This window comes from Bactrocera oleae, chromosome 2 (genome assembly GCF_042242935.1).
Source record: "Bactrocera oleae isolate idBacOlea1 chromosome 2, idBacOlea1, whole genome shotgun sequence".
Classification (NCBI taxonomy): domain Eukaryota; kingdom Metazoa; phylum Arthropoda; class Insecta; order Diptera; family Tephritidae; genus Bactrocera; species Bactrocera oleae.
In genome coordinates this window covers 7,701,475-7,845,653 of record NC_091536.1, presented here as the reverse complement: position 1 = coordinate 7,845,653, position 144,179 = coordinate 7,701,475, and the positions used below count along the sequence as shown (strand labels likewise).

Sequence of the window (144,179 nt, the reverse complement as noted above, 5' to 3'; positions counted from 1 at the left end):
TGAAATGGCAAGCGCTCGACTCAAAACGCTATATATGTATGTGTATGTATGTGTAAGTATGTGTGAGTTTGTAATGGCATAAAACATTTGGCACATGTGAGCGCACTTGATTCACTGCCACATATGTTGATTTGTATGTACATATATAGGAATATATATATATTTATGTACTCATATATGGATGAATTTTATACTTATATATATATATATATGGTATATATTAGGGTGCGTCAGAATATCGGGATATTTTTTTTATAATAATTTTTTTCATTGATATATAAAATTCATAAGAAAAAAAATATTTGCCTTAAAATAATCAATCTTTAACCGTAATAACTATTAAACGGTTAGGTTTACGGAAAAATCGTATGAAACCAATTTGTAGGGCATTCAATTTATTACGGATTATTTTTTCTAGTAGTTAGAAGCTAGATATGAATCTTTCAATACATTCAAGTGTTAGGAAAAATTCATATAAAACAAATAAGGAAATGCTAAGTTTGGGTAGAACCGAACATTTTATACTCCTGCAACTTGCAAGGATCAAAGCAAAGAAAATCCTCTCAGGTTTTAGGAAACCTTTATATTAAAAAATTTTGCGAAACAATCGAAACAATCGAAATCACGACGACATCGTCAATGGATTACAATAAAATTTGGAATTTTAAAAAGTTATATTATAGGTCACAGGCTTACCTAGTTTTATTACTATATTTCTCTTCCCGTCAGCTAAAATTTTATTAAAATCATCTTCAAATGAGATATATGGAACAAAAACTCAACTGAAGGAGCTAAATTTAATATATTGAAAGAACAAAACTATTTCACTCTGTGGCAACATGTTGCAAGAGTATAAAAATTTAAAACTGTAAGGCGGAGGACCTTCCCGTTACAATTAAGAGCCCATACTTGAAAAGAATTTCGTAGAGGTGTTCGGGAACATATTTTATAGAGTATCAAGCGAAAAAAAATCGACATTTTTGACTCGCCCTAATATGTATATATATATATATGTGTGCATGCTTGTTGAACTTTTCGAAAGAATTTATAGTAAAATGCAATTTGCACTTATTGTAATTGTAAATGGTTATTATTTTTGTTGTAAGCTGTTTTTGTTACAACAACATATCAATTCGCAGGCGGAAAGTGCCGCGCTGGTCAGTTGGTCGCTTGCTATGCGCGGCAGCTGCAAAATTCAAGCAGGCATGCGAAACTAAATGAATGAATGCACCTACTTACATGTAACAACATGTTTACATGTTTGTATTTGTGTTTGTGTGTGCACTTCAATGTCTACAATGTAATTAATAAATATTAAATCAATCAGTGAATTTTCCGCCAACCCACAATAGCTGCCATTTGATTAAATGGGGTTTTTACACCACTTGCAATGTATACACTTAATGCTTACATACATACAAATACTTGTAAATATAGATAAGTATAACTGTCACATAAATTGATTCATTTTCGTTTCAATTCACACACATTTATCTTCGAATTCCCATTTAAATTACGAAGTCAGCGATCTGTCTTACTCATGGAGACATATAAGGTGATACAATGAACGGTCGGAACCGAAGATTTCTTGAACTTATTCAAAAAAAGTATAGTAAACATTTTCTAACTTTAATGAATTTTTAAATTATATTTATAATATTCTAGCTAATAAACGCAGACTCGTATTTTAACAACTTATTGATATTTATATACGTCGAGACACGTCTTTTCAACAAAAAGTGCCAAGAGTTCGGTCCGAAAATTTTATCGAAAGTAAAGGCAGCAAGCAAATGGTTTCAAGCCTGGTGCCGGCTTCTATAAAGACAGGAATGGAAACCTGAAAACAGACACCCAGAGTACACTCCAAATTTGGAGGGGACACGTCTCGAAACTAGATGGGAGACTTGACCAAAACGAGGTGAAAACAGCGCTAAGGCGGCTTATCAGTATGGTTTTAGACCTGGCAAATCCACCATAAATCAAGATGATAAAGTATTTGGAGCATTCGAGAGAACTGTTCTCTGCAAGATCTTTGGAGCCGTTCGCGAGAGCGATTATTATCAAAGAAGTTTAAACCACGAATTGTATACGCTTTACGGCGGCATGTATATATGTAGGTAAGCGCATAAAAATTCCACGAATGCCGTTCGCATAAAAGATGATGCTTCAGCGAAAAGCTCCTTCGAGCGAGACCCATGAGTGGACAACGAGTGTAATCACTCCTTTTTAAGAAGTGGATTTCTGACCGGAAATAATGTCACACTCTACAATGCTCAGTACAAATGCATTACAGCAGGTTATAAAATTATGTTTAATTTCAAAATACATATTGAAATGCAGGCGTGTATTTCGAGAAAAAGGTCTTCAAAGCTGCTCACAATTTGGTATATCTGAAGGAGAACCTTTCCAACAGAAGATGGATTAAAAAACCAATTGAAACCAAATAAAAGCCCGAAATAACTGCATCCCCCTAAAAATTCTGACACTTTTTTTTCAACTCAAAACTAATACATTTTGCTTATAGAACTTGCACACATGGAATAACATATTCCACTTCCAAATAGCTTTCAAAAAGAAATCATGATCCAAAGATACAGAGTAATTTTCGTCTTTAAAAATAAAGTCTATAAGTTTTCAAGAGAACAGTCATGCGAGAGGACAGTCACCCTGGTCTTTTAGTAGTGTAGTTTACAATGAGGATTCGCCATCGAACGATACCGAAACTAACAAATTTCTTAAATCGTATTAGATAAGGCAATTGGCTCCATCTTACGGCTAATGTACAACATAACTGCCGAGCTGTTTGTATTCAGTTGAGGATAGTCTCTAGTATGGAATTCCGTTTTTTCTAATGTTGGAAAAGTATTTTGAGCTGATATAAAATGGCTTAGGCTTAGTCTCAAAAATTTTGAAGTTTTCAATATTAAGTCTTGCTAAATATTACGAAAATAAACAGATAAGAATAAAAAGATTTCATATTCAGAAGTTCTTCCTTTCATAAAATATATAATAGAATATATTTGTAGCTTTATTTATAAATTGTAATTTAATTGTTTTTTAAATATTGGACTTGACAATTTAAGCCTCGGTTCGATTTCGACCGCAAAACTTTAATTCCGCATCGCTCAACCGCAACCAGTTAATTGCCCGCCCAAAAGCGAGTGCACTTCAATTAAAGATTTTTTTGTCGCTGAATATGTTACATTTGCAACGCCATTATGTTGCGCGCTACAAATTATTGACATTTTGCAAAAGCAAATTAAAAATAAACAAAAGACTTGCAACGTTGAAATAGAACAGACTGAAAAAAGCAACATTAATTCGAATTGCAAATATAAAATGGAATTGATATTGTAATTGAAATTGATTGAATAAACCCGACGCGTATCTCTTATCTTGACCGCCTCCACTGCCACCAATTTATAAATCAACAACACTAACAACCACTGGCCACCAATAGTCGTGCCGAAAAAGTGACGGCAAAAATACAAAGTTGCGGCATTATAAAAGAGACAAACACATACATACATAAAAAGACTAGTAATTATATAATTTCCAAAACTTTTTATGTGAATTAATTTATTTAATTTTACGCTGGCTTTGTAGTTAAAATTGTGACATACATATTTTATGACTAATATCTGAAACAATTTTTGTCATTATAAATGCCGTATTAAGCAAATATCATGCTAGTTTGAACGTCAATACATGTGTACAGTTCAAAAGCTGTGTTCCTTTGACTAAATATATAATAGTCAGTTTATTTAGACTAGAAGAGTTCTTGTACGCCACCCATCATGCTCTCAACTGGACTTGATTGGCTCAAAGTAATCTCTTTATCAATGAATTTGACCACTCTGTGCATTTTCTAGGGGTATTTTCATTCTTCAGATTTTCTAAAATATGAATTGTAAAGGTTACAACCCCACGCACCATTCTTCAAAATGTTTCTCAACAAAAAAAGGAGCAATTAAATAATTGAATAAACCTTTTTCCAAACAAAATATTATTTGTAGAATAATATGTTCTTCACATTGCCTCGTAACTGCTTATGGATCAGTCTTAAATTATGTATGTATATGTATGTAGGGTTCTACAGCACATATAATATTATGTGAAATAATAACATCCATCATAGTTCAGCTGATCACACCGGTGAGGGTATCTCCAATCCTAGTTCGCGTATATACAGACAAACGAACAAACGGACGGACAGAGAGACGGACATAGCTAAATCGACTCAGCTCGTCATGCTGATGAAACTTAATATGCTCAGGGTATACATATAGAGTTGTGTACGCTGGGTATAAAGGTCATATATTTCATATAAGATTTCTTCTAACCAATAATAGGCAAAAGTACTAACATGATCAATTTTGAGTGAATGGGTCATATAGATATTTCATGGGAGCAATTTGGAGTCCAGAATGGGATCTCTCCAATCTATAGCTGATTTTAATTCTCACACCACTATTTAGAAATAAAAAGAAAATCTGCAATCAATGAAATCTTACGAATATCATTTCCTTAAATAATTTGTGGAAGAAAATCCATTCCACATGCATAGATATGGCAGATCTCGATTTTATGTCAATGTTGTCTATTTAATAATCAAGATGGTTCTATCATTAAATGTAAACGCACTCCCTGCTAGGAAATTTAGCAGTCGCCGAAAGTTTACTGAATCGCTAATGAATTTCAATTGAAGATACCAATTGAACTCATGATCTTCTCAAATTGTTCATGCTAATATTGAATGACAACCAACTACAACCAAAATATTGGTGCAACCTGAAGATTTTCTTATATATCATGGTCCCCGTATTTCTATGCGCTAAATTATATTTTAGACATTATTAAGTCTCGATCAGTTCTGCTTCTGTCTATATATAGATATATATATAGATTTATACATCTTTCTTAGAATATTTTAAGGTTCAATTTTTAACCCTGTATGTTATAACTCAACTTCTTAGTTGCCTACCATTTCAAAGTAGCAACGTATTTCAATATTGTTATTTTAAACAAGAAGTTTCAAGACTGTTGTTTCGTCACTACCCGATTTCAAATTAGACAAAATTGTCTAAAACTTGGAAGTTTTAAACGCATACCCCACATTTCGTAAGACAAAGATGGAAAATTCTTTCCAAAAAGGTCTTGCGCTCTTCTACTTGAGATCAAATAAATTTCAATCAAAAAAATGGGGATACACTCATGTTAAATTGAACCTGATTATCGTTAAAACTGTTACTGTTACTGTAACTGTTAACTTGTGACGTTTTCAGCTAACAGTATATAGAGTTAAGTCATCGTCCTTTAACTGATTGGCCCTTGGTCTTCTTCTTAATCAAGCTCCATAATTTTTCGCCTATTATTAAGCGGAATTTTTTAGTGAACTTTTTCGGCAGAGTGAATACTAAAATAATATTAACAAGTATTGTATATATATAAATATGAATATGTATGTGAGGTAAATAAATATGTGCGCATTTCGCCATTGTGACAAGCGATACATCAAAGAGTTGCGGCACTCCAATATAATGTTTATAAGCATATTTTAACATCATTCACACTCAGTTTAAATTCTCATGTTTTTGCTGGCATTACTATTCAGTTTTTTTTACTTTTGCTGCTCCATGTCTCAATTGTTTTGCCGTCTTGGCAAGTATACCCACGAAAATTTCTGAATATACAAAAGCACATAAGAATTTGCTGGCGACGAATATTCGTGAAAAGTTAGAAACATATAAATTTACTCTAGCAATTATGATTGACATAAAAATCACTTCATGTATATGAAAAAAAAATGTCCATAGAGTCTGCAGCAAAATACATTTATATTATATAATATTTAATAACGGCATACACAAATTTGACGAAATTTCTAGTCATCCTTATCTAAATATAGAGCGTTCTTCAAACGAAAATCTCTTGCTGTGACCATACCCTTTCGCCAAAAAAGATATTTGATTTTTGAAACTTTTCAAAAAATAGTTTTTCAGAAGTTATTATTTTGATCAAAGAAAATATCATAAGATATCTCATTGAGCATGCGCATGTAAATTTTTAATATTTTTTGCAGACTAAATCGTGGTTTTCACTATGTCAAATTTACTGACGCTAAATTGACGTTGTAGTTCCACTTCATAGAGTGGAATTATTCACATGCTAACAAGCCATACATTTCCAACATAACCTTTTACACCGATTGTAGAGGAATATATACCTCTTAAATTATTTTGTCGTTTTAGCTCGGGAAGAGCTGACAAAAATTGCAATGATAACTCTTTTCATTTGTATGACTACGTTTGTCATTGAATTTGACCTAATGAAAATTGGGCATAATAACGAAACTGCACTAAAACACGAGTATTTAGAATCGATTAAATTAGGTAATACGACTGATTATCGATACTAAAGAGATCATCTGCAACAGTCTAGAAGGTCATGCTGAACCCGATTCTGCTTCACTATTATTCTGAAGAGTTTGACAACTTGTTTCTCGTAAGGCTAAAATCTGCATTACCTTGAAGGTAAGTCATGACATTATGCTAAATACTATATATACTAAAGCTTACACAGATTATTTCAAATACAAAGCAATTTATGTTACCAGATGACCGCGCATAAAATTTTAATGCGGTAATGACAGAACTATGACACAATTATGACAAAACTGTGCCAAATCCTTCCGTATAACCTCTAGTCCGCCGTAGAGCTCATCATTATGTACATTTATATATACTATATAATATATATATACCATATAATGTACACAAATGTGCTTTTATATACATACGAATATATTTGCAAAATTTTAATCGCAACCACATAAGTATGACTGCCGTCTTGAGATAATTTTAATGCCATCGCGATGCCACTATTCACCATAAGCTTTTGTATGTATTATAATTAAATTATTTTATGTATGTAGACATAATGACTCATTTGTTTTTGATTTCTCTTACGTTCGCTGGCAAGTCTGCACTGCAATTGCATTATTTTGGCAGCAGCTGAGACTCCTCTGCAATCATTGCCAAGGCGGAACCTCGAACTTGTACGCGCTGCCTGGTTATGTGTGCATATAAATAAATATGTGGGTATATACTTGTACAAGTGAACAGACAATTACCGCAACAGTTGCAAGTTTTTTAACAACAACAATAATACACAGTGGCAGTGACAACAGTTGCATGCAACGAACGCGATTACAAGTTTTGACAACAACTGTTGGGGTCTGTCGACTTTTGTGTTGTCTGCTGCAATTGGCTGGTTAGCGCCTAATATGTCCGACAGCTTGATCAGGGCTGGCACATTGCACGCTACATCTATAACTGCAATGGTAATTTCGTGTCAATAAGAACATTGAACTCTTTTCTCTTCTTTTTTTAGAACGTATGTTTTTGATGTTGGGGCAAGTAAATTAGATATTATCATGTGATGAAAGGTTCAGAAAAAACTTTATATTTACAACTCAGAGTTTTGTTTTTCATTAACGAAAGGGAATTGGTGTAAGATGAAATCTCCACTGACCCACCTTTAGCCTTTGGGATATTGATTATATCTACTTATGAGAAAGATACCTTATCCTACCTTATAAAAACCACTTTCAAACCAAAGTCGTTCGACCATCGAAGAGTAGACAGAACCTGTGTATACTCAGAAGATCAAAGATTTTAACTGAGCGTTTTTCAAAAAAAAGCATTTATGGAACTTTAAAAATTGTAATAAATATTCTAACGAAGATGCCCTTTTTAAGTACTTTCGATGAAGGGTAGTCAGCGCAAAAACTAGTAGAACCAAGCTTGGTGGAAAGGAGAACTAATAAAACCAGTCGAGTTTCATTGATGAATATAAAGGAAAACGCTAATATTATATTTCTCTTTGGGTTTATTGAATATAGCAATTTTTAATTTCTAAATAATAGAGATGTAAGTATAGTCAGATAAGACAGATCAGACATAGGTAGCAGCGAGATAAATTTACCTATCTTATAGGCTTAGGTGCTTCTAATACTAATATAATCTTAAGTTTTGACAGATTATTCAAAAGAGTTCCTTGCGTCTTGATGTGCCTCCTATCAAGCAAAAAATTCTATCTGATCCGATTTGAGTAAAAAATTTCTCGCCAGCTCATGGAGATGACAATATTCTAATTTTTACTCTCCAATACCAAAACGAAATTTCCAATCGTAGTTCAAGCGGTATACCGCCATGACGTGCACTAACATCGGCACGTGGAAAGTACAAGCCCTTTATAGATAACATCTACTGAATTAACGATGAGGTCAGTTAACTATATTTTAAGAGTAGCGTTATCAGTTTTTATTATAACGCAAAACAATTAAAGAAATTAGCAATCATTTTTCTTTTTAATAAACTAAAAAGCTAAATATTTAATTTCAGTGTTTGTATGTAAACAAACAAATTTTCTGTTGATAATTGCAATTCTTCAAGGTATATTTTGTTACATCTAAACTCATAAGTAGTGTTAAGTACTTATTTAGTATATAACTATTTATATAAATTTAAGTATTTCCTCGTAAAGCCCTAAGTTAAACATAGCACTACTGATCGCAAGTTTCTTAGTGACCTTCAGTTTTGTTAATCATTCTATCTTACAGTTTATTACTATTTTTTTCATTCTTACAGTTTATTACTTAACATATACTTTTCAGTAATAAACTCATATTGTTATGAAGTTGCTGACAGCAACGCTCAAGAATGCAACACTAACGGTTGTCAGCTGTTGAAAGGCGAAAGCTGGCAAATAGTGAGTGGAAAGAATCGACACCAACACGCATTCAATTAGTCGAAATAAATCAAGCCAATCAGTTGAATGGAATAGAATTGAATTGAACTGAATTAAATTGAACTGAACTTCAATAAAGAAACATGGCTGGTGCATGAAGGGGCTTTTGGGGGGTTAAACGAAATAGTCGGCGATTATAGAAATCTAAAATTATGATTAAATGCTTCACTATGTCATATAATCATATGGTTATATTATAGGTGAGCAAAGTGGTTTCTAAGATAATTCTTATGCTAGACTTCATAGTGACCCAATAGACTAATATCTACACCCTAGGTACTCAATAAATTCTAGCTGCTTTCACTCCTAATATAGGCTTATCAGTATTTAGGACTACCGGTCCTGGTGAAACTTTTTGAAAATTTATAAAAAAATCAAAAAAACCATATGTTCCATATTAGACACATAAATATTATATATCCGATCCTGACAGAATATAATTATTAACTATTTATGTATTAAATAAATATAAATATTTATAACGGGCTAAGTTACAGCTCAGTTAAACTAAGTTAAGGTGGGAGCAATTTCAGACCTACTTGGGAACACAACGTGCCTAATGATTACTTAATTGCGTCCGCTGGTGGTAAGGCATTTATGTGACCCCTCTTTTCAAACAATCAGTATATTATAGCTTATTGCAAACGCCAAGTATAAGATCTCATTTCATAAACTTTCGCCGTTGTAAGAGATGTTCCTTCAGTTCCATTCTGTTCTATCTTGATGTCTTTTTGTGTTTTGATCATAGCAGCTTTGGTGCGAAAAATTTTTGCACGGTCCAAAAGCATGTCGAACGAGTGTTTTAGCTTGTTGCCCGGTATGGCCGCCAGTATGCCGGTGCAAGCCTTTTGAATGGGCTCCACGTCTGCATAACGCTTTCCTTTCATCGGCAAATGACTTTCCAATCGCATTATCGTGCAATAAACGCCAACTTCCATCTGCGCGATATTCGGGCCGAACACGTCGAATACGGCGCACCAAACGCTTCAAAATTCCAAGGTAGAATACCGCATTAACGTTTTGGCCGGGTGGAACAAATTCATTGTGGACAATACCCTTGGAATCATAAAAACAAATCAGCATTGTCTTCACTTTTGACTTCTCCAGGCGCGATTTTTTGGGGTTCGGCTCATTTCTCATTTATGTCCTCACGACCAATCATCGCCATAAACTTGTTTCATCAATTGAAACGTTTCGGTAAAAGTTTTACCAATTTTAAAACAAAATTTAATGTTGGCTCTTTGTTCGAAGCTCATTTTCGCACCGATGACAAAAACATACTGATTGCTTAAGTTGGTACTATAAAAATTTATATACTTTTCAATCAGTTTTTGAACATTATTTTATGTTTTCATAAAAAATATTTACTTTACTGTTTGTTTCAAATTTGTTTGTTTCAAATTTACCGCTAAAAATCTTCATTCAAATAATAAGAAGTCAATAAAAATGATTAGAAATATCGAAAGCAAATAAACTTATAATAACAAAGTTGTTCGAGTATACTTCCTGCAATACATAAGGGCAGAGTGTATAGTACTCATTGAGGCTCCCCAGCGGTGCACTCGCCTTGAAAGTTCAGTCATTGCAAGAGTTGAAGGGCAAGAAAGATGTCACTACACACCATTGCATGGCGAAAGTGTAAGGGCACGTGTGTACGCCTATGTAAACAATGCGAGTAAAGCAAAAAAAAATTAATGAAAAACTAACATCCGCACAGCAATTTTTAGACCTTTCCTTACCGCAACGTCCTTCGTATGTCCGCACATCTTCATCCCATTTCAATTATGTTCGCCGACTGCTGATGGATGGATAGACATATGAATGGATATGTGGATGAATGTATTCGTTTAGCGCGAACTGCCAGTCAGTGCATACTATACACAAAAAGTACAACTGATGTAAATTCATTTAAGGGAACTAGTTATTTTAGAAACAGTGCTGTCTTTTGTCTTTGTCTTTGCCAAAAAGAATTATCCGCAGAATGATGATAAGCAAACGGAGCGACAATGGCGTTACGACTACGTTTACAAAGAAACTTGAATCAGAAAGAGACAAAAGGTCTTGTTGGTCTTATTTGTACCAAAACCTGGTGAGTCTGTTAACCTAGTGCGCAAGGCATGCGATCCATGCCGTAACAATGATAATATCACTGTCATGGATGACTGTTGGCGACTCAGTACACGAAAGCCAACTCATGTTCGAGTTCAACAGCACAAAATTTACTGCAGCAAACTGAAGTATTTCGCACAAAGCTTCAAAATGTATACTTGTAAAGTTCGATTAACTCAGCTGTTGAAGATACCGGTACAACCGTCTCAATATCCTTTCTTTATATGGATCTCAGAACAAGTCGAAATAGGCAACGAAGTAAGCATTTGCTCTGATTACGCTCAGGGTGGCTAGGGTCTGTTTGGGAAGAAAAGCCAATGTTGGGCCCTATAGAAACTTCATACATGATTTTTTAAAAACAATTTAAGACTTCTTCCAAAGCCTCAATTTATCGTCCTGAAGTCAGTAAAGTATTAGTATTATCAAGGGGGATTTGTGATATCGGTCAATGATATGATATGATGGAGCTAACAAAAATGAGATAATGGGTAGCATTGGAAATATAAATACATAATTTATCATAGAGTATAAAACTGATATCATATAATCTGAGCAAAAAACTCAAAAATCAAACTTGTATCTTTATCAAAGCCAGACCGAGTTTCCTGGACTTTCTAGAGCTTGAAAAAGCTCAAGGTATTCAATTACTTCAATAAAAAGAGCACTTGTTGGTAGCATTAGTTTTTCTACGAGACATTTGTATTTCGTATTTGTATTAGTCCGCAAATCTACAGTTACATATGTACACGCGCACAGACAACATGTGGCTGCTGAAGGTGCCACATTTGACCAGTTGACCGACCGCCACAATAGTCAGGGCCAAGTTCGCCACGCAGAAGCGGCCGCCACATCAACCCATCAGCTCCATAATGCACAACCTTCAACCATCCAGCCAAGAACATGCAGTACTTTCACCAGCCGAACGATTCGTTTCCATACGCAGTCAAGCATGTAGCAATCGAAAATTTCTATCTCCAGAGAATAATAGAAGTAAATAAACATTGTAAAATCTCAGCGGATTGAGATTTCGTGTATGCGGTTGTGCCAGAGTGACGAGTTGCTTATGGTCTGGGGATTTCTGAAGAGTGTGTAAAAATTTCAATTTTCTTTAAAATTTAGATCAAAATGTATATTAAACACCCTTGATATTAAAAAATCGGATCACTCGAAAAATATAGATAATCTGAACCTTTGCCTTTGGCGCCTTTAAAAAAGATAATTTATACGATATCTCTTCTACTACATTCATACATATATCTAATATGAATTGCGATTTTGGCGCTGCTACGATATTTAATGACCACCCTAATCCATAAGTAACTAATAAAAAAAAAAAATTCCGCCATTTACACTTAGTCAATCATTGCTCGTCCCGGGCGCTGCCAACATTTAATATGCCGAGCTAAATTAGTTTCTGCGCTAAAGTTATGAAATAAATATTTAATCTTCGACACAGGCAAAATGATTTGAAAATATACAAAATATTTGGCACGTTCTGCAATTGGCAGATAAGTTAATATGTTTGTATTTTTAGACATTCAATTACTTAGTGGGGGCATTAGCGATGGCCAAATGAGCGCCGCAGTAATGTGATACCCTGGAATTCGAGCAGCGAACATAGGTGTACACTAGGGTGATGCTGAAAGTTCTCGGAAATATGTACATAGATTTCTGAAATTTCCTACTTCGGAACAACGTTTGCAAACCGTGCATATTTATTGCCAAAATAATGGTTCGGTTCACGCGACGCATCACGAGCTGTGTTCAATGTTCGGTCGACATAATAGCCCAGCAGAGTAGGTAATTCGAGCAACCACGGATCGGTTTCGAACCATATTTACTCTAGTGGAAAATGCGCACCCTCCGAGATGCCCTACAAACGCTATTGCTGCTGTAGAGCAGAGTATCGTGGATATTTGGGTCTATGCGTCCATCCGTCATCGCGCCCAGCAATTGGAGCTTTGCCCATCCACTTTATGGAATATTTTGCGGTAGCATCTTAGTTTGCAGGCTTATAAAATCCAACTCGTGCAAGAATGACTTTTCCATGTGTGAATTGGCGGTATTTGAAGTGGACGATTGATTCCAACAAAACGGGACTACGTTGCATTAACTTGCTGGATTATTTTTTGTGGGGTTACGTGAAGTCGCTCATCTACACAGATAAACCGGAGACGAATGACGTCAAGAGAATATTCGGCGCGTTGTTGCTGACATACGACCCCAATTGTTGCAAAAAGTCGAAAATGAGCTTCTCGGCTCTCGTTTTAAAAACATAATGGAAAACCCTTATCTGAATTCTTGGCCATAACAATAAATTATATTTGTTTTATTTCTTCTTAAAACCTACATGCCCATAAAAACACTCATTTATAAACCAAAGAATTTCTGATTTCCAAGAAAAGTGTCGAAATTCGCTCTTTTTAGTACATATTCGCAATTCTTAAATCCGCTACCGTTTTTGGAATAGAAGGCTGTACAAGTAGAGGTATACAAGATATAATATTTTTGAGGTATTCTTATAAGTTTAAAATAATTACTTCGACTAATTAGAAGCAGCTTCTAAATCAAAACTGTAGAGATTAGGAGGAATATTATTAAAAGTAATATTTCGTGTTTCTATTTTAACAAGATATGAATTAGTGCGCTGTTTGCTCGAACTTTTTTAGGGCTATCCTTGTCGGAGATCCTACATATATATATAGACATAACATTGACTTTCATTATACCCTGAACAGGGGTGAACTATATTAAGTTTGCCACAAAGTTTGTAACACGCAGAAGGAAACGTCGGACACCCTATAAAATATATACATAAATGATGAGCATGATGAACTGAGTTGATTAAGCCATGTCCGTCTGTCTGTATATTAGGTTGGAGCGATAAACATTTCTTTTTTTGCTTAGCCTGGGTAAAATGTGTAGATTATGTTATAAAAAAGGAAAATTTTGTTTTTTTCGCTCCACCCTACTGTATATATACAAACTGAGGCACTAGCAGTTTTTAGGCTATTAATCTGAAAATTTGCACCTGCCCTTTTCTCACTAAGAATAATCGGAATTAAGTACTTGTATGGAAAACTTTTTTTTTATTTGAAGTAATATCTTCACGTAATTTGTCATGGATTATTATTTAAAGCAACAATGTATTATCCGCAGAAATTGTTCAGAACAGATCAATATATCGTATAGCTGCCATACAAATTAAACGATCGGAATCAAGTTCTTGTAAGTAACCTTTATTATAGCTTCGGTGCAACCGAAGTTAACGTTTTTTCTTGTTTTTGAGTATATTTTGTATTTGAGACATACTTACGTAACGAGATACTTATGGTCACTATAGCCGTAAAGGTGGAGTGGAAAAGACATCGACAAATTTTTTAGACACTTGCTTACATATGTTTTTATGCAATTGGAACGCATTATACATTTATAAATACATATATAAATAAATAAATCCAATTTTATACAAAACAAAAATGTGTAATATAATTTTGAACAAGGTAAGCATACTTATGTCTGATATGTATGATTGTAACTCATATATATCATATGGTATATTGAGTGGTGTCATATTTATGCCAGAGCAATGCCCGCTTATTGTAGTACCTCAAACATAAATACTTGCATATACATATGTGTATATTCCAAATGTATTATAAAATTTGCTTTAGTGGCAGATTTTTCCTGAAAAGTGGTATTTTGAGTTTTGAAATTGTTCGTAAAAACGACTTCAATAATTTTGTAAAATTAAGTTAAGTAAATAAAGTTATTAACTATGTTCAGAACAAATATAAATACGAGCGCTATTTGTGTTCTTTTCAGTAACTTAAAATATTAATCTCAGTCAAAAAAATGGAAATAAATCGCGAATCTTTTCGCGCGATCGAAAAACGGGACATGTCGCAACCATACCACTAGAACTACGTAGAACGGTAAACTCTGAGTTGTACACAACTATTTGTTTGCCAGTTGTCTTTCAAGAAATCAGGAAAACTAATCGTCGAATTCGGATCGCTTTATGCAGACATTTTGTTGTTCTCTAATTTGGAAATATATTTATAAGGCAACCCCTTGTGTCACGAATATGAATTGAATGCCGATAGATTCAAAAAGTCTGGTATGGACTTCAAATTTTATGCTCTTCTCCTAAAAACTTAAAATTATTTGAAAAGATACGGCTCACTTGTGATTTATTTTAATACTTTGGGTGGAAGGAAAACAACGTGATCTCTTGGTATTATCTATTGTTTCTTCGAAGCCATCTTTTCTGAGTGTTTTGAATGTGTTTTTGCCACTGAATACGTTCATCGGAGAAATTGTCATAATGTCAATTATACATTGATTCTCCTTGACATAATATAGACTGCTTATTGTTAAAGATAATGTGAATATATATAGATTCTTAAAAGTAGGTAAAGTATGGACTTACTACAACTAAAAATAAAGCTTCATTCTTTTTATAGAACTGATAGAGTTGAGATAACCTCAAACATGAAAACAACCCAAAATTATATTAACAAGTAACCCACTTTTTCAATATTATTTATATTCAGTTTCTAAAAAAGGAATGTCATAAGTAAAGTAGAATTGAAGATAAGATTATTTCGGCATATGATCCCTCTGCTATTTATATACATTTAATTCCAGACAAGTGTTTCACATAATCTTAAGTGATATATTAATATTTTGCTGTAAAAATTACAGTAATTGCTGTGATATTTTTAGACTTAACTTAAATTGAATCAATCGATATTTATGAGAAGCCTAACACCTGTGCACTTTTACTTTGATCTACCCTGTAGGAAAATTTACCTTTTTTTGATATGAATACAATTTAAAATTTTTATGTTATATTTTTATCAATCGACTTAAGCTTGCCCTCTGGAGCACATAATACAGTTTATCGAATAGGAAACCGTCCAAAGTAAAAATTGGATGAAAATTAAATTTTACAATATTTTTGATTTATTGGTTCTTCGCCTTATGATCATCTTATCTTGTCAGATAATTGTGCACAAAGTCAATCTAGTTGCACCTGAAAGAGAGTCGAAAGAATATATGTAGGATTACTCATACCCCAAATATGACAATTGGTGTGCATGTAAGTCTCTAAAGGTAGTTTGCGAAAAGTACATATAACAAATTTAAATGTCACATGTGACACATGTATTCATGTTGACAGCTGATTTGACAGTCATTCCTCTAGGTCATATCTAAATTATCAAATTTACTGTAGCTATACTTTATCATATCTATATAGTTACCGACCAACGCTGCAGTGATAATTTTCGTCTAATTCGAAAAATCATACAAAAACTGCCTAGATATTTTCATACCTAACTAATTGCTGAATTGTTTATAATAAATATTTTCAACACCACGTAATGCTCAGACAATGTGTATGACTACATCATATGTATACATATATGAACGTAGTTTTTTCATAGATAATTTGTATTCATTCGTAATGAAGTCATCCGTGTGGAAACCCAAAAACTGTGCGTTCTAAAACGCAGTTAATACGTATATTATATAACTTAATCACCGGAACTATTGATAAAATGAGCATTTTAAAACGCTTTTGAATACTTATTTTGGGCATACTTAGGTATACTTCTGATATTTTAAAATATAGCGATGTGTAGTTAATTATTATAAATTAGCTCATTTACTAACTAACCCAATAATTAGCCATGCTCGGTTTTTTAAAGTCTGATGCAACTTTAGTTTTTTTCCAGCTTATCTTTAATTCTACTAATGACTCTTGGAGCTCGAGGCTTGCAAACCAACACATTCGACAGCTTCATCGATTTTTAAGTCGTTTTAGACTTGCTGGCATCCGTCCCAGTTGTTTTATGCCCCAGTCATAATACAAGTATATATAATTTTTATATATGTATATAAAAATGTTGGGAGTTTTTTTTATATATATAAAAATGTTGAGATTATGTATAACTTCAAAAATGTCAAACTTTACGATAAAGTTGAGAGTTGTCAAGTTGCAACACTAGGGTTGCCAAATTCCGAATTATAAATGGCTACCTACGTAGTTAAACAAAGAGCTCAACACAAGGTTGTTTGCAAAACATGATATGGAGTTCTTGCTTAAGGCTTACTGCTCAAAACATGTTCCCGAGCATGAGCGGCACGGTCACTTCGTCCTTCCTAGTCGCCTACAAAAACCAATTTGTGCGACAAAAAAGAGTCCTCGTGTGAACATAGTTTTTGCAGATTTATAAAAGACAATATCTAAATTTCATCTCACAAGCACTTTGAATCTGTGCTGTCTTTTTAATTTTTATGAAACATTTTCGAATTTTCTCAGCAGTTCATATTTTGCTCGGTGTTTCTTTCGCTTGCACGGTGGCATGCACTTGACCATGAGGTGAATTAAAACGAATGTCGCTGCTGCTGCTGCCAATGATTCTAATCAAACCACACTATTGTGGATATATACATATATATGTATGTAAGTACTGTTATGTATGTATGCATCTACGTGCCAACTAAATGCGCGTAAGAAAACAATAAAAGAAAGAATATTAAGCAAAACTGAGATAAATTCAAATTCAATTTTGGCTAATTGCCACAGATTTGACAAGGAAATGCTTTATTTTAATTTTAAAAATAATTTTTTATATACTTGTACATACAGACACGTACCATGTATGTACATAAATAAATTTGCAAAGGTAACCGCGTGGATCAGAATTTATTGCACACCTTAGAGGCAGCAGCGTGCCGCCAAAAATATTTATATGTGTGTCAAGAGAAAATGAAGAGAACTGCAAGTGATAGCTGGGCACATAAATATATACAGACATATATATGGAGTCTATAAATATTTATATATGGATAAATTTATATTTGTAGCTTGCAGATGGCGTATAAATTTTAGGCAAATGATGTCTGTCAATAAATATTTGTGGCTAAATGGACGCCTATTTCTTCTCCTTCTGCGTTAACTTCGGCATACACACATACTTACATGCAAATATTTCGGAAAATAAATCGATCAGTTTAAATTAATTTGTATATTTTCTTAATCCGAACAGTGGTATTTTCTTAATTTCCATGCATTGCCATAATTACTGGACTAACCTAGTTTCTTTCAACACTAAGGTACTGCGAAAAGTATTCGTACTCGTACTATACAAACAAACAATATGTGAAACAGCGTAAATGTAGCGTGAATGAGGAATTTGCAAGTCATTTGGGATTTAAAAAAAATCGAACTGCCTAACTTATGTATATACAGTATTCGACAAAACTAAGTTAACCCTATGATTGTAAAGAGCTAAATTATTATATCTATTGAGAAGTGAAATTAATTGCTTTGTTTGTTTTTCTATTTTCCTGCATTAAAAAATTTAAAATTAAATATTTTACATTTGAACTGTTTCTTGTAAAATACGCGACTATCTGAAAAAGAGATATATTCAGCAACAACAAAAATATGTATTCCCCCATATATTATAAAGTTACCTTCTTAGTAGAGCATCAGTGTTTAGCGTTACCATTTTTAGCGTTAATTACAGCCAAGTTCTGAAGAAGCGTATGTATTCCCAGGCGTCCTTCAATCTATTAAAAATCTCTTGTTTATGGGACAGGCAGATCGGTCGAGCTTATCATTCAAATACTGCCGTAAATGCTCAATACGATTTAAAACAGGGCTTTGGGCAGACCACGGTAGGAGCTCTAACGATTCTTGATCGAAATATCCTTTCGTAACACGAATTGTAATATTATATAAAGTCATCTTGTAAGCCCAGTTCTCGCGCTGCGGGCTCCAAATTTGTACTCAGCATCTGTACGTAGGGCTTGCCCGTTACTTTGTCTTCGACCATTAGCTGATTTGTAAGACCATTGCAGCTAAAGCAACCCCAAACTAAAACATTTCCACCTCCGAACTTTATGGTGCTTTGGATACTCTTACTTTGAAGCCTCTCATGACTCTTTTGTTAAACTTTTTCTCAGCCTTTTGTACTTTTAAATTAAAATTTCCTCTCATAACTTCAAATTACTTTTTTCTAAATGTTGGCGACATTTGATAATACTTTTTGGCAAATTCCAATCATGCCTTCAAGTTATTTTTGCTGGTGAAGACTTTTTGATCTTGTACTGGCTGGAATAACTATTTTCTCAGATTCCACGCTGATTTGTTCGTTCAGAAACAATGCTCTGAAGGCTTTGCTGATTAGTCGCTACGAGAGCAGTGGCTGCCCTTGGGCGGCCTGCTCTTGGCATGCTAATTCATAATTTTTCTTGTAATTTTTTATCACTTTTTGTATTGTTTTATGGCTTCTAGGATATTTTTCAGCGAGTTTGCCGTACGTCAGTCAATTTAAATGATCCTGAACAATCAAGTTTCACAAGTCAACGCCTACTTCTGCAGATGTTGGCATTTATCTAAAGACTAACATACTTTTCTGAGCTTAAAATGTTAAAATTTTACGTTTCTCTAATTTATTTTCTGTTATTTATAAAAATTATTTACACACGAAACATTACGCAACAATTATGCCACGGTATGCATACTGTTTTTATTGTTTGCTAGCTTCCAGTATGTACTAAGAGAATGTGCCATTGTTTTATTGTTGAACTCTTGGAAGAAATATTAAAAAAATAGTAAAAAATGTGATGGGGTATCCATAGTTTTGTCGTATACTGTATGTGTATAAAATAAGTATCTATAACTCAGCCTATAATATAAACAATATAATTACAGTGTGACAAAAACACCTTTTTCGTTCAAAAACCACACCGGCCTATTTTATGGGTTAGGCGGAAACAAATGTTACTTGCTTATTATTATTATTGCTAAACATCATATATCTGTCAAAAGAATATTTCGTCACAAACGTGAAGGATAATGATCCCTAAGTAATTGTAACAAAGCATAATTGTAAAAATTTACGATCGGTTGAACTTCATTATTGAGAGTTCAAAAGCATTAGCCAAGACCTTATATATTCGTAAATAGCTCAAAATAAACACAAATTTTAGATTCCCTGACTATGCTATGCCTTCGACAGTCCCTATTTTTTGGTACTATCACTTACAGCTAAAAAATTATAACATTATTAAGTTAATATTGAAATGCATGCAGAAAAGTTTTAGGGTATAATTTTGATAGAGACAGTTCCTGAATGGATAAAAAACCGTGTCTATTCCAGTAGCGTATATCTTAACGAATAAATGTTTCCATATTACAAATCATTCAAGCTTCTTTTCTTATTTAAACAACAATACCGGTAATCAAACTTGAATTTTTAATCTACTAATAAAAATTGTAAGCCAAGTTTTTTCTGTTTTTACTAAGCCCTTTTCGAAAATGTTCAGCAAAAGAAACCTAGATTTTCGGAGAAGACAAATTGAGGGTATATTCTAAGGATGATCGCACCATCAACTATTTTTCTTTTTAAAAAATTTTCTATTTAATAGGTAATAATACAGGAGGGATTTAGTGTACCTCCTAGGAACAACAACTACTTCATAACCTATAGTAAATCAGCCAATCCTCAGTAAATTTTTGAATTATATATTTTGAATGAAAGTAAAAACTCGGCGAAATATCCCTTAAATGTGTAAGCATCAATTTTATAAAGTCCAACTAGTGCAACAGGTTTTCAACAGTAGATGAATCTTAAATTGGAAAGTTTTGTTTAACCGCCCTCTACACTTACTATTCCATCTTGAATAATAAGTATGACTTTCATTTAGTGTAGTTTTTCTATCCGACATTCAATCCACATCCTGTTATGTGAATAATAAAGAACTGGCAGACATTCGAACTCAACTTTGCACTCGCATTTCAAGCAACATATGAATGCCGAGTCTTCTGCGTCTTCCATTTGCAATTTGCATCCGCTTTCATTTGAAGGATTGGCCGACCCAAACACAATAAAAGGAGTGACTGCGTATAACTGTAACACGTACTTGCTGATGTACCACATATTTTCAACCGCCGCCTTTGTAAATATTACGAGGCATTTAATTGATAGTGTGCTAATTGACTTGTCATGGGTTGTGTACTGTATCTTGAGTGCAAATATTCCATATCAGACTTGTTACATTCATATGCATGTATGTAGGGAAGTAAAGGAAATGCATGCCATCGCTTAGGAACTGTCATTGCCAAGGTAACAGATTTAATGTCATTAAAAGTTATCCTCTTTTTCGAGAAGTTAACTGAGATAGTTTCTAATCCGTTTTTAATTAGTGTGACAGACGTGAAGTAGACGCAACATACATACATATATGCTTACGAAAGGAGTTTTTTGACGCGGTATGACTTTTTAACTAAAATTTAACAAATTACTTTAATTTACGTAATCCCCTTAGACTCCGCATTGATAAAGAAGAATCAGTTATCAACTCTAAGTATGGCAGGCGAAACCTCTGAAGTTCCATGCATTAGTTCTTCGAAGATTAATTACACTTAGAGATTCGAAGCAACACGATAACTAATCAGGATTTCAATTTAAACTTGTCTTTTCTTCCTTATCACGGAAATCAGCAAACTATTCCTTAACAGCGCCATTGGATTTGCAAAGATCCCGCAGATTTTATCATGTCTCCGAAAAGCTAAAGAAAGCTTGAGCTTCGCAACAAAGTCCAGCTATAGTACGCCAACGCGAGGCACACTATATAGAGAAGCTCGTACACGAACATCAGGGGTGAGTCGCTCTTAGAATATATTCCAAACAGCAATTTAAGTATATGTCATAGGGGCGATAATCCACCATTTATCAACCCACGTTCGGTAAGCTTTTCGGGTTGATCTCGGAGGAGTCCTCTATTCAGCATTCTTAAGAAATTCACTACTCCCCTGCAATATCGAAACCCTAGAAGAACTACAAGTACATAGGATAAATTTACCAGGATAGCAACAAAAAGCAAATATAACAATAAAATCAATAATTTTCAAAGTGAAAAATATAGAAAAGAGCCACCTCTACCAATCAATCTACACCGTTAACTGTTCTCAAAAAGAGGAAGTCTCCTCTTTGGTGAAACAGTGACCTGAAAACTCAATTGGCGAAAGCCTTCAATAAGAGTTATAGCAGCAAAATTTGGCAACCTTTTAAAGTCATTATAAAGCAATTCAAGTTCATTCAAATATTTTTAAGAATCAAAGATTTTATCAATGGAGGAAATATGTTATAATAACAGAATAAGCTCAATATAGATGCAGCTGCTGACGGCCTCAGCAATTACTGAGGTGCGAATCTGTTAGAATTGCCTACTTTAAAGGTGTTTGGAAAATCTTAAGCCACATTTAATTTCCCAAAATGAAATATGTATGTAAAGTATATAGAATTATATGAAATCTTTGTGACCCAACGAACAGCGTTGCATACTTTTAGGCGCACAACCAACTACTAATTGAAAATTTAGCGTAAATTTCTAAATGAGTGAGATAACTAATTTACTGCTTTTACAGTGCAATAAAATTACAAACAAACAACAACAACAAACACAAACATAGCACTACGAACGCTACGTACAATCCATTGTTCTTTGTGTCGTTTACATTTAAATTAGCTAAATGCATATGTAAATATATACTCAGTGCAAATATGTATCATACATTGTATGTGCGACTATTTATGGCAACTTCCTCATGACAAAATATAATGAATGTTTGTGGATTAATTAATTTATCTTCACTGCGATAGTAAATATTTTTTTTTTTTTTTTTTGCAAAATTTCCAAGTTCACGCTCATGGCATTAATAAAGTCCTCGTTTACCTGAGTAAAGCATGTATTTATTTCAATAATTTATAATTATTATAAAAAAGCAAACAATTTGTTCAAAAATCCGCGTCGTCTAGCTTGACTATTTCACACAAAATGGTTTATGTGCAAAACATAGTAGTGCTAAAACTACAGATTCAAGTGTGTTACTAATATTAACTAATATACTTGTATGTATGCAGTTTGTATGTATGTACGACTCATATCTAATTCAAACTTGCAGGAATTATATGTATATAGTAACGAAACGCTTAAAATAACAACTTTTAGTTTCAATTATAAAGAATAGCACATGCATTATTATTTTTTTAATAATATTTTATGTATTTTTATTTATTTTTTTCTGTTTTTTTTTTGTTTCTCATCTCATCTTGTCTAAATTTGTTTCAACTTTCAACTTGTATTTTTTCTTCTTTTTTTTTACTTAAACATATATATAATGATAATAAATTTGTTTAGTGTAACAGCAAATAGTATTTTCTTAATGTTGTTGTTGTTCTTTTGTCGCTTAGGTTTTGTGTGCGTCCGCCGCCGTAGTCAGCTGAGTGTGCCGCCAAATCGCCTCTCCAGTTCAACCTCTCCAAGAGCAGTAAAAAAAATAAACATTTGCGCAGATTTGTTGTTATTGTTATTGTATCTTGCATTGTTGCGTTTGGATTTTAGTTTTTCTGCAGTTTGTGTTCATTTTTACTTATCGTTTAGAAAATGTATAACAAACAGGTGGGGAGGAAGAGGCAGCATAGTGTAAATTTGTTGTTGTTACTTTTATTTTTGGTATTACACTCTTATTTGTTGTTGTTGTTGTTCCTCCGGCTTTGATTTGACAGTATGATATTTGTTGTTGTTATTATTTCTTTTAATTATTACTCTTATGTTTTGTAGCTGCGTCACTTGCTGCTTAATAAATAAATTGCAAACAATAATCCATCTCGACACTATTTTACGTAAGCCTGTATTTCCTCTCTACTTCTAGTGCTACTTTGCAAATCCTTCCTCGCCATAGCTTAGCGCTTCAACTACTACATGCTTTTACTTGTTGTTTTTGTTGTTGTTTTCTGTTTAGTAAGCATGGTTGGCAACGAAGAGTGTGGCATCAGCACCAGCACCGACCACACTGCCGGCAACGTATTTGCCTACAGCGGAATCACCGTTAGCCTGAAAGAAGGCAAATAGAAGAAAATTAATTAACGGAAATTCTCAGGAAAATGTTATTCACAAGAAATTTTTATATCGTTATGAACTAATTGGGACTTTATTGGATTACGAGTAAGTTATAGTATTGTGCAATGAAAGTATATAATATTAATATGTATCATATACATATCTATATATATTCTATTTATAATTAAGCTGACAAAAAAGTGTTGCCGTTGATATACTTGTATATGGATAAGATTAATACAGGCAAAAATGCGTTGGCGCAAATTTAGCGACTACAAAAACTAAAAGCGCGGTGACGCGTTTTCATTTGTGATGTTATTTCTCCTTTGTGCGTCACACTTAACACAGTCGTATACAGAAGTACATTTCGTCGATGTTCTGTATAAGTTGCAAATATGTTACACATTTTCTATTTTTTCATTTTTAATTTTTTCACATTAAATTTCAAGTATTGTTTGAAGGAAAAAAACACATTGAAGTTTAAATAACCTATCTGACCTGATATCATTCGTTTTACTTTCGTGAGATTGTAATTTTTAGATTAATTTCAAGTGCATTGTGTGATAACATAGTTAATTTTTGAAAAATTTTTTTCCAAGTTCAATTTTATGTACTAAATAACAATAAATTGTATATTCTGTCGGTCGAATTCCGACCACTGGCGACCATAGTATGTATTTAAATACCAAATATATATTATAAAAAAAATAACAAATAATTGTATCGTTTAGTAATGATATATATTTAGTCTTCTTTACAATTTCGTTTCACTATATTTTATTCGTCTTAGGCCCTACTTAGCAATAGCTTTGCTCATGAATTTAAAAAAAAAATACCATTACAGGGGTTTAATTTAACTAATTTTCCTTAAAAAATAGGCTTACTATCAGCGGAATATGATTAAAGACTTTCATTAAATGGAGCCGGAACTTCGCTTGATGTATCCCTTTCAAATAGAAACAGAAGAACTAAATCAATGCCTCTCAATATCAAAATTTTCACCGTATTACCTTTGTGATTTGATAACTGTATAACCGTTGTTTAATCAAGTTTCATCTTTTTATACTTAGTCTTATTTTTTAAATTACTCTTCTACTAATTATTAAGCTTCTCCCAAACCAAACTCCCAAACTTTAATTATATATCGTCTTATATTATCTTATATTTCATCATAGTATTCTTTGCCAAAACAAAAGCTTAGACTATGGACCAACCTAGTAGCATAGAGATATAGATATGTGCTTTATTTTGGCAAAAGCTGACAACTGTACGAAAGCTTAGCCTCTAAGTACACATAAACTTTAAAAAACCTTACTCAATGCAATTTATCAAACCTCCGCTGTCAGATATGGTATTTAAATAACAAGAAGAGTCGTGTTTAGTTCGGACTTTTGAAATCACGTTAGAAAGATACAATGAATCTTGAGCTGTTGTACAAATATGAACGGTGATCGAATGTTTACTTGAAACGTTGTCAAAATTGTCAAAAGATTGCATTAAAAAGAACTGTCACAATTTGACAAAACACTGTGCTATAGCAAATATTCGGCTCTTCAAGCAAGTTACTTATACTTGTCACTTGGCAAACTTTTCTTACAATATAATATATTGAAAATTGTTTCTGAGCAATCTTACATTTCGTCGGTATCTCTACCAAATAACCTTTTCCATAGCACTAAAGAAAACTTTGATAATGGTAGCAATAACTCGAGTTGCTCGTAGGTGGTGAGCTTTGTTGAGCTTTGTTTGTAATGCCATGATAAGCCATATGTAAGCCCTGATTAGACTACTGCAATAATACGATTAAATAATAAAACTTATTCAGCTAGAGAGAATGTTAGCTGAATAAAGTGCTGAATGTGATATTACTATCCATTTATAAATGACGCGACCGAAATTGCAGTGAGATTAGGTGCTATCTCTATGAGATGAGGTTCTATCTCCTAGCGTAACAAACTAGAATAATATTTTTGAATAAACTGTTTCTTGAGACATTATGCCAAGACTATTTTGAATATGCTGCAAGAACAGCGAACAAATTATTAAATAATTACTTCACTACACCTGTTTTCACCGTCAAATTGAAGAGTATATTAAAAGTACAAATTATCAACTTTATGAAAAGCTCACACTTTCTTCTGCACAAAACTGTAAACAGAAATCTTTGTAACAGAAATATTGCTGATCGTTTTTAGCTTATTGATAAATTGGCTGTTATTGGAAAAAACAGCGAATCCAAGAAAGGTTACTTAACAATTGGTTAATACTGGAAAAAATGAAGCCTCCGATTTTGTGTTGAATTTTGTGCCATTTTGCAGAGTTGATGTTTCTCCGACAATACGAGCAGCTTTGTTGTTCCCACAACAGACCTTATTATGTAAACAGAATGGGTTTTATCTGATCCAGAACTGCTCCGTCTACTGTATATGCAAAAAATATTGTAGAGAATGATTTACATATGTTGCTAAAACTACAACTCCAACTGCTGAATATGCTAAAATGAGCAGATCTAATGCGAATTAATACTTCTTATATTCCTTATTTTATAAGGATATTTAAGCAAAGAGTGGAAAGATTCTTAAGTTTTTGGAGTACGTTTTCATCGTGAACGAAAAAATGTTTTCAGTCCACAGAAAAAGCATTACAGTATTTATGAACGCACAAAATATACAAAAAATAATAAAATAGTGATGATAAAAAGTAATAAAAAAAATACATTTTTTATTGCTGAAAATATTCAAATATTAGCAAAAAGTATTCTAAAATAGCTGGAAAAAGTGGAAAATAAAATTAAGTGCTAACAGACAAAAACATAGACAATATTTTATAAAAATATATTTCATATAAAATAATAATTGCAAAAATGTGCATAAACTAAATTAGTAAAATTATTTAGCACAAAAATATAATAACATATATACTAAGCGAGTACATATGTATACTCGTACATACACATGTATATGTATTTTCATATAGCGTAAATATAGATTAAAAACAACAACTATGCATAATCTAGAGCGGATTACACGAACAACTGCTTCAATCGCACGGCGCTCAATTCCTTACACGCAAACTGGCATACATATATATTGCGTAAGTATGTGTGCGTGCTTCTTTTTGTGTGTGTGTGAATATCATTTAAATATAATGTGTCAAGTATATGGATTTGGAATTATTTTAGTATTTGTGCGAGGCGACGAATAAGCTGGCGTTGGCGGCAAAGGACGGTATTGAGCCAGCCACGTATATGCCTTGGCATGCGAGTCCGTTAGCCTGTGTGATTGTGTGTGTATTTGTTGTGTAGCGGTAGTACAGTGGTGGGCGCAGGCGCAGCGACGGTATTTGTAAGTGTAGCAAGAGTGTGTGTGTGTATGTGCATAGGTGTAGAAGTGTAGGAATTTGTGTGTATTTTTTGTAGCATAGCGATAATACAGATTGAGAAAAATAGTTTTTAGATTATGTGCAAACAGATTTAAAACAAATTTAAGTAGAAAATAATGCAAGTAATTGTAAAAGTAATTAAAAGGGATTATTATTAGTATTAAATAATTAATAACTTTAAAGTACCAAACCAAGCAGAGTATTAATAAGTTAGTTTATGTATTGGTTTCTTAGTTATTAATATTTAGTAAAATGATTTATAGTTACTGTAATTTAATGCTTATATTAAATGTTTGTTAATAACAATTTTTGTTTTTAGTGTTAAAAATGCAAGTCACATTGCACTTAGCTTACTTAGATAAAAGCATTACCGAAAAATTAAAATTTTATTTATTGTGCTTTAATAATAATTAGAGAAAAATATCAATATAATTATGAAAAGAAGATATATTATTATAATATATAAATATAACATTATATAGCATTTAAAAATAAAATAAAAATAAAAATATGTAAGTACTTAAACATTTAGAAGTTTAGGACTGTATAATACTTATAATATTATATATTCAGAGTAGAAAATATTGAACGAATGTCTAAAAATTAAGTTGTTTATATTTTATGAACAGTAATTTTTTTTTAAGATAAATATAAAATAAAAATTATATACGAAAACAAAATATATTATAAATAAAATCTTGTTGTTTTTTTATTGTTTTTTTTTTTTTTTTTTTTAAATATAGAAAATATTAAAGCTATTCATATAAAATCCAAATTGAGTAAATTTTTGTGTTCAGAATATTAAAAGTATATTTTTTTAATAAATTTTGCCAATTTTTGCTATGCCAAAAACTTTTGTAAAAACTTTGAAAATAACAATATTTAAAAATATCATTTGTAAAAAATAAATATGGAGTTTTAATATTTTTTAGGTTAGGCGGAATGTTTGTATAAGTAAATTATGAAAATGTTTTAAAAATATTTAGAAATTGGAATATATATATAACTGTATAAAAATGTAAATTCAAAAAAAGTTTTGTTAGAAGTGCATATGTGTATTTTTCTGAATATTGGAAATGTTAAGAATAAAAATAAAAATATATTTTTACCAGCTAAGTGAAATAAATGCCACTTTTGTACATATGTACATATGAAGGGAAATGGGGATAATATTTGGCAACCAATAAAATTCCGTTATGTCATTTTCAAAGCAGAATTATGGTATAAAGCATAACCGGTTTTTGCTTTTAAATAATTTTCATCAAGTGGAAATTGTAACATAACATAAGGAGGGTTCTTAAGATTAAAATTACATAATAGAGGGAAATATGCCTTGAAATCAAAATACATTTTTTTTTTGTATTTAAATTAAAAAGTTTTTCCATGAAAAATTAAAAGACATAAAGTTTGTTTTCTACTGTTCTTAATCAAACGTCATTAAAATAAATTATGATATAGAAAACAATTTAGATTAAAAAAATTTAATTTTTAAAAATTTGTATAAAACATATTCTATATTTTTATATTTTTTAACCAAAAAAAGTAATTATTTAAAAATTATTGAAGTGCAATAAAATATCAACCTCTCAAACCTTAATAATATTTTGCTTTTGCACACCAACAGCATTTCACCATAAAAATACAACCAAATAATCCAAAAAGTCCCGTTATGATATAACAAAAAATACATGTTTACATACCTTCGCGCGTTTCAAGAGCTCATTTTGACCAGCGATAACATTGTCCTTCTTACCGGCCCATGCGCGCAAAACGGAAGCCTGCAGGGCACGACCGTACGAGAAGGTCAGAGCCCATGGTTTCAACAATGGCACGTTGTTGATGGCGTTCAAGTGAACAGAAGCCTCTTCCTCAGATTGACCGCCAGACAAGAAGGTGATGCCTTTAAGAAATACAAAAATAACAATAACAACAGAAAAATAATTATATTATAGCAACAACTAACCGGGAACAGCAGCTGGTACAGTTCTGCGCAGAGCTTCGACGGTGGCGAGCGCCACTTGGTCGGGTGTGTACTTCTTGGCGCAAGATTGGCCGGCTGTGACCATGTTGGGCTTCAACAATGTACCCTCCAAGTAGACATGATGGTCATTCAAAGCCTTGTACACGGCAGCCAATACAGTTTCGGTAACTTTTTGTGCGCGTTCCAAGTCATGATCACCATCGGGCAATACTTCGGGTTCAACGATTGGTACAATGCGCTGCGATTGGCAGATGGAGGCATAACGAGCCAAAACATTGGCATTCTCTAAAATAGATTGGTAGGATGGGATGTTCTTGCCGATCTTCAAGACGCAACGCCACTTGGCGAAGTCGCAACCGTCCTTCTTGTATTGGGCGCAACGAGCAGCCAAATCATCCAAACCTGAAGAATTGAGAGAATAAAAAAATAGGATTAGTATGATAAAAGCCCTTAAATTAGTGTGCAATATTTGAGCGAATATACATCAGAATGTGAAATAAAATAATAGCGAAGCTTTTGAGTTTCCTGAGACATGAAACAGAGATCTTGGGTTTCCCAATGCTCGTTTGCTATACTTTTGAATGCGAGAATTCGGACGTCTAACTTAATTCAAAAGAGACCGAGGTTTTATGGTTACATAACCTCTTCGCTATTGTTCGTAAGGTATATGAACAATTCTTATATTTGCAGAGTTTTGTTAACCATTATTACTATTGTCACAATAATTGGCTCTGGTCGCCTGGAGGAAACTACCAAGCGAAACGTCTCAACTTAAAGTTCTTTAAATCCTAACCAAACTATATCATACCTACACATTTTCGACCTTATAACTATGAGTTAAGTTATTGAAATGCACTTCTTACCCTGAGTGGTGCACTCGTCTTCGGAGCCGAACAATGGCACAACACCCTTATCGACCTTAATGCCGGGGATGATGCCGCGCTTCTTCAACAACTCAACGAATGGGGTACCATCATCAGCCTTCTGGTACAAGGTTTCGTGGAACAAGATTACACCAGAAATGTTATCAGCGACTTTGGGGTCGGTGGAGAACAACAGCTGACGGTATAGGCGACGATGTTCATCGGTATTTTCAACACCAATGTCTTGCAGACGCTTGCCCATGGTGGAGACGGACTCATCAGCAGCTAGAATACCCTTGCCGGGAGCGACAATAGCGCGCGCAATGCGGCTAAGCTCCTCTTGCAATTCCTTGGATGGGTAGTTGAAGTAGGTGGTCATTTTGTTGTAGACTTGTTTTTAATTGGTGTGATGTTCAAAGAGACTGTAAAGAAATAGAAAAGTAGAAACGAAAATGTTAAAGTGGAATTTTGAATTTTTGTATTTTTTTTTGCAGTTTATTGTAATTTAATTTTAAATTTTTTTTTAAGGATTTTTAATAAAAAAAAAAAAGTTCAATTTGTGATTTTTTTATTATTTTATTCATATTTTGGAAAGAATTAAAAAAAAAGAAACAAATTTTAAAGTAATATAATAGAAAAATGTTTAAATGTTGCCTGCAAATGTGTTGCTAACGAAATGTTGCGCAACATTGTCGCCAGCGCATGTATAAGGAAACATTTATTCAGAATGACGTTCGTATTTGCCGTGACGTCGTAACAAGTTCGTAGTTGTGAAAAATATGTATATAGAAATGTATGTATATATGTGTGTGCATACATGTAACGGGTGATCCAAGTAGAGGTACTTTTTTCAATAGAGCTCTTTTTAAAGATCACGCGTGAGACGTGTTAATTTCATCATGGAAAGACTCACGCCTGAACACCGTTTACAAAACATTCAACTTTATTACAAAATTCAAGTTCTGTAAAGAATGCGTTTATCGGCATTCATTATTGGATAATATTCGACGGAATAGACCACGTCCAGCATGCAGTGAAGAAAATATAGCGGCCGTAGCTGAGAGTGTACACGAAGACCGTGGAGAGTCGATTCGGCGCCGTTCTCAGCAACTCGACCTTCCCAAGCGACATCGCTTCGCTCTATGGGCTCTAGAAAAAATCCAAAAAGATATGACGTTTTCGAGAAATTTTGTTCAGCAATGAGGCCCATTTCTGGCTCAATGAGTATGTAAACAAGCAAAATTGCTGCATTTGGGACGAAGAGCAACCTGAAGAAATACAAGAGCTGCCATTTCATCCAGAAAAACCAATAGTATGGTGTTGTTTGTGGGCCGGTGGAATCATCTTCAAATTTGATGGCTGAAATTGAAGCTCGTGATCTCGGCGACATTTGGTTTCAACAAGACATCGCCACTTCAACCACATCGCATCAATCAATGGATTTATTGAGAGATCACTTCGATGAGTAGATAATTTCACGTTTTGGGCCGGTCGATTAACCACCAAGATCGTATTATATCACACGGTTAGACTTTTTTCTGTGTATATGTGATATGTAAAGTCTATTGGACTTAACGGATGGACCATCTGAGACGTAGCCGCGGCCAACATTTGAAAGAGATAATCTTCAAAACATAAATGCCAAAGAATGTTCTTTTGAATGGTAATAAACATTCCATATTGAATTTGAATCCTCGAAATGGATCACCCATTACATATGTACCTATATAAGGTTATGTGGGTATTTGTTGAGTTCAATTGAAAACGTAAAGCCGTTGGATACACATAGAACAAAAAGCAACAACGGTATTAATTTTAATTTATTTTATGAATTTATATATTCATCTTTAATTATATTTACTCGTCGATGACGGCAATAAGCGATAACGCTTTAGTGGGGTTAACCAAAGTGCAGACAAGCCACAAAGTCATGGAAAAAATTTTGATAAGGCTGGTGCAACAAAGCAATAATATTTGTGATGGAATTCTTGGTTTCGCTATTTTGAGTTTCTTGCTTTATTTTTATTGCTTTTATATTATTCAATAGTTTTCAAAAATCTTTTTGGTTTAAAATTTGGAAATATTGCGAACTAGATTCAATAGCAATGGCAATAGTGGAGAAAAAATATTCTTTTTTGTTAAACATTAATTTCTTAATTTAAAATTAAAAAAAAAAAAAACAAGCACTTGATTCCGATCGTTCAATTTGTAAGGCAGCTATATGATATAGTGATCTGATCTGAACAATTTCTTCGGAGATTGTATTATTGCCTCAGACAGTAACCCAAGCCAAATTTCGTTAAGATATCTCGTCAAATGAAAAAATTTCCCATACAAGCACTTGATTTCGATTGTTCAGCTCGTATGGCAGCTATATGCTATAGTGGTCCGATATCGGCGGTTCCGACAAAAGAACCGCTCCTTTATTTTTCTAAATAAAATGGAATGTTATTAGAGACACACGGCATAAGCTGATAAAAGTTCGATATTATGCCGGAAACTGTGTATGTATACATATACATATGTATATGTGAAAAACAAATTTTTTTAAAATAATTTCACTAAAATTTATACACTCATTCACCACAGTATTTATACTAGAATACATATAGAATGTAAATGAAAATATGAGAATACTCAAATAAGTAAAGTATCCACAATTTTCACAAAAAAATCAGAAAAATCATTAAAATATTGAAAAAAAAAATTTTCTTTTCATCACCAAATTCCACAAAAGTAATGCACTTTTTTACAAGTGAAAATTAAATTTATTAATATAACTATATGTATGTATCACAGAACTTTAGTATACATATGTATATGAATTAACTAAATTTCCACATATACCACGCACCACAAGAAAAGTCCGACCGATTGAAGCACTACACAGATACTGAATGAAAATTCGAATACTGGAATCACATAAGGTGCAGTGCACGAACACACATACCATTAGCTCGGCAGCCAACGCAAATTCGGGCGAGTAGATACGAGTAGGCAGGCCCACTTTTCAGCTGAGCTGATAAGGCCCGAAGCGGAGATGGCATAACATCACAGGCATATAGCAGAAAGAGTTGGAGCTGACCTCGACATGTGAACAGAGAAGCAAAGAGCGAGTAGTAGGAAATTCGTAGATTCGTAGAGTATACGCGTGCTGAATGTCCTACAAAAGACTTTCACTTTCTTCGTGTAGTGAAGCGATGAAAGTGAATTTTTAGTAAGCAACTGAAGAGTTGGCTGCCGCTCCATAACAAAAGCGAAAAACAACAACAGCCAAAATATGGACAACAAATGTCGAAAGCTCACATAAAAAAGTCCAAAAAAAAAAACGCAGTTATTCGTGGACATGCGCACGATATTAAATAATGTGTATATGTATGTATGTATAGAGTACGAAAATAACATACGAAATTTCGTTTTCAATTCGCTCAATTTTTGTGATATCGACAAAACCATGACCGACAGCACGCCGCTTCACCACCAAACAACCTTTTGCTAGCCCCCCACCTCCTGATCGCTTTGACGACGGCATGTGGCGAGCAAACGAACACACACTCACCCACACTCGCTGTTGTTTGTACGCCGACATTGACGAAGGTCAAATAAGAGGCAAAACATGTTGCGTTACAATTGCTGTTGTTGCTTCACTTTTTTGTTTTTGTTTTTTATTGTAGCTCTTGCAACATTTTGACTGCTGTTGAAAATATTGTTGCTGAACTTTCAGGTAGGAAAATATATAAAATGTGCGTATATAAATTTTCCTTCGAGTAAAACACGTGATTTCTCTTCCATGCATTCTGTTTGGATTTATATTTATGATTATAATTGTATAATATTGTAGAACATTTTTATATGACATTTTTCACCTACTTAGGCGACGAAGGCGTTTTGGCGAATTCGTTGACTCGCTTGACATTGAAGGAAAAATCTGAAGAGTCAACTCCTCTAGAAAATGTTGTATGAAAATAAAAAATATGTACATATTAACATAATAACATTTACATATAATACATATACACACTCCCATATATATTTACATGCATGTGTTTATGTGCATGTGTTATATGTAATTGCGCTAGAAGTTAAAAAGCAATTAGGATTTGTCAACTTTGGATAGTTTTGAAATTATTTCATAACAAGTTTTTAATATTTAGTTAGTATTTTTTAATTATTGTTTTTCTAATACATATTTTTAAATCTTTTGAGTAAATTGAGTAAGAACCCAAAAAATTTATATTTTTTAAGTAAAATATATTTCGTAAAAAAATTTTATTGAGAAATATAATTCTTAATAATTAAACAGTAATTTTGAATTTCGATTTTTTAGATTAAAATATCATTATAATAAAACATACACACATTTTTATAAATTATAAATTTTTGGATTAAATAAATATGATTTTTTAATCTAAAATTTTTTAAAAGAGTTTATAAGCCAAATTTCGCGTGTTCAATACAAAAATTAATTTCGTTTGATTGGAATTTGATAAAAATTAGCGCATTGATTCCTTTTTTAGAATTTATGTAAGAAAAGATGAACTTTTTTATTTTGTAAAATATTTTCAAAAAACTGTGCTTTGTGAAACTTTTGAAATTATTTCCTAACCATTTGCACAAATTTTGTGAGTTATTAGTTTTTTTTTCTAAATAATGTTTTGTTTTTTTTTTTTTTAATAATAAGCTAAATATCGCGTAATACACACAAAAATTTATTTTGATTTTCATATTTAATTTTGGTAAAAAAATTTAAATCGGTAAATTTTTTAAAATTTTTACAAAAAAAAGCACATGAAATTGTTCATTTTCTAAAAAAATTGAAACTTGATCGCCATATTTTTATTAAATTAATTCATAATCAAGTTTCTAGCAGATATTAATTAAATACGGAAGTGGAAATCAGAAAATTTTTAACACAGTTTTTAAACAAATTTAGAAAATAAGCTTAAAAAATATATAAATGCTTCTTATCAAATAAGTTAATTAATATTTCTTCATTTACTCATTTTAATTTTAAAAAATACATTTATTAAAAAAAAATGATGTTGGAATTCTAGTATTTAAAGATTAATTAAATAATTTATATATAATTTTTTTTTTATAAAAAGAAGCACACAAGTAAGCATACATATGTTCCGAGAAGTAAACAAGTGGTTTTTGTACGAAGGCCACTTATGAATCAAAGCATTTCGACGAAATTGAAATTCCAGTTGTTAAGAACTCGTCATTGTCATGTGATGGTCAAAATTATATACATATATTGTGTAACGATTAATAATAACTTGAAAAAAACATTTCTCTAACTGCACACAAAAAAACATTTAGCTGCATTTATTTGAAAAACTTCTACAGAAAAGCTTTTGCCGTTGCTTTTTATGCTAAGAATATGAAATTTCTTTAAAAAAAACTTTTGTTTGTTCTGATTTCTTCTTAAAAATGTTAAAAGTGAAAGCAAAAACAAGTTCACACTATATACCATATGTACGTATATAACTCCGCATTTGAACTCACACAATAGTTTTGAGTGGAATTTGCCATTGAAGATAAAGACAAAATACGTAGTACAGACATATGTAAATTCGAAATATTTTTTAATGTCTTTTAATACTGAATTAAAAAAAAAGTATTTTTCAGAAAATATAAAAAATTATCAGCGAATATTAATAAATAAATATTATTTAATGATGCACATAATTATTGTATTACGCAATGTATGAATGATCTGTCTATATACATATATGTTATTTATTAGATTATACATATATGTTTACCTCGGATGATGCTTTATATTTTATGATATCACTACAGTGAATATTAAAAAATGCATATTGCATAACATTACAACAACTACATATTCGTATAACGCATCTCGGAACATTCTAGAAGATCTTCAGATGACTTTTAAGTGTTTATTAAAAGAAAATATTGCAAAAAACAAGTAAGAAAGGGTGTAACCGAACATTTTATACTCTTGCAACTTGCAAAGATCAATTTAGAGCAAATGCCTGGTGTTAGGAAAACTTTATATCAAAAATGTTGCGAAACAATTCAACATTCATTATTCGCCGAAATCGTCTATGGATTACAGTAAAATTAATTATTATTCGGTTAATTATCTAAGATCTCTTCATACTGATCATTTATATACATATCTATCTCGCTAAGTTTTAGGAGATACAAGCAACCGTTAGGTGAACAAAACTATTATACTCTGTAGCAACATGTTGCAAGAGTATAATTATAATAGTTTAGCAAAGACATTAGTTACAAAGAAAATAACTCAAACTTTCGATTTTAAAGTTGTAATAATCTAAGTATATCGAAAATTCCTTCAAAATACACATCCCAAAAAGTGGTTGGAAGCGCGACTAAACGTTTGTGGCAAGTAAAATACTTTCGAAAATCCTTTTTTCTAAAATTCTTCACAAACTCTTTATTTTCAATTGCATGCTTTTGAAATTATTCTTCTTTTTTACTATCAACGCAATAAAATTCAAATTCCCTTTAGCTTTAGGAAATTTGAAGTAGCTGCAAGGAAAGTGAAAGTACTTTACTTGCATACTCTGTCTGCAACTTTATGCCTACAAGCAAGTGAAAAGAATCGAAAAGTAAGTAGAATCGATGAATTCAATTACTAATTAATTATACTAAGAAATTAGCGAATCGAAAACGCTGACAGCGATTAATTATAATGCTAAGTCTTACTGAAAACTATAAATTAGTGGACAAATTATTATTTCAGCACTTTTTGTACAATAAAAAGCCAACTGATGTATCTTATAGATTTTTCGATAACGCTAAAAAAATTTTACATAACCAATCAATAACTTCAGCTACACTACACATATTTCAATTTTTAATAATTTTATGAACTTTATGCCATAATACCGTAATTTGTTAACCAACTCAAAAGACCAGCGGTTTTCACGAACTTTACCTGATACAAAATTATACAAGCTTCCTGCGGCGCTGCCAACCAAAAATCAACTGTGACTGAAACTCGCCGGTCGACGGACTTTAATATATGCAGAAAAAACCGTATAGGCATACATATGTATCGATTGTAAATACTCCTATATAAACATATATATACAATACATGCAAGCGTCCATATGATAATACAGAGAGCTTAAATGAAGCCACACACCAACTATGCAACCAAGTGAAACAACTGAAAACCACTTTTGATAACATAAGAAAACACATTTCACCAGAAACTAGTAAAACCAACAAGAAAATTTCTGCAAAATAACAACAAAAAATAATTTCAAAACAAGTTCTGTCAGCTCTATCACGGTGTTTATGCTTATCAAAGTGCTTATAATGGGGGGCCAGATAGTAGATAGTAAGAAATAATGCGAGCATAGCGATACAGTATCTATATATATTGCGGTGGGGCGTGTCTGCTTGAAGTGTGACGTGTTACTCGACACATACTTATATCAAAATCAACACTGAAAAAACAAACCGGATTAGAAAACAACGAGCCTCCGTATCTGCAAACTTGAACGCGTTTGAGCTGCAGTGTGAGTATATTTAAATATAAAATAATCAACAACTCATACATAAAAATATATTTCGAAACCTAAATAAAATAAAGTATTTAGTTCGCGTAGTTGAAATAAATAACTTGTTTTTTTTAGGAAATTTTATTTATTTTTCCTAAAGTTAATCTAAACTCATTTACTGTTGCCACGTGAAGTATTTCGGTGATTAGCGCAGTATCTATGCTGCAAACAATGTAACGGCTCATGAACTTTGATATTATACTGGTTATACAAGTGGAACGGCAGTGGACCTGATTTGATTAGTACAAACTCAGATTTTCTAATGGAGTACAATATATGTATACCGATTAATCGACTTTGGTCGCAAACTGTTTGAGGCATTAATTAAGCATATTATTAATTAATTTTATAACCTTAACTATGTAGTTTATACCGAGATGAACACACAGAAGGTCAGCGTGATCAGCGTGATGAGCTGAGTCGATTTATCCATATCCGCATGTCTGTCTGTATATACTCGAACTAGTTCTTCAGTTTTTGAGATATCGTTCTGAAATTTGACAAATATGTTTCTCTTCCCCAGAAGCATCTCATATGTCGGAACCGCCGTTAGCGGTCCACTATAGCATATAGCTGCCATACAAACTGAGCGATAAAAATAAAGTTCTTGTGTGGAAAATGTCTTATTTGTCAAGAGTATTACCGCTTACAAGCGTTTATTCTTTTTAAGTTAATATTGTACTAATTTCCCTTTTACAGTCTCAATGAAGTTGGAAGTACAGACACCAATGGGTCCAAATAATATTACAAACTTTTTAGGGGCATCTCTATACAATATCATCACAAAAACTTAGAAACACATTAGTAATATTGATCACTATCGAGCGTATACTAGACGGTTTAATCGACTGAGGACCCTTCTTTAAAATAGTAATTAATAGGAAGTTGTTGTTAAAAAGATCAAATGTGGTACTTAGTCCTTACACCATATATTAAAATGCCATCCAACTGAACTAGCTGGAATTGAAATCAATTACGTTAGCAGATTTGTGCTGACTTCAAGACGTTTTGTTGATACATGAAGATTTAATCCATCTTTAGGGATTCTTCAGCAACACAAAGCAACACATTTGTTTGTAATAGTGCAAGTGTGATCTGCCGATCTAACCTCTATAAACTTAATAATCCTCTGAACTTAGTATATGAGAACCTTATAACAACAACGCACCACAGACATATTGAACGTTATAACTCAAAGAAAGTATGTAGAACAATTTCATTATCATAAAGGTTTTAATTATCCACAATATACTGTACTCATGCATAAATATGTATGGACATGAGTAAAAATACAGAATAGCATACATATCGACTTAAGCGTGCAGTTTTTTATAAAAAATTTGGACGTCTGCCATCACACCCCCGCCTGCAATGTGTAAACGAGCATCCACGAACTGCATATGTAAATTGACAAGCAATTTTTAGACAAGAGACAATTACGAAGCTGTTTCTATAATCGAAATATTTGCGTGCATTCAGACAAGTAAATAGTGCATCTTGTGGACTAGAACATTCAACACAAAAATATACATAATGTATATATATACATATATATTATATATATATGCGCACTGCAATTAGGTAAGTGGACAAAAATATATACATAGGGGAATTTAGTAGAATACTAGTTAAAAACTGAAAATCAAATTTAATTAGTAAAATTATTATATAATTTTCATAGGATGGAAAAAATCGAATATGTGCTACTGATTTAGACAGTAATGAAATAAGATTGCTGTTGGATGAGTTAGCGTTAGAGATAGTTTTACATCCTCTAAGAAATGCGACTAGTTCGGCAACGATCGGAACTAATGTCCCTCTTGAGTCAGTAGTCCCTCAGTTTTCGAAAAAAAAAAATCTGAAATTTCGCACACGAGCTTTTATCACCAAGAGGCTGTTTATTGAACGGTAGCGCTGATTTCGAAGTATTTAAGCATATACAAAGTAGGGTGGAGCGAAAATAAAATGGTTGTTTATGCTTAGCCAGAGGGTAAAATTGCTAGATTATAAAAAAATAAAATTTTTTTACAAACAAAATTACAAAAAAAATTTTTTTTTTTAACATCTAGAGGAGCCCACACACTTTTAAAGTAAATTTCTAGTTAAAATTTTTATTTTGTAAAAAATGTTTGATAAGATTTCTAGAAGCTATGGAGAGTCCTCTTTCTGACCAATTAAAAGTTGTGAACTTAAACCACTTTTGTGGTCATTATTGGAGTTTTACAAAAAAATCTTAAACGACTACATGCTTTCCTTGAACGTTAAAATAAATTTTGAGTTAAAAACCGTCAAATTCGGTAATTTTTATATAAATGTAAAGAGTTTAGGCCAAAAAAAATTTTAACTCGAAATTTACTTTAAAAATGAGTGATTTCTTTTTTTATAATCTACAAATTTTACCCCCAGGCTAAGCAAAAAAACAAAAAAAAATGTTTCGGTCCACCCTAATACATAGCTGCCACACAAACTAAACGAATGGAAAACTTTTTTAATGGAAAAAATTTCTCATGAATAATCTCTGAATAATTTGCTCAGATCGGATCACTATAGCATAGCTGCCATTCAATCTGACCGATCAAAATCAAGATAAAGATCTCTTAATACACTCATGCTATAATAAATCCAACTGTGAAGGATATTACAGTTAAGGTGTGCCTAAAGTTGACGTTTTCCCTTCTATCTATTTCATACTGAAATATTCCACAATTATGGCGAAAATACATAAGAAAAGAAAACATTACCAACGTCTGTAAAAACTGTTATTTATTTTAAATTCATTTAAAATATCTAAGAAATCTTTACACTGAATTGCTAAAATTGCAATGTGAATTGTTTTTGGAAATTTATTTAAAAACCTGACAATACATGATGAAACAATAGTAAATCCCTGATGCAGTAATATACAATATACCATCCATATGTACATATATATCTATCTATAATTACATAAGTACGTGAATATTTACATCAGCAAAATAAAATTGTGTGACGCATAAGTAGGTAATTTCCTACTGAGCTATTATTTTTATACATATGCACATAGTAATACATATGTATTTAAATATATATATAGCATACTATGTATCGACATAGTACATATAAACATTATTTATAAAAATCAATTTATCTAACATGCAATTATCATTGTCACCTTTAATCGCCACACTTCACATAGCATACAAAATAAAAATAAATAAATAAAATAACAACAACAAATTGTCAAATAAATTTGCAAGAAACTAATTGAAACAAGAAAGATCACTCAACAATTGCATGTTAATGGTACATACTACTGCTAAATGATAGGTACGCGTGACCTTTGTGCGCCCGACGACATCCCTAATCATTAAAAGATACGTCATATCCATGTAGTTCGTTAAATTAGTTAGCACATTATACACGTTTAAATGGAGTTTTCTTCCCACACCACTCCTATTAACGCACTTTCACACACAAACACACTTATAACGTGCGTAATGCAATCTGAAAATGCAGTTACGAAATGCCTCCAACTCGCACCACCCCAAAAAATTGTTACGACAACACGGCACGTATCTGAAGAGCTTTTTGTGAAAATCACTACATTTATATTTACTTGTGTTTGACACTTAATCGCCACTCACCTGGAGTGTATTTAATTATTAATTAACTATTTTTTAACTGAAAATTAAGTAATACACTGTGTGATTACGCGTTTACGTACCTGCAGTTTCAACTTTAGTTTTCACTGTGAGCTTTGCAAAATGGCAAAGTGGCAGCCGAAAGGTTGAATGGAGGTCGTTGCTTTAGTCTGACATTCAGCTATTCAGTCAATATGCGCCACATACCGGCAATTCGTACACTGCGCAATATTATTGTAATTATGGTGAAATATTGCGCAATATTATCTGCTATCAATTCGCTAGTAACTCGCTAATAACTCGCTAGTAAAGCGTTAGTAAATACAATTTTTAACAAAAATAATTTTTATTTGATTTTTTTTTTGTATTATATAATGTGATTTTTTCAATCGAGCATTGACAAAGAAAGCTCGAATTAAAGCACCTTATAAAAATTCGAGAAAGTTAATTAAGCATTTATCAAAAAAAAAAAACTTATGATATAAAAGATTACATTGCAAATCGAAATTCTAGATACTTTGCGTATTACAGATTTCGGTTCAGATCTCGACAGCTAGAATGATTACAACTACAGGATACTTTGCCGTCCATCTTTTACGTACACCTTCAAATGAAATGAAATCATTCTGTACTCTCTACAGAAATTACAAATAGCATGCATAAGAACAGCTTTCTTATGAGGTTTTTCATAAGAAATAAAAAGGAAAGAAAAATGGGTCCTTATGCATGAGTCAGAGCGACCTTTATAATTTGAGTATTAAAAACGTTATGCAAGCATGTCACATAGATACTACTGATATTTTGTGAACGCTCCAAGCGGTGGTGAACTTAACCAGTAGAGTATTAAAAAAAACAAAGGTAGTAGAGTCGCCTACGAGCAACTAGCTTGGTCTACTTAGCAAGTTTAAGGACATTTCACTCCTGCTTTTCTCATATTATTAGAGAAATCCTTTATGTCACTACAAATAACAACACCTCCACAACAACAAAGGAGGTCTAAGATATTTTAACGATAAGAATTGAAAAGCGTACAATTTCCAGGAAGTTGTATATTGTTATCACAATGGTGACTTAAGAAAGCATATATACATGTATATCCTGCCTTCAACCAGGGTTGCAAATAAAGCAATAAAAAATAATTTAATTAACAATCAAATAAAAATTTTTTTTTTTTTTTGTAATCTCGAAAATTTTAATTAAAAATAATTCTCAAATTTCGAACCACTAATTTCCAATAAAAAAAAATTATACCCCAAATACAGACTAGAGACAATAGGTTAATCCCAATTTCCTAATTTGAAATTATTTCGCGCTGTGGTGTTCTGCTTGCACAGCGCCATCATATTGAATACTCTATATTAAATTATTTTACAATATATGAACGTGCGTTTTGGTTACGGCCCCATATTTAAACTTTAGAAAATTGTGTAAACAAAAGATTTACAGAAAATAAAGGTCACTACTAAGTATCTTTCGGAAACCAGGTAAATCACTTTAATAAACTTCTACAAGGTTTTATCGTTTTTATCTCTTATTTTCTTCATATTCACCACACTTTTATAAGTGGTGATTTCAGACTGCAACTCTGTATACACGTTGATTTCGCTACCTGCTTATTTATTTATTTGACGTTCCCACTGAATTTCTGTCAGTCAATATTAATATTTTTCACAGTCGAAACTAAGGAGAAAGGATACGACAGTTTTATAATTTCTATATTGTTCTGATAAAAATGGAAAACTTTGGCAGTGAAATCGGCCAGAAAATGCGGGTAAGTGTCTCGGTGTAAGTAACTACATAAAGAAAATGTTTAAAAATATACTTTTCACCATCACGAAATATATGCTATGAAAAGTTGTTTGCTGCTGTTGGAGTATTTTCAATATCAAACATCTATTGATTAAGCACCCAGAAAAATTGTAAAACAGGTGTACTAAATGTTTGAATTAATTACTATGTTTTGTTCCAGAGTGCCGTAAAGGCAAAACTCGTAGAGTTAGGCACTGGTGGTACAGCCGGCTATATAGACGATGAGCTGCCGGATTATGTGATGATTATGGTAGCGAACAAGCGTTCCAAACAACAGATGATCGCCGACCTCAACCTCTTTCTAGGCTCGCAGACAGAGCTTTTCGTAACGTGGCTACATGAAGTGCTGCAAAAATTGCAAGAAGTCACGTTACCAGCAACTATTGGTGAGAACTTCATATATGCGAAATATTGTATAAATATTTGTTTTACTATTTTTTTTATATTTTATAAACAATATATAGCCACAAAGAAACGCAAGGCAGAGCCCAAACAAGATGTTTCAAGCAAAAAGGAGCGCAAAAGCAATAAAAAAGAGAGAAAAATATCAGCATCCAAAAAAGCCGCAGAAGAAGTGCAAAGTGCTGCTGTAAATACAACCGAAAAATCAGCGTCATCTAGCACACCAACAGTGCCACCCATTAACTCTATAACCGACGTCTTTGCGGATGTGTTTTTGGAGAAAGCTAAGAAAAATTTGAATACAGCAGCTGAAGCAGCAGCGCATATAAAAAAGGCTAAAAGTGGCAACAAAACAGCAAGTAGTGAAACAACTAAAAATTCAGCAAGCAAGTTGTCTAATGATAAATCGAATATGGCGACGAATGACACAGCAAGCAAAGAGCAACGTTATAATGGTGCTACGGATGATAGTTCTATTAGTATTAGTAAAAACGTGACACCAACCGCGCCCGTAAGCAGTGGCAATCGTGAAAAGGACTTGGCTGAGTTAGCTGAAATACAAAAGAAAATATACGCCGCCAAAAAGCATTTACGCCAATTGGGCGAATTGGAAGACAACAGTGATGACGATGATTTCATAAATTTGAAAGAAGATGGTACTGAAGAGGAAGTTGAAAATCTTAGTCCGAAAGCGATGGAGACGGTAAATAAATTATATAATTATATACTTTTGGTTTTTCATAAATAATTTATCTAATTTTACAGCCTACACAAACACCACTGGAACAACGTGGTATCAAGCGGCGTAGTCCCATTATTTTTGATGCCGGTGAAAAGAAGAGTGATGACAAAAAATCGCACGAAAATGAGGCATCTGACAGGTCCGCGCGTTTTACACCACCACCGCCGACGAACTGTGTGGTTACCAAACCGAGCAGCACCAGTGAATACCAAAATACTAATAACCTAAGTAGTAGTCAACCATTGCTACAAAAACAAAATAGCCAGGAGCGCGAAAAGTCACGAAATCGCGAACATGAACGTGATAGACATGACTCAATGACTGAGGTGCCCAAGAAGCCAGTACATGAACGATTGGGCATACGGCCTCCAGCAGTACGTGAGGCGCAACAACAACAGCGACGCACGCGGGAGGATAAACAACTCTTCGTGCCCTCGTTCCGGCGAAAAGATAACGATAATGAGCGTGATAGGGAACGAGAACGCGAAAAAGAGCGTGAACGTGAAAGAGAACATGATAGAAATAGAGAAAGGGAACGTGAGCGTGAACGTGAAAAGGAAAAAGAACGTGAACGCCAACGCGACCGTGACCGTGATCGGGAACGTGAAAGGGGTCGCCTTCCAGCACGACTGCGCGGTAGAAGTGAAGACCGACGTAAAGACCGTGATTTGGAACGCGAACGTGAGCGTCCTAGAGAGCGTGGCAGAGAACGCAGTCGTGATGCTGTGGAAAATAGGCGTAAAGGTAGTGTGCCCCGCATGCGACGCTCATTATCGCCAATATTACGACGTACCACAACGACTAACGAACCGCGTACACTGCCCAACATAACGGTATCGGCTATTGTGAAACCAAATTATGCCAATAAGAGCATCATCGCTGAAAAGAAGCTCGACGAGAAAATGAACTCATCAACAAGTGAAACGTCTACGGATAGCGAAGAGAGTAGTGATGATGAAGAAAATAAAGTAGCGCATTCGCCACAAACACAGCGACAACGCATCGGTTCGCGTGTTATTGTAGCACCCGTAAAGCAAGTGGAATCCTCCGAAGATGAGGATAAATCATTGAATTCGATTATAAAAATTAAACCACGCGCGCCGGTTTCACCGAGCAAGCAGGCTTGCAAAACATTACTGCTACGCGCCGTCGCCGAAGCACAACGCTCGACCATTATAAAGGCACGTCACAAAGAGGAAAAGGCCGCGCCGAACAAAGTGAGCAACATCGTTCAAGATCCAACTGACGAGCGTAAATTGTACACCAAAGCCTATCGTGAGCGCTTGAAACGCGGCGCTAAAGTCACTTCCACATCGGCAACAAGCTCGAATTTGTTCAGACGCGCCACACAAAATCTTGTCATCAAGGTTGAAAGCGATATGCCGTTACAAAAGCGACGACGCGCACAAATCGACGACGTGGAGGTTGAAGAGCAGGCGCATAGTGAGGCGGAGGAGCTAGAGGAGTCAGAAGAATTGGAGGAGAAGTACGTGCCAGGCACGGTGTTCCAACGTGTTGACTCCAACATCAATTACATGTATGTGCCGCAAATGATACGCATAAAGAATGAGGAGCACGAAAGTGCTGAGAGCGAAGAGTGAGTTTTACTTTTTTTTTTTTTACATTTAATACTTAAAACAATTTTTGCTTAACACAGCTCCGACGAAGTTGAAGAGGATGTAAACGCAAATGCGCAGCAAACAGCTGACAAACTGCCACAAAGGAAAACACAATTTGTGGTTACGCTTAATGGTGAGTTAGATGCTTTAAGTCGCCGTTTAAGTTGTAATGAGTTTAGTTACGGCTACAGTTGACTTAATTATTTTTTCGTATTTCTTTTTGCAGATGAAAAAGCGGCTTTGAAGTTCATGTCGCGCGCAAAGGCTGCCTTGAAGCGTGTACGTTCCGAATCGCCATTGCAGGAAGTCTCCTCATCCTCCTCGGTTGCGCGTTCCAAACGTGCCGAAGCATCGTCAACTACAACCACAACAACAAAATCAACACAAGCATCACGACCACGCTCGGGCGCACATGAAAATGAGCACAGTCGTCGCGCCAGCATCAAATCACGTCTCTCAGCCAAAGTAATGCCATCATCAACGGTGCCACGTTTTAGCGATCACGAATCATCCAATTCATTATCTGCAACACCGCCACTAAGACGCTCCGATTTAGTCGAAACTTATCGCAAACCAAAAGAGATCAAAAAGATTATTATTAAGAATGATACAGACGATGAGGAGATGAGTCCAAAGAAATTGTCATCCACCATTGTTGTGGGCAACGGCAATCAACAACGCAAACACAAGCGTACACACAGCGTGGAGCGTAACCAAGAGCTCGAGCGTTCAAACACGCCACCATCGTTGCGCAAAATCGACACGCGCAAGGAGTCACGGACACCGCCCAAACGCAAACGCAGCTCCAATAGCAGCCAGTATGAGGGCAGAGCGCGTGCCATGAACAACAGTGATATTAATGATGATGATGATGATGTGGAGGAGCAGCCAGTACATAAGCGGCGCTCCAGAAGCGACGATAGCACACGCATGCGCGAAAGGGGGCGTGAACGAGAACGCGAACACGAGCTACACAATCGTGAGCGCGAGCGTGCAGCCTCGCGTGATTATTCCGCTGAGCGTCATAGCGGCGAGGAGCGACGCAAGATCTCAACGCGCAATGTGGAGGCGAAGAAGTACGACAACATACCGTCATGTAAGTATATTCTTTGTAATTTTAAGATATTTTCAAAGTAATAATAATATGTATTTTATCTTACAGTGAGCTCCGTCACTTTGGACTCGAGTGCTGTGCGTGTTATGAAAACAAAGGAACGCTGCAAATACCATCCGAATTGCACCAAACAATTCTGTGACTATTATCACCCGACAGCGCCGTGTAAAAGTTTTCCGAATTGCAAATTCGCCGACAAATGCTTGTACTCGCATCCGCATTGCAAATATGATCTCGCTTGCACGAATCTGGATTGCAATTATGCGCACAGCGGTCCCAGGGATCCAGCGCAGCTGGTACCTCAGGCGCCCCCCTTATGTAAGTGCATTTTTTTTTTTTTTTTTTTTTTTGAACAACAAGTTGTCGAGGCAGCAGCATTTCTTAATACATTTTTGTTTTTGTCTTTTTTCTCCTACTTAGCATCACATGTTGTGCCTGTGCAGAACTATAAATCGATTTCAGCCACAGCAGCCGCCAACAGCACCATGTGCAAATACTATCCAACTTGCACTAAGGTCGGCTGCACCTTCTACCATCCCAAACCGTGTCGCTTTGGCAAGAATTGCATCAATAAATTGGAATGCAATTTCTATCATCACGAAGTGCAGAGCAGCAGCAAATTTAAATGGGTCGCATCGGTTGTTTAAAACGCGCTGCATGCCCAGTGTCATCTTCTCTTACGCATACATTTAGTAAACTACTCTCCTTTTTTTGAATATTTGTAAATGTAAAAGTTGTGCAGCAATGCAAACTAATTCATATATACTACTACTATATTTATAAATTAGGCGCTGCGTAGTTATGCTATACGCAATTAAAAAATAATAATAATAACACAAACAAATACATGGAAAAAATTTTAAATTATTTAAAAAAAATGATATTCTCGCATAATAAATATTAAATTGAAAAAAAAAATTTACTAGCTCGCATATGAAATACAAGTAGTATATACACACACGCATACTAAAATGTTATACATACCTACATATGTATGTATGTATAAATGATTATAATCGAGGCGAGTTGCGCCGTGAATTCTTGAATTAGTATTATATTAAAGGTTTTTTGCATTTTAGGGCTTGTCAAGTAATTATAAATGCAGTTAAAATAAAATAAAAATTATGAAGCAAATATTTGCATAATACATAGTTGCTTTTTTTGTGCTTTGTTGCTTTTTTGCACTACTTGTTTGGGAAATTAATGCTTTAACTCGTTGGTTACGGAAAATATTTTAAAAGTAATAACATTGAAACACACAAATTTAGGTTATGTTAATTATGCAGAGCTGCGCTGTTGTCAAAAGTTCTTTCAGAAAGTTATGCTGACGAGTTTACTGACAGCCTTTGGCCACATAAAAATCGCAAGAAGTTCTATTTACATACGTAGATTGTTGTTGCTGTTGTTCTCGTAATGTGAGAACACATTTCCCTAACAATTTTGGAGATAATAATTTAGGTTTACTTAACATTTTCGTGTACAAATGCCATTAAAATCCTTAATTTGCTTACAGATTTGTTGTTGCTCTCTGCAAAATTCTCAAGTCAAATTGTTTACAATTGTTGGCATTTCACCTTTCTGCCCCCATTATCTATAAGCTGTATTAAAATTCATAGATAATTTATACTTACCATTTCCCTCATAAATTATAGATATTTGACTTTTTTACTAAATCACGTTAATTATGTACGTAAGTATTTCATCCATATTCCTAAATGCGTAATAAAACTATCAAAACAACTACAACAAATATGATTATGAACAAATTAATAGTAATAACGAGATATTTATGGTCCGCCAAATTCATAGTGGACTTGGTTACTACAAGTAGTTAATAGTAAAGTACACAGTTGTTTCTTAATCCTCTCTTTTCATTCGCGATTAACTGTTACACCTATACTTAAGTTGAAGGCACATATATGTACATATATGTATGTACATAAATATTTTCTTGAGCAAATGCGTATGCATTTTTTATACACTACTTGCCATTAAATAGTTTCCAGTCTGCATTTTAGAAGTCTAACCTCAGCTTAATCGAAAAAATTAGAAAAAAAAATTGCTATCAAAGATTCTCTAATATACACAATAAGGATGAATAGTGAGTAATTATTGTTGCAATTCTACTTTACCAAACGATCGTCATCTCCAGTAATTTCTGGCGATAACCTTATCAATTCAGTATTTTTACTTTTAATTTTACCAGTTTATCGCTATCAATCAAAACGAATAGAGAATCTGCTGTCTGTAAACTATTGACCTACACCAACAAAAACTATTGCCGGGAGGGTATAACCTAAAAATAATCAAACAATTAACTGATAATTTCCTCTAGGGACGAAACAATCAGCAGATAGACTTAACCTCATCAGATTATTGGCTTTACTGTGACTGTGTGTGCAAACCTCAAAAAATATCTATCTAACTACTATAAGAGTACAGGTCTCTCTTTCAAGGTTTTGCTTATTCCATATAAAAATGCAATTTCACACTTAGTCAAACTAGAACCTTCACTCACCATATTATGAACTTGCTCAATGATTTCTGGTGTCGATTCCGTTTTTATTATTAAAATAGACCTCAGTCTAGCCGATTTCCTGTGGTTGTAGCGGTTGTTAAGTTGACAATTCTTGGCCGCATAAAACTTCGGTTGAATTCGGATTATGTAAACCCGACTGCCGAGGAAATAACGGCGATGTCCACTGCACTATTGCTAAATTACTTTCCAACGACCGTTTTATTGAGAGCTCTTGAGAGAATACAAATAATTTAAGTTATGTTTAAAGGTCTTTATTAATATTAAATATAAATTAGTCGATTTAATATAATACAGTCTCTTAAGTTAACGTATTTATTTATGTATGTATGTATTTGTAATAAATGTATGCATGTATGTATAGATTAACATAATCAGTAAATATACGATAAAAAATCTAAATAACGGTAACACGAATTGAATTAAAGGTATACGATTACACAAAATAAGGCCACAGATTGATTGTTGTAGTTGTAGTCGTGGTATTTAACTTATGTATTGGAAATACACTAAATTATGCTTAGACAAATACATAAATTTGATTTATATTTATTCTAGAGCACTTTTGTTTGGAAGTCCATAGTGAGGAGTTTGCTTTACACAAAAAATTTTTTTTTTTGTTTTCTCACAAATATGTTTAATTATTGACATTTTTTTAAGTAATTTGTAATTTTTAGGTTTTGAAATTTAAATTTTGTATTTTATATTTTAAATATTTAATTTTTAAATACTTAAAATATGAATTTTAATTTTTATATTTTAAAGTTGAAAATTTTAAATTTTGAATATATATATTAAATTTAAAAAAATTTAAATATTAAATTTTTGAATTTAAAAATTTTAAATTTAAAATTTTTAATTATTAATTTTAATTTTTGAATATTAATTTGTTTTTTAATTGAAATTTTACTTTCTAAATATATACTTTTTAAATATTAAATTTTAAAATTTCAACATTTTAGTTATTTTTTAAGTTTTCTTCGACTATTTTCTAAAATTTTTTTAAATATTTTTTATATATATATATTTTTAAATATTTTTATATATATTTTTTAAAATATTTTGTTTGAATATTTTTTTTATAATTTTTTAAAAATAATTTTACTGCTCACTTGGCATTCAAACACAATACTGAGGTTTTAAACCTTACGATTATTTAACTATAAATATTTGTTAAATTTTTTTTTTCAAGTAAAATTATAAATATGCATGTATAATATATGTCTATGAAAGTACACTGTATTTGAACTGAGCACATAAACAGGTTGTCTGAGCTAACTAGTTACATTATATCAAACATATATTTTAATTTATTTAATTACCCTAAATCTGCGGCAAAATTTCCAAAAAAAAAAAAATTTACACTCGCTAGCTAAATTTTTTTCTTAACGTTTTATGTCACGGTTGCATTTTTAAGCAGCTTTTTTCTAATTACTAGGCGTAAACTTATTTCGAACTTGCTGAAATCTAGCGAATGCGAGTGTGATATTTTTAACGCGCTTAATGTCTTCTAAACCGCTATAATGAGCAATAATTCGTAATTAGTACGCTTAAACACTTAATTAATCACTATCACTATACTTAATGGGCGGATAAAGACTTTATAGTAACGGTTTTACTTTCATTCATACATCACTATCGTGCCAAGTCAACATTAATTACAAATATAATTTAGAATAAAAAGTAGACGAAATAACTGTCAACGACTAAATTAGACGCTCCTCTGGCGGTGGCTTCAGCACATTATCCATTTCCAGGCGCGGATTACAATATTCTTGCGCGCTGGGGCTGTAAGTGCCGCGCGTCGCACGCTTATTGCGCGCCATAACCAAAAATGTGCCCAACAGCGCCGCGCCAATCAGCAACAACACCACCAACACGGGTATTACAATGATGGCGATGTCGGCAGTGGAGGGACCCTCATCTTTGGCGGCCATCTGTGTATTGAAAAATTGTTAAATTTCAAAAATTCCTCTAATTTCCATAAAATCAAGCACACTCACCACCAGTGTGCAGTCCTTGCCCTCATAGCCGGCCTTGCAGGTGCACTTATAGTCCGCTTCATCGCCGCACGCCTCCTGGCAGCTGCCGCCATTCATACACGGTGAACCCTCACCATTCTTGCACGGATCGGTAAAGTTGCAATAGACGCCACAGAAAGAATCCTGACAGATGCATTTGAATGAACCCTGTAAATTGATGCAGCGTCCCAAGCCGCCACAGTACTCAATACCCGAGGCACATTCATCGATATCGATGTCGCAATTGTTGCCCTCAAAGCCGGTGCCGGTGCAGTTGCATTGATAGGCGCCGATAAGGTCGTGGCACATGCCCTTATTGAGACATGGATTGGGATCGCACTCATTGATATCCTTTTCACATAGGTGACCTGTATAACCTAAACTGCACTGACATAGTGGTGTCTATAAAGAAATTTAGTAGGTTCGATAACTTCTCACAATTCAGAAGTGGCATATATTTGACTTACGTAAGCGTCTGCGAATATGCAGAGACCGCCATTTTGACACGGCGTCGTTTCGCAGAAGGGCACATCGCAATAGGGTCCTTCGAAATCGGGCATACAAATGCAAGTGAAGTTGTTGTTGGTATTGGCATCTGTGATTAGAAAAATAATTTTCATATATTTATAAGATATTGAAATTTTTAATTTGTTCGTGTTTTAATAATGTGGTAACCCTTTTCTCAAATTTTTATAGTATTCAGTTTTTTTCAAATACTTTCCACAAGGTCATCTTCAGCGGCGCTTGAAACTGCTGTTGTAATGTTTTCACATATTTTATATATTCAGTGAGTGTGGCAACTCTATGCTAAAATATGTTTAAATTACTCAATATTTGAAACATTCGTGAAAGCTTTCCCGAATGCTGTATATTTTGCACATTTTATATTATTTTGCTCGAATCTTCGTTAATAAGTGCTAATTTTATTAAAACAAACTGAAGATGAAGAGATCAGAAAATTCTCTAATTGAAGCTTTTTTTTCCACATGAACTTCTCAAATTATGTTGGCTCCAGCGATTCAATACCCTATTTTTTCGTCCTATTTTTCTTGAGAAAATTTCTCTTGTCCGAATAAGAGATTCAAAATTGTTTTGAGGTCTAAATTCGACCCTACTGAATCACCACCCTCAAATTCTTTTAACTGTCGTCTCTAAATATGCCTAGTTTTCCCAAATGAAAGTGTGGATAAAAAAGTACTTTCTCCTAATTATTGCTTTTGGAAATAAAATACAAGTTCACTTACTAAATCCATCCTCACAAGTCGAACCGTTGCGGCAGGGCAAATTATCGCAGGTGACCTGTTTCAAGAAATCGCACTGAGCGCCCGCATATTCTTCTGCACAATCGCAATGGAAGGCGGCAATTAGATCCGTGCAATTGCCACCATTATGACAGGGCTGCGAGGCGCACTCATCAATATTATGTTCACACAGACGTCCGTCATAGCCCGGTAGACAACGGCATTGGAAGTCGGCGACTTTGTCAATGCAAGTGGAATTATTCTCACAAGTTGCATTCAGGCATTCATTTATATCGGTCGCGCAGTCCTCCCCCTCATAACCAGGCAGACACGTGCAGGCATACTGCTCGGACGGTGAGCTACAGTAGCCACCATTCTTGCAGTCCGTATTAAAGCAGAGCACACAACCCTCATCCGGTTTGGTCGAATTGAGACGGAATTGCGAGTGTGGTTGCACCGAGACGTTCTCAGTGCGTGGATACATTTCTGCGTTCGAGAAATAAGGCAACAAGAGATCACCAACGCGTGCCTCGCCCAAGCAACCCTTGAATTGTGAGCCCTGCTGTGCTGAGCTGCTGCCACGCGCTTGCCGACTATCAGTGGGCATACCACCGAGATAAACCTGAGTGTCGCTGGACAGTAGTTCTTGGAAAGCTTGTTGATCTATGTCGGCGGAGAAAGCGGGTGACGGATCGACCATGCTCTCCCAACCCTTCCAGCCGCCCTCGAGTTTGCCACCTTGCGCGCGTAAGTAAATGCGGTTCCAGCTGTTAAATGGAATGAAAAAGTATTAAAAATACTGTTAAAATTATATCGTATGGTTCTCAAAACCTACCCTGGCTCATTCATCATCTCCATGTGAGTGGGACCAGATGTGTCTTTGGTAAAGCGCTTGGTATCGCCAAATGCCTCCTGACTCAACTTCCAAGTGACCGTGACTTGTCCCTGATTCACGCCAATTTCAAAGAAGCTCTCACCATTTTCTATGAAAAATAGTGTGCCGCCAGCTCGTGTTCTGTACGCGATCTCTATAACCGGTTGCACCAACATTTTTGGTTCATCAGGCATTTGCTCTACGTAGTAAGTGAACGCCAAGGGATTCTTTTCATTGCCCTTGAATGTGATGTTCGTCAAACACTCATAGCCATCGTCTAGATTCTGGCATTTACTATTACCCGGACATTGGACTAGCTGACAAAACTCAATCTCTTGACAATTCTTGCCCTTATAACCATTTGGACAGGTACATACGTAGTCGTTCCATGTATTCCGGCAATCGGCATTGTGCTTGCAGGGGTTTTTACGGCACAAATCATCCGTTACTTCACCTTTCAGTACCGATGTACGATCAATGGTGACCACACCGAACGAGGGTGGCAAGAGCAGATCGTCCTCATTCAATGGGTATAGTTCTACAATCATCGTATGTGAGCCATTGCTTACTTTCACATCCTGTATGATACCCTTAAAGTAGTCCTTTTCATCGACTTCATTATTTACGACATTCTCTTCGGGCGTTGCTGCCGCTGGATCAGTACCAGCGGTTGTTGGCGCTTGTGTTTGCACACCAACTGGTGGTCCGCCAAGGTAGAGCACCTGGGCATCGAGTAAACCAGTGGAGGAAAGTGTCTTACGGAAGTACTCAGTGCCGTTGAGTTTAACCTGTACGAGCGTCTGATTGCGCACCACTTCGATGAGATGATTGTAGCCATTGTCAAGCTTATTGCCGCCGACAGTGTAGGCCTCGGGTGTGCCATTAAATTGCATTTTTACCAGCAATTCTCCGCCATGCAGTTCAGCGGCTACATACGATTCGCCAGTATCAGCTTTAAAAAAGAGATTTTTGGTTTTAAAACGCTCTCAAAGGAAAGAGAGTTGAAGATGGAAATTTTATTAACAGGTTTAAAGTTTTGTTGGGTGTATAAGTAGAAAGAAATTATAAGAGGATCAAAGGTAACTATATATAATTGTATGTTTTAAGGTTATTTGGGTAATTGGATCAATAAGTACCAGTACTTTGGTAGTTATAAGGTCTTGTACATCTGATTAGCTAGAGCCGTGTTCAGTGTTCAAATTAGCATACTAATATTCTTCACTCAACTCTTACAAATTAGATTGGTATTGTTAAAAATGTGCTTCAAGTTCCAGTTTTTATTTCACTTCCAAATATGACCTTACCGACTGCAAGCCATCTCATAAGCCATATTTGAGCTCATCGCTTTCAAGATATAGAAAAAAGGAATATGTGTAACGTTGTCGAAAGAGACTTGTTATGTAACGTAATTTCTAGCGTAACTACTTTGAACTCGACTGTCAACCCGAGCTCTATGCAAATCGCCAATAGGGTAGGATAGGCAAACTGTATACGGCTCAAGTTCACTTCAGACGACGGAATCAGGTGAAACTTTTAAAGAAATTACAAATTCCCCGGTTTTATTGGTAGCAATTTTAGGGATTTTACCCCAAAGGGTTGAGAAACAAACAAAAATCTCGTATATACAACTTTAAAACCGACTTGTTCGGCATAGAAATAGTATGGCTTAGACCTAAGCAGACAAACAAACTTACCCTGAAGATCTAATCAAGACGAATATAAAATAGCTGTACAAGTACTTGTAGTTCTTATTGATCCATCTACCAACATTTGTGTATTTATAAACAATTATTATGTTTAAATACTTACTTGCTCCCTTTGGAGTGACCTTCTTTGGATCGCTGCCCAAATAGAAGACCTGTCCAGTTGGCTCGCGTGTGCGAATAAACATGGATATATCTAGTATGGAACGTATGGCACGACGAGCCGAGTCGTTCGTCTCCACAACAACAGCCGAATGCGTGGTGTTCTCGTGGCCAAATGTGGCGGCAGTTATGTCTGTAAAAGAAGTGTTAGAAAAAATATTGGGAAAACCCCTTTAAGCAAGATTGAATTTAACTCACTGTATTTGCAGGTGTGTCCGAAGTGTGGCCGCTGACAAGTGCATGAGAATGTATGCCACAAATCCGTGCATGCGCCATTCGAATGACAAGGATTCGGTATGCATTGCTCGCTGCGCGGGCAGCCGGCCTGTATATTTGTCAAATTCGTATCTATTTCGTTGCCTTGCTCTTCGGGGAAGATCCACTTGCCATTAACGACAATATCCTGCATGCAACCGACAAAGCTCGACGGACGATGCGGCAGATGACGTAGATATGATTTTAAATTCGGTATTGTACCGCCCAAATATGTGAGCGGAAACGACGGTTGACTGCCATTTGCGGTCTCATACGAACCCACGGGAAAGATGGCCTGCTCATCATTCGCTGAGAGCACCAAATGCGAAGTATTAATGGCCACGAATACTTTATGCCAATTGCTATCGTTCAATTTGGAGCCAATAAAGACGCCTTCCCATTTATTCAGCAGCGAAGAGTGTAAATTCAAGCGACCGTTAATCAATTCCAATATATAACTAACGGGTTCATTGTGTCCGATCGATGTGCCAAAAGCTAGTACACCGTTCGGTAATGTGGTTTTGAATTGTAGATTTATATCATAACCCTCCTCACGTTGCGTCTTCACCGTTATTAAACTACTTACAACCATTGAAATCGTTGTTGTCTTCTCACAAATATCCCCTTGAAAACCATGTTGACACGTACAGTTAAAGAGATGCTCGGTTTCGTTGACTAGATATGGCTTGCAGTTGCCACCATTTTGACATGGCGCGCTCAAGCAACCAATCAATGGCACCGAACAATTCTTACCGCCGTAATTAGCGTCACAATCGCAGGTATAGTCGTTGATCTCATCGATACAGGTGCCATGTGCGCCACAGGGTTGATACCTTTGAATGAGGAAGAGAAGAAGATGAGATAATCACATCAGAGTCCTTAATTAAATTATTTATGGCATAAATGGTTCTATATCCTAATCGCAATCCTTTTGTTTTTCATATGAACATTGAAGTCGTGATAGCAACATCTCTAAAAGATTTTCGCAATAGAGAATATTATCAATGAAGTCCGAGACCAATAAGCTCTTGATCGTATTACATAAATTTACTAACTTTTTAGGTTTAAGGTTCATCTTACTTACGGACCAGATGTCCAGTACATACTTAATTTGTGAAGGCAACACTTGGTAGGTCCACTTAATGTAGATTATGAAATCTTGGACGTTTTAAACAAAGCGATGAGTAACTAATAATCTGTAGAAATGATCGGTCTTATGCAAGATACGAAGAATATTATCATCGACTCTCATAGCAGGAGTTTTAACCATATCCATAAATATTAAGAGGATCTCACCGAATTTATCGATTCATAACAGATTTCGGATAAAATAGTAAAACCACAATACTCCAACAAAATTTTGCACCTGGGTAAGCCTTTGCCCTCAACAAACTTCGCACATTCCCAGAAACTTACCGGTCACACTCGTCGATATTGGTCTCACAATGTCGATCTTCGAAGCCCGGGTCACAATCACAGGTATATGTGCCGATCTGCAAATATTTTTAAAATTGAAAAGACTTGTTTTGAATTAAAATTTTTCTAATAAAACTTACACCATCGTTACAGGTGCCATGTTTACCGCACGGATTCGTTTCACACTCATTAATATTGATCTCACAATTCTTACCCATAATACCTGGGACACAAACGCATTCGTACCTGAAAATATTAAAATAAAATAAATATACTATCTATTTGCTTCGTCCTCAATCCACCAACCAAACTTACCCGCTCGCATTTTGATAGGAGAATTGGCGGCTAAAGAACTCTGGCAAATCCATCGTTTGACTTAGAGCGTACAATGTCATATTAGAACGTTCCAAACAATTACCGTTATACAAGCAGGGATTACTTTCACATTCATTAATATCGATTTCACAATTCTTCCCCATATAACCCGGATAACATTTGCAACGGTAATCATTTACATCGTCTATGCAAGCAGCGCCATTTTGACAGGGTTGCGATTCACATTCGTCGATATTAAACTCACAGAGTTGGCCCTGATAGCCGGTATTGGTACAATCGCAACGAAAGCCGCCCAATTCGTCTATGCAATGGCCGCCGTATTGACAAGGCGCCGAGATACAGTCGTCGATATCGTTCTCACAGAAGCGGCCCGTCATGCCAGGTATACAGGAGCAGGTGAAATTGTTGATCATGTCGTTGCATGTCGAGCCCTTCGTGCAAGGATTACTGTCGCATTCGTTGATATCGATTTCGCAGTTAATACCGGTATAGCCGGGCTGGCAGACACATTCGTAGGCGTTGATCTGTTGACAGGTCACAAAGTTGAGGTTATTAACAGAATTTGAAATGAAGTAAAGATGTGCTAAGATCAGGGAACTACTTTTTAGGGTCAACATTTTGTTTTTTAGTTAAGTGTACGAAGTTTTAGGGAATAGCGAGGGTGAGCGAATTACATACACAGTTCGAGGATATTGGATTTAAATAATAATAATAAGGGGATAGGCTTTGACAAGATACAAGATTTTCATTCAACAAAAGCTAGAAGCCCTCTCATCTCTTATTGAAATAAGGCAAGGCATTCGAATTATACATAAATTCTTTTTATAAACTGGTCTCAGAGAATGTTTTAAGACGGCCTCAGTCTTTAGCATTCTTGAGGATATTGGATACTAGATATTGGAGCTGACAAGCAAATTTAATTTATTGGATGAAGTAAAGGGATATGTAAATGTTGCAAATATAGGCTCCCTGTTATTTATCCTATCAAACCTTTTATTGCATCTGCAGAATGAAAGCTGAATCAATAAAATAGATGCAAATTTTTGAGAACCAGGGACGACGATAACCGATGTTATACGAGTTCGTTTTTTAAGGCTGGGTTATTTAGCTTGTAGCTCACTTCCCACTTCGTTGGTGAAAATATTTACGTTATATTAGCTAAGAGAGCTTTTTCTAACCTATCGTAATAGTAGTAGTGTAGATCAACTAAGGATAGATGATTAAGCACTAAAAGAACTACAATGTTTACTACTATATGAAAACATTTATTTCATTGAATCAAATTACAGGATACAGCTAAACAAGCAACCGATTATTGCTATAAACTCAAAACCTCAACTGGACTCACTTGTCTCAAAATCCGATGTTTTCCATATTTAAAAAAGAACAGCTAAGAACGCTTTAGAAACTCACAACATAAAACAAAGTAACAAACACTTACCTTATTGTTGCAGGTCGCGCCATTCTGACACGGATGACTCAAGCACTCATCCACATCCGAGTCACAGTGTTTACCCGTAAAACCGGGCGTGCAATAGCACTTGTACGAGCCATCTTCATTCTTACAAATGCCATTACCGCAAATATTCGGATCCAAAGCGCACTCATCCACATCCTTCATGCATGTACGACCCGTCCAGCCGGACGTACAGCTGCAGGTGTACTCGCCATTCGCTAGATCCGTACAGACGCCACCATTGCGACACGGCTGTGCCGAGCAAGCCGTGCAGATCTTATTCTCCGGACAGACGCACTTATTCAACTGGCACACCATTGGCTCTTGGCAATTAAGCGCCGTACAAGGTTCGGCCTTCTCGCAGCGATCACCCGAAAAGCCACCGGCACAATAACAATGTGTGCCATTCATCGAACAGGTGCCGCCATTCAAACACTTGCCACCATTGATGCAATTGATTGCGGAGCTAATGGGACTGTTGCCGACGGCACCGCTGCCGGTCAATGGCACATTTGTCGCACCATCTGTCACGGGCAGTTCGCAGTTGTAACCTGTAGTTGTGGGGGAAATCGCAATTAGTCAAGCATGTTCGGTGTGTGTGTGTGTGTGAGGGGAGTGTACAAATATTTTTCTAATTTTCTTTACATTTTCTGATTGGTTTTTTAGGTTCACGCTAACTAAGAGTAATTGCTGTTGTTAACACTAGCACACCAAACGCCAAAATAACTAGATTTATGCTCGTTAAATTATTCGGTGGAGGGCATTTAATTACATTCAAGTGGGCGGGGTGTAGTGGGTTAAAAATAATAATACCAAAATTGCGAGCAGCACTACATGCATACATATAAGTAATAATATTTATAGCATTCGTGTTTTAATTATAAATTAAACTACAAGAACAACAAGTCTAGCAACATTACTACAAAACAAAAATAATACTAAAATAGTGTTTGAGGTTAAGTATTTGTAGTGACTTTGTACAGGATTATTTGCTGTTGTTGGTTTTTTTTTTCTATATATTGTATTCTTTGGATAGTGTATTTGCATGTATGTAGTATTGTAATTGTTGTTTGTTCCAAACCTGTGTATCCACTAGCACATAAACAAGTAAAATTTGAAGCACTGCCACTACAAGTACCACCGTTCAAGCAATTATCGGGGGGGCATGCTTTCAATTGAGCCAAATGTGATAATAGCGGATTATGTGTGATTTTTGTTGTTGTGGCTGTTGTTGTTGCCGTATTTCTAGCTGTTGTCGTTGTTGCAGTTGCGGTTGTTGTTGGTGTTGTTATGTTCGCTGCTGTCGCTGTCAATTGTCCTGCAGTAGCAGTTGTTGTTGTTGTTGCTGCTGCTGCCGCGGCTGTTGTTTTTGCTGCATTAGCAACCACCAAATTGTCTGGTGGTGGTGTTGCAGTTGTTGTCGTTGTTGTTGGTGGTGGTGGCGGTGTTGTCGGTATTGGTAAACAATGGCCAATTGGGCCTAAATCAAGATATTAGTGCCAATTGAAAGGATATAGTACAAAGTACATGCACCACAATTAGTTTCTATAAAAATTGGTATGTATGTATGTATGTATCGTGTGAGTGCGTGGTTTGTTGTTGGTGCTTATGTATATGACAATGTGTGTTTATGAGTGGTAAGCTTGCAAATGTTCTTTGAGCAAACATGCGAGGCATCTAACAAAATCGCTTGGATAACGGTAACTAAATGAGGGTTCTCTGATTTCGGGACTCTCTTGCACAAAACAATTGCCCCTAGAGAGTGTTGCACGGGAAAGTTCCAATCATAAGTCATTGTGTTTTGAAATATTTATTGCATAAATCTTCACCTTCTTCTTAGGTTCAAGAAGGCGTCTTGCACCGTTTAGTGAGAGCGTGGCAATCATTAGCTACACCTGTTACTTTTGAATATCTCAAAATTTTTGCGCATTTGTAGATGGAGTAAAAAATTTATGAGTAGCTCTCGGTTCTAATTGAATATCGCTAATTTTTTATGATCAAGGTGCTTCCGATAATTATAGAGTGAAATGAATTAAAAGAGAGCCCACCTACTATGTATTGGCCAGATCAGTTCTAAGTTAGCTCGTTGGGTCAGCTTAGATACTGTTCAATTAAGCCCTTAAAATGTTAATATGAGGTCATAACATTTTTCTTTTCCTTAGACCCTTTGCACAACCTGCTATTTCCATATAAACTCAAGATCAAATTTCACACGGATTGGTCCATTTAAACTACGCATAGAAACCGAATAAATAAATATATTTAGGCAGTTATTTTTTTACGACGCGAACGTCTATCGATTTTTATATATTGTTGCAATGAACTCTTGACGCATTTCCCAAAGTGAATTTTAAAGTTTCGAAAGCAGAAAAATTATTGTATTTTGGTACGAATCTAGTATTGACACGTTTCATACCCAAAACATTAACCAAAATGGTTGAGTCGATCCCTAAGAGATGTTGAGATCCTCTGTCATTTCTCTGAAGCCAACACCGCTATCTTTAAGCCCACTTTGTGCAATTTTTAGATGTTATCGTCATTAACAGAGCTGGAGGGAAGATTCGCGTTAGGCAAGCTTTCGTAGACTTCACGCCTTTCCCTAAATGCTTTGTGCCACTCAAATACTTGTGTTGCTGATAAAGTAGGCACCCCAAAACACTTTTAGAATATTTTCAATGTTTGCGTAGCCATGACTCCATTGGAAATACAATTAGATCTTGAGTGTATGATATCACAATCCTTTCAACGATTGTATTCTTTTAATAGAACCATAAAATCAGATTGGAATCTTTAAAGATTAAATGCATAAAACTGGCATTTTTTACGGATTTTTCCAGAAAACTACCAAAAATAAAAAGTTATGCTTAGTCTAGAGAAGAGGTCTACCTCCATTGAAGTCACTGAAAATAGAGTCCACTACAATTGTCATTATTTGCATAGATGTCAGTAGATGTGCAGTGCCCTTTGTCTCCTCTGGGTTCTTTCCTCTATTAGTCCTCTTGTTCCCTTTTATACTAAATTTATATATACATAGAACCACCAAGATTTTGGACATACCTAGCTTATGTAAATATACAAGTACTGATTTAATCCAATCCTAAGCTCTTATATGTGTTATATATCGGTGCTATTGTTGTAAGATGCCCAACTTTCGAAATTCTTCATTACCTAACCGAAAGTAATATTATTTTATAGTTAGCAATATTTACTGCGAATGTAATAAAAAATTCCGGTTAATTTTTAGGCTGCGAAGGAATATGGTTTGAGCTGGTGAGGACTCCAATTCTGTAGGTGTAATTTTTGAGAAGAAACTGACTTTTGGGTTAAAAACAACTACAGTTGCGTTAATCGAATCGATTTCGAGAACGAAAATTTTAAGAAAAGCTCTACTATTGTAAAATTATCTTTATACGGTCTCCAATCGACTTCTTCTGCAAAAACCGAAATCAAGCATGAAAAATTGGAATCAATCATGAAAAAAGCGAGGTTTGAGAACTAAATCATTCGCAAAGCTGTAACGGTTACTTATATTAATTTTTCCTATATGCTTCCTGTTCTAATCCTAATCTAATTCTATGTGGCTTAGTTGACTTAAGTATGGCTTGAATAACCACAGCATGGCTTTTTTAATGGGTTTGTAAGGCAGGCTTCAATTTAATTGCTCGATTTTTAAGGGATCGGCATTAACTGTGCCTCTTTTTTTTATTTAAATTAGCTGTAGAATTGAAATAAATCAGTATATGTATACTTCTATGAAAACTAAAATCATAATACATAATACATAGACACACTTTTTGAAACCACCAAAGCAGATAAATATATTATATAACTTGCTAAATAACCACATCCATATATACAAAACTTAATACTTTTTACTTGAAAATACTAGAATAGTTTAGAAGCTTTAAAACAATATGGCTTTTAGGAATGACAAATAATATTTATATTTGTTTTTACAATTTTTTTTTATTTTTTGTAATTTCGTACTTAATTTCAGCTCACAGCGTTTCTTTTTTAACCAATCGGGCGGTATGTAGCGCTTGCGCTTCTCACCCAGGCATTCCCATTGACTGAGTGCATCATACAATTCGTTGGGCGAGAGGTTAATATCAGAAGAAGCTTGGCATGCCAGAAGGAATATTTAAATTAACTTTTTTTTTAATTTTTTACAAGAAAATTACAGCGTAGAAGCTTAAAGAAATCTACATATGAAAATAGCTTTAATATAAAAAGGTAACCCTTAACCCACTTTACCCATACCGAAAACTCTTACAACTAACTTATTTCTTATAAAAATATAATATTACTTGCTTAAACTAAACCCACATATTCTGCGCACCCCAATGAAATGCGTGCAATGCGTACCAGCGAAAGCGTAAAGAAAGTCAAATAAACAGCCAACTGGCGAAACTTACCCGTTGTGCCTGGCTTACATATGCACTTCCCTCCAATACACTCCGAATCGATGGGACACTGCGGACACGGTGGGCTCTGCTGGCACAGCTCACCACTATAGCCTGGCGCGCACTGACAATAGAAGCCGATCGTCTTATTCACACAGGTGCCGCCATTCAAACACTGTTGCGTCTTACAGTTCGTTGGCTCCTCACACGTCTCACCAGCCCAACCATCGGGACACTGGCAGATGAACCAACCATAGCGATCGTAACAGCGGCCGCCATGTTTACACGGACTGCCCTCGCATTCGTCGATATTCGTTTGACAGTGTTGACCCGTGAAGCCGGTGTCACGGCAATCACATGTGAACCCATTTACTAAATCCAGGCAACGTCCGTTATTCAGACAAGGCTGCGAAGCGCAATCGTCCACATCGTTTTCACAGCGCGCACCCGCATAACCTTTGGCACATTCGCACTCGACTTTTATAGTACCCGGCGCAACGATGCAAGCGCCGTTATTTAGACACGGGTTCGGTTGACAGGCAGGGTGTACATTGATTTCCGTTTCGCAATTGCGTCCGCTGTAATTCGTTGTGCATTTGCACTGATAATCGCCGCGTACGTCTTCGGTACAGTTGCCGCCGTTTGCGCAGGGATTACGCGCACACGGCGAACCGTTATCGATCTGACAGTTCTTACCCGTATAACGCGGCGTACAACGGCACTCGTAACCATCATTTAACGGTGTACACTGACCATGACTCATACATGGATTATTTGAGCAATAATTATCTTGTCCAAGCATGAGTGCATCGTGATCGCCACACGGACCGGTGCTCAACGGACAAGGACCGTAGACGACATTCTGCACAGAGCCATTGATGAAGAGCAAACCGGGTCCATCTTGTAGACAACCGCTAAATGAGTTGCCCAATATTAAAATAGCCGCCTCATTGCCGATATCTTGATTGGTCAAAAATTGACTGTTATACGTGGAATTCGCTGTAGTTAAAGTCGGAGCAATGAAGTGTGTTACAAAATAGCCACAAAGATTACTTTTAGTTAAAGTAATGCGTATACTTACCGAAAACTAACGACGTGCGATCGATGTACAAGTAGAGATTACCATATTCGTACTTGAACTGTAACGTGTGCCAGTGATTGTCGAGTAAGTGATAGGGTAGCTTAACGTCTAAACGGTTGTTGGGGCCAATCACCGCCGGACCGGCCAGTGAGACTTGCAGAAAATCACTCAGCACAGTGATGACGAATGAGTTCTTATTATATTGTTGAGCTAAAATTTCACCACCTGTAAGACGATAGTAAAAATATATGCCAATTGTGATACTTGATTGATGAAGAGTTCGTTCAGAGCATGCAATTTTTAAAGTCTAACTCACCGCGACAAGACCGAAAACTTATGGCGGAATGATCCCAAATTGGCATCGGTGTGAGCAGTCGTAGGTAGGCCGAACCATTGAAATATGCCTCCGTACTTGTAACACTGGGCGTGGTGGCTTGTACTAATTTAATTAAACCTAGAGCTGGAAGAATATATGGAAAGGAAACAAAGAACATAATTAGTTTAAATGTTAAAAGTATAGTATAATATTTACGTGTACAATAAAAAATAAATATTGTGAACAGTAGCAGTCAAGGAGCGTCAGTTTAAACACTAAGTGCAGCCACAAGAAAATTAGATTACAAGATTGCCTCACGCAATGCCATAAACGAAATGAGTTCTCAAATATTCATAGTAATTGTAAATAAAGCCATCCACTACTTTCATTTATGTCTTCACGAATGTATGTATTGTATTTATTTTTCTGTCAAATGCACTCCAAAAAAAATAATAATACGACGAATCTGTTGTAATCTCTATTTGTATCATTCTGGCGCAGCCCTATTTTCAGATTGTCCCTAAACGACAAATGAGACCTCTGACTTTCATAGAATACTATATTTAAAACTATTTAATATCACATATACGAATATGCATACGAGTAGGTATGTGTATATATCTTTCTAGCGGAACTTAACGTTACAATACACAATAGTGTATGTTTGAGAAGATAATACATAATACTTGGGCATTCGAAAGTAGCTTGTAGTCTGTAGTTGTAAAATCTGGTATACCTAACTGGTATATATATTCCGGGCGGGACTTAATGTTATATCACACAATAGTATAAGTTTTGAGGAGATATCATACTCAGACATATTTAGCTTTACAAAAAAAAAAAAGAGTTGTATAACTAAATCGTGGTGGTTGATAGAAGACATTAAAGTCAGAGATAAGATCTGAATTAAGGATTTTTTTAATATTTTATCATATCGTATGAAACTTCCATAAAGAGTAAATGCAATATGTTGGGAAAACTTCTGTTTCCCTAGGGCGAAAACTAAAAATAATTGAAACCAGAAAAAACATTAACTTTCGTTGCTCCAAAGCTATAAAACTCTTCACAAATAAAAAAAGGTTTCCATGTAAGTATTTTATTTTGATCGGTCAGTTTGTATGGCAGCTAAATGCTATAGTGATCCGAGCTGAACAATTTGTGCGAAGATTGTACGATTACCATGCCAAATTTCGTGAAAATATCTTAGTATTTAAATATAGACGAAAAAAGTTAGACATAAAGGCAAGAGCTGGTATGGTGATTCGCAAAATCCGTTAAGTTGATAACGTTTAGGAGGAAAGCTTATACCTTTAATATTTATTACTCCATAGTAAAATACAAAGCAAATCTGACACATATTGCATGTTTTTAATATAAAGAGAACCTGCAGTCTACAAAGACGCATTGGGGCATTTTACCCATTCACCTTACTTTGTCGAGCGTAAGGCCATGTTACAATAAAATATTGATCTGGTACTAGCCGCGAGAGATTTATTCTATTTGATTCTCCCCTGGACCAGTAATGAAGATAAAAAAGGTTTCGAGTACTTTGAATAAAATAAGTCGGCTATTATACACCTAGTTAGTTTAGATATCGATAGAGTGAGTCTTTCAACGTTTAGTTTTTTGCTTTTCATTGTTTTTTTTTTACCAAGAAAAATTCAATGGAATAGGATTTAAGAGAGGCTCCACGCATAATGACACAGTGGCAAAACCAATGTGCGCATTATACAGACATTGTCATTTGTAGGAAGCACACATTTTAAGCGACCTATTGAACTAAAAAGGTGATAAATGTCAGAGCGACAAAATGTCACATGGAAATCGCATTTACTAAGAGTGCAAAATAAAATAGTGCATACATATATTATATATGTATGTATCCACATAGCATGTGTGGGGCTTATTGTATAACATATAAGTGCGTTCTCATGATTTTTCTTTAAAACCGCATTCTTCTCAAAACTTTATTTTTCGAATTTGCTGTACATTTTTTTATTATTTAATACATTTTTTATTATTTATAATTTTATTCCAAAAAATCACGTTTTTAAGGCTGTCACACTAGCTGTGCCCCCTAAGCCTTCAAATCAGATAGACGTAGAGAAGATATTTGCAAGCTTAATTATTTCACCACGTCTGTTCTATATGAACGCTAGGTTATAAGCAGTACTCGTTTTCGTCAAGTCATAAAAGCCTCACTCGTTCTTTCATATAGAATATCTTTCTAGTGAATGTATACTTTTTTCAATGCAGATGAAGCTAACTTCCAAATATGTACATATTTATATCATATCAATGCTATCTGAGCAACAGTCTTTATCTTGAAAACACTCCATATCTCATATTAAGCTACAACGAATAAGAAAATTTAATTGAATCTAAAAATTATAAAGAAACAGTTACTGTCACTACATACTTTAAGACGCTTTACCATGTCTTTAGCTTTTGTCTTCTATTCGCCATTCATTGAAGAGTGACGAATCGAACAATGAACTGTCTTAAATTAAACAAACCACGCATAGTTAAAATAACTTAAAATAGCATTTCTGAGTGGCCCAAATAGTCAAATATAATTGTTGAACTTGATCATGCTAATAATAATAATTGTATTTCCTTCTTGTGGGCAAGAACGTCCTAAGTTCAGATAAGTTTTTTTATATTTTTACATTACAGCATGCCACCAGATCTGAGATTGAGGTAGTATTGATACGGAGATTGAACATCTGCAATCTGCCGGGAACAATCCTTTCAGAAATTCACAAAGGGTCAAAATATTATCGGCACTTTTTTAGGGTAAAAATAATATTTTTGTGGAGATATATGACAAGTTAAAGATTTTTGTTGAAAACACTTTAATTATATTTAATATGGATACTTTATTAAAATGGTATAAACGCTTGCTGCTCTATTTCTATTTGTTTGTGCCAGTTTATTTTATCTACACCAGCTGTTTGTTCGATTCGCCAAACCTGGGAGAGTTTAATGGGCGATTTCAACTTTTATATTTTAAAAATTTATTTAAATAATTAAAGCCGCTCCGAAAATATATGATAGGTATTATGTAATCCATATCCCTATATTGGTTTTAACATATTTGTATACATAAATAGTTATGCCAAACAAGCATGAATGGGCTAAGTTCGTGTGTAACCGAAGATTTTATGTATACTCTATTTTATACTAGGACAACTTTATATTAAAAGATGTTGTGAAACAATTCAACATTCATCACAAATCACGACGAAATCTTAAATGGATTACAATCAAATTAATTATTAAGTTATATTATAGGTCTTAGTTTAATTACTATATTTTACTTCAGGTCAGCTAAAAATGTATTAAAATCATTTTCAAATGAGATATCCATATCCAAAGAGGCTAAATTTAATATAATATATTGAGTTGATGTGAAAACGTCAACCGGAAGATCGAAATTATTATTAATTAATTAAATTAATTCATTCATATTACCACTCTATTTTTAAGAAAATTTCTTTATTTAATTTTATTAAAATATGACACATTTTGTCAGGTGGAAAGTCGAAAATTTTTATACAGGCTATTTTGGAGACAGAGAAAGGGATGGGCTGATTGAGTTAATTTTTCCATTGCTGAGGTATACTTGAGATCATATAGTCAAGCAATTTTATCGACATAAGGTTTGTTAGAATCACGAAAATCAATGTAGGTAGTATTTGCTAGTTGGGGTAGTTCGCAAAATATGGTAAATTTACATATTTTCGGCATTAAACATTACATTCGATTATATTTGCTAAGATATCTTACATATTGACTGATATACATATATGGCATAAGGCCAACCGGATTCTTGAAAAATCTGTGATTAGTTATATGGAGGCTAGGGCAAGTTTTCACCCAATTTTACTCATTTTAAACAAAAAAAATTTTCATTATAAGAAAAATACATTCACTTAATTTTATAGAAATAGCTCACATATTAGCTGATATACGCGGTATCAAGTAAATCGGAAGTTCGAAAATATTTCGATAAGGTATATGAGGGCTAAGGGAAGTATAGACCCGATTCAATCCACTTTTGACATACAGTCTACTATTATCAGGAAGAGCTTCTCTCCGAATTGCTATAATATATCTCACAGATTGGCCGTTATTTCCGGTAAAAAGTTATACTCAGGCACTGGGCTACTCATATTCCGTAACTGGGGGCTTGAACAGTTATGGTCCAATTTTGACAACTTTTAGACTTGAGATGGTATACCTCAAAAGCACTATTTGTGCAAAGTTTTCTCCCGATGTATTCCTTGGTGCTTGATTTGTATACTGGAAAGTGTAAGAATCATATCGAATTTGAAATTGGCTTACCCTTCCTTACTGTTCCGATTACGCCCATCTACAAGACTAAACTTTTTATGGTGTCAAGGAACTTCTGTACCAAGTTTCATCAAGAAACCTTAATTTTTACTCAAGTTTCAGCTTGCGCGGACGAACAGACAGACACTGACTCGAATTTTAACTCGTCACGTCATCCTGATCATTTATATACCGTATATGGTATATAACCTTTTATCTACCTCAATACAACCAACCGTTAGGTGAACAAAACTATTATTTACATACATATATACTTGTACATATATTGAGCCTAAGTATGCAAATACCATAGGCATTTATTTGATAAGAATAGAAAGCCGCGTTGTAGTCCAGTTAATTTTGTTTTTACAAAAATTATGAATATGTATGATTTCCAACTATTTATGCACGACTTAGTTGTGCTTGTATAAGTATATTCTCATTTCAATTTCGCTAAAATATTATTTTTAGCACGTACGAATGTTAAAATTTCTCTATATATAGTTATATAAGAGTTTTTATATACACGACTAGTTAGGTTAAGTAAATAATATACATTGTATATAAATATACATATACCTACATAAATATTTGAAGCATTAAAAGAGCTATCGACGGAAGTAGCAAAACATTGGCTAAATAATGAAATTTCATTAATCAAAGCAACACTGACTTGCACAAATACCGCTATGTATATAAATATGAAACATATGTTCTGTATACATAGGTAAGAAATTAAAAGCTAAAATTAAAAAAAAAGCTGATGAAATAATGTGCAAATCACGTTCATAAGCTTATTGCGGTAATTTCCAACGGAAGTAAAAAAAATAAAACCACCAAAAATTAGATCCAAAGAAAGTTTGTAACAATTTTTTGCTTTATATGTTTTTTAGAACGATAAAAGAGAGTAAATACATTTAATCATATACATATGTACATACAAAAAAAGTTGTCGTCCATATATGGATGAGTCTCTCATATACATATTATATATGTAGATAGGTTTTAATACTTAAAAGCTTAAATGTAGACTTTTTAGAAAGTGTTCAGATACTGTGCTTACAGTTTTGGCTTACCACAGGAGGTTATACCCGGTTCTGCTGTATAGTACAAGAATAAAATGCCGGAAAATAAGTGAGCGTTCAGTAATAATGTTACCTGTGTTATTATGAAGTCGGCATAAGCAACCAAAAGAATATAATCCAATTCCATTTGCGCGTGGAGGCCATAAAGAAAATTCCATATTAGAGAGGCCTAAAAATGGTGTTTATTGTAATGGGGAACTCCATTGTGTGGACATATATTTTGCAGACTTTGACGCTGATGGTCTGGATAAGTTGAAGCTCTACCTATGTTATGATATTTAGAACGCAAGATTTTCATGATAGCTAGTTCTACCATACTCACCTAAGGCCTAAAAGTATGCGGTTCTATTATCGAATATTTCTACATAAAGCAAAAATATGTTTACAACCACAAAAAGGTAGATAGTCGATAAGTCAATATTGAAAAATTGAAGAATTTTCCGGAACTCGACAGAAAATTATTAGTATTTCTAGTTTCTCTAATGGCAACACTTCAGAAAGTATTGAGAACTAGACCAAAATTATTTAGGCATTTACAATGTCATTAAATAAGAAAGGAAGAAGGGAAAGCAAATTTGCAGATCTGCAGTGTTGATAGAAATCAGTTAGGCACAATTCACAAGTCCAGCAAATACAAATAAAGATATACCATATGCATACACAAATTTGTAGTAAAACCTGTAAGAAATTGCCAAAAAGACACTTAACCAGCAAAAAGTGACTTTCATCTGAACTTGTTGTTCAGCTGGTCAGTCAGCTCGGGCACTTGCTGTCCACAACTCTCACCGCCTCTGCCTGCACTTATACCACTCGGCGACTTCAGAGCCATATGTGGAGCAGTGAAATGTGTGCTAAGTTGTGAATAATGTCGTTGTGGATGAATGGAGCGAACCGTGAAACACGAAGTCTAACCTTTAATCGCAACATCACCACAACCATACTGTAATACATAGAAATCAATAGTACCACGAAACGGCCTAATAATAGTGGCGAATTTAACTAACCTCAAACCGTACAAACAGTGGATGGGTGGGTCAGCGCTGAGCCGCTGAACAGGCGAGCAGGGCGCCATTAGATGGATTCGGCGGGTGTCAACGGTATTTTACTCGCATGTAATGTGGATTTGTTGCACAAAAACGATGCGGGTCACACAAGTCAACAACAAAAAGGTAGCGCATGTACCGAAAGTTGTGTGCTCTTCGACCCAACTGCCCTGCCCTGAATTTACTGCGGAGCCCTCTTGTTCATCCGCATGGCTGTCGTCAACGCCGGCCACTCATTTGCAGCGCCATTATGAGGCCATCGATCAGATTCACCGTGTTGCCTATTTGTTTGGACGTCGGCTCATGTTGGTGACGTGTCGTTTGTCGTTCTCTTGGCTCAGTAAGCCGTTCTACAGCTAAATGGACAAGTTAACAACGCTAATGGAGCGCGTATTTGTGGGTGGACAAACAATTGTTGGCTTGTATGCGTGTGTGTGGGTTTATACGAATGTATATGGCCCTCTGTTGCAAATCTGTTCATCTAATAGCAACGGAAGCTCATTATGTGGCCACAATAACACATTCGGTTATTAGAGGTATTTACTAAACGCTCGTATGCACATTAGGAGAACACATTCAATCGTGGCATTTGTAATGCATTTCGGCTGAGGCTCATTGTAAACATATACATATGTATATGAATGCATATACGAGTATCTATAATTAATGTTCTAACTTCAGCATAATGGCATAATTAGTGGGAAACGTATGTAGTTTCTCAGCTAATAAATGTTTTTCGGCTGCATGCTGGCTTTGGCTCGGGCTAAAACTTCGAAGAGCACAATGATTAATCAAAATTGAAGACCTATTAAGTTAAATTATAATTAAAATATAATCTGGTTACAGAGCTTGAGCTGAGGGTGAGTTGCTAATTACACACCAGTTCATTAACTTCGAAAGCATGACCAAAAAGATTAGAAAGTATTCTAAGATGTTAAAGCTCATACAAACAAAGAAATTAATATTAATATTATAATAATCAAAGTAAGGCCAGTTCTTAGCAAGATCGCTAGCAGATCTTTCATAATCAAACTATAGTCTGATACTTTAAGAATTATAAGCTCTAAACTCCCAACAGTTGGCTTTTGCCTGCCATATTGAACAACTTTCTAACTTCAGCTTCGAACTACAAGTCTATTATAATAAAAATACTTTACGTTGATTTAAAATAGAAATATTTACTTTATTAAGAGCTCAAACTGAATTTAGTATAAAAACCCGGAAAATCGATCTATAAACTTGAATTTTAGAGATCGAGAGCAATTCTACAAAAGCTCAAAAAACTTTGATAATAAGTAATAAGTCAAATCATTTGTTTTGTTGGAGGACAAATTGTCTACAACAAAAGTCAACCTCGACAGCAAACTTCAAACCTAAAACTTCACCAAAGATATACTATTCAACCTTAGAAAGATTAGAAACAATTTTTTTTTCTTCACAACTTTCTACTCCAACTTTGAGGTAAACCTGCCGAACACCCTGTATAGGAACATATACATAGGTATATATTTACATATAGTACAGTAAATATTTATTTATTGTAAATATAATAAAATTATCATGACCTACATTTACCACAACAATTGTGATGTGTTTATAAATGGTCAAAAAATTAATAAACAAAAGTTCTAAATTTGAATATTTTTTGTAAATTGATTAATTTTTTAATTAAAGAAATTATTTATGTATTCCACCCGACAATTATGAGTGCTTCAATTAATGAATATTCCTAAATAAATATAAACCTTACCTTTATACTAATGTGTATGTGTACATACAAGTACATATGTATGTATATTAGTATGGCTATATGTACTTAGGTTAAAACGTGCACTATTCGAGTGCCACTGGCTGTGCTGAATTTAAGTTGATTGAAAATAGTGAAGCGCTGCCAACGAACATTGCATCACAATGAGCCGTTATGGCAGGGTTTCACTATCGAGTCCCACACAGTTTGGTCATATGCTGACATAATAAATACACCAAAAAGGGTGAAAGCCACACCGAAAAAGAGGCGTTAATGAGGTTCAATAACCACAGAAGTTATTTGCTAATAATTTATTCCTTTAAATGCTGATTTGTAGAAGAAAAAATAAAGAAAGTTATATTTAGAGGTATATGTATGTATGTAACATATGTTTTGCATATAGGTTGGTTGAAAAGTTGGTTGGCCTCACTAAGAAATAGCACTACAGGCTTTTTATCAAGTTGAATTCTTTGTTTACAAGCCATTTGAAGTAGACGTGTCGGAGTATTTTTTTTTTAATATGGAAAAAATAGAACAACGCGCAGTGATAAGATTCTTTGTTTTGAAAGGAAACTTTTGAACAATTGTTAGAAGTGTTTAAGGAGTCCTCATTTCTTGCGTCGTTTTATAATATCGATGAGACTTAGATCTACCACCACGATCCTAAATTGAGCTTCCGGAAAGTCATTATAGGGATGGCATAAAATTATTGGAGGATCATTGGTATAAATGTATTGAAGTAAAGGGAGATTGTGTTAAATAAAACAATATATTTCGTACCAAAAATAGTATTTTTTCAGAAACTTTTCAATCAACCTGTATAACAGGCGCTTGCACTTGAAAAATGTCTTACTCATATTACAACTATTTGGTATACCAAAGAAAACTCTGATAGCATTCGAAAAGAATTCGATTATATTAGAATCGAAACAATGCAATAACATTGAGAAACTTAAGACTAAAGTGAAGTACCGCTTATCAGATGTACACGGTATATACCATATTTGTATTACTTTTAGCAGCCGGAAAGAGCTGTGACGCCGACTGAAGAGCTGAAACAATTAGAATGTTGGGAAAAATATTGAAAGTGGCACACGGGAGTATACATATGTATACGTATAAATATACAATATACTAATTAAGGGAAAATGTAGCATGCATTCATAATAAGAAAATGTAGAACAAGACAATTTATAGGCAAGAAAAAAATAACAACGATTAAATAAAAGAAAAACGTACATTAAGGTGGTCCTGAGGAAATCTAATTACTATTAGTCTCACTTGCATTCGATTTCAATAAAAAAACTAATTGCATACAATTTTTGGTGCCGGTTGAAGATACTTCGACTTAAGGCACAAGGGTCAGAATTAGGTTTACCCTGCGAAGTCTAAAAAGAATAGTAACATAATAAATCAAAATTGATGCTGTTATATTCCTAAATATAATAAATATAACAATTTATATGTCAACTCAAGCCAGTTAGAGTAATATGAACTTTGATACCGTGTAACAAGCAACAACAGTTTTAAGCAAAATTCATATTATATCTCTTTAAGGAATCTGATATAAAAAAATTGTTTACCAGCAATTAAGCACCACACTAATATGCATAGTAACGTCTTTCGAAGTACTTTAGTATGCATTTATAATTCATAACTTGTTCTGGGAAAGTCTAACCGCCTAATGCAGGCTCTTCCCTTTCTTCTTTAACACTTTTTTGTAACGAATTGGTGCGCTTAATCTCTATGCTTTTCATAACATGTGGAAGCTGCATTGTTCTTCGTTGATTTGGTGTTCGTGCTAAAAATGTTGTAATGTAATTAGTTGCAGCTAATTAAAATTTTCGAAAGGGCGAAAGAGGGAGGTAATCAATTATGTTTTAATATGTGGTTTTACGAAGGTAGCTCAAAGAGTTTTAATATCAATGGAATGACGGGTATAATAATTAAAGTTTCATATTCACATAAAATACCCTTTTTAAATTTGCTCGTATATACACATATTTTGCGCTGCGATAATAAGGAAAAGAGGCTGCAAGGAGTTTAAAGGCACCTCTAATGGCCGATAGATTTCATGAAATAATTTTTTTTTTAATGCGGAGCTTTGAATTTGCCTACGAAACCCGAACACTGTCCTTTTTCAAGCCCTGGAAATCATTCTAAAATTCTAACAGTAAATTTAAATAATTTTAAATCCCAAAAAGTCTGTTCATTACAGTACAAGTATATTTTTTTTAAAGAAACAAAGAGAGGCCTGCTCTGAGTTGGAGGAACGTCTTTGGGTAATATAAAAGGTAGTATTTCGAATTGCTTTAATCCTTATTTTGTAAACTAAAATAATTAGTTTAGACAATCATGGAGAGGAAAGAAACCATACTTTTTCAGCGGCTCGAAATGCCTTTATTTTAAGTTTGACCTCATCAATCGACGCAAACCTCATACCACCAAACTATTTCATAATTCTGAAAACAGAAAACTAAACGAAACTCAAATAAATCTGATAAAAATGTTAACACAGAGAAACTACTATTCGGTTACCATTTTCCTCTTTCAATATAAATCCGAAGGTCCTTCTTCAGAGATATTTTGACATTTTTTTAAGCATAGAATGTAACGATAATAGAATTTCAGTCTATTGACCTTAATATTTATTTTTTGATTGTTTTTTCCTTTCTTTAACAAACCTTGAACCGTTGGTCTATTTTCATAAACATATCTTTGAACTATCAATAAAGTTTTCAAAGAGTTTTACAGTAGCCATTATATCCAGCGCCTTTGGCAACCCTCATATTTATCTAAAACACTTAATTAACGGTCTAATCGCCGAATGCATTGCAACTAATTTCAGTGAAAAGTTCAAGGAGGTTCAAAGTTTGTACTACATGATATATTACGTAGATATGTTTGTTAATTAATAAAACTCCTCACTCAATTAATCTAAAACTCGTTTTGTTTTTAATCTGAAATATGTTAACATCAATAAATTGTGGCAATGTATGAACTTAGCACTTTAAAAAATGTTGTTCAATGTGATTCAGCAGGAAAATTTGAAATTTAAAATGTTTTTATAAAGTAGCTGCCTTTTAGTATGCTTTAATTTTAACTATTTTTGTGGTGTTATTTAAGAAATTCTTATTTTGTCTGTAATTCTGTGTCAAACTGTAACTAAAATTTTATTTTTATTTACGAAAATTTTAATATATCACATTTTTATTATTCACGAAAACGAAATTTTTGTTGCCCTGGGTATCTCACCAAATTTTGATGTTTTCAAGTGTTCAGAGTGCGACCTTATTCATGAAAATATTTCTTTCTTGTTTTTATGATAATTGCATAACTAATATTTTGACAAAAATATTTTGTCTTAAAAAGTAAGTCACTTAAAGTGGTGTTAATAATAAGAATGTGTAGAAATGGCAAACTCAGCAGAAATATTAACAAGTATGAACATGTAATAAAAAAACAATAAACAAAAAAACTTTAAATTAAATTATGAAATAAAAAATAAACAAGAATAATTAAAGTAAAATATAATAAAAAAAAAAAATCAAAAATTGAGAAAACTAATAAAAATAATAATATAAAAAAACTGTAAAATATATTATACTAATTTGTATATATGTACGCATGTATGTTCGCTTACAAGGTTGTACACTTTGATGAATATGTAGCGATTATGTTCAGTGAACAGTGTGATTGAGTTTACATTGTACCAAATTAATGGTTTGATGAGTTGAAAGTATTTTGGATTGCAATACAATTTGTAAATATATATATATGTATATATATATATATCGAATTTAGTTGCTTGTAATGCAATTGCATTTAGAGTCCGCTCAAGAAATAAAATCGACACGCAATGCCTATGAACATTTGATTAGAAAGTAGCACTTGTTGCAACTGCTGAATTCGCATTGTGGCACGCAATTAATTTTAGTGTTACTTTTTTAATATGTGTACACACGTTTATAAATACTTTTTTGAATAAAAATATAGTATTAATGAAACAATTTATGGCTTGATGATTGACAAATTAAGCGTTGATTAATGTTTCAATTAAGTGAATATCGTACCCAGACCGTACCACAGCTGTAGTATCGACTATGGATACTTAGAAGCTTTGTGTAGACTGCATTTTCTACTTTTTTACTTAAGTAATTCAGTTTCTAAATATACTTGTAACTTTACTTTTCTAATTTAATCGATAGAAGTTTGGATAAAGTCTTGTTTATACACGCGAGGGATTCCAAATATCTTCCCCTTAGATTCTTTAGCATTATGTTATTTTTCATGTGCATCAATGTGGTAGGTGCAATCTATTTTGGTTGCTCCTGCTGGAACGCATGGGAACTTTGATGAGGATAACTGAACAGCCCTTCGGAGTTCATTAAACTACACTCAGTCTGCTTCTACACATCTCTGATAGTGATAGTAAATATTGTATACCTCTAATGAAATCGTAGTTTTTCGACATACAGTCATCTTTTTCGATTAAAATTCTTCTAAACAAACTGCAGCTGGGTTCATATATTCAAAATAGACTACCTCTTACTTTAGAAATAGTAAAATTTGTACTAATTAAGCTCACTAGAACATTAAAATTTAAACCGTAAATCTTCATACCATCTCTAAGATATACTTGTAGAGTATTATATTTTCAACAAGTGAAGTTCGGCTGAAGCGATCAATAATCATTCGTATTTACTTGAAAAACACGTTGATAATAGGTAATGCCTCAAATCGTTTACAACTGTCATAAATCGAAAAATCTGAATATCGGAGGATCACATTAATTTTAATCCATAAAGTCAATCAATATTATATCGAAGGACGCATTAATAAGTAATCCGTAAAAACTCTTTAGATCCTGATTATCAATTCTTGTAGTGTCGTAAATTGAACCACAGGAAACATTTTCGCGTATGTCTTCGAAAGTTGATATCGAAAATTAGCAAGAACCTTGATTTTAGCAGCAATGTCATGCAGGTCGAAGCTCAAAGTAGCTGCCGTTGGAGTCTTGCTGAAACTTCGAAAATAAACAAGAACTCGGGGTGTATAAATCCCGTTACTTTTTATGGAACTGATTTTAGGCTCTGAGAGCCTTTGAGCCTAAGACTTTTTATGAGATCTCCTTTTGCTTTGTAATAAGACTGATTAAGCGTCGGATTGTTTATATGAGATAACAGCTCTTTAGCACCAACTTCAGTTATTTCAAAAGTACTATAGGTATATATTTGGAACTACAGTAATCTTTCGCCTAGTTTATATGTATGCATATAGTATAAATGTAGGGATATACATATGAACAGAGCAATGGTTTGAGGTTGCAAAATTGACAGAACATCCATCGAAAATTGTTTACAGAGTATTAGAGCCTCCAGATCTTAAATTTCGAAGCCAGAGAGAATCTCGTTATCCAAAACCACGACACAACGAATAAATAACCTAATAACGAATGCTCAGTAAATACCCACGTGCAAATCTCGATTATGAATAATAATGTTTGCTCCAAATTTCGTATGCGTCTGCACAATCCGCTGCAAGCAGTCGACACGAATCTGTCATATTTCAGTTCTTTTTTTTCATTTTCTCGTTCACTTTTTCGTTGTTGTTGATCGCGCTAAGTTATGCGGGCGCAGCATTTGTGCCATTTGATTCATCGGCTATTTCGCTCAGGCAATCGCTATTAACTCAAAGCCGTGCGGTTGGAATGTGTAAGAGCGGCGCGACGTCGTTTGTGTCGAATGACGCGACAAAGAGCGGCTTTTGTTTATGCTGCGCGTTCAAAACCTGTTTTTATCATTTTGTTTACGGCGAGTCGCTGCTTCGCATCGAGTGCAGAGTGCAGAGTCCCAAGCAAACTACATAACATACATATGTACGTGTATATGTGTGTTTCCAAAGGTTGGCGAGCTGTAAAGCGAACTGTCGATCAGGTAACAAGTAAGTATAATGGCTGATGTTTACATACGAACACTGTATATTTGTCTGTGAGAGCTTAGCATTTTCAGGAAATGAATCAGCGGTAGACCTATGTAAGTATGTAGCTACAAAAACAATTTAAGGTACCAAAAGAGCAGAAAATACGTTTACAACTGGAAAAAACAACAAAAAGCTCAATGGTAACAATGTGAAAACCTTGGTTCAGCGCCCTTTATAGCGCAGCTCTATCCTCCATATGCGTTCGCGTTTATTGACACAGCTTGTACCTACATATGCTTGTACATACTACATACATTTGTACACGGGTTGTATACCAGTTTTACGTGAAAAAACTTTACGCTCTTTAGCAGCCACTGATTAGAAAATAAGATTTAGCCAAGCTGCAGACATGCTTCATTTATTTATAATACATATTTTTTTCGAAGGTATTTCAGAATATTTTGGTTACAAATAGTCTCGAACATGTTTAATTTCATGTTCCGGAAAATTTTTGAGATTCTTGATAGAATTTATGAAAGTTATATACGAATTTCTTCAACTCTTTCGGAAATGTTGTGTATACATGAAGTTTCTAAAATCCTGCGTGACGGTCTACGCGGGTTAGAAAGTCGGCTAAAAAATCAATAGAAGATATTATTTAGTGAAACGGTGAATAGCTTGTAGCTTGATGTTCCTTGGCGATCCGTTTTACCAATATCGTAAAAATTGAGTGCCGATTCCTTGTTTCATACAAGGTCACAGCCTCGGCATCATATATTATATTCTACATTTCTAACTCAGCGCCTGCAGGCTCTTGGTCTAAACAAGAACTTTCTGCTTCTTTTATCATAAAATTATCAGATTTGCGTAATTGTTCCTCATATGCGTAACCATTAGTATTTGTGGAGCTTTCCTTGGGTTGTTTCGACTGGATACTGTATGGCTTTTGCTATGAATTTAAGAAAAAATACTCGGGCTAGTGCTTAAGGTTAACCAAATTTTCTCCATATCCTCGTCATAATTCGCTGGTCCATTCAAATACTTTTGCATATCCACATATTCTCTTCAAGAATAACTTTCCACTTTACAACCTTGTTCTGCTTATTAAAATCGATATTTCTAGTCAAACTATGTAACTTATAAGTATTAACGGCTATAGATAAAGTCAAGCAATCTTGAATTAATATACTGTGTAGTCTGGTAAATATGGTATATAATCTGTACGAAATGTCAGTATTTCGTTCCGGTTTTAGCTCGCTTGAAGTTGAGACCAACATTGTCGGCGTTAAGTATCAAACAGTGGATGTCATAATAGTGATTGGATATAAAAAATTCGAGAGAGTTTGATGATAATTAAAATTTATACAAAAGGTAACTTAAGATGATTCTATTAGGTCTAGTAAGAAGAAATCCAAAATTTTTCTAATATATGGCTTTAGTATTCCATATCTCGTGTTGTGTCTGATTGAGTTACATAACATAACGTTAGAAATCTATTTTCTGAAAATATCGATAAAATAATTGAAATTGTCAACTGAAAACGGTCGTGGTCTAAACGCGGACCGCTGGCGCTAACGGTGGCCAAGTCATGATTGACGGCTAAGAAGGTTTTTCTATGCGTTTGTTGAGATTGCCAGGGAATTATCTACTATGAGCTGCTCCCTTACGGCAAAATTCTTAATTCGGACGTTAACTGTAAACAGTTGGACCGTCTGAAGGAAGTAATGGCATAGAAGTGGTCATCTGTTTACAAAAGGAAAGAAATTGTGTTTCATGCGGGCGATGCCAGGCCACACATATCGATAGTGCTCGCCAGGAAGCTTAGTTGGGAGGTTCTTATGCATCCACCTTGTAGACCAGACCTCGAATCAAGTGATTACTACCTGTTCCTGTTCATGACGAATGATTTAGCTGGAGAAACAGAGCAGCTTGTGAAAATCGACTGCCCCGTGTTTTGCCAATTGGGACGAGAATTTCTATGAGAGTGGCATAATGAAATTACCTTCAAAATGGCAACAAGTTATCAAACAAAACAGTACATATTTGAACTAAATCGTATTGGTATTAGTAACAAGAAAGGTAGGTCTAAGTTCGGGTGTAACCGAACATTTCATACTCTTGCAACTCTTGCAAGTCCGGGAAATTCATTCAGGTGTTGGCAAAACCGTATATCAAAAAATGTTGTGAAAGAAATAAACCTCCATTATTCGATAAATAAATTCAATAAATTTTAATATCTCTTGATATTAGTCATATAGGGGCAAGTTTTCACCTAATTTTATCCATTTTCAAAGTTACACTGTTATTAGAAAAACACGCTCCCATATTTCCATTAGGATAACTCCCATAAATGTGGTATAAAGTCATCAGGAAGTTCGAAATTTTATATATCAGGTATATGGAGGCTAAGCGAAGTATTGACCCGATTCAACCCATTTTTGGCAATCAGACATATTATTATCAGGAATGGATTCTCTCTCAATTTAAATAATATATCTCACACATTGACCGATATCCTCATTATCCATATCCTCATTAAAAATATAGGTACTGGGATACACATATTCGGTATTTGAGGATTTGAACAGGTGTAGTCAGATTTTAATAATTTTTGGTCATAAGATGGCCTACTATAAGCGCACTAGTCGTCCAAAGTGGTATCCTAATATACAATATTTATTGTTGCTTGATTTGCATACTGGAAAATGAAAGAATCATATGGAATTTAAAATTGTGTTATATGGGAAGTAGGCGTCGTTGTAGTCCGATCTTACCCATTTTCGCACTGTCATATAGAAATTTCAGAAAAATATTATGTACCGAATTTGGTTGAAACCGAATACCGGTTGATATGTGACGTTCATCATCCAGTTTTGACAGCGGCTAATATAAAGTCCACTCATACCATCTTGAGGGTAAAATTCAATGACTCTGGAGTATTTAGTTATTTATTTTTCGCGCTGTAAGTAGTTTTTAAGAGTACCACTATATGAGGAGTGTGCTCATATCATCAGATTTTATCCATTTTTACAGTGTCCGGAGGGGTGCTTAAGGGATTTGTTCTGAGCGAATTTCGTTATTTTAGTTTGAATGGTTTGAGAGATATGTACATTAAACCTTTTAGAGGGTGGAGATACGCCCGTTCCAAATTTTTAGGCCACAGGTGCCCCTTACTCTTTTGAAAAAGAACACGTGTACCAAGTTTCATTACGATATCTCAATTTTTATTCAAGTTACAGCTTGCGCAGACAAACGAACGGAAATACAGCCATCCGGATTTCCACTCGTCTCGTCATCCTGATAATTTATATATACATACATATATAACCTATATCTATCTCGATTAGTTGTAGGTGTATTTGTATCACCGTTAGGTGAACAAAACTATTACACTCTGTTGCAACATGTTGCAAGAGTGTAAAAAGCCCCTCATAAACCTCAAGTTCTTCAATCAGAACGAGATTGTCGCATAATTTAATACTACCCTTTAATTTAGTTAGCTTATCCAGTTGAGATTTTAGTGAAATAGGTATGTACCTATATTGTTTTAATAAGTCTATAATTAAGCTCACAGCAAACTATCTACCTACAAAATTCAGAAGATAACAATGCCGAACATTCATCGGTAGATATGTACATATGTTAGTATATGAAAGAGATAATAAATCATATTGTACAATAGAAACTGAAACTGTACAGGGTACATACATACTTATGCATTTACTTAAATGCTGTGTAAATATGTATGTATATATTGTAGTTATCTACTGAGGAGTCTAATGAATTTTAAGTGAAAACCGGTCTAAACAAGCATTATCGCTGATGGCATGACGCATTGCCGACAAATGAAGGAAGCGTAAACACACACATCTACATGGAACAAACATATAACTACGAAAATAAAATTTGTAAAAAAAAATTATTTCTATGAATATGAGTGTGCTGCTGCTGTTGCTGTTATGGCTGCTGTCAGCTATCGCTATGTGAATACGCCCATAAATTCTACGCCAAGCGGACTGAATGCCGAAACCGAACCCGTAAGAGAATAAAAGCAGTCAGAAACTGCCTTTTCTATTCATATACATACATATGTATGTGCATACCTAGATATTGTCTAGCGCTGTAGTAAGCTTGAAACCTGCCGCTTAAGAGTTAATGAGCCCAGCTTTTACGCTTATTGGTATTTTCACGCTGCATTTGTTAATTTTACTACAACAGCTGCAATTTCTATTTATTTGTAATCTTTTAATATACAACCTATTGTACTATTTTTGTCAACGGAACGCAACATACAAATAAGTTAAAAAAAACTTGTTAATACACCCCTAGATGCACCTTCATACAATAAGCCTCCGTGTAGGAAAACTTTGGCCTACAAACTTGTGCCTTAGACTTGACAGCTTTTTTCCGTCAGTTATTCTGTATGAATATCAAAACAACAATAAAAAACGATAACTTCGGTTCCGAAGCTATAAAACCCTCCACAAATAAAAAAGTTTCCACACAAGAAGTTGATTTTGATCGATCAGTTTGTATGGCAACTATAACAATATAGCATTAATCCGACCTGAATAATTTCCTCAGAGATTATACCGTTGTTTCGGATAATAATGCATGCCGAATTTTGTGAAAATATCTCATTAAATAAAAATAATTTCCCTACAACCACTTGATTCCGATTGTTCAGTTTGTATGGCAGCTATATGCTATAGTGGTCCGATATCTGCAATTCCGACAATTGAGTAATTTCTTGTGGAGAAAAGGACGTGTGCAAAATTTCACACAGGAAATGACTAAATCGACTCAGCCCGTCACTTATATATTTTATAGGGTCTCTGACATTTCCTTTCGGGTGTTACAGACTTCGTGGCAAACTTGTTCAGGGTATATAACTCAATAGCTAAACTGCCTCTAGCTGTGTAAGAGTTCATTGTGGTCCAGTTGGTGATCCGACGTAAAAAGCCGAAGTAAAGAAAACGTTTTCACTTGATGAACTCGTCCAAATTACCTTAGGCGATTACCAATCAAGAATAAAGTGCTAGAAGTTCCCTAAATAATTATACATATGTACATAAACCGTTTCCAGTTTTGATTGCAGTTTCTGTGTACTAATGCCTCTCGATTTCTTTTCAACCTGATAATCGAAAGGAAGGTGTCTGATTATCGATGTGACAATTCGTCTATTTTCTAAAGATAACACTTTGTTATTTCAGCGATGGCATTCCAGGGATAATTTACTGTGGAACTCATTCTATGGAATCGGCATAACAAATGTTTTATTTTATTGGAAATTGCAGATATGCACAGGAAAATTCATTTCTACATAATGTATGCAACCATTCCAATTTCAAGTAGTGTCGGACAACGGGTCCTATATTGAGTAAATATATTTAACACTGAAGATGCTTGCTCTCTGTTTTGGCTTTTTTAGGGACAACTTAGAAACAAAAATTCTCAAAAGGATAACGTAGAGGAACATTTCAGCTTGAGCTATTGAACTTTACAGCGTTGTTTTCGAATTCGGCATGCAATTTTAACTACAGGCTCCAACTTCTACCAACTTTTTTGCGATATTTTTGCATACAGCAAAAAAAGCTCCGAACTTAAAATCAGTGTGAATACATTGATATTATGTAGTCGGGATTTTCCAACAGGGTATCGTGTGAACACAGACAATCACGTGCACTTGGATCTCTAGCGGTATTGCATGTCACAATTAACTCACATACATATAGCGTTTCATAGCATCATAGTCACATGTCATCGTTCGGAAAAGGCCGTCATAACAGCCACGCGAATTGAAATTGAAGAAAAGAGAAACAAACGAATTGACAATTGAAATCGATATTCGTTTGTGAAATATGAAATGCAATATGTAAGTTGCGTAAATGATAAGGCCGTCATTAGCCGCAAATATGTACCGTTAACTGATTTTGTTGATGTAACGGGCAGAGTTGCTGTTATCAAATAGATAGTTAAGTTATGCGATATATGATGCAATGAGATCGTCTAACTATCTTAAACAATATTTTTCAGGAGAACGGCTGACTCGAATAGATTCCTGCCGAGACAAGCGAGTTCGCTTAACCCCACCAAAATAGTCAGCAGTGTTAAATCCAAGATCGTTACTTGGCTTTTTAAATTACTACTCGTTTATCTGGTCTAATATTTTAATTTTTACTGTCAAAAAGTGTATCTAAATAAGAAAATCTCTACCTTTCGAACAATCCGAAAGATACTATCCAAACTTCATTGAGTCCCGAAAAAGTGAAGGTTTGGACAAACAAAGAAAAAAGTAACATAACTCCAGAAAATACCCTATATTAGGAAATTGAGTCATTGGAATTCGCAATCAGAAAAATATTTACGAAACTGGATAATCTAATATGTAATAATCTAACCTTCTCTTTTTTGTTTTGGGTTCAAGCTCTTCAAAGCGCTTAGTTTCTTCGGTTATCCGGTAGTTGATCGACAACTCCATACTATTGATGTATATGTATGTAATATTAACTTCCTTTGAATGGGCATTTGAGCATCTCTCACAAGAGAATCCAAAACAACTGAAAGTCTCAGCTGCATTCTATAATCTTTTCTCCCACAAGTTTAGCGGAAACCAGAAGCTCCATTGTAGGCATAAACGGCCAAGCGCAATGGAAAGTATCTGTCGTAAACTGAATTGGCCATAAAATGTTGCCTTCAGTGAAAATCTCCTTTCAGCATCAGCATCAAAAACAATCGAGGAATAGCTGCAATATACATATCTACAATTGGCATAAAAATTTATAGTAATAACAACTCAACAAGTGAAAGGCTTCTCTCTCATTATCACAAGTGGAAATGAGCAATTTCCACAACTCGCCTACTTGACATACTTGGATGCTTTAATTAAAACAACTTTTTCTTCAGCGGCAACAAGTGTTAAACAGAAGGAGACGCGCACATGCTTGCATATATGTTAGTACCAGCATCTGTACGTCGATCTTCTTCCTCACTTGTTGTCGATCGTGCAAAATAAAAAAGACATAAAACCCGCCAATCGAGAGAAATTCCTACACGTCGTGCAGACCATTTGGTAATACAACACTTTCACTTTGACAGCAGCGCTGAACGTTCCACTTCTAGACACGATCTCACGTCAAGTCGAGTCTAGCTTACGATTGTTTGCAATTGAACACATACACCTGTATCCATTAATTTGTAAATATATACTTATTTATGCGCATATCTATATACTTGTATATACAGATTTATGTACCTGCGGTAGCAAGTCAAAAAAGAAAAATAAAGAAATCCAAAGCAAAAGGATGAAACAAAACCATCAATGCAAGTATGCAATGACATTTGGCGTGGCGAAGAATTCTTCACAAAGCATACGAAATTGGATGCATATCTCGAAAAGCGATTTTCTCATTGTTCTGCGTATTAAGAAGGGAGATCGAAAAGGTAATATATGTAAATAGAAATGAGAACGAGCTTGTACTATACCGAAGCCGTCTTATTCGTGTTCTTTTATGTGTATTTTACTACTATATGTTGATGATACCTCCTTGGTAATGTCAGAATTCAAAGCTCCTACTTTTTTCGGAGCCAACATAGAATTTCACAACCCTTTATTCATATCTCGACAAGGCCGAAACGTTGATCGAGTTCGTCAGGTTCTAACCTCTCATACTCTCATGGAAATTTATCGGCGAAGACATACACCACAAATGACTTCTTATTCTGTATTTTATATATTTTTAAATTTATATTGAGTTTTAATAGATGAAGGATATTTGAAAAATCACATGACTAATTTGAAATAGACGCAACTTGTGATGAAGTTTTTTAATAAGTGAATAAAAACATCATTGATTGTTAAGAACGTTCTGTCATCTGTACGGAAGTCTCTTGAGAATGCAAAAATTAATAAATTATTCTAGTTTCTGTAAAGAAAAGTTGTAAGGTTTTGCTTATAAGAAGACAGCCATGAAGGAGAATAATTTCACTAAAATATAGTAGAAGTATAATAAGTAAGCACACAGCAGGTTCTGAGTTCAATTTAAATTCTTAACCAATATCAAAAACGTTAGCGATAGAACCTTTGAGTGTGTATACGGTATAAAAATGATAGACTTTGTCACTAACTATGAACTTAGATTAAAAATTGATTTGAACCGTACAGAAATTCCTAACCAAAAAAAAATTAGATTGAGGAAAATTTCTAAATTAACATATTTTAATATTTGATATTTTCAGTAATTATGCTGGAACAAGGAAATAAACGACGACGATTTCATGATTGTATAAAACATTTTCATTTGACGAGATATCTTCACAAAATTTGGTATGGAGTATTGCTTTTTGAATAAATTGTTCAGATCGGATCATTATAGCATACATACATACAAGTAGCTGCTATACAAACTGAACGATAGGAATCAAGTGCTTGTATGGAAAACTTTGATGCAATCTTCGAAGAAATTTTTCAGATCGAGTTACTATAGCTTATAGCTGCCATACACACTGAACGACCAAATGTATCTTTTGTATTTGTAAAGGGTATTATAGCTTCGGTGCAACCGAAGTTAATGTTTTTTCTTGTTTGTTTTTTTATAATTGTACGCATACCTTATTTTCTGTAGACATAACGCAATTAATAACTTTATTTGAATTAAATAATATTTAGAATGATAAAAGAATTCTTAGTAATATTCGAACGCGCCACTCAAAAACATTTTGCGAAGCCTTGAATATAAAAAATTATATTTTCAATGGAATGTTGTTTCGGAAAAGCTTCAACGGCCAATGGAAATACTGCACAGTAATATTTTCACACCACTCTACTCTGAATTCCTCAAATTGCCTAAATGCCAAATGCCCTTTGAACATTTCACTATTCAGAAACTTACCGTGTGTGAAACATAGCAGCAACGCGAGCAACAAGCAACGGGGCGTGAAGAATGCTGTCAGGCGGTAGATGGACTCCATCCGCTGCGTTTGCGCTTTCGCAGCCGCCGCGCGAGGAAAATGCAGCTGCGCGCTGCTGCTACCACAACCGCGCTGTGTCGCATATTTTGCGCAACATTGTTGCAGGACACTTGCCCTTTGCCTCCTTGTCGTTGTCGTAGTAATTGTTGTTATGCTTTTTGTTGTTGACGACATGGTGCGGTCGCTGCTGCTGTCGAAGTCGCTGCTCGCAGCAGCGTGCATTCCAATTACTTCAATTGCGTTGCTCGGTTTGCAGCGCATGCTGCGCTTTGTTGTTATTATTGTAAATTTTTCAAACTTTGACTACGTTGATAACGGTTGTGTCTGTTGTTGTTATTACTTGTATAGCTTTTACTTCTTTCGTTATTTATTTATTTTAAATTTTTGTGGATTTTTTCTTAATTTTTTTTTTTTGAACTTTTCGTTTATATTTGTTAATCTTTTATATTTTTTATTATTTTCTTAATTCTTTTTCTACAATTAAATTTGTTGCCAATGCGTTGTCTAAACGCGCAAACCCGCTTGCGACAGCATAACACAAAAGACAGTCTTACAGAACACACATTTCTAAAGAGATGAATGAGCCTACTCGTTATAAAATTGAGCGAGTAAAAATTAAAAATGCACTAAAACACAAATTAATTTATGAACGGCAACGAAAATAAATAGTTGAAAATTCAATATTTACTTATGTTGTTGTTTTGCGCACATATGTATATATATGTATCTATTTGTATACATATGTACATATATATATGTATTTATATACATGTAAGCATATATACAACAACAATGCATTCAGGCGCTGTAAACTGGTTTATTATTGTTGTTGTTTTTATTTTGTCATACGCCAGAGTTGTTGTTATTACTATTGCTTTTCAACTTGGTCTTAAAACCTATTTCGCCTCACAACACAACAACAATAACAGCAAAAACATCAAAAGTGGCTGCGAATTCGTTAACGATGACGGACTGTCCGGCTGCGAAGCATTAATTTTCGTTACCAATAATTCTTCAACACTTTAGAATAATCTCTGAACACGTTTCTATGCCATCTAATTATTTTTCCAATACTAGTAATTATGTATTTACTTTTTCCAAACACTTATTTAATTATGCATTTACTTTTCTTATTGAAACTTGTAGTGAAAATTTTCATTCTTTCATTTTGCCATTTATTAAATTTACACCTTTCCGTTTATGGCCATTTCATTCGCACTGGCCCAAAGCGCTATGTAGCCATTTCATTTGCAATATGTGTGCTAACTGGCATTGCAACAACACTAACGCGCTACACTGCACTACACTAACACACATATGCACGCACGCAAACACACACACACAGACGCGCACTAACCGCCACAATTTAATCAGCGAATTCACTTACGAGCACTTTTGTCCACAACTTCCGACAGGTTCGAGAATCAAAACGTAACTGAAGTTACAGGTTGTCGTGCTGCACTAAGCCAGCCGCTAACACCAACTGGCTACCAACATTCGGCGCGCAAACACAATCGGGCGTACACGTTCTGCCACACGGAAACGAGATAACACGAATAAAGTTTCACTTTGTTAACAATGTTGACCGCTATTTAGCTAGGCTACTAAGTAGTAGGCTAGTTAGTGTGCGGCTAACAGCAAATGCAAAAGTTAGCACAGGTAAAGTTGGTTAGCCGGCTAGAAATCACAGCATGCTTGGAAAGGAAAAACCGATTGTGTACGCACATTGCTGGTAGCGTGTGGAAATGAGCGCGGCATACAGGTAACACGACGGTGAGAGCGTGTGTTGAACAGGTAAGTTTGTGAGCAAAAACAATTGGTAAATTCATTTATGGTTGCACTGTCAAACTTTGAGTCGGCAGTTAGTTGTGGGTTTGTGTCTGCGCTAGCGTTGATTGATCGATTGCGCGCGTAGGAAGTTGCTGTTTGCTGTTGTGTTCAAGTTGGATGTGGCGGATGTACAGTGGTGGTTAAATAAATGTTGACAATTTAATTGGAACATTAAAGTCAAAATTGAAATAAAATAAAAGTTGTGTTACAGTCGCAGTGTGTGGTTAGAAGAAATCGAGATGAAGAGAAGAAACACACGAACTATTTAAATTTCTGCAATTTGTTAAGATCAAAGGCAGGCAAATATTGTACTTTCAGGTGTTGGCAACACATATTAAAATCATAATTTGTTTAAAGGTTTCACGGACTCAAAAAAAATTGTATTGTCTTATTTAGTTCTATAACATCTCTAGAATATTGTACTAAATTTTTAAGTTAATGCGAGTAATAGTTTTGGAGAGACAGCCTTGAAAACTTGCGCGCTCGAGGTCACTTAAAACTTTAAACGCATTTTTCTCAAACTGTGTTCTCAAAGGCGGTTGCCAAGATTTCTCGCGAACTACTCAACCGTTCTTATAGAAATTTTACACAGGTGTTCGAGATATAATTTCCTAGCTCTTGAAGAGGGATCATTTTTGTTCAATTACAGATATATACATTGGTAAAAAAAAACGTGGAGAAATTTTCACCAAAAATTTTAATTTTTTTTGTAGAAACATCTGCCAAAAATAAAATTTTTACCTTTTTTGTTTTTCCTGCGTCTAATGTTTAGTTTTATTTCATTTTTTATATGAAAACAAACAAATGATTAAAAATATGCCGTTTTTAACTGGAGAAAATCCATGTAACCCCTTAAGGCATGACCGACATATTCGGCATATAACGAAAACCCTTTATGGGTGCGGGAATAATTTGTCGAACGATTTACACATTTTCTCCATCAAACAATGGTTTATCCTACCATTAAGTTAACTCCGACATTTACCGATATTTTCAATATAAGGTCAACCATAAACACTGAAGTCCACATACCTATTTAGTATCTGCCGACTTGAGTAGTTCGATTTCGAAAGCTCTTAGACGACAGATAGACTACATTAAAGGCACTATTTGTACAAAGTTTTATTCCAAAATTAAACATTAAAATAAAATGAAAGACAATATCTTAAGTTTCTACAGTGACAGTCTGGCTGCCTCAGAAGCTGTAGCTAGCCTTACTAATTAAGTTTCTGCATTGCCCTTGGCGTCCTCAAGCCTGTGGTCAGCAACTGATGGCTTAAGGTGAGCTAATATCTATGAATGATCATGAGCCTGCGGACCCTAAGATTCTTAAAATACTGTTTGAAAAAGTCGGTTCGAACAAGCTAGCTTTACTCTACTCACACGCAGTTTTCAATGTCTTTGTGTTAATAAAATCGCATTCGACAGCACATACATCACGTAAACACTCACATTGTAGTTGTAAGAAATCAACTTAACAACGTCCAAAGCATGGCGACGCATAAATTCTTCCTGCTTATAATACCAAGGCTATAAAATAGATTATTTTTGGTGTAATTCCCATGTTAATGAAGTGGTTTAATGTTCCTGAAAATGTATGATTATAACGGTTCTTCGTAAAATGTCACTTGAAAGGTCGCGCCATTCTTATCAACCGCTCGTTGACTTCCGCCAGTATAAAAGCGCAAGCCAGCAATCGCAATGTCAGTCAAGCTCACGATCAGCTCATCCGCAGTCATGTTGATATTTTACGCAGTAGCGCTTTTAACTTTTTCCGCTACAAACTTGGAAGGTACACCGGTTCAAAATGTCACCACCGCATTTATCGATAAGCAGGGTCTAATTGATCTAACGCGTTTCGGTGAACGCATATTCGGCCAACCCGACAAGACGGCTGGTGAGAAGCTCTCCATTCTCGACGCGGACGCAATGCTAAATCCAGAAGAACTCGGTCCCTACCTAGAGGGCGATCTGCTTATACCGCGTGGCAAAAAAATCATATACCGCAATGGTCTTACAGCATATAGCGCACGTTGGCCTAGAGGCGTTGTACCCTATGAGATATATGGGCGTTTTAGTCAGCAAGAATTGGCGGTGATTAATAATGCCTTCAAGGAGTATCACAGTAAAACGTGCATACGCTTCAAACCACGCACCAATGAGCGCGATTATGTTGTAATAACGGGCGATAGCACCGGCTGTTGGGCGAGTTTGGGTCGATTGGGTGGCAAACAAGTTTTGAATTTGCAGCCTGGTTATTGCTTCCGTCAGCCTGGCACATCGATTCATGAATTGATGCACGTACTCGGCTTCTTACATGAACACAATCGACCCGAACGCGATAGTTATATAAGGGTGCTGAGTCATAATGTTAAGAATGGCAAGTTGGTCAACTTTGAGAAGGGTTCTCCGCTGGAGCAATACAGTTATGGTGTACCATATGATTATGCAAGTGTTATGCATTACTCGATGAGAAGTTTCTCGAAGAATGGCAAGCCAACTATTGAGGCACTGGTAAGTTGAGGCAATTTTGTTTGGAAAAAAGGTGCTCGGGGAGTTGAGAGAGACTGTTACCGTTCTATATACAGAATATGATTTGAATAGGGATTCAAAGTGTGAAATAGTTCGTAGTTTCTTTTATTATTTACTTTCTACAGACCGTCTTCCATAGAAGCTGTTTAACCGTCAACATAGCGCCAAACATAATGGAAAAATAATTTTTTTTCTAATCCGCTTTTTTACCCCGGAAATAAATGTACTGGTAAAGTGATTCCGATACTTATTCTCGCCTGTCATCGCAGAAATTTTAAAAAATCTGTCAGTACTTAGGCGTGAGACATTGAATGGGAGTTTAACTCAGCTAAATGGAGAAAGGGTGGTTTTTCAACCATTCAATTGTTTTAATACTGCGTTAAGAATCTTTCTAGAACATAACCAAGTGCTTTTTCGAAGGAGATTTCCTACCACTGTGACGCTCTCACTTCGAAGAGGTCGAAGAGAGGCCATGACTGGGGTGACAGCTTTTAATTTTCTCATATATTTACGGGCTTGTACAATTTGCTTGGGGGGCAGCCTCCATAAATGATAATGTAGGTTGGATATTCTTAAGTGTAGTCCGTAGTTTATTTCGTAAAAATCGATTAATTTTTTTTGGTATCTACGGGGTATTATAGTAAATGAAAAATGTAACGGAATATTTTGACTGTAAAAAGGATCCATTTTCACAATTACAGAAACAAACGAGTGATTCGAGCTTGATGGGCCAACGTAACGGTTTCTCCAAAGGTGACATCACAAAATTGAATGCCATGTACAAATGCAGACCACAGTAAGGAATTAATGGATTTTCTTTTATTAAAATATCTATTTATTACATTTCTATAACTACAATCGAAAATTCAAATAAACGAATGCAACTCTTCATAAGTATACTCGTATACGTATGTATGTACCTACATATGTACATATACTTTTTAAAATATTTTTTTATATTACTTAAGTTTTTTGTAAACATAAACATCGCCTCTTTTAACTTTGCCTTAGTCAGATATGCTTTGTTTTTGTTTTTGTTTTCTTATCGAACTCTTCTAATGGTGCGTTATATTCTGATGTTTGCCAAAGTAGACATTATCCTTTATGTTGAGTTCGTTGCAGAGTGACGAATAACGGCGTATGGCCATGAATGAATCGGGATCTTTTTTCACAATAAGAGAAATAAGAGAGTTAATTTGTAACAAAAATGATAATACACTTATAAAAATAATAAATTATTTGAAAAAAATAGGAAAACGTGATATTTTGACAAAACAACCTACTTTGACTTAGCCTTTTTTGCTTCGCAAGCTGCAAATGGCGCTAGTCTAATACTATTTTCAACCAAATAACCACACAAATCTTTGTTTTAAGCGCCATTGACTATGAAAGCCCAAATTTATTTTAAATTACTTAAATCAAATATTATATGTTGTTTTGTCAAAAATTTACAGTTATATAAATACGTAGTTAATGGCTATTTGCTTTAACATGAAAGTAAATTAGTAAAAAAAATCATGGATTGCACTCAAAAATAAAAAATGCCTGTTAAAACATAAAAAAGCATAAGTGCAAAAAACTGAGATTGACATTTTAAAAAAGTTATACAATACAATTTTTAGTGAAAAATTAATCTTAACTTATGTTGTCCTGCCAAAAATATTTATTCGTCTGTCTACTGCACAATTTTAATACTCTTGCAACATGTTGCTACAGAGTAAAATATTGTAGTTTTGTTCACCTAACGGTTGTTTGTATCACCTAAAACTAATCCAGCAAAATATAGTGTTACATATGCATATGTATATATAAATGATCAGGTTGAAGAGACGAGTTGAAATTCGAGCGACGGTCTGTCCGTCAATCTATCTGTGCAAGCTGTAACTTGAGTAAAAATTGAAATATCTCGATGAAACTTCGTAAATCCACCATTGTCACCCCACAAAATGCGTTTGAGGTTTGAAAATATAAAAAATAAAGTTGCTGGGGGGGAAGTGGGGACTTCCCAATAGGTTAAATTTATATATCATCTAAACCATTCAAGCCAAATCGTCCGAATTTGCACTTCGTACGACAGTGTGAAAATAGGTGAAATGGAATGATAACCCCGCGCACTTTCCATATAACGGTACTAAAATGAATATTTCAGGAAAAAACTTCGCACATACGCGGAATATATCGAAATCAAGCCTCCAGATATCGAATATGTAGACTCCAGTGCGTATGACAATTTTTTTTTTACCGAAAATGTCTGTCAATCTGAGATATCCGTATTATTGAAATTCGGATAGAATTTTTTTCTGATAATAGTATGTCTGTATATCAGAAATGGGTCCAATTGACTCCCATATACCTAAAAGAAAGATTTTCGAACTTCCAGTTGGCTTTAAACCGAAAATATATGAGCCAATGAAACTGAGAGAGCGTATATCTCAAACTACAGTGTATCTTTGTGCCTAAAATGGATAAAACCACTTACCCTGGCTGCTATATAACTAATATCAGGATTTTCAAATATCCTGTTGACTTTTTATATATTGTTGATGGTATGAGGTACCTTAATGAAACTCGGAGCGCAGTTGTTTCTGTTAATAATATGTAGTAATGCCAAAAATAGATAAAATCGGGTGAATACTACACCTGTCTAACATATACCTTATAAAAGGTTTTCTAACTTCCGGTTGGCCTTTTACGGTATTTATTGATCAATATGTAAGATATCTTAGCAAAATTAACCGAACGTATAATATTATATTTATATAATTATAATGTTAATGTCGAAAATATGTGAAATGATATAATACTAAATATAATGAAGTTGCAAGAGTATAAAATGTTCGGTACCCGAACTTAGGTCTTCCTTACTTGTTTATTTTAATTTCTAGATTGGTATTTTCTTTGCAATACATCTGATAGATTCAGATAAGTGATCATTATATTATATTACAAAGATCGTTGAATAGCTATAGACATATATAAAAGTATATACGTAAAATCAATTTAAAGTTAAAAAATATTATTTCGAAAATTTATTTTCCAAACAATATATCAATTTCAAAATATTTTTTTTTATATTTTATTATAAGTTTTTGAAAATCAGCTTTAAAGAGCCGAGAATGATAAATTTCAAACCAACCGAGTTTTAAGGTTAGAACGTTGACCAAACATTTTAGATTAAAAGACAGTACTTTTCAAACAATTTTTCTATTATGGAATCCCAAAAATATTTAGCTTTTTATAGATCAGATTTTGTGGATCGCTTTAACATAATAATTTCAGCATCGGAAAAAAGTCTTAAATATATAATAATTTTTGGAAAAATAATGCTTATAACTTGAATTCATAAAGAAATAAATAATAATATATCTATTAAATCAATTATATGTATATGAGATAAAATTTTTCAAAGCAAATATGAAAATAATATATATTTTTGATAAGAAAAAGCTTACAACTTTAGTTAATACTATAAAAAGAAAAAAATATATTTTTCAAAATAATATACATATATGTATGTATGTATAATAGATACAATTTTACAAAGAACAAAATTAAAAGAGAATGTTTTTAAAAAAGTAATGCATAAAACTTTGGTTAATAAAAAAGTAAATATATAGTATTTATAAATAAAATACATAAATGTATACATATTTGATAAAAATTTCCAAAGAAAATATTTAAAAAATGTTGGAAAAAATACTGCTTACAACTTTAGTTAATAAAACGTATTCATATTTCTTCTTTCTAAAGAGCTTTTTGGATTAAAACTTTTTACTGTAAAATTTTTAAAGATTTCAGAATTTTTTTTTTAAATTTTTGATTTAATTTTAAATATTACAGCAAATTTATATGGTTTTTTCAAAACCGTTCATGAATATTAAACTAGTATGTTTCGTTACGGTAAATGTTAAAAATATTATTAATGCATAAATGCATGGCATAACTTTCGCATATGAAGAAAATTCAAAAATATTTTTTCCACTCGGAAGTACAATTGTGTATAATATAATATGCACATTGAAGTTTATTTTTTGTTTTGTTTTTCTAGTGAATTGAACAAAAGCGTGCGTACTTAAAAACATTTAAATATTATATATTTTGGTGCTTATAAATATATGTAGTATATAGTATTTATAAAGTAATTTTATACAGAATTAATATATGTATATTTATACAAACACATGCGCATAATAGTTTACAACAGATATATTATTAGCTTTGAAAGCAACAAATTGAAATTATTAATTTCGTTAATGAGCAGAATTCAAGCAAAATTGTTATCACATTGTCTTCTTTAGTAAACAGCAGCGTACTTTCTTTAATATTGTTATTGTTTTTGTTAAAATTATACATTAATGCGGTCTTATATAGAACACAGCATTATTGACTTTCGTATGCTTGCTGTTGTTAGTACGTGGGGGCGGTATTAAGCGCACATTGCAATCAATAGTAGCCGGCCTGCCTCCGCCGCCACTGGCAGCAGTAGCAGTACCTCTAAATCCAATACCGTTAAAATTGCCATGCTCATGATCCACGTTCGTGCAATTCGTTGAGATGCTGGTCGATGAGCCGTAACGCGAACGATTGTTGAGGAAGTCGCGTATATGCTGGACAATCAGATCAATGGCCACTGGAAGAGAATGTGCGTAGACAATTGTAAGTGATATGTGTATATTTTATATGTATTTTAAGTTGTTAGTAATAAACATTTTTCAGCTGTTTTTTTTTTTTTGATTTTTACGAAAAAGCTATGAAAATAAAATTTTGAAGGAGCCATAAACACATACATACTTTGTAGAAACTGTTGACTTACCTCGGAAAAGGTTTTATGGAGACAGCGTAGCTTTCTTAAAATGTGTCTGTTATGGGTGAACACTAGTTATATTTTCAACAATTTGTGTTAATATATAATACAATTTTGTTTATTTTATTTATTATCAAACTACTTATAGTTATAGTTACCATATGTTTACTACAATTGAAAAATAAATTAGTTACCCCACAAAAATTTACATTTTTTAATACTGTGGCTAGCTTAACTGAGTAAAATTTAATACAAGGTGTTTTAGTATCATGAAAACAAAATTAAGATACAATAAGAAAATTTTTTTTGTTAATGCATAATAAACTTACTATTTATATTTATAAAAAAATATTACAAAAAATTACAAAAAAAAAGTAAATAAATAGTATAAGTTCTCCATTGACATGAAATATCAAATTGATGTATGAAATAGATTTTATAAAATATAATCATATACTAATGGGGCGACTGGTCCAATTTAAGTTATCCTACCACGACCAATTGGACTCAATTTATGCAGATTTATAACCAACAAATGGCTGCCAGCTTAACATCATTTCTTGTAGTACTATAGAAATGCCGTTGCTATTGTTTTTGGGGACTGCTTCTTAACTGCCAGTCTTTTGCTGGTTATGAAACCAAGTTTGTATCGTTTACGTGAACCCGACTGTTACGGAAATGATTATTTTAGTAATATTTTGGCGGTCACATCGAAAAAAAATACCTAACTATGCCAATATATACAGTTAATACACTAAAAGACGATTTTTTTTTATCGCAAAACAGGTATTTGTCCATTTATTTTATTATATTAGTATAACTCACCTCAAAAAAAAACTTTTTTTGATAAAAAAAAAACTATAAAACTAACTTTTCCCATTATTTCTTAAGCTTTAATTCATGTAGCCAAAATGCTGAGCAACAAGCATAAATATCGGGTTTTCCAATAGGGATGATATGATTTTTAAGTGTCGTTTCAGCCATTTATATGTCATGATTTGTAATTTGTTGTTATTGTATTCAGTATTGTTTACAATTTCATAATGGAACGATATAAGCAAGAGCAACGTTTAAAAATTATTAAATTTTATTATCAAAATAATCGTGCTCCAATTGACATTTTTTTTAAGAAAATCATCTCCGATGAGACTCACTTTCATCTGAGTGGTGCGGTAAATAAACAAAACTGTCGATTCTGCAGCGAAGAAAATCCACAAATTATTCATGAACAACCATTACATTCACCTAAATTGACAGTTTGTTGAGGTTTTTGGTCTGGTGGAATCTACGGTCCGTACTTTTTTCGAAATAAAGCTGGTGCCACCGTTAGTGACAATGGAGAGCGGTATAGATTGATGATAACCAACTTTTGATGGCCGCAATTGAAAGAAGCTGATCTTGAGAACATCTGATTCCAACAAGACGGGGCTATGCGCCACACAGCACGTGCAACAAACGAATTATTGCGAGTAAAGTTTGAAGATTCGAAAATTTCAAGAAATTGTGGCATTGAATGGCCTCCAAGAAGAATAATAAATTCATGAAACTACCTCAAACTTAGCCATACCATCAGTCAATTTATTGAGTAACTAACATTTTATTAGCAACTCTTTTTCTCGATTTACTTCAGATCTATTTCTAAAACTAAACCCAAATATTTGCTTTAATCTTGAAAAAAATCCTTCAATATATGACCTTTTTCAGTGCTTTTAAGGAAAACCCATTAGACTACTTCTTGTGCGGTTATTTGAAGTCATGGTTTTTTAGCAATAAACCAGACTCTCTTCAAGCCTTAGAAGTCAACATGCAACGTGCTATTCATGACAAATGACTTGATTTAGTGGAGAAAGATCATCGAATTCGTTCCTGCAAAAGAGATCGTGAAGGCCATTTGAATGATGTTATATTCAGAAGTTAATTGTATCGATTGTACTTTACATTAAATGAAAAACATTTGAATTTCCTTAACAATTAGTTTTTTTTTTTTTTTAATCATATTGCCCTTATCGGAGACCCCTGCAAATCAACCAATATTTTCTTTAAAATTGTGAATAATTATTTAAATTTTTTTTTTACCTTAATTATATTTGTTTTTAGTAAAAATTTAAGAAACGGTCTTAACTCGGAAAAAAAGAATTATCGTTACTTTTGATTTTCGACCGGACATAAATTTTTATTTTCTTGCAACATGCTGCTACAGAGTATAATAGTTTTGTTCACCTAACGGTTGCTTGTATTACCTAAAACTAATCGAGAAAGATATAGGGTTATGTATATATAAATGATAAGGGTGACAATACAAGCTGAAATCCGAGTAACTGACTGTCTGTCCGATCGTCCGTGCAAACAATAACTTGAGTAAATATTGAGATATCTGATGAAACTTTGTATATGTGTTCCTTGGCAAAAAAGGAAGAGTTCGTAGATCGCCGTAATCGGACCACTGCCACACCCACAAAACGCCATTAAACGAAACCCTATAAAGTGCTATAACTAAGCTCCAAATTCAGATACAGAACTGTAATTTGGTGCAGAGGATTACAGTGGTGAGTGGCACCTGTGGTTTGGGGCGGGGCCCCGCTACCTAATAGGTTTAATGTACATATCTTCCGAACCACTTAAGCTGAATTAACGAAACTTGCTCAGAGATACTATTTTTAGCGTCCCCTTCGACAGTATTAAAATCCGTTCCCACGACAGTCGGGTCTACGTAACCGGAACGGACCCGGATTTATTCCGGTCAAGGATTGTCAACTCGGCAGAATTCTGCCGCTACAACAACAACAACAACAGTATTAAAATGGTTGAAATCGGATTATAACCCCGCACACTCCATATATAACGGTTATGTTGGAAACTACTAAGGGTGAGGGCGATAACTCATTAAGTAAACAAGTCAGAGACTTTGAATTTTACACATAGGATGTTACAATTAAACTTATAGGAGCTAATACCACAATTGGACAATGGGCGTGGCATCAAGAGATAAAACTTTGCAGGAATAGTGCTTTAAAGATGTGGCACCTGTTTACTGAAAATAGTCAAAATCGGATTACAACTATTACAGCCTCCAGATACCGATTATGTGGACCCCAGTTCCTATTGCGAGCTTTTTATCGAAAGTATCAATATGAGAGATTGATATCCTTTCCTGATAATACTATGCCAAATATGAGTACAATCGGGTCAATACTTCCCTTATCCCCCCTTCGTGTTAAAATAAAGTTTTGCCAACGCCTGAAAGTAAGTCCCCGGCTTTCGGCCTTGCAAAGTTGCAAGAGTATAAAATGTTCGGTTACACACGAACTTAGCCCTTCCTTACTTGCTTATTTTATTTTACTTTTTATTTCATAAAAAAAAAAATTAATGACCTTCGAGTTTGGTTTTCTTGGAAACAATATAAAAGCCTTTTTAATTTTTTTAGTAAAAATATGAAAACACTTTTAATTTTTTTATTAAAAAACATATAAAGACATTATTAAATCTTTTATTGAAAAAACAATAAAAAAAAACTTTTTAACTCTTTTATTTAAAAAAAAAAATTAAAAAAAACTTTACTTTTTTATATAAAAAAAACATAAAAAAAATTTAAAATTTAAAAAAATTTGTAAAAAAAAAATTTTTAAACTTTAAATTGCAATGCAAATACATTTTTCCTACTAAAATATAAGTTGCCAGCTTCACTAAACAGTAATTTATTAATTTTCTGAAGTATAATGAGAAAAAAGTAATAATTCCTTGTGATTTTCTTGAAATAGTAATCCCAAGAAAAACTTTTTCGGAATAAATCGCATTTAGTAAAATAAATAATTTAACATTTTGTTAAATTTGAAGCAACAAACGATTTTAATTCGTTGTAGTTTTTCTACAGAAGGTTGCTATGCAGGGTTTCGTAGAAAAATAATTTCGAAAATCATCTACGAAACTTAAACTTCTGAACAAGTGAGTATGACCACGCGCTTAATTTGCTGCCATACAAAAACGAAAGCTGCAAAACAAATGTTCTTCGCATAAATCTTTTATAGCCAAACACTAATTTACTACCCAAGAAGTTCAAAAATTATAAACCATATAAAAATGAACTAGATAAATTGCATTTTAATACTAAATAAATACTTTATTGAAGCGGAACTAAATTTGTGGAGTGCGATTCTAAGCTTTTTTTCGTTTTGAAAGCTTTGCCGTTATAGCAATTAAATATTTATAAAGTGCACATTTGGTTTTTCGACATATAATGTTAATACATATGTAGGTATGTATTTAGAAAGTGGATATTAGTAGTTTTTATATTACTTAGATATGTATGATAACTCAGTAGACAAATTCAGAAACATTGAGTCTATATGAAAGGTTTATAAAAATATCCATATTGCGCCTACAAAGTGCGAAAAGTACGAAAATAAAAGTTTTGAAGTGTAAATTATTTTTGAAGTAATATTAATAATATTTGTTATGCTAAAAGTTTTTCTTTTGTTAATATTTTCATCATTTGAAGGCATTATATTGATATATTTTTATGATGCTTATAGAAAAATAGCACATTCAAATTATGTTTAAATGCTTTGAAATGTAAGTTTGTTAAAATACGCTTAAAATCATTAAAGTATGTATTCATCTTAGCGAGTAAGTGTATTTGTTTCGGTTAATGAACGGCAAAATGATTTAACTGCGTTCTTATTTCTAAGCTAATTAAATAAAATTGCATACTTTTTTAAAGTGTGAATAGATAGAGTGTAAGCATTTGAAATACGCCAAATTGAAAATTAAATTTTTAATCAAAGATGTTGGTTTAAAAATTTGAAAATTTAATTAAATCCAATTATATTTTCAAATTAAAAATAAAAAATTGCAAAAAAAAATTTTTTAATATTTTTAAATTTTTAATTCAATCCAATTAAATTTTCAAATTAAAAAATAGAAATGAAAATTTAGTTTTTAATTCAATCCAATTTAATTTCAAATTTTTATTTTTAACACCTTGGATTAAACATTAATTTTCAATTTTTAATTCCAAGGCAAAAATTTTAGATCTAATTTTTGATGCAAAATTTTAGAATTATCAAATTCGCAATTATATTTTGAATAATTTAATATTTATTAATTAATTTAAAAAAAGTTTTATTATATACATTTTGTTATTCAATTCAGAAATAATTCATTTAATTTTCTGAGAAAACAATACACTCGCAAATATTTTGCCTAGAGCTACCATTAAGCTTAATGCTATGAAAATTACAAAAAGGAAAGACAGCACAGTTGTTAATTAATTTGCAGACGGCTATTTTCTTATATTGTGCGGCAAGTTTTTTTTTTGGTATTTTCAACTTCAAATGTGCTGATAGTGTGCTTAGCACATTCTCGAGTTTATTCAACGAGACACATGGACAGTTGTGCCCCGGTATGTATGCATGTATGTGTGTTCGTATGTAAATGTTTGCTCGCAAAATTAATTTGCCAATCGTTTTGATCCTAACTTATTATAAGATATATGTATGTATTTGTATTTATTTTGGTTTGCCTAATTGTTTGTCTATTTAATTCTAGTGTTCGCGCACCATGCCGTCAGCTGTATTATTTATTGCTGTGTGCACGGACGAGTAGACATTTAAGTTGTTAGTGCTGCCGCCGGGTCTAAGAATTTCTCCGATATGATGTACAATGAGATCAATGGCAACTGTAAGAAATATAACAAGTAACAAAAAAACGGAAAAGTGGAAATCAAGCACTAAATATGTTTTTTTTTCTTTTTACAATAACAACTTTCTTTTCGCTTAGTGCAATTTCAAACGATTAAAAAAATGGTAAACAACAACGATTAAAAAAAATAAAGTGATTTTTATTTTTTTGGTTTTTTAGACCTAGCAATATTGTAGTGTCTGTGTTGTTTTTGTAATATATTAATAAAAGCTTTTAAGAAAAAGGTTAAAAATAGCGTTATAACAAACTACGTAATCTTTTAGTAGTTTTATAAAGTAACATAGCAACAACCGAAGAAGCGCAACTAAATGCTACATATACATATATATGTATATATGGACATAGTATGGCTGTTATCGATTGTCAAATACATTGGTATAAATAAGAAAATAATTAAAAACAGAAAACAACAACAAAACCAGACAATATAAAATATTACTTACCAGTATTATCAGCACCGCGCGGTATTATTACATCTGCGAATTTTTTAGTCTATAAATATATAAAAATAAGCAATTATTATAAATAAATGTAAATTGTTTGCACCAATATGGTATTTGTGCGTGTGAATGAACGCTCCCAGAGAAACTACTTACCGGTGAGCAAAACTCTTCAAAGGCAGGCTTGACGAATGTCATATACTGAGTCAGCACTGCGTCTAAATCACGCCCACGTTCGTTGATATCACGCGGCACTATATAGTTGTTAACACAAAATATGCTATATAAGTTAATTTTTAGTTATCTATGCAGGAGTGTTACCTCTGCGCGCCAAACGCGTATCAGAATCTGTATCAACGAAGAGCTTCATGTGAAAAAGGTCGCGTATTTTAGGGAAATAAAATACAAGTATACCCTCAAATAATACCACATCAGCCGGATAAATTGTTAGCTTATTCTCATGATCACTGCCATGTAAGTGAAATAGGATATTAAATACATATGGGATGTAGTAAAATAAAATCAGCATTAAAAATGTAAAAGCTTACAGCGAATTTGAGCGGTAATCATAGCAGGGCAGCTTTACTATTCTGCCCTTTAATATTTCCTGCAACGTATCATACATCAAATTTTCATTGAATGCATCAGGATGATCGAAATTGAAGAGACCCTTCCTCGCTTTCACTTTCTCTGCGGGCGTTAGCTCACGATAGAAGCTGTCTTGACTTATGGTGACAACCTACATAAACCAAATATAAAAAAATTAAATAAAGTAACCCTGAGAAACATCATATGGTTGTATAAATACTATACTTGTCGTTGCGCTTGATCCATGTCGGCTTGGCCTAATTGTATCATGATTTTTTTGCATACTGTTGACTGCAAGTAAACAAATACAATATAAATATTTTGCTTCAGCAGCTTCTTTTGAAGTGTAATATAAGATTTAAAAACAAACAAATTCGCAAACACAAAATACTTGGATATTGTACTTTCTTAAACGTTGCTTATTAAAATTGTTCTGATATACATACATATACTGCTCATAACGTCCACTTATACGTATGAATATGTACGAACTTTTTGGTAAATGTATAGTTTAGGTCCCCCAACTAAGGAGGCCTCAAAAATGATTTTTTTTTAAATCGTCTTATTTTGACGCGTAGATTACAAATCCGTTAGCGGAAATTTTTTCAATAATTTATGTATATTTTTCAAAATTTATTTAACACACTTTGCACATATCACATATTCAAGTCACTTAGTTGTTGTTGTTGTAGCGACAAAATTCTGTAGAATTCAAATCACTTAGCGGTAATTACCAGTTCAGCGTGTTAAACATTTTCTTATGAAAAAAATATACTGAAGAAATGTGACAGTCACAATTTCTTTTGCGCCGCGATCTGATGGTATGGACGATTAAGACGACTTAAAAAAAAAACAAATTTGATACCACCTTAGTTGGGGGACCTTAACTATACATTTACCCATTTTTTTCACAACATTTTTCAGTCACTTCCCTACAATTTATAAAAAATAAAGTTTCCGGGTGTTTAGGAAGAGCACCCTTGCGACAACGGCTCCTTTTGTATACTCACTTTTCCGCTGGCAGTTCCACCAGCTACACCAATCAGAAATGGTGTCTTTATATCAGATTTGTGTTCGCTATTCGGCAGCAGTAGAGTATTATCGATATCCATTATGCCTTTATGGAGCTTCTGTTGGAGCACAAATTACACTTGTAAACTACAGTTTAATATTATTCACTTTAGTGTCGAAGACTTTGCAGTTTTTTTATTCATACAACCGCATTGTGTAAAAGATTAAAACAGCTGTTGCGTACAGTGTTGCCGGTTTTGTGCTAAATGTAAACAAAATATTGTGCTGCCACTTATACAATAGAATTCCATTAGCTTAACTTAGTAAAGTTTTAACAAAAAGAATGCTTAATAAACTTTGTTGTTAAATGTAAATTATGCGTAAATGAAATGTAAAAGCGTTTGCACAACTGATCATCAAATCATTTCTTTTAATGTTAAAAAATCCTCCAGAATTAAAATTTTTATTTATACATGCAGCCCTGTACCTTTGCACTAAATATGCCGTTTCCTGCCAAAATTGGAGGCAATAAATCTTTTAAATTTCTTCATGAGTTATAAATGCGTAATTTATTTAATTTTGTCTCTAATTAAAGTTTATTTTGTTGCATATAATGAAAAAATGTTGGTGCATATAAAAGCAACAATAATGTGATCATTTGTATGTGCTTACGACTTTCTTTATTTGGCTTCGGGTAAAGAAGCCGCTTAATAACCGTGCAATAAAACTTCTAGAATTCCTTCCGGCTGTTGGTTACTGTGTTTAAGGAAGATAGCTGAACTTTTTATTCAAAGGTTTTAATTAAATCTATCTGCTTTAAGAACCAATTGTAGCCAACAAAACATTGGTGCGGACTGTCAATTTTAAGCAGGAGTTTCGTTCTCGATTGCTTACCATAAAGTGACGGATATTACTCAAATAAAATGACTCCAATTGGAAAATAGTATTCTGATTCATACATGTACAGCTGTCTCACGCGGTAATACTTTCCTTAATTTAGATTGAATCAAATAAATTGCATTTGTTTTTAATTATTCGCATACCTGTAATTGAAAAGACTAAGATGAGGGTCCTCGTGCGGTGGAGGGTTGTGAAGTTATATGTGAATTATATAATGTTCGGCAGATGTAAATTCGATTGAGGTTGAATTGACCTCAAGACTCAACTGCGTTGTAAGAACCATAATAAAAACACTAAAAATGTGCGTGTAAATAGTAACTTATCATCCGGAGAAGCTACAACATACTACAAAATATAGGTAAGACGATCAGAAACAGTTGTTTATATTACATTTTATGTTCACTCTAAAAATGTTTACTTAGCATTTAAGTAATATAAGTACTTACTTATTGAAAAATATTGTATTTATTTTCTTAATTTGTGCAATCGTGCAGCTTCCATTAATGAATTATATGTCTTCTTTACCACATTAATTTCAGTGTTCGAAAGCTTGTGAGAAGGTGAAGTCGAGTATAATTTATAGACTTACCTAATCAGATAAAAACTTTGTAGAATAAAGTGAGCAATTTTTTTTTAGTTTTTGTAAAAAAAATTCCAAATAGTTTTTGAGCGATAGCACTTTGGCGAATCTAAAATACCCATTGATTATTTGCTAAACATGCATAAGTAATAATAATAAGTATACGTATATGTACTACAAATATACACATATGTTTCTATAGATAAGTACAAACATATACGTATTATTTCAATCAAAGTCCATAAACTTTTTGTTGTTGCCTTTTTGTTGCATTTATATATTTTTTATTGAAACCTTAGTACTTGTGTTAAAACATGCGACAAGTTTTGTCCGCTTTATTATATTGTGTATACATTATTAATAAAAAATCAACAATTATAAGGAATATTTAGTTAATAAAAAAAATAAATATTTCCATAGAAAAATGTTTACAATAAAAAATTCTTTCCTAATTTACAAAAACAATCTCAAAGTGTTAGCTTAATTTCTTATAAAGCATACAAAATATAAAAAAATAGTTAAAAGCTACAGTCAACTCCATTAAAAAAGGGACGTAAGAGTAATGCATTATTACAGAGCATTTGTTATTCCAGTAAGTATGTAAGTTTAACACGCACTCCCTCAGTACCGTTTGATTAAATGCATCATATATATGTATATATATATATATTTTAAATTAACATAATTAACGATTATTAAATTAAAATGTAAGAGAAATAATGTGAAATACTAGTGATGGCCACGTGAAATGATAGTGATAAAGCTCACACGAGCAGTAGAAGCAAATTCAAACTAAGTTAGATACTAGTAAATTTTAAGGCATTCGATGGCGTGTTATGTCAGAAATAAGTCTAATGATGCTTGTTCCGGATATTCATGCAGAAAATCGCTAAATGGATTAAATGAGTCCAAAGCCACTAGCGGACTAATGCATGTCGTCGGCGGCTGCTCCATAGAGAAGTCTAGCGGACCAGGTGTTGTGCCAAGGAATTGTAAGCTCAATTCTAGCGGCGTATCGATATCACCTATAATTGATTGTTCCACAGATGACCGCGTATTCAAAGCGCCAGTGCCAAAGAGTCTATCGTATTTATCTTGCAAAGGACTGTTACAGGGATCCGAAAGATGCAGCGACTCGCCATCAGATTCGAGCGTTAGACTATTGAGCTCGGACATAGCAGGCACAAAACTACTGGAATAACTCGGACTGGTTATGCTATCGAGGAAGCTCGATGAGTGTGATGAGAGTGAATCGCCACTGCAGGTAACAAATGATGAGGAGGAGATGGACGAGGATGTGGTGCTTGCTTGCGTCGGAACACGACACTGTGCTGACTTTGTATTACGTTTGCTGGGCTGTGTGACAGGTGCAGCAGGCTTTACATCCTTCTTTTTTCGCTTGCCTAAACGTTTTGGCGCCTTCGGCAGCACAGCAATTTTCGTTTTGTGAGCTGTTGTCGCTTTATTTGCTGCTTTGTTGCTTTTTGACGCTGCTACAAGACTTTTGGGCTCCACTTTTATTCTTGGTATTGCTGTCGTTGGTTGATTTATCACTTCATCCTCACTGGTACATAAAAAATCTAATGGCAATTCACCATTAAAGTCAGGATTATGCAGCACCTCTGTCAGCAAACCGATATACTTCATGGCTAAACGTAGTGTTGTGATTTTCGTTAGCTTCTCATTGGTCGGTCCCGCTTCGTCGACTGCAATGCTCTGTGGCACACAATGCCGCAAATTCTCGAATGCGGTATTGATTTCACGCATGCGTGTGCGTTCGCGCGCATTAGCGGTTTTCCGTCGATATTTGCTGAGCGGCGGTGCTTTCGATTTGGACGCTGTGCTGCTTTGTGTACGCTGCTGTCCTGTGGCCGTTTCTACATCATCTGCAATGTACAAAAAGGTATACATAAATGCAGAGATTTAGTAAATGCTAAAGTTGTGTATGCGATGGCGTATTATTCAATTCATAGCTTACCTCTGTGGTTTGAACGTTTCGGCATTTCGACCACACTCGCCAAGCCAAGTCGGCGCTTTTGGCGTTCACGCAGCGCATATTTCTCCTTGCGGCTACCTGTTTTACTGCATTTGCCTTCGTCCACAGCGCGCTGGCTGCCGCTCAGTAATGTCGTATAATCGCGCATTATGGTTTTGGCACTACTGATTTTGTGGCGGATATCTGAAATGGAGCGTAAATGAACTATTGTAGACAGTGTAATTGGTAATACAAAATATTAGTTCGCTATATATTTTCATGCGGCGTTTCTATCGTTTATTATATTTTTAATAAACTTTGAATAGTTTTTACCGAAATAATACTCCGTTTCACAATAAATCTTTAATTTTGTACCCCACTAGACACATACTGTTTAAAGAAGACAACCAAAGTGAGTCCCGAAGTTTCGCAAACAGGCAAAACTACAGCCAGCCAAACCTGGAAGGTTTTACTAAAAAGGGTCGCCCGCTCTTTGTTTAGTCTGTTATCTACTCCTTAGTTACTTAAGCCTAATAAGGTTAGAAAGTCGTAATATTGTAAAAAACTTAGTTCAAAATCTTTTACCTTCCGTTAACCATTCATGTTGTAGTACAAAAATATCATTTCAGAATCCTCTTAGCTAAATAAAATTACAAAAAGTTTCATCCGTCTGGATACCGAACCAGTACGGGAAATTCTAAAAGTCACTAAAAACGGTACACAATGAAATATTTGAAAAGACTGACAGACGGATCAGAGTGAGATGGAGTGCTTTAAGGATATACAGGACCGCCAAGATCATGTGCAAGAGTCCTGAAGAAAAACACGCATGCTTTTTACCCACATGATCTCGAAAGAACTGCATCACGGTTGTTGGTCTAATGACAGGACACAACGTAACGTTTACGACACGTCACTTCAAATGGCTTCAAATTAATTGACAGAATGACTTCTAACTTTGCATGTGTTCTCACGACAGATATACCAACTTGAGAAAAAAATTGAAGCTAGTGGTGCTATTTCTTGGTGAGAGCAGAAACATGTCAAGCAACCTACTTGTATATACTTCTGTCTAGCCTTATCTAGAGCTCGTCTTAGATATCTATGAGCTTCGCGGTTCAAGGGGATAGAGGAAGTATAAAAATTAAATATCAAGCCGCTCTTAAAGTTCGCAAAAAACATTGACGTCCTGTATGACAAATACTTCAGCTCAAATTAAACTGAACCTCCATCTGACATTACTAAGAACCAACATTACTAAGAAGAACTTTTATAGCCAAGACTTGGAAGGAATTTGAATAAAGTGAGGATCGGACTCACTTTTGCATACAGTTGGACCGCAAACTCTTTAAGGAAGGTACTACGTTGCTTTTTTAGGTTAAAACACCCATAATCGGTTATAGAACTAATAAGGCATAAAACAATTTATTAACGTACAGCAATTCTTCAAATCCTTATTCACTAGTCAGTTAGTAATGCATCTGCGACCAATTCCATCGCATAAGTACTCGGAACTGTGCGTCAACTTCACTGTGTCATTAAAGTTGCACTGCGCACGCGCACAAAACTAAGTCAAGGATGTCGTCAACAACGTCTTCGACAAAAGGAAATCTGAATTAGCAAGTAATTTGAAGTGATTGTTCGATGTTGTTGGTGTTCGCTCACCTACAACAAATCTTAAATAAGGAAAAATCCAATGAAAATACATTTATCTCGTTTCGTTTCGTTTTCGTTGACAGCTGGCTTTGTTGTTGTTGTGATTATTGTTTTTGTTGCTGGCAACGGCATTTGCGCATTTAAAAATGTTTATTTATTTTATTGTATTAATTGTTTATAATATATACGAAATTGTTGTAGCTAGTTGTTGGCGCTGGAGCTGGAGCCGGCGGTTGTGTGTGGCAAGCAATCGTGAGAATCCATTGCTCGTGTACGTCAAACATGTATGCCATGAAACTTCCTATTAAGGAGTTGAAAACGACAAAATCAGCAAACGACGGCGACAGCCAACCGTAAGCGCTATATAGCAATAGCGGCGACGACGAAGAATATTTGTGTTTGTTACTCATTGCCCAGTGTTGCCTAATCCAAGAGGCAATGTGACGCCACCGCTCACTCATTCAAATGCTGTTTTTATGTGTGCGGCCCAAGCTAAGCTACGTAAACGCCCAAGCTAACGATTTGCAAAAATAATAATACGTGCGATTTTAGGCTTTAGCCGGTACTAAGATTAGTAAGAATACAGTGGTCTCCATAATATCTATTACGAATACGCGTTACGGAACACTCTCCAAAATTGTTTGGTCTTTTGAGAAACACAAGGTTCTTTGAGGCCCCCGTAAATCCCAATTGGATGTCTCGGATATAACACTTTCTAAGTTTTTCATGCACATATCTTTCGTTTAAAGTTTCCCTATTGGAGCCATCTTGAGATCGGCACTAACGAAGCTAGTCTGTAATGCTCGTATCTTTCCGTTCAACTTTCGAAGAATTCAAAATAGTTTATCAGGTAAAAATGCCCTACCGTCCGTTTTTTGGCATATCTGTCCCCTAAGTAATTGCTATCCTAGAGCACAATTTATAAGACCGACTTAAAAAAAACATCGAAATCGTATATAACAGTCTTTAGTGTTAGTCTTTACAGGGTAGACTGCTCAATTTTCGTTTCTTTCTTTCTGAAATGTTAACATACTTGTACATGTAGAGCTGGTTCTTCGGCCAGTGGTATTACTGGAGTTTTTCATATAAAATTGAACCACGAAACTGCAAAATAGTCAAAGATTTTACGTCATTTCCTTCCTGGAATGTTATCAAACATATAGTAGACCCTGGATCTTCATTCAGAGTTATTACTGAATATGACAGCTATGGAATTCACAGCTGCTTTCAATACAATACTATTTAAAATCCTTTAAATAGTTACTTAGGGATCAAAAGCTCTCCACAGGAAAAACCGATTTGTCTGCTCACTAAAATTTGGGATATGGAGCTAGTTTTTTTTATTATCTTGCAATTTTAGTTCCCATTTTATTTCTCGTAGGGAGCAGAACAATAAGTCTGATTAATTTTTTTTACAAATTTGCCTCAGCCTTAGCCGACAGAAAATATTTTTCTACTATCATGTCTTTCTTTGTCTGCAAAGTCAGATATAAGCATCACTAATAAACCTGAAACACATCACAGATTCTTAGAAATGAGCTTCTATTAGAGTTTTGGTTAGCCTTGTTTCCCCTATGTACTAACCTTCTAGCATTAGAGCATAGGTTGTCTTATCAAGTGCTTTGTTTTGAAAGCTTAAGCTCAGAACCGCCGAAGCAAATACATTTCATGTTTTCATGTTCGTCCGAATATTAATTTCAGCAACTGTACACAAATATGTATGTATCTAATTATTTACGAATGTTTCTGTTTCTAAAATGCTTGTACCACTGTTGCTGTGCTGGAATTTAAGAAGTTTTACCCATATTGGGTCTCTACGATTTCAATGATTTCTTCAATTCAGCCCTGCTTCACTGTATATGTATATATAATGTAGTCTATATACATTTTTGTCATAAGCTTTCCATTTGTATGACTATTTGAGTGATTTGATAGGCTTTGCCACATCCGATCGATATGGTTCGGCTCTGCCGGGTGCAGACACCTCATCCCACCGCTACGTAAAGGTGCGCATTATGTATGCAAAGCGATTGCCATAAATATTTAGTTTAACAGCAGCAGTAGGCTATTTCATCCGAAGCGCCGCTGAGCCAGTGAACCAAATAAAAAGCTATGTAGACTGTTAGACAGTAGACTAGACATTGGCAGTCCCAGATGTGCCCTAAGCGGAAGTGTGCCCTCACATTCAATGCGCTCCAATTGTTTTATGTGGCTTGTCATTCTTTTAATTGTTAAAAAATTATTTTTTTTTTCTTTCTAACGACAGTAAGCCAAGATTAGCCCACGCCTACGCCTGCACCCACGTCCGTCTGCTGGCCGCCTTCTGTTAGTGGTTTTTAATTTCGGTTCGTCTGGCCGTAGATTGCTATTGCTCAAATAACATATTTCAATTTGCTTATTTTTGATTTTTCGGTTTTGGGTTTTGGCTTTCATCCATCGGAGGTTAAGCATTGCACTTTCTGGTGTCGCTTGAATTTATACCCAAGTGCAAGATGTTAGGCAAGTGTATTTTTGTATTGTTTTGTTGCTTGTGATGCTATACTTGTAATATAGCCTTCTACGCTCATTTTTAATTTCTTTTTATTCTAATCGATTCAGCCATAATTCGTAATAGATTATTTTCTTAGATAGCTCATATTAAAAAAAAATATCTGCAAAGCTATTCACGTATTTGAGACGACATTAAAAGAGTCTTTCGCCAAGTCATCATCCAATAAACACACGGTGCTAATCGATTTTTTATGTAAACTGTTAACATTTATATAGAGTTTTGATTAAATTAGATCGATATTCTACTTGAAACCTTTTTTTTGGTTCTATCCATTCAAACAAACCATTTTTTTTTTTAAACAAAAGCCAGTTAGGTCGCGTTTAAACTCTCCATTCTGATATCTAAGTTACAGGTTCATTAGTTATTACACAGTGACCTCGTAGCTAGTAGAAGAAACTACAGTAATTGTTTGTATACCAGCAAAGGTTACATCCAAGAGCTGTGACGTTTTAACACCAGATACGATATCCCCTCCCCTCAACAATTGTAGTTAAATAGCAGACACTTGCGGTACTACACATATTAATAAAAAATTATAATAAAATCAGACATTCAATGTGGCTCTCAAACTTGAATTCTACTTTTGTTGAATAGTAAAAAGAAATACCGCCTAAAATTAGAATGACATGCTTGACCATCTCAGTAATTATTTTGAAATAATGAATATTGCGAGTAATGTGACATCCGACTGTAGTTGTTGCAAATTTTGATCAAATAATAATTTTAGTTTCTTGTAAAATACTAGACATCCTCGGAACGGGGTATATTAAGTTTGCCACGAAGTTTGTAACACCCAAAAGGAACTGTTGGAGAGCCTATAAAATATATAATATATGGTATATGTTTGTTTAGTCGATTTAGCCACGACCGTCTGTCTATCTGTCTGTATTTAAAGATTTCGATCTGAAACTTTGCAGACGTTATTTTCTCTCCTCAAGAAGCTGCTCAGTTGTCAGAACCACCGATATCGGACTACTATACGATAAAGCTGCCATTCAAACTGATCGATGAAACTGAAGTCCTTGTAAGGAAACATTTTTATTTGTCAAAGTTTTCTTCACGAAATTTGGTATGGATTATTGCGTAAGGCAACCGGTCAATTTCCGAAGAAATTCTTCAGATCGGACCTTTTTTGCATATAGCTGTCATACAAAATGACCAATCAAATTTGAGAATAGAGATCCTTTTATACGCTTTAATGCTCGGTGCAGCTGAAGTTAACGCTTTTTTCTTGTTCTATTCTCTATTTGTGTCTCAATGTAATTAGAGGCGTTTGATTATAAGATAGAAAACAATGTCGAGTCTCGAATAAATTCTTCAAACTAATTCGAATTGCACTTATGAGCATAAGTCGACTTAAGCTGCTTTAATTTATTTTAATTTCCAGCCGCATTCAGCGGCACCTTACACGTTTCACATCTACCTCGTATTACTTCTGTGGCCACCCACTGTACCATTCTCGTTGTTTCATTGTTTTACTATTATACTCTTTTTTTTTTAATGACACAGGGAGAACTTTAACATTTTACGCTTCATTAACATTATTGATCGCTCTTCGGGACAGCAAATTTCATTTTCTGATTTTTCCATTTTATTTCATTTGGTATTATTGGATTTTTATTTTTAACGCTTCTTCTGCTGCATTTAGGGTTTGGTTAGACATCCGCTGACGGTGTAATAATTTAATTTTCGGCGGTCACATACTAGCGATTTTGTGTATGTGTAGGTGTATGTGAGTGTATTTTATTAATTTCTTTTGTATTTTGCCTTTTTCGATACCAATTAAAATAAATTGAATATAATTGTTGCCATTAATTGGACGTACGCATGACAACAAACGTCACAAAACTACCGGAAAATCATTATAAAATACATGCATACTTGTGTTTCTACAAGCTACCTACACTTGTATGTATGTATGTAAGTATATTAAATTATAGATTTAAAAAAAAATGACAGACCTTGTTTGTATTTAACAGCACCCACACTAATTTTGGCAATCAAAATCTTTCAAGCAAATTATTGCCCTGTCTTCCTCTTATTATTTACTTGTATGTATGTACATATACATATTGTGTGTTTTGTCAAAAAAAAAAAAAAATAAAATAAATCGATATTTTCTTTTAGCGAAATTTCTCTCATTTCCAGCGTCACCCATCGCGCTGGCAAGTCCGCTCGATTGCTTGCTGGTCTATTCGCTTGTTGGCTTTTGCTTGTCTGTCCGTTGAGCTGTGCTGCCGTTGCGCATGCAAAATGCTGGCCAATCAAATTAATCAATTGGGTAAAATATGCTTTTAAATGATGTCAATATAAATTTTTATTAAATGCAATAAATAAATGTTCTCATAAATGTATGGCGTTTACGAGTGCCTTCTGTGGCGTCCTTAGGTGTGAATGAGCAAGCACACATACAAACATACATACATATGTACATGCATTCACATAAGTATAAATTAAATGAAAGAGCACAAAGAAAGATTTAAATATTCACGTACTTATATATGTATGTGTTCGTAAGTACTTTAAGGGTGCTCTTTTAGAGATAAGGAATTTTTACTTCAATTGAAACAGAAGAATTACAGACGATATTTTGGTTGTATTAGTTTAAATTTACAACTACGCGCCGCATGCAGGTTTTCAACTGCTTAATTCTAGCTGGGTTAAAGACATCGATCTTTTCCTTAACCGTTCCCATGACAGTTGGGGCTACGGAAGCGGAACGGACCTGGATTTTAAACCGCCCAAGGACTATCAACTCGGCATATTTCTGCCGCTACTACAATAGTATATTTTTCCTAAAGTGCTACGTAAAACCGTAGTACAATGGAGTCAACTCTCATTACCGAGGTGGCTAATTGATAAACCAATTTGTTGTTGTTATTTGGAGACCAAAAGTGATATTTCACGCTTTCTATGACTTGTTGCGTAGACTAGCGACTGATATTGACTAAAGGAAATAAAAAAAAACAAGAAAAAACGTTAACTCGGTAGCACTGAAGTCAGAATATCCTTCACAAATAAAAAATTTTCCATCCAGAACTTGATGTTGTTCATTCAATTTGTATGCTAGCTATATGATACAGTGGTCCGATCAGTAAAATTTCTGCAGATATTATAGCATTGCCATTTTGTGAAGATATCTTTTAAAATAAAAAGTTTTTCATACAAGTACTTGATTCCGATTGTTCAGTTTGTAGGGCAGCTATAAGCTATAGTGGTCCGATATCGGCGGTTCCGACAAGTAAGCAACTTCTTTGGGAAAAACAAAAGTGTGCAAAATTTCAGAGCGATATCCCAAAAAGTGGTTTGACAGTATAAAAGCACGGAATAAGTGAAAATTCTCTAAATAAACACCTTATATTATACATAGTATATAGGCTTTTAAATCAGTTGTAGACATTGAGTCTCCAGCAAATTTATGCATGATAAAATAATTAAAAAAAAAAAAAATTAACACGGTTTTTTATACAATTTAAATGTTATAAGGCATATATACATACATACAGGAAGGTGCCCAGAGTTTATTAATATGGCTTTTATATTCTACAGAGTTAATTGGTTCACCAAAATAATGGTTGTTAAATAAAATATTTTGATTTTTTAAAATTAGTTGATTTCTATAAATTTATTAATTTCAAACATCGGTTTTTGCAGGACCTTAACATTTATCCAATCCACAAAACTAAAAAAGAATTAAAGGTTTCTTATTGAGAAAATGTAAAAAATACTCAGGAACAATGAATATTTTGGCCTTTGGCCTATAACAACCGCGTTGGCTTGGGATTAAGCGGATAAGTTTACACCTCTATTTTCACTGATACTATCACTACTTCTGAAGTTTTAAAGACAAACACTGTTGAAAATCTCCATCGATTGAAATAAAATGTCTGATTAATATTCTTCGAGCATTTCAAACGCCGGTAGTAATTTAAATAATAGCCTAGCCCTTACAGCAGTCTTGAGAGATGGTTTTTATCGAATAAATCTTGATGAATGGATGGGGAATTAAAAAAAAAACAAAAAGTTTATTGAGGATATGGAATGCAGATCGACTACTTTCAGAGCATATAATCCCCAGAAGCTCCAAAAAGTAAGCCTATTACAGATGTCAAGGGTATTTCCGTTATAAAATCCATCATTACCTCATACAAACCATAAAATTATCTAAATATCTAATGAAGATACGCAGCTATTTCCATTTTTTAGTAAGAAAATTTAATGCCGTTAATCTTTAGTAGGGCAGTGCGAAATATATAATATTTTTGTTATTGTTTACAGTCCTCAGATTATACATACTTATATGCATGTCTTCGCATATACTTATGTATGTATGTTAAGCTTCAGTGCTGCCAGGTGCCTTTTTATAAATTATTTATTCAACTTTTGTAAATTTACTGACTTTTATATACTTTATTAGGGTGGTTATTTAAAAAAAACACTTTTTTTTCAAACCGATCTCCGCAAACTATTGGCGAAGTTATCATGTGTGTACACATATTTAGTCATATTTGTGTATTAGGGTGGTACTTAAACATTTATAAAATTATTTTTTCATTGTCATATTCTACAGCCATCCCACGATTGAGGAATATATCAAATATACATATATATGATATTTATATATATTTATGTACTTTATTTTTGTATTAGGGTGGTTCTTAAAGAATGAAACTAATTAAATTAAATTTAAAAAAATTAGCAATTTCATCTTCTCCCCCAATAGCATATACATGTACATATGTATTTTGATCCCAATTACAGGTTTAGGCGTGTCGAACAAGTGATCAGTTTTCTCAATGAAGATTTAAAAACTTAAAACTATTTTCTTCATTTGATCCAAAGTCGCAGATAGGAAGCTTAAAGTTTTAAATGAAGTATTAATAAAGTAAATTTTTAGTTTAGGTAAAGGTAAGCTGTACTTTAGTCCTGTTGCTAACATTCTCTTATAGTGACCAGATTTCTTTACACAGTTAAGGTCCACCCTAGTGTGCATGTGTGTGTTCTTTCAAGCTTTTCGCCATGCAAACACATCAAAACAAATGCAACTTCTGTAATAAAACATTCACCGGCGCATTTCAAGGCATTCACCGTAATGCTGCAACTAAGCGCCTGTCTGCTTATATACTTGTACATACTTACTATGAAAATCTAATATACATAAGTACATATTATGTTTGGCATGTATATATATACGTAAATTTGTAGAAGAGCAGTAGATAAGTATGAAAAAGTTATTTTGAAATTTAATACAGTGCATAAGTGACGTTGAAAACGCTGAAAACGTCAAAGCATTGCTTTACAGCGCAATTTTTCAGCTACTCGAAAGTATCATTTACACACTTCAAGGCCACTTGAACTTCCACTGTGCCACCACAAGTTTGCACATTCACTTTTATGGCACTTCTCATTTTTCCTATCTCCTTTTCCGACGCACAAATGACATATTTCGTTGATTGCTATGACTATCATCGGCATAGAAATGATATTTAACAACTACAGCAATAGCAAAAACATAAAATCTCAAAAATTACATATGTCATACAAATTGTCGCGTTACGCCGACATATTGACGTGACGGTCAGTTCTCAAATTTAACTAACTATGTCAACATTTAACGAGTACAAATACACTACAAATCGAGTCATTCTCTTTTTCACAAATACTCTATCTCGTACTCATTTGTAAGTATGTGTGCTTATGTTTGCTGTTCCGAGTGTGAACGTTTCACCTAACCGCCAAGTATGAGAAATTGTCAGCATTGAATAGTTCGAAGAACTTTCCAAATTCGGACATTACTGGGTGCCCATAAATGGCTCAACACCGCAAATGTACTTACGTGTGACTTTAATAGAAAAAGAATACGCGCTCGCTACTTGTAATGGATTAGTAATGATCTGCGTCGAGTTTTTCGTATGGTACTTGTGTGCGATTTTCGTGTTTCAATGCTTTCCGATTGTAAAAACAAGAGACAAGAATAATTAAAGAGATATTCAATTAAAATAACATAAACCGAGTTGTCGTAAAATGTCATTGGTCACATTAGTCGGTTCGCTTTTTGTCAAATTCAATTAAACAAAGATTGAAACAAAACGTGTTAAATGAAATAGAGAAGGTTATGTAACACTTAAGTGGAGTGAGAAACGTCTGAAGACGAGAGGTGGCGTCTAACTATTGCTTATATAGGGGTTTCCAATAAGAGTGATATGATTTTTTTAAAAAAAAAAAAAAACACACTAATTGTTAAGGAAATTGAAATGCTTTTTATGCAAGTTCTGAATATAACATCATTCAAATGGCTTTCACGACCTTTTTCGCAGGAAGGAATTCGATGATCTTTCTCCACTAAATCAAGTCATTTGTCATGAATAGCACGTTGCATGTTGACTTCTAAGGCTTGAAGAGTGTCTGGTTTATTGCTAAAAAACAATGACTTCAAATAACCGCACAAGAAGTAGTCTAATGGTTTTTCCTTAAAAGCACTGAAAAAGGTCATATATTGAAGGATTTTTTTCAAAATTAAAGTAAATATTTGGGTTTAGTTTAAGAAATAGATCCGAAGTAAATCGAGAAAAAAAGTTGGTAATAAAATGTTAGTTACTCAATAAATTTACTGATATTTTCATGGCTAAGTTTGAGGTAGTTTCATGAATTTATTATCCTTCTTGGAGGCCATTCAATGTCATAATTTCTTGAAATTATCGAATCTTCAAACTTAACTCGCAATAATTCGTTTGTTGCACGTGCTGTGTTGCGCGTAGCCCCGTCTTGTTGAAATCAGATGTTGTCAAGATCAACTTCTTTCAATTGCGGCCATAAAAAGTTGGTTATCATCAATCTATACCGCTCTCCATTGTCACTAACGGTGTCACCAGCTTCATTTCGAAAGAAGTATCGACAGTTTTGTATATTTACCGCACCACAAACACGACAGCAAATTCACGATGTTTACGGTGGTCCAATGACTTCAGTTCTTGAGTGAGAACAAATTTATACGGATGCAAACCTAAATACTTTTTCAAAATTCGCCAGGTTGTGGTTTGAGGCAGTCTCAATTCTTGAGAACATCTTGGAATCGACAAATTGCGGTCTTTAGCAACACTTGCTTGAACGGCAGCAATATTTTCATTACATCGCGCAGTTTTTTTTCTTATTGGTAGTTAAATTTTATGCAAAGAAAATATACGATCGAAATTTTCGACAATTCGACGAATAGCGAGTGCAGTTGGACGATTATGACGACCATGCAATGGCAAAAGCACACGAAAAGTTGTAATTGGAGAACAATTATTTTGATAATAAAATTAAATAATTTTTAAACATTGTTCTTGCGTTTATCTTTTCCTGATGAAATTGTAAGCATTACTGAGTACAATAACAAAAAAAAAAAAACAGATCATGCCATAATCTGAGTATTAGGATTTGTTCGGCATCCATGCAAAGCTAACTTTCCTCAAATCCCAGTACCTATGGCTAGAGAAATGTTAGCCAAGAATTTTTTAAGCCACAATTTATTGTGACTGACAGCTGCTACGTGCATATAATATATTCATAGGTTCCTGAAAAAAGTAATGCTGAGAGCAAAAATTAAGTTAAAGAACCTTTTGGAAGGGTATTTTAGTGGTTCGAAAATTTTATTTCGTTTTGTAAAACGATACGAAAATTTTGATTTAAAGAAGTATGTTTGATATGGATTATTAGTAGTCCACCTAAAACTGGTATGACGAACTCGTGTCCTTGGATAACATTTAGAACCAAAACACAAGCTAAACAGAAAGGATAAAATAAACCGTATAACTGTTATAAGTTAAAAAATTTTGAAATAAAAATTTTCAACCAAAAAAATTTATAAGATACTATTGTAGTTATCAAAAGAAAAGAAATAAGAAAAGCTTGAGAGGGTTGCCACCTGTTTAAAAAGTAAAAAAAAAAAATTAAGATATTTTTGGTATCAAAATAAAAGGAGCCCGAAGTAACAAATTCTTGTCGAAAAGGGTTGCCAGCTGTTTAATATTTTAATTGAGTAAATTTGTTGAGAACGAAAGATGCGTCAGAAGACTTATAGTTGAAAATATATTTGAGAAGGAAGGCCACCTGTGTGATTAATTAATTAATTTATTTATTAATTTAATAAATTTTTGAAAAATTACAATCTAAGCTTTAAACTAAAAAGTTTCAGAAAGGAATTATCTGCTCTTCTTACACTGAGCTCCAGGTGTCCCAACTAATTTTATTTTAATTTATGTTCAAGATAATTGCGAAATTTTTGCTAAGTATAGTAGTATTATTATTGTACATACATATGTGTGCTTGTAAATACAATATGCATTATATATGTATGTATTTATAACGATCATCGCTTGCTAGAGTATTATATGTGCATCATGTGATAATAAGTTTTATATATGTATGAGTATCCACGCAGACAAGCTTTGAACAAATGTATGGACTTAATGAATAGTGCTGCCATTGATGCAAATAATTTCCAAATGTTCAGTGGAAATTGCAAAATACCTACCTAAATGTTTTCCTTAATCATTTATGTGCATAAATATGTCATAATCATATTAGAAACTTGTTAATATTATCTGAAGCGTAAAGCATAACATTGTATGTTACTGATTTTTGCAATCTCAGCGAGTAAAATGCAACATTCTTCATATCGAATAACTTAATATTTGGCTTATTTGAATTGTTGAAAATACTATGGCAGCAAATTTTGTCGACTTTGTGCAAACCGATAACATTTTTACGTTAGACTACTTTTAAAAATTATGCATAGGCTCGAAGAATAGTGTAGCTAATATAGCTAAGTTTTCTTAACGAATTTTTTCAGAAAGTTTGCAGGGCATTGCTAGACAGTCGATTCTTCATTTGTACATAAGAGTTTGGAATTAATCGTCTTCTGTAACAAGAACCAAAAAAAAAAACCATCATACACCAACAGATAGATCTATTTGAGCGATTTGACTAAAATAAAGTTTTCCTGGTGAGATCGCATGAGTTCTAAGGCCACAATCCGCTCTTCATATTCGGAACGATTTCAACGTAAAAGTTAAGATCATTTAAAATAAGAAAAAACATTAAATTCGGCTGCACGAAAGCTATAATACCCTACACATGTGCCATTCTTATAAAATAAAAGGATATAAAATGATATTTTTCTTGGTTTTTATTGGTTAGTTGGTTGGTGGTTGGCTGGTTGATTGAAATGAGAGGTGCATGTGCTCCCGTGTGGTAGCCAAATTAGGCCTTATCCATCAACTCAGTCGATTTAGTAAAAAGGCCTAATTTTTTCCACCCCACCTGCCTAATGTCTCTTAACATGGAGCATTGGAAGCCGTGGAAAATATTCTGTCTCAGCTGGCTGAAGACTCGGCATTCCCAAAGATAATGTTCCAGCATCTTATCATCTTCCGTACATGCTCTGCATTCCGCAGAATTCATAGAGTTTTTTTTTCTTTGTCTACCATCAACACTACTCCAAAGTAACCTTTTAGTATGGCCAGTGTTGCTAGTGTTCCAAGACCTAAGCTGTTACTCTAAGGACCATTGCTTCAAACAACCATTGTAGAAGCTGAATGGTCTGGGGCGATTTCGGGGAATTGTGTCCCTAGCTGAACCCGAGCGTGCCAACTCTACCGGTCACGGTCAGTTAATTGGCCGCTATATGCTATAGTAGTCCAATTTAAAGAATACCTATGTTCGAAGTTTGTAGCGTTGCTTTGGACAATAATGCATTTCTTTCAAACGGACAGATAGACACACGGGTATAGCTAAATCGACTCGGCTCGGCTCGTTGATCATCTATATGTATACATTATAGGGTTTCCGGCGTTTCCTTCTTGGTGTTGCTAGCTCTAGACAAACTTAATATACATAGCATGTTCAGTTGTGTTTATTAATTTTCTTAGTTTTATAAAATGTTTCCTACATGGATTGTAACTCCAAACTAACCCATACATACAAACCTACCTAATAAGTCTTGATCCATGCCAACTATTTCCGTTGCATGACTATCAAAATCACTTCTGGTGAAAATTTGTTGTTAAATTCGAGTTGAATTACTTGCTGCTGCAAAACTACGGTAAATACTTAGTCAATGCACATAGTTAGACTGTGTATAAATAGGAATGCAGCGACATACAATTCAATTAGTTTCCTCAACATTGACCTGCAATGTAATTTATATTATTTTACGCCTCACTAACCAAATTATGTGGAATAATTACATATTGGCTTATAATTATGTAACTGTAGGTAAATTTTAAAATATTTTAATTTTAATTATTATTTGAACATTATGAAGCTGGAAATGCTCGTTGTATTCTTTCATTCCGCTTCGAGAAATCAAATAAAGTGAGATTACTCTGCTACTACGTGTATTAATGCCTAGAGATGATTTTGATGCTGAAGGGTCCACCGATCACACAGCTTTGTTATATTTAGATTGACTGTTGATTGTGAACAAAAATATCCTTTAGAAAATTATCACAGCGTGAGCATGAAATCTGCTCAAAAATCACACGACAAATTGTAAAAAGTCACTGAGCCTTAGAGAATGAAGTAGTAATAGTGATTGACAGGAAAAAAAAAGAAAAAGAGAGAGAGAGAGAAAGAGAGTAAAATAGAAAAAAATATACCAGATATCGCAACAACTACCACAAAATTAAATTAAATCACTTATATAAATTTTTATAGAAAAATTTAGTGTTGTTTGATTGATTATGTATTTCATCTAAATGCCGAAGCAAACTTTGAGCAGTCTTAGCTAATCCTACAGGAAAAGTCGCTAATTTCGTTCAAAGCGCTAAAGAGATGTTCAAATATATTTAACACCTCTTGAAGTAAGGCCATCCCCTCTTTACGGTGAGTTTGGAGATATGATCGTTAAAAAACGTAATTTGATCGAGAAATCGAGTTCCCATCGCTAGTCCATTACGAAGTTCAAATGAGTGAGAAAATCGTGGACTTCCATATTGGTTTTGATGATACAAATTATCCTCATTGAAAATATGGATTTCTCTTGATCAAGTGCGAACTCGGTTCTTTGTTTTAATAATGCATATCATGGTACTTGTAGTATACATTACATTCCGAGGCCGAGCTTCTGGATATTTTTGGAAGACTTTTGCTATAAACTTACTTACTTCGACACGTATTTGCAAAATTATGTTGTTTGGCAGAACGTAAATGAAAAATACTTTTTGTACTCTCACTGATGAGAGCTTTCTATGCTTTGAAAATATGAGTTGAGGACCAAGAACACAATTAAATTTTTAGATTAAGTTTAGTAGGGTTTTGTGACTGATTCCCGATCGGTTGTTAATCCTTAAACACATTTTCGTCAAAATAGTTGAAACTTGACAAATCATTCTCAGATAGCTACAAATGCTTATACCGATACTAGACAATCTCCCTGGATGATAAACAGAGTGAGAGACAAACTGCTTTAACATTAGTTTTGCAAAATCGGATCTGCGGTTTTCTTGCTGCATATCATTAACCTAAACCTACCCATTAGATGCTATGTATATTGTGTAACTTTCTTTCTTGTATAACTTTCAAAACTTCCGATCCACAACAATAGGTCTCGTTTGGTCGAGGTATACACCGTTACCCATCAAAATTTCGATAATTCATTAAAATGCACTGTTGAGGCGTAGTATTATTAAGATCTGAAATTCCTCTCGCACTGACACGTCTCACTGTTGAGAAATACGAATCTACAAATATACATACTACAATATGTATATCAGCACAGAACATTGATCGCAGTTAAATCTGACACTTTCTATCCCCTTCAGTGTTGCATTTTCGTCCCTCCTCTTTTGTGAATTGCCATTTGCTGAGCTGCAACGTGTTGATTTGAGTGGAAACGTGCTCATTTGAGTGGGTTCATTTTGGGTTTAGTTGCAAAAGATTGCTTGCACGAAGGCATGACATGAAGCATCACGTCGGCTTGTTTATGTCGGTATGAGTATGCTTAATATGATTTAGAAATACAATAGACATCAGTTTGACGTACATATGTATATATGCACAGTAATACAAACCGTACGTTGTATTGGGTATTCAAGTAACGAGCAGTGTTGCTGCAACAATGGTTTCGGCTCAGCGGCCATTGCATGGGCTTCACGGTAGTATCCTGCTATTGCCTATTATTTTCAGAAGTTCAGCAGTGCTTTTGTGCAAATTTGTGCCCTCGCCTTAATCGGCACGCATACGGATTGTGGGACGAGCAATTTAGGCGTCTCTCCTGTCCATGCGACGTCGCGCGCTCTCATCCTCTCCCTCTCACCACCCCATCATAAGCAATATCAGTTGGTTTGTGTGTAGCATTTGAATTACAGGTGATTTAATGCATTCTAATGCAGGATTGTGCACTGCGCCACCGCCCACCTCTCTGGTGGACACAGCATGCAGCGTGGCTACTCCCAGAAATTCCTTTAGTATTTATATAGAAACAACAAACTAATACTGAGATTTTAGTATTCAATTGGCCGTATTGAATGACAGCGCACACCAACACTCACTCGTAGTCACACCCGCACACAAGCATTATAAACATCCTTTAACGCCCACTTATCAAATATATCACCCCCCCGCACACACAATGTTCACTCACGACGTTTTTGCATGCGCGCCATTGTCTACTAGTTGTTGCCGTCTGACAAGGCTCAAGCACTAAGCAAATTGAAATCGAAGGAAGCTTGGCTGGCAGTCAAGTTAGCTGGGCAGGAAGGAAGGAAGGAAGTCAGGAAGGATATGAGTGGCAGGCGGCGATGCAATCGCTTCGAGTACAATACACACACCCACAACCACATACATACATACCTACAATGCCCTAATAAGTTTACGCTGTTGAGCGGGAACGCGACGTGTTGGCGGTACGAGAGCGCGCGCTTCTAAGTCGGCAAGGACGTAGCCGCCATTGCTTTGCTTTGGTTTACCCAAAATACTCAAAATGTAATAGCTGCAAGGCTTAAGTAAATTTGTAATGGTGTTGTGAGCTTGTAAGTGTCTACACGCAATTCGCACATACAGCGTGTCTTTTTGTGCACACTTTTTTGCTTACTTTGTTTGTTCTTATGCTTTGTCATTACTTGTGGTAGTTAGACTTGCAGAATGAGCGAAAAAGCGGGTATTCCTCCACTTGGTTTATGCCTAAGTGGCTTTGTGTGGGCCCACTTTTTATTAAATAAATTAAACTTGAAAAAAAACCTTAACTTCGGTTGCACCATAACATGAACTTGCTTCCTAACTTTCAGTGTGTATGACAGCCATATGCTATAGTGATACGATCTGAAAAATTTCTTTCGAAATTTTAGCCCTGTCTTAGGTAATTGTGTGTCAAATTTCTTGAAGATATTTCGTCAAATGAAAAAGTTTTCCTTACAAGCACCTGCTTCCGATCGTTCAGTTTGTATAGCAGCTATATGCTATAGTAATCCGACATCGGCGGTTCCGAAAATAAAGCAGAGAAGTAAAGAACGTGTGCAAAATGTCAGATCGATATCTCGAAAACTGAGGGACTAGTTCGCATATATGCAGACGGACAGACGGACATGTCTAAATCGACTCAGCTTGTAGAGAAATATATATGTATATATTTTATGGGGTCTCCAATGCTTTCTTCTGTCAAACTTAATATACCCTGTTATGGGTATAAAAATCGGCTTCATGTTTTCTGAGGTCTCCATTCGAATACTCATTGAAAACATACCATACAAAAGTCCCTAAAAGTTTCTTCGGTATACTTACGGTGCCAACTTTCGGATATTATTTTTCTATTTAGAAGAATTGATTGGAGGAGTGGTGCCTGCTGTCAATATAGATCCATTATAGCCAAAGTTCAATGCTGACATTGTATCTCTTTTTGACGTATTATTATATAAAAATGAGAATCATAAAAGCTTTCAACCGCCTTTGCACGGCTGATGGATTCTTCAAAAAGCTTTCTTTTGACCTACCGATAAGCGACCGAAATTGAAAAAAAACAAATGTTTATGTCATTGAAAACATGATTCGAACCAAGTCTCTGCAGGGTGAAACATTTGGGTCTTCTCTGTATGGTCGATGTATTTGAAAATAAGCTTTCTTAAGGCAAAAATGCGACCAAATATTAGCCACTACCGGCGATAGGTGTCAGTATTAAGTTTAGTTGTTCATCGAAAACAGGTATCGAGTTTAAGTTGTGTGGGTGCGCCTAAATAAAAATTATTTTGTCGTTGTGATATTAGCGTATGCTTTAGTTAGTTAGAATTAGTTTTCATTAAAATATTATTGGCCACTTAATATGTGGTAACCCTAAGCCAACACTTTTTAAACTAAACTCTAGAGAATTTTGTTTGCTATTAAGGCTTAGTTAGCTCTATCTTTCTGTAGCAGATCTAAAACTGTAGTCAATTTGGCAACCCTAGTTAAATTTATTTAAACAAAATATATGTTTCTTGCTGACATTGACATCGCACACAAAATATGATAATTTTGGAACACAAAAGTTTTCCATGTAATGTGGCAACCCTATAAAAAGTTAGGAGTTTTGACAATTATAAAGTTATCATTACTATATTTATACTCTTGCTACAGAGTAAAATAGTTTTGTTCACCCAACAGTTGTTTGTATCAGCTAAAAATAATCGAGTTAGATATGGGGTTATATAATATATATAATATATAAATGAGCAGCATGATGAAACGAGTTGAATTCCGAGTAACTGTCTGTCTGTCTGCCTTCCCGTCCGTTCGTCTGTGCAAGCGTTAACTCAAAAACTGAGATATCTTAATGAAACCTGGTACACGTGTTTCTTGGCAAATAAGTTCGTAGATGAATATAATCGGACCACAGCCACGCCCACAAAACGCCAACAATCGAAAACGGTTAAAGTGCCATAGCTCAGCCGTCAATTAAGATACAGAACTGAAATTTGGCAAAACGAATAGCTCTAAAAAGAGACACCTATGGTTTAAAAAACTTTGGGTTAAATTTGAAAATGGGCTAAATCGGACAAAAAACAAGCCTACTTTCCTTATCACAGAATTTAAATTCCATCTGATTCACAAATATTGCCTTTGCTGTGTCCCACCTTATGACTCAAAATTTACAAAATCGGGCTAGAAAAAAATTTTATTTCAAAAACGCCACAGGTTATATTTGATTGACACTGAAGCTTTTGCATATTATAAATATTGTATAATTCTAAAAAGTAATTAAAGTTCATAAAATATGGCAACCCTATTTGGGTAAATTTTGTGTAAACAAATTTTTTATAGGTATTAATTTATTACCTATTACATAAAATATCTTCATTAAAAATTTGCACTACTACAAAAGCACCCTTTATTCACTGCATAACACATATCCCAGCTGTAGTTGCATTCATGTATGTTTTCACAGCTTGAACGCAATTTCTGGCAAATTTGCTCAAAGCACGAAATGAAGTTGCGTTTACCTCCTGCCTTGCCCCCTAAAACACACACACGCACACAAGCATCAATGCAGTTTGCTTTGAAAAACAAAAATTCACGTAATGTGAAGCGGAAATTCGCAAAAGCACACCCACCGCTATGTGAGCGTGCACAAGCAAAATGAAAATAAGAAGTCGATATCAAAAGGAAAACAGGAAAAACTTATAATGAAGCCACTCAGACTGCCGAGCAACACATCAGGCTTCTAAACTGCACGCTAACTGCTTAAGACAAGCCAGGCAGCTCCACGCAGCTCCTTACCAAACATACATACATATGTATGTATTATATATTAACCCGTCTTTGTTTGTTTCCTTTTGCCTCAGCTTGCACTTTTTTGTTTGTTTTGGAACGCCGCAATATCATCGGTTAAATTGTGGCATGTTTAAAATATAACAACAACAAAAATAAAAAACAGTAACTAAGAAAATTTAAATATCTTCTAACTTAGTAGTAATGGGCCACAACCACATACGGACCGCCTGCTAGTTGGTTATTAACCGACAATTGACGGCCGATAGGCAGACAGGAAGTAATCGTTTTGTTGATCCACACATCCGTTGCAGAATTTAATACAGATTTTGCGGGTGCTTCAAATATTTGAAGTATTTAAAATATGAAGTGTAAAACATTTACACTCTTGGCTTGAAATGGTCAATGGCAATAGAGCTGTAGAAATTGAGGGGTCAAAGGTTCTTAAAGTTGAGCATAGATAATATGTTTTCTTCCGGGAGTCTCATATTCGAGTCTTTTAATATATAAGATTAGTAGGTAGTTTCTACATCGGTCTAAGTGGTCAGAGCAGTGAAGGCCAGTCTTGGTAGAACCACATCGACATATGTATATGATTGTATAGCTTCAGCTGGCACCGGTTTACTTAGGATTCCGCTACAATTGTCATCTGTTATTAACTAAACACTGTTATATTAATAGCTGATCTTGAGACAATGAAGTTTTTAAGTAAGATTTAAAAAAAAATGTTCTTCTTTTTATGTAGAACTTTATTATTCCATCGAAATAGGGTTAACAACCTCTGTTGTGCAATTTTTTTAACACGACCCCAATGCAATATTGCACTTGAAATCATTTTACGAGCATGCATCAATACAAGTATAAGAGGCCGCAAGAGCATTTTGAAATTGTGGAAGTTACGAGGGTAATTTGATAAATCCGATAAAATATTTTTTTTTCATGTCGACGAGTAAGATGAGATTCTTCGCTATTTACGTTAATTTCTTGCAGCGGCCTTTATACTCGACAAGCAGAAAATTTCGGATGGGACTTTGGACTTCATTGTAAAATCGCAAAATTCATTTTATATAGTCCCAGATAAGCGATGTGAGTGGTAACCTTAAAAAAAATAGTTTCGACACTTTTAGTGAGAGAATCGTCAATTCACCTTAGTTGGGTTTCTTATGTTGGGATAAGCTAGTAACAAACCCAAAAACTCGATATGTGATCCATTTTCTTGATGATCGTGAGTGAACTTCACCAATGTCCAGATACTCAATGTAACTATAAGATATCTGCTCAGCTGGGTATTATACAGCATGAGTCATTTATACCGTTTTCATTCTGTCCCCTTCTAATATCATTTAGTAAAATTTTTTTCTGTAGTGACGATCTATTGCAACGAATACAGAGCCTTTGTAGGGTTACGTCAAAGTTTGTCTACACCCAAATTAAGCGGTAACTTAAGGAGCTTTTAAAGCTTTACTTGTTTCAAGGAAATACATGTATTTGACTGGTTTCTCCAGTTTTTTCGTATTTATTAACTCAAAAAATTAGTGCTTACTTCAAGAGCTTTTTCTGCTCTTATTCTTTCAAATAATATCTCCAGTTCGTCGACTTATCCAATCATTTTTTCTAGTTGTGCACCTTCGGTGTCTTTAGCTGGTATTTGCCAGATTTTGTTAAAGTTTTAAGGCACCTAGAAAATATGTGGTGAACTAAGGAGCTTTTCTTTCGTCAAGCAGTTCGTGAAGTTAACCAATCACATTTGTTATTTCGAATCTTCATGGTGTCAAGCTGACCTATCATATACTTTGCGGTGGTTTAAGTCCATTCAATGGACATAGAAGCTTTTTTTCTATTTTTTGTAATAAAAATTTAATAGTTCTCGGCCTGTTGCTCCACCCTCGTTCATCTGTCTATATGCACATATCGAAAAGTTGATGTGTAAATCGTTGCCGTGTGAAACATTGAATGCTGTATTTACAGCATTTGAAATTGAAGTAGTGTTATAAGCCACTGAAGTATACTTCACAGCTTGATTGGAGCAGCAGGAGTGTTCCCAGTAGCACTTGGTGCATGGCAAATGGCAACACTAAAACAACAAATCGCTTAGTCTAATAATAAAGTAGTCAAGCACTAATTCAATGGAAGTTACATGCAAATATACACATACACAAACACATATGTATGGTATATAGTATATACATACATTCATATTCATTCATTCAGTGATTGACTCATGCGTACAAAAATAAAACTTTTCTTTATTCACACCTGTTGGTATCGCGTTGCGTGCTGTTGGCCAATAAACACTTAACAACAACAAAACAAATACAGTAAAATAAGAAGTTCATAAACATAAGCAAAAGTAGAAATCTCAAACAAAAAACAACAAAAATCACCAGTGAACGCCAACAATACGAATTATATACAAAAACAACAAACCAAAAGTAATGCTATTAAGATTATTTATGCAAATTATACAGCCAATATATGTACATATGTATTTGTATGTACATGTATTTTGTTCTCAGTCGCTGTCGCGCCGCTGCGGCCGTCGCTAGCCAATCAACGCGTCCGCGCTAAGCCACAACAGAGCCCAGCTAGCCAGCACAGTCGACCGCATAGCGGTTGTGTGGGCTTACGATTTTATTGACTTATGTATTTGCGTCGCGCAGCAGCAACAACTTGTAAATTTAAGCGCATTTCAAAAGCTGACAGCTTCAGCGACTTGCCGCCCGCGCGCTCTCGTGCGTCCGTAGCGCATACTCATCCATACAAATGAGGCTTACGCTGCTGTTGACGCTGTTGTTGTTGTGAATGTGTGCAATTAAAACACCCACAAACGCTTTTGAGCCGACCGCAAAAATCACGGTGACAGCGCAAGCGGAAGCGCCCGCCGTCCAGCAGCGTCATCATCGGCTAACCGCGCGTGCCGCAAAAATACAAGTTCTGCTCTGAGCGCGCGCGAGTTCACGGAGTATTGCGGCGCACACATGTGCACTGCACGCTGAGTTGTCCGCACTTGGCGCTGGCAAAGTGACGTGAGCGCGTTTGGTTTTGTAAACGCTTATTTCCCTTTATGAAACTTTATTCGTTTGCGTCCCATTCATAGGTGTTTTTGATAATGCGCCAGCAATGGTGATAAATAGCAATACGTTCATGTAAATAGGTATGCTTTATTAATATTTTTTTTTGGCCATATATTTAGCTTGGCTTATATTGAGTGTTTGGTTCCAAGAAGTTCCGAAGAATGTAATTTTCATGAGACTCGATTGGTTGTTTTGGGAAAATCAGTAATTACGTTTTTTAGGCTTGCTAAATGCCCGCATTTTTAACTTAAAAGAATTAAGTACAAATCTTGCGACACAGAGTTTGTACTGTCATAAAGAATTAAGAATTCTAGCCGAAAACGACAATTCAACTTCAAAAAGGCGATAATAAAACAATTTGATTTTTTCGCTTGCAACATTGAAAAATGTGTTAAGATCTCAGTGTTGAGGACAAAATAGAGACTTCCTTAACACAATTATTGCTGAAAAGGTTTGAAAACGCTAGAAGATTCCAGAGATTTGGTCTTCGCTGATACGATCCCACAATGCCAGGTGGGAAATTTCTTAAATATCTCACTCCAAGTTCAATTAGACTTTTGGATAACGCAGAGCCTCAAGTAACACCGAGTGAGAATGTTTCTTTAAGATCGTAGCACAGCGTTAGCCATTCTTTAAACATTCCATACGATTCTATAAACCTCAATTCCTTTAATTTTTTCTTAGGACAGTAAAGTGAAGTGCAGGTTAGGCCCTTTTCTAGAAACCTAACTATAATCGATTATAATGCAGAAATTACTTTCACACACCGAACTTTCTTCGTCTAAAGATCTGTGGTCCTCAAATAAATAACCCGAAGGACAATATCGCATCCGGTAGTTAGTAGCTCTAGTCTTTTAGAGCCATCAAAACTTACGCATCTTTATGTTAAAGAGAAAACTGCTTTCACTTAATAACAGGTAGCATTCCGAAGGCGAAAACCTCCATAGGCTCAGTCAGAGTTAGAAGTATTTAACTAAAAGGCGTGTTAGGCGACTCTGCTTATCCAGCCGATGACGAACTTCTTTGTATCCAAATAAAAAAAAGGATTACAGATTTCTCAGAGATATAAGGGTCTCGTAACTACTAAGAGCAAAGCTTCTTACATCGACCAATACTACAATACTTTGGTAGATAGATTTTACATTAATACACTTTAAAAGCCCCCGATGCATTGCGCCAATTTTTCGAACTCATTCGAAATTCTTCGGAAGTCGTTTGCATATTTTAATGTTTTTATTTTAATTTATTAATGGATTTCAATTTCAGTTTGATCAGTTTTTAAACCATGCGTACACCTTTCTGTGGCCGTGGGTGTACCTGAGCAGCTTATTGTATTTAACGTTCGTATATGGGCGCCACTTCAACTGCCTCCACTCTGCTTCAATGCTATCGTGTAGGTGTATGTATGTTAGTTGTTGTTGGTGCCGGCTTATCAACTGCTGCAAGTATGAAATATTTTCGACTGCCATACAAAAATAAGCACAAGTGCAAATTTGAGAATAACTTTATAAATGAGGTTAAAAGTCAATCGAAGTGTTGTGAAATATTTTATGTTTCAGCGAAATAAAAGTGCTGTCTTATCAATTAAAGGTCTTGCAGTTTTAATTGTTTTCCAAATCCATGCGCACATCTATATTTTAACTTGCCGAGAATGTTAAACATTTATTGCAAATTTTAAATTTTGTAGGCATTTTTTAACTTCTTCGAAGAAATTTGTTTGTCTGCATATTTTTATAAATTTCTCCCTGTAACTTCACAAAATATTCGTCAAACTAATGGATTTAAGCATTGATCACACCGATTAATCGACATCTAATATGCATAAAACTTCTAATACATCGCCTTAATAGTGGAAAACTTGTAATATGTGTGTATATATATGTAATAGTGGAGTACTTGTAAAACAGTAAGAAGATGTTGTGGATTTTGTTTACATTCCTAGAGCCCGCATTTCGTGAGATTAGTAGTAAGAATCGCATAGAATATAACCTGGTGATGTAACTGATGCAGTGTGTCAGATATTCTTTCTGTTTTCAGTTGTTCTACTTTCGGCTGTGACCAAGAACTAGTTTAATGAGCAGCTTTCACTGCTGACAACCGGTGTTATTTCTTATGCCCTTTTTTCCTATTTGGTGGTGTGATTGTAAAGGATATTGAAGATCTAAGTGCATTAGTATTGTTAGGTGAAGTTAAAAGGCCCAACTGAAGGCAGATCCCACTTAAATAGCTGAGAACGCCGGTTCATTATGTTAACTAAATACTCATAAGTATAGATCTAAAAGATCTTCAAAAATCGACAAATCGCCCAACTTTGCAATTTCGTCAGGTTTTCCGCAGATATTACTGCCGAGATGTTAGCGTCTGACAAGAGCTTTACCTCGCTTACGCCTATTAGCAAGTGACCCGTAAGAACTTCAACAATTGGTACGGCAAGATGAGCCTTGTAAAGACGCAGTTGTTCAGTGGATCTCCTATGTTCCGTATTTGTCTAGAAAATTCTTGCAGTTACACTGGAGCTATTGTACTATGGATGCCCTCTCTTGCGATCACATAGACTTTGCAGTTTCCAGCGATTCCGTTAGGACCAAGGACCGATACGAGTCTGATAATAAAGTAACGTAATGTTATCGACAGTGAGGTCTTGAAGCTATTATTGCCAGTCTGCTGTCAGAGTGTATTCTCATTCGCTGTAAGAGGCCTGCAATTGTCTGTCTTTCATACAACACAAGTTTTTTTAATGATAGAGAAAACGGCCTTGGCTATAAATGTCAAGATCTTGAATATTAAATTTCTTTATTGTGCGTAACAACCCAAAGTTTTGAGGTTACTAAATATAACTATACATCAAACAAGAAACCATTGCAAATTGTTCGCACAAATAAGAAGAAGACAACTAATTGATTACTTATGAAAAAGTTTATTTCAAAAAAATTAATTTTTTGTGACCATTAATTGACACTTTTTTTTGATGACAATTTGAAACGTTTTAAGTAGAATTAAGACTTCGCCAATTATCAACTGAAAGCTTTCAAGCTTTCAAGCACCACTTTCTACTTAAAGAGCTACGTATAAAGCACTCTTTATTTCTCTGTTAATGAAAAACTCTCACTAACTCACTTAATAGCCCTAATAAATCTTGAGGTATTTAACAACAACAAGTAAGCACACACCACATTACCTTCACTATTATAAACAGACCGTTGGTTTACCCCATTTACCACGCATGACAGCAAACTGTCGACAAACCAGCTGATAAACGCCTTGAAATGCCCACACATCAAAACGCAGTGAACGTTTTATGAATGCGGCCTAAAGTCTTATCAGCGGCAAACCACACGAATACACACGCACACACATTCGCACACACATAGGAGAGCATCGAACACACGTTCGCGTTGACTTGCCGAGAAACGACCTTTGACCTGCCCGCCAATCGGCCTGCCATATGGAGAGAACATTCTTGGCCATACATACGCCACTTACAAATACTTACAGCCTAACGATATTTGTATTCACATTTATGGCGTCCTTAATAGACCACATACATTTAGCCAACTTAATGGCATGAAAATCAAGTATGTTTCCTCTTAATAATTGTGCCGAAAAGTTTATGCGCCGCCGCCTTGCAAGACAATGAACCGGCAAATGCATCATAAGTTTAGTTTATTGTTGTTATTGTTTAGTCTTTGTTGCTAAGCGCTCAAGTGGGTGGGTGTGCTGTGTGTTGTTGGCTCGCTTATTAGGGTCTTGTTGGTGTTGTTGTTTTGTTTGTTGGCGCGACGTTGGCGTTGTGTTGTACTTGAGTAGATATTTGGGTTTTATTGCTGGCACACACACCTACAGACAAACGAGTACACAAATACACCTAGAGACAGACATTCGTTATTACATTTCCTGGTTTTAATGGAACTACTTGAGCGCACGATATGCGATTTTGGCCACAAAAAAAAAGGAAGAGAGTAAAAAAAAATTGCAGAAGTCGGCTCTAGAATGCTATGATAAATTGGCGCAGTCTTATACAGTAGTGTGCTGAACAAATGTAGTCTTTTGTGGCAAGATTTTTTTTTCAAAAATTCTAAAGAATTTAGACGTAAATGAGTTGTTGGGACACTGGGTTTTGCCCAAAAAAATCTAGATCACTTGAAGATATCTTCTGTGTTAACCTGTACCCTCACAGTGTCATCATTAGAAAAATTTGTGTTAATTGGTTTAGAAGACAAAGATAGTAGACAAAACTATTAACCACATTCTAGCGCTACCGCAAGTTTAAGGAAAAGTTATGGCTAACATGTCTTCACCTATTTTCTCCTACGTTTTAACATTTGCTCTCTTTCACTTCACCACGGAATATTAGATGATCTCTTTTCCATTTTTAGAAGTCGAAAACACCAATGCACTTTTTCCGCCATGGAGGCAGCACAGTGCCTTGAGTTATGTCAGAGGCCCTCCAGAATTCATAAATTTTCTGCCCAAAAGGAAGGTTTCCACAACAATAAGCGATTAGTGAAGTGTTTAGCATATTAAGGTTGGTCGCCCATCACATTTGAGCTAGATGCGAATTATCAAAAATAAAATTCGGCGACACTGCTTTTGTCATGTCGCAGCACTGTAGCACACATTCGTTATATATATATGCATATCTAATGTAAATATGTTTGCCCATGCATCCATTGTCTGCAGAAATTTATTTTCTATGAGCGTGTATATCTTTTCGCCTGCCAACCAGCGAATCACCGTGCTCTTCTTTAAATATACACACATATAAAAAACATATATATATATATATATATATATATGGATGTAAATCCACTACTTGAGGCAAATCTCCAACAAGTGTATGCATAGAAATATTATATATACAGTCACATTAATATATGTATGTGCATATGTTTGTATGTATTTATGTATCATAAGAGCATCACACGACATGCCAACCTAGTCACCTATTCGACTATTCCATTGTCTGTCTGTCTGTCTTCAGTATATTTGGCTGCTTCGTTCAACTGTGTCCGCTCGCGTTTCCGTACACCCACTGCTCGCCTAAGCAATAGCGTGCACTGAGTTCTATAGCTACATACTTGTGTGTGTGTGTGAGTGTATATGTATGTGTATGTCTATATTTTTATTTCATTATACTAAATGTATTTGCCTCTGATTGTATTCGAAAGCATGCAGATACCGTTCATACATTGAATGTTTTATTATCGTACGTGCAGTAATGAGCGAACATACATACACACACATACACACTCAAACAAACACACACACACACACAAATTCAAGCATGAAAATTTTGAAATGCTCAAACATTGTCGTTTGTTGGTATTTAAATTAAGGATTTCATTGCTTCTTTTGCAAAGATAACAGTTAGTAGACCAATAATTGTAATGCCAAAAACAAGAATAAAAACAAAAATAATGAAGCTCTTTACTCCTTTTGTGGCATATCCTTAGGAATGTGCGATGGTTATTTGTTAAAGTCGTTTAGAAAGTATGCAGTGTGCATGTATGTATGTGTATATATAAGTAAGTTTTGTATGAAAAGAAGGCAAAAAGGCTTCATATATATTCATAAAATTATATAGGTGAATAGTAACTGAGTGCTTAAGTACGAGAGTTAAAATTTTCTTGCGTTCCAAGTCTTAATGGAACTCGGTCGGTATTAACTGTTTTGTCATCTAATATAAGCATTATAATTGTACTTGTTAACCATTATTGTCGACTGAGAAAATTTTGAAAAATTAAAAGAGAAAAACAAATGTAATATCCTTCACAAATAAAAACAGGCAAGGAAGAGCTATGTTCGAGTCTAACCGAATATTTTATACTCTTGCAACTTGCCAGAATTAAAGCTGGGGAAATTTCTTTCAGTTGTAAGCAAAACTTTATTTTAAAAATGCTCTCTGAGTTGCAGTAAGGTACCTCACATACCATCACCAATATATAAGGAGTAAAGTCAACTAGATGTTTGAAAATCCTGATATTATTCATTCCCGATTTGATTCATTTTAGGCACAAAGATGCACCGTTATATGAAAAACACCTTCTCTCAATTATATTAAGATAACTCACATATTGGCCGATATATGTATACCACTCTATAAGTTATATGCAGGCTAAGAGAATTATTGATCCGATTCAACAAATTCCTGACTTTTTATTCGAAAAAGCTTTACGAATTTCTATAATATAATAATAATATAATATAATTTAATGTTAGAAATGCTCATACTTTCTGAAGTATATTCTCAATGTGCGGTCTCCTGGCAACCACTTGCTGTGTTAAAACATGTTGATACACTTTCAATGTTAAGAAATAAGAATTGAATGAGTAGGCCACCTAACAATCAAACAAAGATCCTGAGGATTCTTTTCCTTTTGTGAATACAAATTTCCAAAATTTTGGTCTGAGTGGATCGGTTCAAATTTGAGGCTCTTTTAATATAGAAAAAATATTTATTTTTTTTTATTAAAAATGTCACTATCATTTATATGATCCTTTTACTATTTGCTTACTGTCTTACTTTGATGCTCCGTTATTGTTTGTCGGCTACTTAAACGCCACGATTGTGTTGTTTGTTTGGTCGCTGTTGCGTCGTATCGACGGTGTCTGCCATAATCTTCAAGCGCTGATGAGCTTGCTAATAGTTTATTATGACTTCTGAGCCGAGCAGCTGGTGAGGCGTTGGTCTATACTCCCCTAATTCGCAGCCTTATTATTTCACTTTTGTACCGACATGCCTATTCCATATTTCACGGCTTCAAAGTGGCGCTATTTGTCTCGCCCAGTTGATATTTATTTGTTTTGTTTAATTTTATTTGCTAATTTGCATTCATGAGGGAGTGTATAAAACATTTATTACTTTTAATCTAATTGCGCTGGTATTATCGTTCTAGCCACATTCGCTGGCAAGCGAAAGACACTAAACACTTGGCGCCTACTACCATAAATAAAGCTACTAATTACATACTTGTTAATCTCTGTTTATGGCGGAGTGTAATGGCCTCTCAAGTGTGCCAGTCATTTGGAGTAATGTCTTTTTTGTTGTTGTGCAAATAACATTAATTTGGGGATGAGAAGAATATTCGAGGCAATATTTTTCTGTGTTAATTAGTAATGATATGAAATAGTTGCTTAAATAAGAGTAAAATTATTTGTTTATATGTCTACAAAAAATTTAGGTGAAATTAACAGCACGGAGGCTTTCTACAAATTTCTGAGATTCAATCTCTAACGAGTTTGCTAAAGAATGTAAATCTATGTCTGTCGACGGTATAGAATATTGTAAGTTTTGTTCACATAATGCTCTATATTTCAAGCTACTAGCTGTCAGGTAGAAGCAGACGCTCTGGAAAGCAGCCACGTGCGATTCTAATTCTTTCTTTGATAAAAGATGTGGCTGACTTTTTGTGCATTGCAGAAGAGTAGAGCGCGTTGAACTTACGAAATGATACCCCCTTCAGGCCATGGCTCCTAGCTTGCCCAGTATAATCATGCTACCAGTCACTACTTTAATATATATTGAATCTAATATCTAATAGCTCGATGCAGAGAATAAAATTATAAAGTCGTAAGAGGTTAAACATACGTTTAAAGCCTGATAGTAAAATTATGATTCAACCCAGTAGCTCAATATTGAACCATAAGCTAAAAAATCATGGCTGCCTCTGCTCTACACTTTAGTTTTACTCAAGACTGCTCTAAAATAAATTACCAGTCTCTAAGAAACAAATGAGGTCTCCCACGTGGCTCGATGTACAACTAGATTTGCCTAGACATTTGCGTTTGAAGACTCAGTTAAGCTATAGCTTTTTTGTTATTGCTATCTTCATTATTTGGTCTTTGGCTAGAATGAATCAGTCAAAGAGTCAAATTAAGACCCTTACAATATCAGGAAGCCAAAAAAATGACAAACTCACTGAAGAGAAAAATAAAATAGTGCAGTTCCGATAAGTACTTACTGAAAAGTTCGAGGAAGAATCTGTAGGCGAAAAAGTCAACAAAAAGATTTTGATTGCTCCTTGAATTTTATAAATTTTAGATGGTACGTGTTCGTTTATGAATATATCGGTATATGAATGTTCTGTGCCGCGATACAACCGGGCTCACACTCGATCGACCAACTGCCTCATACTGCATGAATCTGATTTCAAATTACCATTATTCTGAAACCTCAAGAAAGAAACCTACTAGACTGAGATCAATTTAGAAAAAATAAGGGCAAATCCTTCTACAAAAATTTATTCTTGTAGTGTTCTTTTCTTGGAAGTCAATTCTAACAAGCTGAAAAATTGATTGAATTCGGATGAGGCAGTGTGGTTTCAGAAATTGGTCTCGTAGAATCTATAGTTGCAAACCGTTCGTAAGCTTTTATTCGTAAATATTTAATAGTATGATGAATTTCGACATGGATTCAGTAGATGAGCATTTAAAAGAGCAAACTCTTAGAGCTTTAGGTCTTCATTAAGAAGGCTTGCTGCGATTTTTAGGGCATCTCTTGTGTTGTAATCAGCATTATTAAGATCAACATAACCTCACTTTACACTCCTAGTTTGTTTGTTTTTGTTTTAGTGTTGTTGTATTGTATTGTTATTATATTTATAGGCATATTTTCCCCGTTTCCACTATTATATACATACATTTGTTTGCGTACCACTGCAAGTACTCCTGGAGCGTCTGACAGCCGTTGACTAATAAATCACTCAGTCACTTGTTGTCTTGCTTGGGGGAAAATCCTACGCATGCACATATGTAGATATGTAGGTATTAGGTATATGGCGCTGTCTTCAACAGCAATGCAATGCAATCACTCACTCACTACGTAGCCGCGGGATATTTTTATTTTATTTTATTGAAGTTCATCAAATGAAATGGCGGAAATTTTTCAAGAAGATTTTGATTTGTTTTATATAATAATTATATTTATTCTGTTTTATTTTGTTATGTGGTTGATTGAAATTCGGAATTTTTTTTGGTGAAATGCGCAAGTTTTGTTGTTGTTTTATGTTTTTCTAGTATTGGTTTTTTTTATAAGTATTTTGCTTTTTTATAAGTTATTAATTATTATTTTTTTTAATTAGTTTTTTTTTTAGATTTTTTGTTCAATTTTTTAGTTTTTTGAAAATTTTATTTTTTTTTTGATATTTTTTGTTCAATTTGCTATTGTTGTTTTTAATATTTTGTTGTATTTGTTTCTTATTGATTATTATTTTTTTTAATTTAACGCTTTTGAACTCTTTCTTAAACAATTGTTTAAATTTTTTTATGTTTTCGGAATTTTCTGTTTTTATTGTAGTTGATGTCTTTTGCTTATATCATACAATTTATTTTAAAATTTTTTCTTTAGGTTTTTAGTTTTAAACTTTTTTTATATTATTATTCCTCTGTTGCTCTTTTTGTTTTCTTACACATCTCACTCACACGTTGCTTATACACATTAAACTGAGCTATATATTTATAATATTTCCTCTAAATAAATTTCATTTGTTTCTCTCGCCATAAATCTATCACCTACCGCGCTGCTTTTCACCGCTTCCTTCAATCACTCAGTCAGTCGCTTACTGTTCTAGATTTCCTAGCCAACTGCACTAGAGGAAATCAATGCCGCACTACCAGCAGCGCTAATCAAAATTCACTAATTTAACAATTATACACCTCTCACACACCGAATTATACACTCACTGCTGATTTGGAACTACAATAAAAAATTTTCGTGTTTTTGTAATTTTCTTCTTGCCTTTCTTCTGTTGCTACTAGCTACCGTTTCAAATTCACATGCAGTCTAAAAATATCCAATTATCAAAATTGTCCACAGCTATGCACGACGCCGCAACGCATTCTCATTGTAGCTGGGTATCTATCGCTCAGCGCGCATCCGAATATGCCCCACAACGTCGCATGGCATCAGAACGGTATTTTTATAACGCGCTCCCGAATAGCACAACAGACCGATAGCGATCAGTTAATACACGCGACACAATGTTTTCGCTTATTTGTATGTGTGTTTAGCTGGCGCGCAAGTTCCTGCTGATGACGTTAACGCGTAGACGCGCTGCCTGTTGAGTAAATCTATCCACTGAATACGCTCAAATTATGCCATGTACACAATTTATATTTGTACCAAAAATATATTGAGCGTAAAGCTATCGCCACCACTGTGTGCTTACACATACTGCAGTTAAACGTATTGAACGCGCGCACGAGGAGTGCTTTCAATTTTGTGCGTCTAATAGCTGCGCGCGTCTAAAACATACTGAATGTGCCGCAATTCGCAGGGAAGTAGTAAGCCCACTGCAAGCACGAAAAGTGAACGCTTGACTGATGCTGACGCTGCTGTTGCTACTTCGCGGCGTCGCACTTTGTTAATATAGAGAACGCGCGCGCTGACTAACGCTGCTGTGATCACTAATTTTTGAATGAGCTACTTGGCGGCGCGTTGCCAAATCAAATTAAATTCGCATCAAGCTAATAAGTATATAGCTTTAAGTTAGTTGAGCGCGCTAACTCAAAATTACAAAGCGCGCAAGTGCCACTATGCCCGCTGTATACAACTTAATGCGGCGCAGGTTCAACAGCGACTGAACTGCCAGGAAAGGTGCGAGCGCGCACAAGCGTTCGGTTTGTATGCCACTTAACAGCGAGGCGTTTTGACTTTGACTTAAGTGTAGCCGTTATGGCATTCAAAAGCGGCCCACTCGCGCGCTAGCGTGGGTGTTTTGGTTTTGATCTTACGACGTTCGGCGCACGCAGGAGCGCGGTACAAGCAAGGTAAACCAGCTTATGAAGAAGTATATAAAATATAAAAAAATTTAAATAATTCAAATAAAACGAGCACTATTTGAGGGGGGCACTCAGCGATAGCGCGCATGTGCAGCCGTCCAACTTTGATTTCTATGAATGAATTTCGCTTGCGCGCACTACAAACAGCGCTTGTAGTAATGTAATCAAACATAACTATCAACTTACATATGTTTATATATACAAGTATACTCCTATTATGGGTGTTGCTGCATTGTCTCTTCTATATTGCTGATCGCCTGCAGTGTTTTGCTGTTAACACAAACTTATACAACGTGCAGTCAAGCATGGTAGTGGTAAAATGTCAGTGGCAACAACAAAACCATGATAACAGTTGCCCATAATCAAACTCTACACAAATAACAACAAAAACAACAAGTAGTGTATAGCGCGTAGTAGAATGCGATGAAGCCAATCAAAACCAGTTGAACCATGAATGCATGCGCTTCGCTTGAAAAGCACCATCACATTAGTATCGTCACCATCATCGCGCCAACAGCATCGTCATCATCGCTATCAATATACTGCTTACTCGTTTAATCAGTTTAGCACAGAAGCGCAGAATACAGTTCGAATTGAACCCATCGAACCATGGATATTCAACAGAAGTAAAAAAAAAAAAAATTCATAAAACAATGAAGTATCTCTGAAGGTTTTGATTTAAAGGGTTTTAAAGCGAGAAACTCTAAAAACGGCGGAAGACCTTTTTGTAGGTTAGATAAATAGATAGATAATAAATGAGGTTTGCACCGCGACTATTAGCAGCTGCTCTGGACCTTCCGGCTCCATATCGCAGAAATGGCAGTTTGCACAATAGGCTAAGCCCATGTTAAATAAGTGCTTCTTGAGCTTACAATCGCCAGTGTAGGATTAACTTTTGGTCTTCTGGCTTTGTGATTTCATATTATAATAGATATGAAAATGTATTGAACTTTACGGTAATTTGAAAACAAATCTCCATTCCCCATCAAATGCCAACATAAAATTTTGGTGTTGTTTGAGGTTACCGTTTTTTGGACATTCCCATCAGGCAACAGCTGCAAAGTTAACAAACACGGATTGTCGTGCCTCTGGATCCAACAGAACTGTAGTGCTAAGTGAATTTCTGGGTGCTCGTGTAAGCTGATCTACCAGAATTCCATGAAAACTTCGATATTCATGTCACACTGTCTTCTTAAACCTAAAAATTCTTTTGCGGACAACCCAAACATTAAAGACACAGAAAACGTCATGTTGTATTTTTCCTGACTACTGTATATTTATCGAGCGATAGAAACACATGACAAGCGGAATGTTTCACTACCAAACTCCCATCTAACTTCAAATCATCATGAATAATCCCAAGTCGGAAGTTAATTAAGCCACTCTTTATCTTTGGAATCGAAAGGGACTTGGAAAAAGCCATACTAACTAAATTTAAATAAATCAAACTATTCCTACGTTGGATTTTAAAAGACACTTTCAGGGAGGTTACCCTCTAGATGTGAATCGAAAAAAGGTTTTGAAAGGGAGGAGGCTACCAGCTCAATCTATATAGGGGTATACTACAAGGATTTTGACAGCTCTCTCTCTCTCTCTCTCTCTCTCTGAATCCACCTACCAACTTCAGTCAGCATCTTTTAAGCGACCTACAAAATGATTAAGAGCATCAAATGGTTTGAACGCAATGATGAAACGATATAGTAACTTCATAAAGTGCGTCCAAATGGCGCATCTAGCGCTAATTTATCCGGGAGAAGCAGCACTAATACCTCCCGTTTATCTTTTTCCGCATATAGTATATATAACACGATAACATTATTTTATAATATCCACGAGAATACTCAACTTTTTTTTGATCTTTCTTAGGTACCCTCAAAAATAAGTATAACAATCAAATAAATTAGAAAACTTAGACTTTAATACATAAAATATATTTGGACCCATAATTCAAAGGCTAGAGATCTTTTTATTCAGTCTTGTTTACGACATAATTCACTACTTCATTATTATTAAGGTGTTATATCCAGTGGCAAGTCAGCATAAACTCGTTTTTTCTTGATTTTTTTTTGATATAAGTCATTTTATCTAACAAATAAATAAAATGCATGTACATTTACATAATTTATTTTTTTAATAATCGGTGGTTAATTTTGAAAATTTTGGATTGCCTTGATCGCGTAGTCCTTCAGGAGGACATCAG

The 144,179-nt window shown here is 34.5% G+C and overlaps 6 protein-coding genes across 29 annotated transcripts; 2 read left to right on the top strand and 4 right to left on the bottom strand.

Annotated features, from left to right (window-relative positions):
- Positions 1-22,672: 22,672 nt before the first annotated feature.
- Positions 22,673-41,487, bottom strand: Ald1 (fructose-bisphosphate aldolase). Of its 6 annotated transcripts, XM_070107857.1 has the most exons (6): positions 41,338-41,487; positions 30,070-30,491; positions 29,189-29,608; positions 28,926-29,125; positions 27,043-27,117; positions 22,673-23,838 (listed from the first exon to the last, which is right to left on the bottom strand). In XM_070107857.1, the coding sequence occupies exons 2-6, from the start codon at positions 30,446-30,448 to the stop codon at positions 23,743-23,745; spliced, it is 1,170 nt and encodes a 389-aa protein (XP_069963958.1). In that variant the 5' UTR covers positions 30,449-30,491; positions 41,338-41,487; the 3' UTR covers positions 22,673-23,742. The 6 variants fall into 6 exon arrangements, with proteins under 6 accessions (XP_069963958.1, XP_014085563.1, XP_014085564.1 ...); XM_014230088.3 differs by lacking the exon at positions 27,043-27,117 and having other exon boundaries at positions 41,338-41,486; XM_014230089.3 differs by lacking the exon at positions 27,043-27,117 and having other exon boundaries at positions 41,258-41,389.
- Positions 41,488-42,873: 1,386 nt separating this feature from the next.
- Positions 42,874-48,091, top strand: Nab2 (Nuclear polyadenosine RNA-binding 2). Its single transcript, XM_014230090.3, has 8 exons — positions 42,874-43,025; positions 43,224-43,449; positions 43,528-44,168; positions 44,231-45,804; positions 45,865-45,959; positions 46,053-46,922; positions 46,989-47,258; positions 47,361-48,091. Exons 1-8 carry the CDS (start codon positions 42,987-42,989, stop codon positions 47,585-47,587), a joined length of 3,942 nt encoding a protein of 1,313 aa, XP_014085565.2. The 5' UTR covers positions 42,874-42,986; the 3' UTR covers positions 47,588-48,091.
- Positions 48,092-49,708: 1,617 nt separating this feature from the next.
- On the bottom strand, positions 49,709-89,316 carry crb (cell polarity complex component crumbs). Of its 14 annotated transcripts, none has more exons than XM_070107818.1 (18): positions 89,230-89,316; positions 87,764-88,409; positions 64,741-64,884; positions 64,425-64,649; positions 63,356-64,342; positions 60,022-60,420; positions 58,926-59,491; positions 58,833-58,874; positions 57,464-58,008; positions 57,289-57,394; positions 57,149-57,225; positions 55,676-56,565; positions 55,422-55,610; positions 53,574-54,597; positions 52,742-53,505; positions 51,965-52,092; positions 51,480-51,899; positions 49,709-51,413 (listed from the first exon to the last, which is right to left on the bottom strand). In XM_070107818.1, the coding sequence occupies exons 2-18, from the start codon at positions 88,101-88,103 to the stop codon at positions 51,183-51,185; spliced, it is 7,077 nt and encodes a 2,358-aa protein (XP_069963919.1). In that variant the 5' UTR covers positions 88,104-88,409; positions 89,230-89,316; the 3' UTR covers positions 49,709-51,182. The 14 variants fall into 14 exon arrangements, with proteins under 14 accessions (XP_069963919.1, XP_069963918.1, XP_069963898.1 ...); XM_070107817.1 differs by having other exon boundaries at positions 87,764-88,427; positions 89,230-89,307; XM_070107797.1 differs by having other exon boundaries at positions 88,531-89,289.
- A 2,057-nt stretch (positions 89,317-91,373) lies between these two features.
- Positions 91,374-93,320, top strand: LOC106614299 (zinc metalloproteinase nas-1). Its single transcript, XM_014229976.3, has 2 exons — positions 91,374-92,186; positions 92,906-93,320. Exons 1-2 carry the CDS (start codon positions 91,374-91,376, stop codon positions 93,002-93,004), a joined length of 912 nt encoding a protein of 303 aa, XP_014085451.2. The 3' UTR covers positions 93,005-93,320.
- Uck (Uridine-cytidine kinase) lies at positions 93,226-104,987 on the bottom strand. Of its 5 annotated transcripts, XR_011395867.1 has the most exons (9): positions 104,744-104,986; positions 103,959-104,024; positions 103,694-103,884; positions 103,467-103,612; positions 103,302-103,399; positions 103,149-103,197; positions 102,564-102,682; positions 96,712-96,834; positions 93,226-93,366 (listed from the first exon to the last, which is right to left on the bottom strand). XR_011395867.1 is itself a non-coding variant. In XM_036373234.2 (8 exons), the coding sequence occupies exons 1-8, from the start codon at positions 104,843-104,845 to the stop codon at positions 93,260-93,262; spliced, it is 897 nt and encodes a 298-aa protein (XP_036229127.1). In that variant the 5' UTR covers positions 104,846-104,987; the 3' UTR covers positions 93,226-93,259. The 5 variants fall into 5 exon arrangements, 4 of the variants coding, with proteins under 4 accessions (XP_036229127.1, XP_014085569.1, XP_014085568.1 ...); XM_036373234.2 differs by lacking the exon at positions 102,564-102,682 and having other exon boundaries at positions 96,697-96,834; positions 104,744-104,987; XM_014230094.3 differs by lacking the exon at positions 102,564-102,682.
- A 1,484-nt stretch (positions 104,988-106,471) lies between these two features.
- On the bottom strand, positions 106,472-141,782 carry tx (Helix-loop-helix protein delilah taxi). 2 transcript variants are annotated; one of them, XM_070107777.1, is made up of 3 exons: positions 140,715-141,782; positions 108,203-108,403; positions 106,472-108,110 (listed from the first exon to the last, which is right to left on the bottom strand). In XM_070107777.1, exons 2-3 carry the CDS (start codon positions 108,366-108,368, stop codon positions 107,059-107,061), a joined length of 1,218 nt encoding a protein of 405 aa, XP_069963878.1. In that variant the 5' UTR covers positions 108,369-108,403; positions 140,715-141,782; the 3' UTR covers positions 106,472-107,058. The 2 variants fall into 2 exon arrangements, with proteins under 2 accessions (XP_069963878.1, XP_014085500.1); XM_014230025.3 differs by lacking the exon at positions 140,715-141,782 and adding an exon at positions 139,840-140,301.
- Between the last annotated feature and the right edge of the window lie 2,397 nt (positions 141,783-144,179).

Excerpts from the sequence above, each read along its gene's own strand:
- Nab2 (XM_014230090.3), top strand. The coding sequence starts at position 42,987 with ATGGAAAACTTTGGCAGTGAAATCGGCCAGAAAATGCGG. Across the intron at positions 43,450-43,527 it reads CACGTTACCAGCAACTATTG|CCACAAAGAAACGCAAGGCA; the intron begins GTGAGAACTTCA and ends AACAATATATAG. Across the intron at positions 45,805-45,864 it reads GAAAGTGCTGAGAGCGAAGA|CTCCGACGAAGTTGAAGAGG; the intron begins GTGAGTTTTACT and ends TGCTTAACACAG.
- Ald1 (XM_070107857.1), bottom strand. The coding sequence starts at position 30,448 with ATGACCACCTACTTCAACTACCCATCCAAGGAATTGCAAGAGGAGCTT. Across the intron at positions 29,126-29,188 it reads TGTACCAGCTGCTGTTCCCG|GCATCACCTTCTTGTCTGGC; the intron begins GTTAGTTGTTGC and ends TATTTCTTAAAG. Across the intron at positions 23,839-27,042 it reads CCGCCAACGCCAGCTTATTC|GCTAACGGTGATTCCGCTGT; the intron begins GTCGCCTCGCAC and ends GCCTTCTTTCAG.
- Uck (XM_014230093.3), bottom strand. The coding sequence starts at position 104,845 with ATGGATATCGATAATACTCTACTGCTGCCGAATAGCGAACACAAATCT. Across the intron at positions 103,400-103,466 it reads TACGCGTTTGGCGCGCAGAG|TGCCGCGTGATATCAACGAA; the intron begins GTAACACTCCTG and ends ACAACTATATAG. Across the intron at positions 96,835-103,148 it reads GCGCGGTGCTGATAATACTG|TGGCCATTGATCTGATTGTC; the intron begins GTAAGTAATATT and ends ATTCTCTTCCAG.
- crb (XM_070107818.1), bottom strand. The coding sequence starts at position 88,103 with ATGCGCTGCAAACCGAGCAACGCAATTGAAGTAATTGGAATGCACGCT. Across the intron at positions 64,343-64,424 it reads TCGCACGTCGTTAGTTTTCG|CGAATTCCACGTATAACAGT; the intron begins GTAAGTATACGC and ends CTTTAACTACAG. Across the intron at positions 51,900-51,964 it reads GCATATTCGCAGACGCTTAC|ACACCACTATGTCAGTGCAG; the intron begins GTAAGTCAAATA and ends ATTTCTTTATAG.
- tx (XM_070107777.1), bottom strand. The coding sequence starts at position 108,368 with ATGCGCGATTATACGACATTACTGAGCGGCAGCCAGCGCGCTGTGGAC. Across the intron at positions 108,111-108,202 it reads GAAACGTTCAAACCACAGAG|ATGATGTAGAAACGGCCACA; the intron begins GTAAGCTATGAA and ends TGTACATTGCAG.
- LOC106614299 (XM_014229976.3), top strand. The coding sequence starts at position 91,374 with ATGTCAGTCAAGCTCACGATCAGCTCATCCGCAGTCATGTTGATATTT. Across the intron at positions 92,187-92,905 it reads AGCCAACTATTGAGGCACTG|AAACAAACGAGTGATTCGAG; the intron begins GTAAGTTGAGGC and ends TCACAATTACAG.